The sequence below is a fragment of the Eriocheir sinensis genome, chromosome 22 (assembly GCF_024679095.1).
Source record: "Eriocheir sinensis breed Jianghai 21 chromosome 22, ASM2467909v1, whole genome shotgun sequence".
Taxonomy (NCBI): Eukaryota; Metazoa; Arthropoda; class Malacostraca; order Decapoda; family Varunidae; genus Eriocheir; species Eriocheir sinensis.
The window spans coordinates 7,209,867-7,354,045 of record NC_066530.1 but is presented as its reverse complement, the minus strand read 5'-3'; the positions used below and the strand labels follow the sequence as shown (position 1 = coordinate 7,354,045).

Genomic DNA, 144,179 nt, shown 5'->3' with positions numbered 1-144,179 from the left:
CTCCCATAACCCACTTAGCCAGTGGGGTACCTCTTTGGCCGACTCGGTAAGGAGTAGCTCTCCCGTCACGCTGGTCGCGGGTTCAATCCCAGGCAGCCGGGGAATACCCTCCTTGTCTTGATTAATTTCTCGTGTTATTTCGATACACACAGAGGCCGTGTTGAGAAATAGGAAGGATAGAAAATAAGCTTGTCGCGGGGCATTACACTGGTGGCATAGCGGTGGGCATCCTCTCCTGCAGTTCTGTTGAGTTTCCCCGAAGGGGTAACAAGTAGGATGGCCCATGCTCCGAGGTTGATAGAAAATGGGAGTTGGAGGTATGTCTCAAAGGGACATTGTGGAGTTATGTCTCAAAGGGACATTGTGGAGTTATGTCTCAAAGGGACATTGTCAACACACAGAAATTAATCTACATATGGGGGAAAGCCGTGTAGTGCGGCGACGGCCTGATGAACGAGCCTCCCATAACCCACTTAGCCAGTGGGGTACCTCTTTGGCCGACTCGGTAAGGAGTGGCTCTCCCGTCACGCTGGTCGCGGGTTCAATCCCAGGCAGCCGGGGAATACCCTCTCCTTGTCTTGATTAATTTCTCGTGTTATTTCGATACACGCAGAGGCCGTGTTGAGAAATTAGGAAGGATAGAAAATAAACTCGTCGGGGCATTACACTTTTGGAGGAGGAGACTGGTAGACTGGCTGTCTAGCTGGCTGGCTGGTTGACTGGTGGGTTGACTGGTTGCCTGGTGGGTTGATTGGCTGGCTGATTGGTAAAGTGACTGTCTATCTAAAGACCCAAATACACTGCCGAATTTTGACTCACGAATGTGCGCGAATATGCAAGTCATCCTGTGTCGCGAACAAGTTCGGCATCTTTCTTGCCTGTTCTTGGCCGTTCGGGGACATGTCTGCGTCCACCACGCGACTTTTGACAGTTGGTCACGACCGCCACGAAAGTTTCATGTTGCATGAAAAATTCGCGGCCGTTCGCCGAATGTGCATGAATGCAAAATGGACGCCGAATTGTCGCCGAAATGTCGCCGACATGTCGCAGACAATTCGGCGTCCGATTCGCGGTGTTCGGCGAATTGTCGCCGAATTTTGACGGTTGACATTTAAATTTTATTGGCAAATTTGTCGCCGACATGTCGCCGAATGGCCAAGACTATTCGGGGACATGTCCCCGAATATTCAGCGAATTAATCACGACACGGCAAACGGGTCGCGGTGGGAGGTTCTTCTTCTTCTTCTTTTAGGATTCTCCTCCTAAAAAAAGGGGGAACGGGCCTTTGTCGATTCGACGGCCCGTCGCAGGGGGGAACCCGCCGCTGGCGTGCGGCGGGTGTGGGGAAGCCTCCGCCGCCGCTACAGCCACGAGTAAGAGCCGGCGAGTAGCGACGGAGGCACGGGCTCTCTGGGCAGGCGCCCAGCAGACACCCGTAGCTGACACGTGCGAGCAGCCGACTGGTCAACTTGACCACGGAGGGGTGGCCCTAAACGATGACCCCACGGGTCCACCTCGCCTCGGTAGAGTGGCCACCCGGCTGCTCGCCCGAGGAGTGCTGGCGTTCCACTACTGGTGGGAGGTGTACGCGGGGGTCTGTCTATCTATCTATCTATCTATCTATTTATGTATTATCTTTCTATCTATCTATCTATCTATCTATATCTGTATCTATCTATCTATCTATCTATCTATCTATCTATCTATCTATCTATCTATCTATCTATATATATATATATATATATATATATATATATATATATATATATATATATCCGGAATAAAATAATACTATAATAATAAATAGTAAACAAGAAAATATGAAAAACAAGAAGAATCATGAATATATAAAATAGGTATGGAACTAACATTTTCATTTATTTCATAATTAATTTACTATTTATTACTTTATTTATTTCTTAATATCATTATTCTGCCATTATTTAACCTTCGTTTCATTTTCAGTTATTTAGATTTATTTATTCTTTCAGTTTACTGGTTTGTTTACTGATATTACGTAAACATTCATTCATTCTAAAATATTTATTGGAGAGCAAAACAAAAACAAGTCACATTTATACATTTTATTACACATACTATCATACATATTACCACACATATTACCACACATGATATTTACTCGCCCACAATTCTGTCCTGCCAGGCCACTAGCTGCTCCCCGGGTGTTGTAGTAGTCCATGTCGGTAGGCGCGGAATCCCGTGCTTTTTTATGCCACATGGGCATCAGCAGATGATCAGCTGTCAGAAATCTTGGCACTGTCGGAGAATTATCCCCGACATGTCGCCGACACTTCGGGGACATGCGAAGACAATTCGGAGACTTGTCGCCAGTTATTCCGCGACAAAAAAAAAAAACTTTAAAATTTCAGATTTTGAGCTCGGCGACATGGACGCCGAATAGTCGGCGACATGTCTCCGAACTGTCCCCGAATTGTCTTGAGCATTCGCCGACATGTCGCCGACATGTCGCCGAATGGGCACGAACTGTAAGAATCTTGGTCTTGTCGGCGAACCAGTCGCCGAATTTTTTCATGAACTGATTCGGCGTCAAGTTCGTGGCCAAAATTCGGCAGTGTATTTGGGGCTTAAAGGACAATCTACTTGCTGTCTTGGTTGGAGGCGTCACCTGATTCTAGATGGGGTTCTCCCCATCTAGGTAAAAAATCTAGGTAAGCTGGTGGGTTATAAGGCTACCCCTGGAAACGCCTACGAAAGCCTAGTCTAGAGTCCCTTGATAGAGTGAGCCCCGACATAGGCCTGTGTAAGGCTTTCCAGGGGTGGTTTCATGAGCCTGGCGGTAGTTTTGCAAGGTTTCTGAGCCATGAACGGGAAAAAAATATATCTGATTCTCAATAATAGAGCCGGATGAATGTAAGTCTGCCGTTGAGAAGGCATTAATATCTGTTGACGACGATGATCCAACTCGCCGCTGTTGTAGGAATCAGCTCGCAGCCGCAAAATACCTCGCAGGGAGAGGTTGAACTTGCTTACTTAATACTTTTTCTACATCTCACTCCCCGCTATGGTTTACTTGTCCTGTTTCGGCTCCAATACACAGCAAAAGCATCAGAGCAACACTTATAATCAAGACAAGGCTTTATAACAAACGAATTGGGCAGATTTTAGAAAGAATTAGCCCATGTCGACATGCACTCTGTTCTTGCATGTCTAGTCTGTTGGTCTGGTGTGTTGTGTCTCGCAGGCAATGTCAGCCGTCACAGAGATCACCAGTGGACAAAACTAGAACAAAACCTGGCAAATTAATGTGTTTTCCTGCTGCGTATTCCCTAGTGTGCAGGCATAGTGGGAGGCAGAGCGACTTATTTCTTGGAGGAGATATTTCTCGTACCAGCGGCCGAGGCAGGGACGAGGAAGATGTTTGCTTTGACCAACGGCGACTCGTGAGGAAAAGTGTCCCCATCTTCCCTGCAGCCACACATTAGCACAGCCAGTGTCTCGTGCACCATGCCGGAACCCTTCTCGGAGGTGGGCAAGCATGACCTTCAGTGTGGTTGTCTGATGCTTTGTATAGGCCTTAACACTGGGCTACCATTGGGGTACACAGGGCTACCATTGGGGTACATAGGGCTACCATTGGGGTACACAGGGCTACCATTGGGGTACACTGGAGTAGCATTGGGGTACACAGGGGTAGCATTGGGGTACACAGGGGTAGCATTGGGGTACACAGGGCTACCGTTGGGGTACACAGGGCTACCATTGGGGTACACTGGGGTAGCATTGGGGTACACAGGGATAGCATTGGGGTACACAGGGCTACCATTGGGGTACACTGGGGTAGCATTGGGGTACACAGGGATAGCATTGGGGTACACAGGGCTACCATTGGGGTACACTGGGGTAGCATTGGGGTACACAGGGCTACCATTGGGGTACACAGGGCTACCATTGGGGTACACAGGGCTACCATTGGGGTACACAGGGCTACCATTGGGTACACAGGGCTACCATTTGGGGTACACTGGGGTGTCATTGTGTCATTGTTACTATAGTTGGTATTCTTAGAGTTTCTGCCTCTCGCATCAACCATTTCCAAAGGCCGAAAAGGAGATCGGTCAGGTTGTCGTGAGTGTTCCCTTAGGTCCATGGTACAAAAGAAGGGTCAGTCTACCACCAGGCTCATTAAACTACCCATGGAAGTGCTCTAAACACCTAGGAAAGCCTCGTCAAATATATGAGAGCCCGGACACCGAGAGGTTACAGAACATGGCCCTGTATTGCCTGTATCTACTCTGGAGACCTTCAAATCCTCTCTTTCAGCACATCTTGGTGATAGGATTTTTGAATTCTGGTGATGAGTATATATTGCCCGTGTGATATGGTGTGGTGGTGCATGTATCTGGTTTTCTGAATGAGTATTATATTTTCCATGGTGATTAGCTGTTCATATATCACATACACCAAAAATATGGGTGATATCCTGTTGACTTTGATAGTTTTTAAGTTCTTTTGAGTGTTTTGAGGCATCATTTGTTGTGTAAACTAATAATAACGGTAATATGATCATGTCAAACTTTTACTCTAAATAGGTAAGGTTAGGTAGGTTTGGTTAGGTTAGGTCAGGTTAGGTTAGATTAGATTTAGTTTAGTTAGGTTTGTTGAGTTATCTTTTTAGCATGAATATGTGTGATGTGGTTTGTGGCACACTGTTGTTGTCGCTGGTGGTGGAGTAGGCGACTGTGGTGAGCCACGGGGTTATACCACCTGTGGTTGATTACACATTTCATGGTTTTCATAGTTAATTTGATCTCTACACTCTTTCCTATGGTTTTCTGGGAGGTTTGAAGGTAGGAAGAAAATATAGCTACACGACAACAGAAGGTTAAGTAGGGACCGAGATATTAGCGTGTGAATACTACCAATCTTTACCCAGCTGTGATGGTTATGTTATGGTTATTATTCATTTACACAACAAATGATGACACCAAAAATAGGAAGTGGCAACAAAGGAAACATTTGGCCATGTGGCTCACTGTTATATTGTCAGTCATTGTGTCTTTGTCTTCTGTCAGTCCCAGTACAGTTTTTAGTCCCCTGTCCTCCCCTCCTTCCTTTCCTCCAGCTCCTCTCATCCAGTCATTTGTGCCACTTGTCTGTCTTGTTCATGTGTACTGGATAGGTGGACAGTTGTTGTTGTGTGCCCTGAGCCTTCAGATAGCTAGGTAGTTAGCATGATAAGTCTTCCATGGAGCGCCAGTGTTAATGTTGTGATCTGGCGCTGCACTTGTATCAGTTCCTGTAACGCTGCCAAAAGTAAAAGACCCCACTGTCACTGATACATTTTTCTGCCCTTGAAACATCTTGTAGCGTCTCACATTCACAACCTTCACATTCTGTTATTACTAGTACACAGGCCATGACACACTCACCAGCACAGCCTCAGTCCAGTAGGGGGCGAGGGATAAAACTTTGATACAGCTCGCTCTAGCTCATTCTTTGCAGATTGCTTTAATTTTGTCAAGCTTAGATGCATTACGTTTTATCATGTAATTTTATTGACCGGCTTTTTTGGATGCTCATAACTGTGCCGTGATTTTGGTATTTATTTTTCTAGCACCTGGAGGCTCAAGCAAGCATAATACTGCATCCAGGCTCCCGCTACCTGCGCATAGGCCGGCCCTCAGACAGCGTTCCGCACACCATTCTCCATGCCATTGCTCGGCGGAGGCGGAGTGGCATGCCGGCCCACAGCGACCCTTTCCTCATTCCTCATGTCAAGTTGGTAAGCTAATGTGGCCATGTTGCTAATGCCTCACTCTCTCGCAGACTCCCTTCTATTTTATCTTATTTTTACCGTGCTAGCCTTGTGTGTAAGTTTTTTTTTCTCACTTTTTAAGGTAATTTTCGGAGGCTGATTGCTACATGGTTGATATATATACAGTAGTTTTGTTCTTCTATTGGATGTTCTCCAGACAGGCAGTGGTCATTTTGCTCTTCATAGGTTGAGGCCAAAGTTCACTTGATCTCTGCTTCATGTCAAGCCCTATGAAGAGCGACTCGAGCGACTCAACCTCTTCACGTTGGAAAAGAGACGACTGCTGGGAGACATGATACAAGTCTTTAAGTACCTGAACAAGCTCAGCAACGTTGATCACTCCAAGCTCTTCACACTACAAACTAACCTGAGAACAAGAAACAACGGTAAAACAATTCAAGCAAAGTGATGCAATACTGACATCGGCAGGAGTTATTTCTCGAATAGAGTGGTTCGCCACTGGAACAGCCTCCCTGCAGAAGTAGTTAGCGCAGAGAGCATCAACTCATTCAAGAATCGCATTGATCGCCACTTTGTTGCATCAGGAGTGAACTGAACGTATCCAAGAGTAGATACACAAGTGCTTTAATCCTTCCCTGCAAGCCACTCCTATGCCAAACGGATTGATTAAATCACTGAAAGCAGGCAGCCTAGTAATGAACCAACAGGCTTTCTGCTGCCTGCTAGTCCATGTTTTGTGTCATTACCACACTGCCAATCATTACCTTACAGATATTCAAGATTAAATAAATGCCAACCAAAGTCAAGGATGTTTTTTTCTTGTGTCTTTTTTTAATACATACAGACCTCCTCCTCCTCCTCCTCCTCCTCCTCCTCCTCCTCTTCTTATTCCTCCCTCCCCCTCCTCATCATCCACTCTCCTTGGAGTACTCCTGCTACAGTCTTCTTCTGATTCTTCTTCCTCCTCCCTTGTCTTACTAGCTATTCTATTTTCTCTCCATTTTCCATGCGTTTTGCTCTCCCGTTCTTCTCCTCTTCCTCCTTTTCCTCTGCATTCTCTGTTCCTCCCCCAAATAGTCTTCCTCCTCCTCACCATCATCATCTTCATTATCCTATTTTCTGTGATACTTCTTATTGCACAAATTAGGTTTAGGTGTTAGCTTCATATTGACTGCTTTTCTGAACTTGTTAACTGTATGCCTCAACCCCTCCCGTGACCCCGGTGCACGTGACTTTCTACTCTAGCTCATCCCTATACCATCCAAATCCCTTATGCAAGAGTTAAGCAGCATCTTCATCCCTTTCACTGATGAACTCTGGAACAGCCGTCCTTGGTCTGTATTTCCTCCTGCCTACCACAAGACATCTCTCCACCCAAAATGGACCTCTCTTTTGGCCACTCATCTTTATTGTCTTTTATAGGAGCAGTGAGTAGCAGTCTTTTTTGCTCTCATTTATATTTGCTCTTGAGCTGCTTCCTTCAGTGTGAAACAAATAATCATGTCTCTGAGTCAGCAGTAATGTTTGTGTTTCAGGATGGAGACACAGTGCAGGAGCTGGAAGAGTGCCGCCTTAAAGTCAGCCACATCCTGCAGTCCTCCCTCATGTCGGACGGCTCGCGACGGTTTGCCACGCCACCTCAGCAGATAGCCGTGTACAACAAGAGGATCCAGCCAGTCAAAGGGGAGGACACGGAAACATCTCCTCCGTGGGTGTTTACCGACAAGGATTATATTGTTGGTGATGAGGTAAATTAATGATTTTTTTCCTCTTCTTTTCTAGTCCATCTTCTCCCATTCTTGGGGCTGGATGTGTGATGATCCTCCTTCATCTTGCTGGATCCAGTGCTAGGTCTTCCTCTATTTCTATTGCTTCCAAGTTTTGTGTCACTGTTCCTCTCCATGTTCTCCTTGGTCTTCCTACTGAGGTAAATTAATATTCATTCATTTTGATTTTAACGTAGTCATCATGTACAGGGATTTGGAAATGTCTCGGTTCTTTCTCCAAATGTTATTTCTTGACCTGCTTATTAGCCTTGCGTAAATATTTGTCTTTGAGACACAACTTGAGTATTTTTCCATGTCAGGTAATCTTAGAGGTTTCTCAGGAAATATTTGAGTCACAAGTTGTGGGTCATATAATGGCATTGTTTTCCTTGATTCTATTTTTTGTGAGGGAGCTTTTAGGGGAGTGTTTTTGGCACAGAAGTCCACAGGTAACAGCATCCAACAGTGACTTGGCAGGCACGGCGCAGGCCACCGCGCAGCATGTAGCCGCAGCACTTTGTCCCCAGAAGCCCTGCCCCATCATGCCACTGTCTTTCATGTCTTGAAGGCCCTTGTCTGCTCCTTTCTGCCATCAGTTAACTGTGTATTCAGTATTGTATATTTTTGTCCATTACCATACTGATAAATTCCATCATAGATACACTTGGCTTAGCACAATGTGAATTTACTAGAGTTTCTCACATTAAATTGTTGTCCTATCATAATGCATAAATTTTTCAGATCCTGTCGCTGCACCCCAGTTTGGAGTATAATGTGCACTTTCCTCTGGTGCGTGGGGACCTCAACCTCCACAATGGGCTGGGGGGCTCAATAAGTGCAGTGCTGGCTGACCTGGAAACCATTTGGGGCCACTGCATCTCCACCATTCTGAATGTTCCTCTGAAAGACCTCAAGGTTTGTGTTTGTAGTTAGTGTTTTACATTCCCTTACACAAGCAGACATCTTAGCTGGGGACCAGGGGTGCATTTAAGTTGTGGGTTATGGGGATGATCCCCTCCCAAAATATCCCTGTCTAGGATGGATGGCTGTGGGACATGGACACTGAATGGGGACCTGGAGAGGTGGATTGATGCCTTTGGTAATAAATGTCTTCACAGAATCATGTGATACCGCTGGTATGACTGTGTCAAACCAGCGACTACTCCATGAGGCTGACTCAACATATATTACTTGCATAGTCCGGCAACGGCAACTCCGGCTATACAGGCATGTGGCACACTTCCCAGAAACTGATCCTGCTCGTCGGGTTGTTTCTGTAAGAGACAATCCTGAATGAAGGAGGCCAAGGGGACGCCCAAGGACTAAGGAGTTCATGGCTTGAGCAAGTCGATGGATCACTCCAAGAGGTACTCAGGATGGGAATGGGGCCTTCATGGAGACTCTCCCTTAGGGACCCCTGGACTGTGTGTCGTAGGGTGGGCGAGGCGACGCGCCCCCCGGCGTATGCCCCATTGACTGAGGATTGATAGGATGGATTTGGGTACAATTTGAAAGTGATACTCTATCGCTTAACCTCTATTGCTTTATGCTGTCTAGGATATGCTAAGCTAACTCTATGAATTAATTTCTTGACATGGCATCTGCAGTGCAGTGGTTGGCATCCCTGATGATGAATTTGCAGAGCTGGGTTTGAATCCTGGCCTGGGCAGTGGCATGCAGCTCACTCAGCTGTTCATCCTTCCTTTGGTAATGGTGGATAGGAAACTTGGGGAAGATAAACCCTAGTAACCTGGATGTCACACTGGCCCTGTGTCCTGGAGGTGATGGGTTCTCTCGCCTCACAGGCTGAAAGGGACAATAGTACAGAGATGAGCACCGCCACCACGTGCAGTCACAGCATGTGCTCCCAACTTTACCTTTACCTTGCATGACAATGCATCTTAGGTTTTCCATACATGCTCGTGTTCTATTATGAAGTTACAAAATCAGTGAAAGAAAAGAGGAGCAGATATTGTCAGACAGAGGGGAATGTTCAAAATAATAGTAATAATATACTGTTACAGGGTTTTTTAAGCAAGAGTCACTTTCAGCTCTTTCCCAATTGCGCTCACACTGAGAGCTCACTTGGGAGCACGAGGAGGCTTATGAGGAGTCGAGGTCGCTGGCTGTGGACACTCGGGCATGGAATCAGACAAGGAGGATACAAAAAACTCTCCTGCCATTGTTACAGTCACTGAAACACTGAGAATGGCATGGAGGAGTTGTGTGGCAGTCTAGGAGTCACGCTGACCCATAACTACCCACGCAAATTGTGGCAGAAAAAAGCAGACCGGAAAAACCTGTCACCCGCCCTTCACCTGGCAGCTGGAAAAACCTGTCACCCGCCCTTCATCTGGCAGCTGGAAAAACCTGTCACCCGCCCTTCATCTGGCAGCTGGAAAAACCTGTCACCCGCCCTTCATCTGGCAGCTGGAAAAACCTGTCACCCGCCCTTCACCTGGCAGCTGCAAAAACCTGTTGCCCGCCCTTCATCTGGCAGCTGGAAAAACCTGTCACCCGCCCTTCATATGGCAGCCAGAAAAACCTGTCACCCGCCCTTCACCTGGCAGCCAGAAAAACCTGTCACCCGCCCTTCACCTGGCAGCCGGAAAAACCTGTCGCCCGCCCTTCACCTGGCAGCCGGAAAAACCTGTCACCCGCCCTTCACCTGGCAGCCGGAAAAACCTGTCACCCGCCCTTCACCTGGCAGCCGGCAAAACCATTCACCCGCCCTTCACCTGGCAGCCGGAAAACCTGTCACCGCCTTCACCTGGCAGCCGGAAAAACCTGTCACCCGCCCTTCACCTGGCAGCCAGAAAAACCTGTCACCCGCCCTTCACCTGGCAGCCGGAAAAACCTGTCACCCGCCCTTCACCTGGCAGCCGGAAAAACCTGTCGCCCGCCCTTCACCTGGCAGCCGGAAAAACCTGTCGCCTGCCCTGTAGGGGTTAATAGGCAATAATATTTTGATTCTGTTCCAAGCTCCAGAGTCTGTAATCAGTCTTTCCTTCAATAATGAAAAATCATGGTCATCTTCTGTTTAACATCAGGCTTTCCCATCATTTCTTACAAGTGTGTGGGTCTCATCGTATTTATTAGTGTACAGTCCGTAAGTGACTTTATACTTTTTTTTCAGTTTTATCGAGCAGTGCTGATCATCCCTGACACATACAACCGAGACCACGTTAAGAAGTTAACCAATTTACTTCTAAATGGACTCGGCTTTGGGGGTTGCTTTGTGCTGCAGGTGAGTGAACAGCTCAGGGTAACCCTCATCACCCCACAGTTTTGCTTCCCTTGCTATCTTTTATCACTTTTCATGCAGTGCTCTTCTGAGCTTGCTACAGGAGTTAACTGGCATGTTCACTTTTGAAGGTTTGGACATGTCCTGACTGTGCTAGTGTGGAGTAGTTGGTTCTTAATCACTCAGTCACTGCCCACCAGACTGCTAGACCTAAATCAGTGAGTTATAAACAAATAATTGATTTAAATCTTGGTGTAAACCAACTTGATATAGATCATGCAATTAAGTGTGAAAATTACAGGATCAGTTTCTTGTGTGTAGCAGGGAAACTTGATGGCAGGATTATGAATGAAAGAACACAATTGATTACCTCGGGGGGATTTAGTTAGGCACAGGCAGAGTTACCAATGAAGGGCTGCAAAGGCTGCTGCAGAGTTTACCGGAATGAAGAAGTCTGGTTAAATTTTGCATGGAGATGAGCTTGAGTGGGTCTTATGCAGCTGGGATGTGTAAAGGGTGGCATTCAAACTAATTTCTTCTAAGGTCATTTGTGATTATTAATGGTGTAGCTGCTTGTAAACTCATGTTCATGACATGCTGTGTCATATAACTCTTCATTCTCCTACAGTTTATAAATGTTTTTAATCATGTTGCCTTCTTGGGAAATTTAATGTTGAATGTTGCAAAATATTGCTTTGTTGAATTGTTCTCAGGATCATGTGGCAGCCACATTTGGAGCTGGGCTGGGCTACGCCTGTGTGGTGGATGTTGGCGACCAGAAGACTTCAGTGTCGTGCGTGGAGGATGCCATCTCCCACACAGCCACAAGGGTACGGCTCAACATTTAGTATTGCAAAGCCTAGTTTGGGCATCCAAGTACACATAGCACCTCTCTGCTAGGCCACAGTGATTTAATTGCCCTGTGAAGCGTTGCTACGACGGTGGACTGGGGCCTGAAACCTCATCATCAATGGTAAATGCACCAATTTCTCATCACCAACTACTCCCTCACTTGAACAAATATCCTTCACTACTATTGTGTATATACTTAGGGCTCTATTTTTTGCTTTATTCAGACTGAGAAGACTGGTTGATTTTATTTTATTTTATTTATTTTTTCTCGTTGTGGCCTGTAGTGTTGGTATGCTTTCTTCAGGGGCCTGGTGTTCAGCTCAAGCCTGTCATGGCACAGGCAAGTGTTTATAGTGACGCCATATTACTCTTGGCTCATGCTGCCCCCCGGAGCTCATTCTTGATTTACTTGGACAGTTCTTCTAAAGTCTGGGTTGATAAGTGGTCTTGAGGATAGCATGTGGGTAGTCTTAGGCCACTTGGCGGTGACTGAAAAATCCCAGGTGGTAGCTGTGGATTGGAACCCACATCGTCCAGAACGCAGTGAATACGGGACCAGCACGCTAACCACTCAGCCACTGCCTCCCCATAATACAGAGTAGTAGATACAGGGTAGTAGGTGCTAGTACAGTCACCTCTCGATTAAAGCTAGGGTTACGTTCCTGGAGATGTTGCGTTATTTAGATTGCGTTATTTAACCCTTAAACCGCTGCAATCGCTTATATAATCAAGCCTCTCCGATCCCGTGACGCTCTGATTGCTTATATAATCATGAATTTTCGTGCCGTATGTTTTGAATTTTCCTGCCGCGCTTCCTTTCAGATGTGTTCTCGTGATCGCTGGCAACTTAGTCATACCTTCACCAGAGCCTGAAATTCTACGATAAGGCTCTCATTCGAGTGTTTGTGGAAATGTAGGAGGCGCCTGGAAACTCTCCTGACCTGCCGGGTAGTAATCTACCCTAACATAATAGAAAACGTGGTAGTGGAAGAGAAAATGGAGGTTGTCAAGGCAGACTAGATTACAAATTTTTAATGTTTACTTAAAGCTGAAACTTGGAGGAAGGAATTATGTCATATGTAATTCATTATAATTTGGATATAATATGTAACAGTAAGCCTCTTTGCACACAGGTGTGTGTGTGTGTGTGTGTGTGTGTGTTGGTCCATGGTGTAAATCAGATTTTTTTTACATCATTATAGTTCATTACCTGATTGAGAGAGAGAGAGAGAGAGAGAGAGAGAGAGAGAGAGAGAGAGAGAGAGAGAGAGAGAGAGAGAGAGAGAGAGAGAGAGAGAGAGAGAGGCGAGCTGGCAAGAAGATACGAGAGGCCTGTAAGTGTGAACACACACACACACGCACACACTCCATCCCACCCTTCCTTCACTCATCCGAACACTCAGTATGTGTGTGTGTGTGTGTGTGTCCTATATGTGTAAGACCAGGACAATGACTCTCTCTCTCTCAATGCGTGTATACACACGCAGTGAGAGAGAGAGAGAGAGAGAGAGAGAGAGAGAGAGAGAGAGAGAGAAGAACACATTGAGCAGAAAAAAAAAATGCAGAGAGAGAGAGAGAGAGAGAGAGAGAGAAGCCGCGCAGGCAGATGTCCACCGCTTCCACCCGCTCCACCTCATTCTACCCGACATGTCACATTTTTCCTGCACTTTGGAAAGTGCGCAAATTTTTATGGCCTATTATTTGGTCTAATTATTCATGTACCACTCTGAACTGCTGTAATACATCAAATTACATTTTTCTCATTCATGACATACTATTAGATTTATATTTTTGCTTTTTATTATAATGTTAATATTAACTCGCGAAGGAAAAATATCCGGCATTTAGTCCTCCACAGTTTAAGGGTTAACCCTTAAAGTACGGGTGGCAAGATATTTCTCTGGATGCTGTGCATGGGGAAAATTTAGATATTTAAAAGAGGTGGAAATAGTGTCTTTGCAATAATTGTATAATCATCTAGTATATATGGCGATGTAATAAAACTTCTCTCCTAATAATAATAAAAAAGTTATGACAGCCAAAAATATTGCGCATTTTCTCATGGCCGTGACCTGTTGAGTGGAAGCACCCCACACACACACACTCTCTCTCTCTCTCTCTCAATGTCACTACCATATCAGTCATCAGAGTCACTGTCACCTTGATTTGCCCACGCTCTACTTCCGCCCGGAGCAGAGGAACTGCTTGACGCGTCACGAGACATGCCAGATGTATTCTGAACAAAAGTGAAAAATGATCTGTGGCCTTCGGTGTGGCGCGCACTGAGACGAATGAGAGTGTACGGGTGCCAGATGAATCCACCATTCTTCTGAGTCAAGAACTGGCAGTATATTTGAAACGTAGGGAGCGTAGAGTGTGATGATTATATATATGATCCCCGTATGGGTGGGGCGTGTGGTAGCGCACTTATATATATGATCACCGTAATCTAAGGGTTAAAATCGCGTTATTCAAACATAATTTCCCCATAGGAAACAATGGTAATAGGGGGGGTTACGTTCCTGGACACAGTGAAAGTCTGCCTATTTTGGGGATTTTGATACTTTAACCTTAAAAAAACATTATTACACTCAACCCTCGATTTGCCGGACTAAAAGGGGGGAAGGCTTGTCCGGGAATGGCAAATGTCCGACAATGGAAAATGTCCGGGGGTCTACCCCCTTGCCGGACTTTACCCTATATATGTCCGGGAAACACAACCCACCCCCGGACTACACCTCGCATAGCTGTCCTATACACTAGCACTAGCGGCCAACTCCACTCCCCTCACTTCCACCCCACATGCACGCTCCTGGGTATACCACTTGTACACTGCCAAATCAAGTTCAACACATTTCGGGTCTTTCATATGCTTTCTAGTTGCATCACCCTTTCCCGACACAGCAAATTTAACTGCATAATTTTCTAACTTTCCTCTAGCTTTTTTTATGTCCGAAACTGTCTGTTTTTTCACCCCATACAGCTCGCAGACTTGGGCAACACTCATTCCTCCATCTATTTTACGTAAAAGTTCCAGTTTTTGCGACACAGAAAGGTGCACAGGTTTAGCTGTACGCTTGGTTACTTTCTTTGGTGGGTTTTTGGGTGGCATCACAGAAGAAGAGGTGTATCCACGACAAGCACGTAAGCACAACACTCGTGTGACGCGGCAGACTTGTGTACAGTCCAGTACTAGACGTGTATGTCCGCCCGCACTGCCATCTAGTCCCGGACTTTTTTTTTTTTTTTTTACCCCACGGACTCTTGTCCGGCAAATCCGAAATCCGGCAAATGGAGGTCCGGCAAATCGAGGGTTGAGTGTAATACATTAGTAGGTCACGGAAACAACAAAAATACGTTCTCATTTTATTTGAATTTGTTCTTCACCTGCGTTGGCGACCGTCCCTCCTCGATCTTGATCTTGATGTCACAGATGGCTTGGGATTTCTCCCCAGCCAGGCCTTTGTATCGGCAGCTCCTGTGAAAGAAAACAAAAACATGCGGAAAGTCTATGTTCTACTCAGGGCAAGGTATCATTCCCTACATCTTGCACGCCACATGCTCTCTAGGAACTCTTTCACTGCCTCAATCACTCGTCCATTCATCTCTCCACTCAGCCCCAGCAGCAGCACCATCCACTCCCTTCCAGTCCTCCCATTCACCTCACGTCCCATCTCACTCAGAAACACCTGCATCATCTTCGTTCTCTCTCTGTCATACTTCTTACATTTACCCCGCGCTCCCGTCACCAGCCGCTCCCTTCACCTCCGCCACTCTGCCTCACTTGCCTCCTTCCTCTTCCTTTGACTACCCATGCTATTGGTGATAAAGATATACAGGAAATCCCCGATATACGAAAGCTCGATGTACGAAAATTTGGATATACGAAAGTGAAAAATATAGGACAATTTTCGGTTCACGAAAGACATGCTTCGCATATACGAAAAGTACGACAGTTTCCGCGCCCACTGTTTCGTACCCGATGTCTATATCGGTCGCCGGCGTCATCAACAGCCTCACGCACACTCGCTCACTCGTGTTTTTTATCTGCCTCCATCATGGCTCCCAAGCGCCCAGTCACTTCATCCTCCTCTGAGCAGCCTCCAAAGAAAAAGCAGCACAAGATCCTGACCCTTGAGAAGAAGCTAGAGATCATCAAACGCCATGAGGAAGGCCAGGGTGTCAGTGACATCGGGCGCGCCATGGGTCTTGCACCTTCCACGGTGGGGACAGTGACAAAGAAAAAGGCCATTTACAAGAAGATGGTGACAACTGCTGCAGAATTTCCTTCAGCCTGCAGGATCACCAGAGTCAGGAGCGTCAGACTGGAGAAGATGGAGCAGTTGCTGGTGGCCTGGATAGACGACTGCAGTGCAAAGAAAATACCTATTTCGCTTGCTCTGATTCAGGAACGGGCACGCGCCCTGTGGGGAAGCATGCAGCCTGAGGACGAGGAGGCAGTGGACGACCCGGACCAGCCCGGACCTTCGTCAGGTTCGCCAGTCAGTCCAAGGGAGCTGGAGGAGTTTAAGGCCAGTCGAGGGTGGTTTGACCGCTTTCGCAAGAGGGCCGGTCTCAGCAACGTACGGCTTCAGGGAGAGGCCGCCAGCGCTGATAAAGAGGCTGCTGAAGCCTTCCCTGCCCAGTTCTTGAAGGTGATTGAGGATGGTGACTTCTCCCCAAAGCAAGTGTTCAACATTGATGAAACTGGCCTCTACTGGAAGAAGATGCCGGCAAGGTGAGTACCAAAAATTGAGCTTCACTGTTATTTTAGTTATTTTTTGTCTTGAAACGTATTATGAAAAAAATAGTGGTGTTGCTGCGTCCGTTGTGTTAAAATTTAACAAAAATCAGCAGTGGAGTTGTCGTGGCTTTCTGTATGGTTTAGTATTTATTGTTTGCCTATTAAAACAGTGTTTCCCAACCTGGTGGGCGCACCCTCTTACGGGCCTGTAGGAGTATGTTTCAGAGGGGGGACGGGGACATCGTGAATGCAGTCATTACCTAATGGGGGCTCTTGTGCTGAAAAGGTTGGAAATCCCTGTTTTAAAATTATATGTACAGTGGTGTTGCATCCATCATATTAGGACTTACCTAAAATACAGTGGTGTTCCCGTGACTTTCGCTATTGTTTAGTACATGTATTTATTGTTTGTCTTTAAAATTATTTAAAATGATATGTACCACAGTGGTGTTGCCGTGACTCTCTGTATTGTTTGCTTATTGTTTGTTTATTAGGTCAAGGCTGGCCGAGATAGCAACCTCAAACACTAGCAGTGAGCTTCAACTTTCCTCCCATCAATGAATGCTTGAAGCTCACTGCTAGTGTTTCGGGTTACTATCTCGGCCAGTCTTGGCAACAGTGGGTGGACCGGCGGAGTGTTGCCAGCTGTACAGTGATGTTCCTGTTACATTCTGTATTGTTTAGTATTTACACGTATTGTTTGTCTATAAAATTATTTAAAGAATATATGTACAGTGGTGTTACCGTGACTTTGTGTTTTGTTCTTATTGTACGCTTGTCTTTAAAATTACTTGAAAATATATAAGTTGAGTCTCCAGCAATAATGGCGCGACAATCGTGCGATCAGCTGATCAGCAGAATGGAATGTGGCACCGTCACACCCATTTAAAGCCTCTCTGCTTCGTTCCCATTCATTAGCCTACCCTTCACTCCCCTAACATCACAACATCGCACCTTCGTAATCACGTTATCACACCCAGGCCTGCATAGTCCCATTGTCTGAATCAAATGTCCAACCGTGCGATCAGCTGATCAGCAGAATGGAATGTGGCACCGCCACACTTTTAAACCCTCGCTGCTTCGTTCCCATTCATTCGCCTACCCTCCACTTCCCCCTACATCACATCGATCATTGCTCCACTCGTAATCACGATATCACACCCAGGTCTGCATAGTCCCATTGTCTGAATCAAATGCCAGTCGCACTTCCATCATCCTGTTATGATGTTAAAATGTCTTTCAAATAACAACTAAAAAGTACTAAAGTTAGTATTACCAGGACTAAAGATACAAATTATAATACAGTGGCAGAAACGATAGCTCAAGTTTGTGTCATATCTATCACTCGTCAATTAACGTGAAACGAGCTTTAACAAACACACACACACACACACACACACACTCCATGTCCCCACTATCCCATCTGACGAGACTGCAAAATAGAGACAGTAGTCCCATTATTTATCCTTACTCAAAAGATATGCATTATTTCCTACGGTAGTATTGCAAGGTGAAAGAAGTGTGATTGAGAAAATGTGAGTGGAGGGATAGGCGAATGAATGGGAACAAGGGAGGGTGGGTTGAGACGGGTGCTGTGGTGCCACACACGTACGTACCAAAACTTAAATAAAATCAACAACGCTTTCATGTGACACTGTATAGTTTAGTATTTATATATTTGTTTGTCTTTAATATTATTTTAAAAATATAAGTACAGTGGTGTTGCCGTGACTTTCTGTAATGTGTATTTATTGTTTGTCTTTAGAAATTATTATTTTTTAAATATATGTACAGTGGTGTTGCTGCGTCCGTCATGTCCTTATTTTTTTCCCCCTCGCTTGTTGCACAGCACCTACATATTCACCAAGGAGAGGACGGCACCTGGATTTAAGGCGGCAAAGGACCGCCTTACGTTGGCGCTTGGTGGAAATGCTGAGGGTGATGTCAAGCTGAAGCCTCTTCTAGTTTATAGCCATGAGAACCCTCGGGCACTGAAAAACACTTCTAAGCCATCACTACCTGTTTACTGGAAGTCCTCCAAGAAGGCATGGGTTACAACCAGCATTTTTCACGACTATATCTACAACTACTTCTCTCCTTTCGTCTCCCGCTACACCTCCGCAAACAACCTGGCGAACAAGGCGTTGCTTCTCTTGGACAACGCACCAGCACACACCCCCGCGATGGTCGATTGGTGTGCTAACGTACAGGTGTGCTTTCTGCCCCCGAACACCACATCGCTCATTCAGCCATGTGATCAGGGGTTGATTTCGACATTCAAGAGTTATTACACCAGACGAGCAATGCATGCGCTGAGCGTTGCTCACAGAGACGGCATTATCGATGGTCCTCAGGCTTACTGGAAGACCTTCGATATCAAAAAGGCCGTCGAGATGATTGGCGAGGCGTGGCAGGAGATCACTCCTGTAACCATGAATGCCGTGTGGAGGAAACTATGGCCACAGGCTGTGCATAACTTCACTGGCTTTGCTGTGCCCGACACTGCCGCCCTCAGCAAGGAGATTGCTGCCTTGGCCAACGAAGCTGCCCTCGGAGACGGAAAGGAGGTCACAGAGGAAGACGTGCAGCAGCTCCTCAATTCTCACGACCAGGAGCTAACAACGCAAGACCTCTTGGAACTCGAGGAGACCAGGACCGATGCTGCCGACCCCGAGTCTCCCGTCCCTCCTCTGACGATCACGCAACTACAAAAGGCTTTGGAGCTCTACTACGAAGCAAATGACTTCTTGCTCCAAATTGACCCTGATATGGACAGGAGTTTTAAAGTGCGTTGCCAGTTTGTGAACTCCTTGCTTCGACTCGAATCCGAAACACATCCCAGCCAGCGTGAGGAAACGTGAGGGTGATGGAGGGGTTGGGGGGGGGCTTGGAGTGGTGCGGTGGTGTACTGTTTGGCACGTGTTTCGGGCACGAGAGTCGAAACTGGCCTTTCACAGCTTGGGAAGTAAACATTGGCAATGTTAAGTGATGAGTTGTAGTGACGAGTTAGAGGGGATTGTCCTAACATATGTAATGCATTTCTATAACAGTAAAGGAACAGGAAATGGTAATTGTTTTTAATTATTTATGAGCCTTGCGTTTCATTGTATTGTGAGTAGTAAATTGCTTTTAAGCATAGTTATATTTAACTTTTTTTTTCTTTTTTTTTTTTTTTTTTTTTTGCTGGCGCTGGTCCCTAACCCCCCTATTTATTAACAATCCTATGGGGGAAATGGCTTCGATATACGAAAAATCGATAAACGAAAGGTTTTTTCAGTCCCTAACCCTTTCGTATATAGGGGATTTCCTGTATATATATATATATATATATATATATATATATATATATATATATATATATATATATATATATATTTTCTTCTGGGTCATTCCATAAACTCTTCTGCAGTTATTAATACAGTTGCGATACACACGCACAGTATGACACGAAGCGAATGGACAGTTGCTGGCATTACTTTGTGTTTTATTGATTAACCCTTTCGTAGCTAAATGCTCGCAACGAGCACTAGCGTGACTTGCCGATACTCTTAAAAGTTAACCCCATAGATTTAGCCTTATAGAAATGTGCAGCGTGTCCCACCACTTGATGTGTATCCAGGGGTGTGGAGTCAGAGTCGCCGGAGTCGGTAAAAATATCTCTAACTCCAACTCCTTTATGATATGTGTGATGTTGTGTGGCTGGGTGTGGGGAGGTTTGATTTGCCTGCCACTGTACTGCAGAAGAGGGGAATGGGGAGGGGAGGGATGCAGTCGGAGTTGGAGTCAGAGTAGGAATTTTTTACATCCGACTTCACACCCCTACATGTACTGCCAGTATTTTCCTCTCCAAGGGTCTGACATTATTACTTCTTTTCCGACACACTGGCAGCTGCGATTGGACTATGGGGGAGGAGATGTCACCCAAGTGTTCTATTGGTTGCTGAAGAAATCTGGCTTCCCACACTCAGTAAACCTCAGCAAGAAGCTTGATGCAATGCTGCTCAACAAACTGAAACACGAATTTTGTCATGTTAACTTGGTAAGTATTTCTAGAACTGGGAACAAGGTATACTAAAGGGGCTATTACACTGGGCAAATTTTCCGTACCACGGTTTCTGCTGGCGTGGTTCTCATTTGTTTCTTGTTATTGCTGCTGGTGATGTTGGTGAGTAATACCGTCGTCCTTCGGTGAAATCTACCGTAGCTTTGGAAGATCGCGGACAACTCAGAAAACCACGGAAATATAAGAACCACGCCAGCGGAAATCGGGGTTTGACTGAAGATCCACGGAAAATTTGCCCAGTGTAATAGCCCCTTTAGTCACCATCATGTCTTGCTGGAAGCATCTATGCCTTTATTATATAGGAAGAAGTGTGGGCCAGGGACTGAACTTCCTCCTCAGGCAAAGTGGCTTGAGAATGAAGTGTACAGTCTGTCCACCAGCCGGGAAGCAGTGGCCTGGGACAAAGGTTCATCTGGCGCAAAGAATGGTTTACTACATTCATTCCCTCACCACCTTTTTTGAGAACTAACAAGGAGATGTCTACCACCTTGTTTCTCTTTCTATTTATTTATTCACATATTTATAAATTTTCTGTGGAATAGGAGGCAGGCTAAGGGCCAGAAATAGGCCTACTACATGCTGCCCCAACAAAAAGTAGACATAGGAGGATTTTAAACAGCAAAGATGAATTTTGGTTCAAGACATTCCCTGACACCTCTCCTGAAATAGAATGATTTAGGAGGATAAACGTCTCTTGATTTGGTCCATAATTACAAAGAAAATCTAATTTTGTTTTGTATTGTTGACAAAAAAATATTTGTATATATGATCAGCGTGTAGCTTGTCTCAGTTTACACGTATTTTGTTCTGCAATGGACCAACTGAACTTTGCAGAATGAATGTGGCGCCCAAGAGAAGACTTTCACCGTGCATAGTCCAGGTGAGATATCCTCCACCTACACAATCCAGATGGGGGATGAGCTCATAGTAGCAGCTCTCAGCCTCTTCTACCCCGACCTTCTCAAGATAACCGGCCCCAAGAACACCATCACACAGAAGCCTAACCCAGGAGACCCAGACGATCCCTTTGATGAAAACTACCTCAGAGAAACTAGTGTGAGTACATTGTGCTGATGTAAAACTTTGGCAAATGAATGATTTAATGTAATGAATGATTAAATATAATGAGCACTGCCTCATTCTCTTCAGAGGAGAGGTGGTCGAGAGGCAGCCGAGGCCATGGAGGTGGGAGGAGGGGAAGGAGGTGATGGAGGGGAAGAAGACATTGTTGTTGACGACCAGCCTCTCCCTCCAGCCCAGATTGTTCCTGCCCCATCATCAAGAAATGATAACTCAGCCTTCACCAGCTCTGACAAGCTGCTCTCCCTGGAGCAAGCCATTCTTACCAGCATAGACAGATGTCGTGAGTTATTTGCCTTGGCTGTGACTTTTCATTCATATTAATAATTTGACAGAAATTGACTATGCAGTCTACTCTCAGCATCTGTTGGGGATTGGTTCAAGGATTCCTTGCAGGTACTAAGCTCTGCAGATGCTCAAGTCCTTTATACATAAAGTGGCAAAGTACTTGCTTATAACCTACACACTTATCTTTTCATTTAACATCTTTATACATACATTATCAGTTACTCTGGATCATCTTGAGATTACTTTTTTTGTGGCTTCGAAGAAGCACTTTTCTTCTCAACGTAAGACGACTAAATTTTATCATGCGTCTTGGATGCTGAATGTTGCATTAGCTGCAGGTGTAACCTTGGCCTGTAGGAAGTGTAGAGATCAGATAAGATGTTGTTGACAGGCTGTTATGGCCCAGCAAATCCTACTTGTCCTGGCAATGTCCTGTGATGATGAGACAGCAACCATTGTTATTATTTCGGTATTGATCTTATTCTTGGTCTTGGTGTGGGAGTCACCAACTCCTGGGTGTTATTCATATCGTCATTTGTATGGTTTGTCATGTTCGTGTGGTAATAAAAAAAGGTTGTAGTAAAAAGGTAATACATACAGGATATTCCATTGGTAATGTGAGGTTAAACCACACACTCCCTCTACCAAGTCTTGTTCTTGGTCATCGGCCATGCTCTGCAAGTCATGGTGGACCTCCAAAGTGAGCAGTCACTTTCCACAGCCCTGCACCTATTGTAGGTGGTAGGCTCACCCGTTGCAGATGAATTGAGGGAGCCCACCATGGGGTTGGGCACCCTTAAGTACCCCAGCAGAACCAGGCCCAGGTTGGGGCATGAGCCTTAACTTCTACTTTGTACAGGTAACTCTCGATTTATGCGAGTGTGGTTTACGCGTTTTTTAAATAACGCGGGGTCCAAAATCCAAATAAATGTTTAATTTACACGTTTTTTTCACTCATACACGATATTTTATGGAGTGGCAACTAGATGTCTCATGCAACTGGACTCACACGGCGCCGCGGCCACACAGCTGAGCTCAGTTCTTCCTGCGCGCCACTTGAACAACAATACAGTACCCATGCTGCCACGCTACTCAACAATAGGGGTGCGCAGGTACCGGTACCAGCTATACAGTACAGTATTGGTACCAGACTGCTCGATACCGGTATCAATACTAGCCAATTGCTCATGGTGTCCCTCATTTCTTCCTCACACAAGTGAGACTGAGACTGAGTGCCTGAGTGGATATCTCGGTGATATGGATATTCTCTCTCTCTCTCTCTCTCTCTCTCTCTCTCTCTCTCTCTCTCTCTCTCCACTGAATGAATATTTATTTTTCGATAGAAACCTACCTCTTGTTTGATTTACATTGTTTTTGATTTATGCGACCTCTTCAAGGACGCAATACTCGCGTAAATCGAGAGTTACCTGTATTTTTATTTTAACTGGTTTGGTGATTTTACCATGCCCCAACCCACCCAGCCCAGACCATGTGTTGGACTTACTACTGGCCGTGGGCAGGGACACAGAACCCCTGAGAGGATAAACTCCCCAGCCACCCTAATCTTCATCACCAGCATTAAGTGAAAGGCAGAATAAAAGTAAAATATACTGACAGAAAAGTGGCCTAACCAGTATATGACTATATGTGTCATAGCTTTGATTGTAAAAGTATACATGAAAACATGTGACACCAGTGAGATACTAAGCAGCACTCTTGGTGTATGATTCAAGTGAGAATGCTTGCGTCCACATTAATTAGTTAGTTGATTACTGTTCTCAAGTCAGCTATAGTCAGTTATATTTCTCTTCATTGATCATTTTTGTGAGGCGTAACACCCTAAAACCAAGACAGGGACATAGATCATTTAGTCGTAAGAAATATTTGAGCCTTTCATATTAGATGGTATGATAGAATAAATAAATAAAACCTTGAAAATTAAATGATGTAATGTGATGCAGAAGGAAATGTTTTTATGAGGTAAGCTAAACTATGATATACAGAATCTTGGAAGAAACTCAACCCATATGTTACCGGTAAGTGAATGGTGTTAAGCAGCGTCCACGCTATGCATGACCAGGCCTGGAATTCCGTCTTTGGCTCCACATAACTCCCATATATGGTAAAGTGGACGGGGCTATGCGGAGCGGCAGCGAGCGTCGAATGAGAGGTATTTGGTGGGTGACCCAGCGCGCGACACCCAGTTGTCTATTAATAGCGAGAGGCAGGGCCCAATGCAAAAATCCATCTTACTGCCATTTAGTGCAGTCAAACAATTGAAACTGAGGTACATAAATGAGAAATGTTGCCAATGTAGTTGTCACAATTTTGATGAAAAATGCTAATTTTATAGGAATATCTTGCGTGACTTGGCAAATGCAAAGTCATTTATAAGCTGACTGAAGTCCAATTGACCTGCAACTTCACCTCGTAACGTGAGTGACGTCATCCCCGCGGGGCCCTTAAAGGCGCAGGGCCCGATGCAGTTGCATCGGTTGCATTGGCATAGGGCCGGCCCTGGTGAGAGGGGTCATTCACGTCATGCCTTCCCATCACTCATGGCGGAGAATGACGGGTGCGGGCTGCTCACCAGTCGTGCCTCGCCTGTCGCTTGTTATAGTGTGGATGCTCACCCCCTCATCAGTCCGCCTGTTTCCAGGCCTGGTCACCCATAATGTGGACCCCGCTTTAAGGTGAAGGTGGTAGCATTGACTAGCTGTGTGTTGCCATAGAGCTCATCTCCATGGCCTCAGCCCTTGAGCTTGTGCTGGGTGAGAGCTCATTACTCATGACACAGGCCCAGTGTGACATCTGGGTTACCACAGTTTACCTTCCCAAAGATTCCCCAGGCACCAGAAAGTGTAGCTGAACAGCTGGGTGGACTGTGGGGTGGCTGCCCAGGCTGGAATCAAACCAAGGCCCACAGATTCATAGTTAGGCATGTTAGCTACAGAGCTGTGTTAGGATGCAACAGACGGGATGGATTTCCAGTGAAGCAGCACCAAGCATGTTTTTGTCTTTTGCAGAAAATGATGAAATGAAGAGAAAAATGTACAGCAGCATTTTGATTGTTGGAGGAGGAGCTAAATTCAAAAGCCTTGGGAAGTGGCTGCAAAGTCGATTAGCTCTGCAAATCCCAGTTGCCTACAGACCAGGTAAGAATATAGCAAGCATTTGTGTTGGTCTCCTGAGACATTTCTTCTCCTAAATCCCATTTTCTAACACTAAACAAAACAAGAAAATGGATGTTGGTGAATATGAAGTAAGAGGTTTCCTGCACATCTGGTGCTGGCAACTAATAGTTTGCCAGATTCAAGTGGGTGAAAAAAAAGTTGAAGATCCTTCTCAGATGGAAAGTGAGATCCTCACCTCCTTCAGTCATTACTACTCCACTGCAGGACAGAAGCCTTTCCCAACACTCCTGTGCTCTCTGTGTGGTGTTGGTGTACTCCCTCCTCCCCTGGCAAATGTTTTGACCTCATCTCTCCTCCTGGTCTTCTGTCTGCCCTGACCTCAACAGTTCCTGAGATGCCACTGTGTTACTTTGCTTGGCTTGGCCATTGTTCAGGATATGACAAGCCCAGATTTATTTCTTATTCTTAATCATCATTAAAATATCCTCAACCACTGTCATTATGCTTGCTTTGTCTCTCCATGTTATACCTAGCATTTTTTTCTCCAGTCTTCTTATTGTACTTATATTTCTCTCTTAATCTTTTTGTGAGGGGCCAAGTTTCTGAAATGTATGTATTATGTATTTCAGTTAAAAATGATTTCAGTATTTGGTTGCATAAAGGTGATTTTGCTTTCCTCTCATGGATGCAGTACAAGGTATATGGCTGTTATGTGCAGCATCATTCACCAAAATCCTTAACTTTTAAATGATTTCCAATCAGTAGTAAAAAAACTGAAAACTGAAACACTACCACTGTCAGTCTGAGCCATCAGTAGACAGACAGGATGCAAAGTTATCTGTAAAGATAACTTTGATAAAAAATATTCATTTTAGATCATTTTTAGGTACATTTCCAGAAGAAATCATAAAATAGTATATTTTGCACACACACACACACACACACACACACAAAATATATATATATATATATATATATATATATATATATATATATATATATATATATATATATATATATATATATATATATATATATATATATATATATATATATATATATATATATATATATATATATATATATATATATATATATATATATATATATATATATATATATATATATATATATATATATATATATATTATGTAGTTCACATATTTTCTCCATCTCTGGTTATGTCATTTATCTTTGTCAACTGTTATCAGAACATTTTTTTTTTCTAAACAAAGAGGAACTTTAAATGAAAACTGCTTTTGTTTCTCCTGCAGAACAAATTGAAGTGATCACTCGTGCCAAAGACATGGACCCATGCATGACCTCCTGGAAGGGCGCGGCTCTCATGACCTGCCTTGAGGGCAGCAACGAGCTGTGGATCCAGCAGTCAGAGTGGAACAAGTATGGGGTCAAGATACTGCGGGAAAAGTGTCCCTTTATTTGGTAGGTGTGTGTTGCTGAAAGGCTGTGTAGGAGAGATAAAGGGAAGCATCTCATGTCTTAAATTATAAATAAACCCAAAGTTTTAAACTTAATTGCATTTGAAGTTTTACCCTTGAAAAGTTATGAATATTTTTATAGCATCAATAGTAAAATAAGTGCTGTGCATGCTGTGAAGACTCATAAAAGCCACAATTTAAAAAAAACATAAGGTCAAGTTTATGGGATTGACCTTTATATAAATTCTACTTGAATATATCCCATTTGACTGATTGACTGATTGTTTATTTGGAAGTAATACATGATTGTATTTCACAGTCCAAATTTGTCATTTGAAAATTATTTGAAGTTGAGTGTCAAAACTTAAGTTACCTAGCAATTTATTCCCTAGCTGATTGCCCCCACAAGTTGAGTCACAACCAGTGGGATTACTTTACTATTTCAGTGATAAGGTAAAGGTAAAGTTGGGGCATGTGCTACAGCTGCACATGGCCTCAGTGCTCATCTCCATCCCATTGGCCCTCAAGCCTGTGGTCGGTAATAATATTGTTTTTCAAGTTGGAGGTGATGATAATTTGGCAGGTCCTTTGCTATATTGTTCATACTTACTTACTGAATAATAAGTTACATTATGAAGGTTTTGATTTTATGGTAAAAATAACTTCAGTATACCCAGGTACATGCAAATCATATATGAACATGTCTTTTGTGAAAAATTAAATGGGTATCACAGGACAGACTAAGAGTTAGAATACTGGATACAGGTAATTGACTCAGGCTGGTTGCGTGCGCCAAATCAAACATCGCTACTGAATATAACAAGTTTTAAGCCATAAACTCAACATAATCATCATGAATTATATATAAAATTATGCAAAATTAAATGGTGCACATAAAGAAACATAAATTAATTGATGATTTTGAGATGTATGCATAAATATACAGAGAAGTTTGCGTTATGTGTAGATGACGTGTATCTGCTGATTTGTATTTCCTTATGTTAGTTGTCATAAAGAAATAGATTTGTGGAGGAAAGTGGAGGAGAGGGAAGGGAAGGACACAGACGTAAGTAAGATCATGGAAAATATCCCACTGATTCACCGGCAATACTCACAAATTTCACAGAATAAAAGGCTGATAGGCTGTCCTCCTGGAGGTGGGTCTTGTGTGTGTGTGTGTGTATGTGTGAGAGAGAGAGAGAGAGAGAGAGAGAGAGAGAGAGAGAGAGTTACATAGATTTACATAGAAAATCAGACCACACAGACTCCATGGTCCAGACTAGGTGGTCTGTCCTTAAACTAAGTGATTCTACATTAATCAGATGGCTCCAAAACATTGCATTTCAACTCTAGTTAATATTAAGTTCAAGGAAGTGACGGTCGAGCTTGTTTTTGAAGAAGTCAGTCGTGTTACATTGGACCACTGATGGTGGGAGCTTATTCCATTCTTGCACTACAATGTTGGTGAAGAAAAATTTGGTGAAGTCTGAATTTACTTGTCTACTTTTGAGTTTTATGCCATTGTTCCTCGTTCGCAAAGTGTCATTGATCATAAACAATTTTGATCTGTCTACATTCGTGAAACCATTAAGTATTTTAAAACATTCCATCAGTTTTCCTTGGAGGCGACGTTTCTCAAGAGAGAACATGTTAAGGGTGGAAAGCCTTTCTTCGTAGAGAGAGAGAGAGAGAAAGAGAGAGAGACGGGGGGGGGTTCAAAAGATTGACACCTCACTCTCTCTCTCTCTCTCTCTCTCTCTCTCTCTCTCTCTCTCTCTCTCTCTCTCTCTCTCTCTCTCTCTCTCTCTCTCTCTCTCTCTCTCTCTCTCTCTCTCTCTCTCTCTCTCTCTCTCTCTCTCTCTCTCTCTCTCTCTCTCTCTCTCTCTCTTTTTGTTAAACTTAATTTGTAGAACACATCAAAGTTTATTTTAGCAAACAGTCGGGCGATCGAATGAGAACGAGAAACATATGTCTGATTGTGCACTTCTCAAGGCTTAAAATGACACTTTTTCTCGTGCATTATTTCAATCTCTCTCTCTCTCTCTCTCTCTCTCTCTCTCTCTCTCTCTCTCTCTCTCTCTCTCTCTCTCTCTCTCTCTCACACACACACACACGCACACACACACATGAACAACAACATGAATATGAACAAATGATACAAGACACGGTGAGTTGCCGGGATGGAATGTTGAGGGAGTGTGAGAGAATAATTATAATGGGTGATTTCAATTGAAAAGAGGTAGAATGGGAGGATTGGCAGATGCAGGGAACAGAAAAGTCGTGGGGAGGAAGACTCCTGCAACTGGCAATGGAACATGTACTGACTCAGTGGATTAAGGAACATGCCAGATTCGAGAAAGAAGGCAAGGCATCAAGACTAGACCTGGGGCGGAATTCACAAACATACTCACTAACTACGAACTAACATAACTACGCACTATTGATTTAGCGACCGACGTTAGCATCAGATTCACAAAGCAAACCTTAGACGGTAGTTAGAGGCACGCTAAGTCAGCGAGGCCACTGATTGGTTGATGACGTCATTGGCCTTGCAGCGAATCACAAGCATGTTCACAAAACCAGTAGCCAATCATAGGGAGGCCCCTCCAGATAGGGCTTCAAAAGAACCCATTCTCTTTTTCCATTTAATGACATATTTAGCGTCCACAGAGCGCGTTAAACCTTTGTAAATCGGCGCGCTAACCCGTGACGTCACTGATTAGTTGGTAGTTATTACCGTGCGAGCTTTGTATATCCCAATGTTCTCAAAACTACTCACTAAGGGCCCAAAACTATGCACTAAGCCTTTGTGAATCTAGCCTTTGGTATTTAGCAAGGAGCCGGAAATAATAGAAAGTCTTAAAGTAGATTGTCCAATAGCAAAAAGTGACCATGCGGTTGTGGAATTTGAAGTAACAGAAAAGAGAACGATTGACTGAAAAGAGGATCACAAAATTGGGAGAAGTAACTACTGTAAGGCAGATTTTGTTAGCATGAAAACTTTTTTTGAATATGCAAATTGGAGTGGGCTGTACAAAGCCAAGAGTACACAGCATAATAGTCCAGTAAATCTAGGGTTCAACCTAAAACAAATTGCAATAGATTGTTTCTCACTTCTGAGTGACTTGACTAGTCCTCAGGTACATCATACTAAAAATCCCCATGAATCCATGTGGTGGAAGGGGGTCAACGGCGGCCATTTTGGAATTTTCTTAAAAGTCATATATCTGGTAAAATAATAGTTTTATCAGGAAACACAACTCAATAAAAATTGTTCAGAATTGATTGTTTTATAGCAATGGCAGGTTATTTTACAAAGATAAATAAATATATAGGAAAAAATAATAAAATATTAAATTTTGATTGCTGATTTTATTTTCAAAGACATATTCCTCAGAACTAGTGGCATCCATGACAAAATGCATCGAAGTAAAAATTGTAGAACAAACTTTCCTCTTTTGAAATATATATACAAGTTTATGCATATTTTAAAAATTGACAAAGTTATGAGGAAAATATACAAAAGCCATCCTTAAAAAATAATAATAAATACCTCCAGTCAAACCTAAAAATTTATTACATTATAATGTTTCTCAACACTTAGTAATAATTAGTGTCATGCTATGAAAAGGTTTTTTTCCCTTCATTTCAGAAACCAAATTGCACAAAAAAGTTTTTTTTTCATCTTACAAATAATGAAACTTAATTTCTGATGTAGTAATTTATTATTAATGTTGTCTGTTCTCCTAAACCCATATGAAAAAATAATAAACTATTGAAATTGAATAAATGTGCTAATTTTCAAAGACTTTTTCTGCAGAACTAGGGGCATGTATGACAAAACGCATCAAAATATAAGTTGCAGAACAAGCTTTCCTCTTTTGAAATATTCAAGTTTATCCATATTTTGAACATTAACAAAGATATGAGATACAATAGACAGAAAGCCACCAATAAATAATAAAAAAACATATATAGTACCTCCAGTTAAACCTTAAAACATACTACAAGAGGTTTCTAAATACTTAGTAATAGATAGTGTCCAGCTATAGAATGTTTTTTGTTTTCCTTTCAATAACCAAATCGTAAAAAGAAACATAACATGTTTTTTTTTACAAGTATTATAATTTAATTCCTAATACAGTAATTTCTTATTGATACTACTACTACTACTACTATTACTACTTACAACAGCAGCAGCAACAGCAAAACAACAACAATACTACTACTACTACTAATAATAATAATAATGATAATAATAAAATAATAATAATAATAATAATAATAATAATAATAATAATAATAATAATAATAATAATAATAATAATAATAATAATAATAATAATAATAATAATAATAACAATAACAATAACAATAATAATAATAATAATAATAATAATAATAATAATAATAATAACTATAACTCTCCTAAGCTATGGTGTTCAAAATTAATAGCATATGATCATAGCTAAGCATCTCCAACTTAAAATAACACGTGCTTTCACCTCTAAAAGTATTTGCAAAACTCGTGTCACAACCTGTATACAATAGGCTACACTGTAAATTTATTAGACTAACCTAATATTTGTCATTAATTCTTTTAACATTTTCTGTGCTCTACTACTACTACTACTACTACTACTACTACTACTACTTACAACAGCAGCAGCAACAACAAAACAACAGCAACAATACTACTACTACTACTACTACTACTACTACTACTACTACTACTACTACTACTAATAATAATAATAATAATAATATCATCACTTTGCCAGTATGTTAACTTAGCACTTGTAATATTATAAAAGCCATTAATGACGTAGGTAGCAACATACTTACAAGAAAAGTGATGATATGGGAATATCACGTGTTGCCACCTTCCACATTCTTCATGCTCTGTACTGAGCGAGTCAGGCGATCAGCTGACTGGGATGCACCAGTAAGAAGCAAGCAACAATCTTGGCTTTCTGTATATTTTCCCTCATAACTTTGTCAATTTTTAAAATATGCATAAACTTGTATATATATTTCAAAAGAGGAAAGTTTGTTCTACAATTTTTACTTCGATGCATTTTGTCATGGATGCCACTAGTTCTGAGGAATATGTCTTTGAAAATAAAATCAGCAATCAAAATTTAATATTTTATTATTTTTTCCTATATATTTATTTATCTTTGTAAAATAACCTGCCATTGCTATAAAACAATCAATTCTGAACAATTTTTATTGAGTTGTGTTTCCTGATAAAACTATTATTTTACCAGATATATGACTTTTAAGAAAATTCCAAAATGGCCGCCGTTGACCCCCTTCCACCACATGGATTCATGGGGATTTTTAGTATGATGTACCTGAGGACTAGTCAAGTCACTCAGAAGTGAGAAACAATCTATTGCAATTTGTTTTAGGTTGGGCACAATTTTATGCTAGATTTACTGGACTATAAGTGGGAGGAGTTTTTAAAGCTATACAAGGAAGCCGAAAATAGATATGTCCCAAAGGTAACCAAAAGGGATGTTGCACTGAGGCTTCATAATGCCAACATGAACATGTATACTGTATTTCGTGGCGTATAACTCGCACCCCAAACTGGAAGGCAATAATTTTGGAAAAACAATAGTTCTTAAAATGCTCAGAAATATATATGATTAAAGAACATTGACGATGTAGGGGAGAGCGGTGATAATTCGGCCACTTTTTAGAAAAATATTTTTAGAAAAAAAAGTTTAAGAAGTAGTGTAATTTTGTTGATCTCAAAATGTTCCTCCATCATTTGGCCTTTTAGGCTGCTAATATGACACTTGTAGCTATTTCCAGTTTTCAGATGTAGGTGATGAAACACAGACTGGAGGCTGCAGAACGCTTAACCTCAGACCTTGCTATCATTTCCGATTGGGGCAGAAGGAACCTTGTGTCCTTCAATGCCTCAAAAACTCAATTTCTCCACCTTTCAACTCGACACAATCTTCCAAACACCTATCCCCTTTTCTTCGACAACACTCAGCTATCACCATCTTCAACATTTAACATCCTCGGTCTATCCTTAACTCAAAATCTCAACTGGAAACTTCACATCTCCTCTCTCGCTAAATCAGCTTCCTCAAGGTTGGGCACTTTGTATCGTCTCCGCCAGTTCTTCTCCCCCGCACAGTTGCTATCCATATACAGGGGCCTTGTCCGCCCTCGTATGGAGCATGCATCTCACGTGTGGGGGTGCTCCACTCACACAGCTCTTCTGGATAGAGTGGAGGCTAAGGCTTTTCGTCTCATCAGCTCTCCTCCTCCTACTGATAGTCTTCTACCTCTTAAACTCTGTTGCGATGTTGCCTCTCTTTCTATCTTCTATTGATATTTCCACGCTGACTGCTCTTCTGAACTTGCTAACTGCATGCCTCCCCCCTCCCGCGGCCCCGCTGCACACGACTTTCTACTCATGCTCATCCCTATACTGTCCAAACCCCTTATGCAAGAGTTAACCAGCATCTTCACTCTTTCATCCCTCATGCTGGGAAACTCTGGAACAATCTTCCTTCATCTGTATTTCCTCCTGCCTACGACTTGAACTCTTTCAAGAGGAGGGTATCAGGACACCTCTCCTCCCGAAATTGATCTCTCTTTCGGCCACCTCTTTTGATTCTTTTTAAGGACCAGCGAGCAGCAGGCTTTTTTTATTATTATTGTTTCCTTTTTTTGTGCCCTTGAGCTGTCTCCTTTGTTGTAAAAAAGAAAAAAAGTTTCTAAATCGTCCGAACCATCCCCACCCGTGGTGATGGTTTGGCCAGGGGGGTGGGTTGATACGGACACTCATAATACTCGCCATAATGCTAATATGACTTAAGATTGATTGGCTAATAAACAAGATTATATCTACTACAAAATATTTGTTTAAGGACAAAAGTATCCTCTCAATATTTATAGGGGAAAAAATAAAAGGAGAACTACAAGAAATATCTCAAAATTTTTGGTAATATGGCTTCCTTCTCTCCTCACAAGCATAATATCTGAATATAAATCAACCAAATTAACCTTTTTATAACCGTTGCAACACCTATAATGTTTAAATTGATATAAATTTAATAAAAATCATGAAAAAATCAACTGTCCGAATCATCACGACTATAAAAAGCAAATGTGTGGTCACACTCCTTTTCCAGCACGAGAGCTGGGTGATTGTGTTATACAGCAATACCTTCGCCGTGCATCGCTGCGTCACCGAAATAATTTACATTTCACTAATTGCCATGTTTTGAAGTGAGAGCTTACGATACACCCTGAAAATATTACATACGAGATGCAAAAAAACATAAAATTGGACTTGCATCGAAAAGAACAGCTCTGAGGGCGGGGTTGTCACTTTGTGGGCCACGGCAACAAAGTTTTGCACATTCACACAAAATCTCGCGGCACTCACTCCAATACACTATACAATAAGTGCTATGGCCGGACCATCCCACTGTCCGAATCATCACCGCTCTCCCCTACAGTTTCCCGATTTTTTTTTTTTTTTCTTTTTGTGTGTGTGTAACCTGTACTGCTTGAATTGACAACAGTGTCCTTGAGTAAAGCAATGAAAATGGTGGCCGGGCTGGTGTTGTGAGAAATACATCCCCGTACATACTGATGATATCATAATTAGCATATTATTCTCACCATCACTCGTAGGTTATGGCAGACAACTAGGCAAGACACAATTCACACGGTTCTGGTGACACGCGGCATGCAGCTGTTTGTTGTATGGGTGTGGTTGTGTGGTTTTTGAACAATGCAAATGGTGGCCGGGCTGGTGTTGCGAGAAATATCTCTTCGTACATACTGATTATGTACAGCTTCTGAGATCATAATTAGCATATTATTCTCACCATCACTCGTAGGTTATGACAGACAACTAGGCAAGACACAATTCACGTGGTTCTGGTGACAAGCGGTATGCAGCTGTTTGTCGTATGAGTGTAGTTGTGTGTTTTTCAAACAATGCAAATAGCGGCCGGGTTGGTGTTGCGCGAAATAACTCCTCGTACAAGACTCATGATGTACAGTTTCTGATATCATATTTACCCCGTTATTCTCACTAATATTAATGATTAATAATGAACATATGGATATTTTTTTCCAATATGATTTTTTATGTAGCTTGTACTGCTCGAATTGGCAACAGTGCTCCTTAATCATACAAAACAATGCAAATGGCGGCCGGGTCGTGTCGACACCCGACAGAAAAACGGGATAACAACAAGGCATAGGCGATCCTCCACCGATTTCATTTTTGTATAGTAGTTATTTGATCTCCCTGTACTCTAGGGTAACATATTATATGACAGCTATGGACTACGAAGGATCATAAACAATAATAAAGGTAAGTTTACAGTTGTTATTGGACGAGTCAAAAAAAAAAAAAGACCCTTAAAACACCCCAAACAAGAAAAAAATCAATAAAAATTTGTACCTTCAGCATATAACGCGCAGGGGCAAACTTTCAGGCATTTTTTTATGCAAAATACCAGTGGTGGATCCAGCTCCAGGTGAAGGGGGGGCTGATATACAAGATGGGTGCCATACCATACCACATTATATATATATATATATATATATATATATATATATATATATATATATATATATATATATATATATATATATATATATATATATATATATATATATATATATATATATATATATATATATATATATATATATATATATATATATATATATATATATATATATATATATATATATATATATATATATATATATATATATATATATATATATATATATATATATATATATATATATATATATATATATATATATATTTGGCTATTTGTGTTGTGTATTGAGCTCAGTGACCGGCCCAGGCTGCCAAGAGCCCACAACGGCCATGAGGCGACAAGTGATGTGCTGGGTGGCTGGGGCGCTGGGAGTACAGTACAGTAGGGGTGGGCAGGATCCGTTACTGGATCTGAATCAACCAAACCCATCTGTGCCGCTTGGCACATTTTTTACTTATTTACTTTATTTTTTTTATTTTTTTTTACAAATACAAGTACAATAATGTTCGCAATTTATTTTATTTGTTTTGTATGTTTATTATTTCTTTTATTGTTATTATTGTTATAATTTTTTTTTACATCAAAGAATGCGGCTCAAGGGCAACAAAAAGAGTACAAAAAAAGCCTCCTACTCGCCGCTCCCACAAAAGTAAAAAGTAAAGAGTAGCCAAAAGAAAGGTCAATTTCGGGTGAAGAGGTATCCTGATACACTCTTCTTGAAAGAGGTCAAGTCATAGGTAGGAGGAAATACAGATGAAGGAAGACTGTTCCAGCGTTTACCAGTGAAGGGGATGAAAGAATGGAGATGCTGGTTAACTCTTGCATAAGGGGTTTGGACAGTATAGGGGTGAGCATGAGTAAAGTCGTGTGCAGCGTGGCCACGGGAGGGGGGGAGGCATGCAGTTAGCAAGTTCAGAAGAGCAGTCAGCATGAAAATATCGATAGAAGATAGAAAGAGAAGCAACATGGTGGCAGAATTTAAGAGGTAGAAAGCTGTCAGTAAGAGGAGGAGAGCTGATGAGACGAAGAGCCTTTTGGCCGTAGTATTATTCTGCCCCATTCCCGTTCCCTTCCCTACCCTTTCTCTTGGCTGTAAACTGCAGTTTTAAACGTCCCCGTGGAGATGGAAATGATTAACACTACCTCGAGGGAGAGCGGATGGGGTCGAAGTGTTGACTCCACTGGGTCAGAAGCAAGACATCTTCGGCTTTCCCTTCGTATATTTCATGAATAAATAGTGTTCTATTTGTTATTATTGAAGGAAATATATTGAAAAGTATCAGAATATATTTATGACTGTTGTTACATTGCAAACTTTGCTGAAGTTAATATATTTCTTTTAGTTTGTAAAGACTCTGGTCTTTCCATTTTATTGTAAACATACAGCTATTCCTGAAGATTCCTTTATAATTGTCCCCAAGAATGGCAAAAGGCGGCTGATTGATGACTAAATGTGGCATTATTATGGCAATACTTAACATATACCATAATAAAGGGCATTTCTTAGCGACCACCTTGATTTAAGACAAAAATGCTACAAATGACATGACCTGGCAACCCTAGTGTGGCTGGCCAGGTGTGTGTGACTGACCAGTCATGGATACCAACCTGTCTCATAAATTAACTTGCCCGTGTTACTTGTTATTTACCTGTAGATCAACTACTCTATTGTTTTGTTTTATGATATATAATGTATATGAATACAATGGTGTCTGAAAAATGCATTATTTATTTTGTTTTCTGTAATTAGGTTTGAAAGTGCTGCCAACATTATTATGATGTGCAGATTGGTCTTGTCTGGCCTGCCGGGGACAGGGCAGTTTATACATACCCCTGACCCGCGTATGGGGTTGGGGACGGAAAGGGAATGGGGAAGACTAATACTATGGCTGTTAAACTCCACTCTGTCCAGAAGAGCTGTGTGAGTGGAGCCCCCCAACACGTGAGATGCATACTCCATACGAGGGCGAACAAGGTCCCTATATATGGAAAGCATCTGTGCGGGAAAGCAGAACTGGCGGAGACGATACAGAACCCCTAACCTCGAGGAAGCTGATTTAGTAAGAGATGAGATGTGAAGTTTCCACTTGAGATTTTGAGCTAAGGATAGACCGAGGATATTTGAGGCGTGCCGCGCCAGAACCTCGTAACCGAAAAATCGTAGTTTTGAGAAAATCGCGCATAAAGTTAAACACTGACAATGCACCTAAGAATGGTCAGAATATGTAATAACTATACATCAAATGAAAGGTTTTGAAGAGTTCTGTTTTGTTAATTAGGTTCTGATAGGAAATCGGAAAATTTTTGGTTTATTGAAATAAATTAATGAAACCCCTACTCAGTGGCGGAAAAAAAAAAAATTGCTGGAATTTTTTTACAATTTTATTATAAAAGTACTTGTTTTTATTAGGAATATGTGAAGGTTTCATGATGATAGCTGTGAAAATGAAAATGTTATGATTTTTTTACCGAGCGAAATTTTTTTTTTAATCCGTACCGGAACTTTAATACTCCTATCCATTACATTGACTTCCTCCTATGTTCAAAATTATTAAGTACGTGTTGTAAAATGGAATGTGTCAGAGCCGAGCGCGCGCCTGATTGGGCGCTTCACAGCTGGCTCATCCTACACGTGCGTCTTGGTTACGTGGTTTTGGCCCACGCCTCAGGGAGTTAGTCGCGACTTTTTTTTGCGTGTCGAGACCAGACTAACTGTCTTAGCACCCTGTTTTAGGTGGCTGGAAGGTCGGATTTCCTCTGTCCGACCACGGTATATGACAATTCCACCTCTCTGCTCTCTGGGGCAGCCATTATCTCAATTTCTCAAATTTCAGGGTTACGAGGTTCTGGCGCGGCACGCCTCATTTAGTGTTGAAGAAGGTGACAGCTGGGTGTTGTCAAAGAATAGGGGATAGGTGTTTGGAAGATTGTGTCGAGTTGATAGGTGGAGAAATTGGGTTTTTGAGATATTGAAGGACGCAAGGTACCTTTTACCCCAATCAGAAATGATAGCAAGGTCTGAGGTTAAGCGTTCTGCAGCATCCAGCCTGGAGTCTTGTAATTCTTGTTGAGAGGGTCTTCTGTTGAAAAAAGTTGAATAATGCAGAGTGGAGTCATCAGCGTATGAGTGGATAGGACAGTTTTATTATGGGAAGAAGATCATTGATGAATAACAGGAAGAGAGTGGGTGATAGGACAGAGCCCTGTGGAACACCACTGTTGATAGGTTTAGGGGAAGAACAGTGACTGTCTACCACAGCAGAGATAGAACGGCCAGAAAGGAAACTGGAGATAAAGGAACAGAGAGAAGGATAGAATCCGAAAGAGGGCAGTTTAGAAAGTAAAGACTGGTGCCAGACTATACAAAGCTTTCAATATGTCTAGCACAACTGAGAAAGTTTCACCGAAACGGCTAAGAGAGTATGACCAAGAGTCAGTTAAGAGAGCAAGATCTCCAGTAGAACGCCCCTTGCGGAACCCATACTGGCAATCAGATAGAAGGTTTTTATTATTATTATTATTATTATTATTATTATTATTATTATTATTATTATTATTATTATTATTAGCAGTAGTAGTAGTAGTAGTAGTAGTAGTAGTAGTAGTAGTAGTAGTAATAATAGTAATAGTAGTAGTAGTAGTAGTAGTATTGTTATCATTATTATCATTATAATTAGTAGGCTAGTAGTAGTGTTCACAGGAATGATACCCCCCAAGATCTCGGTGATTCTTTGAAAGGGCGCAATTTAGGTCCTAGGGGGGGACCCCCCCCCGCCACTGTGAAAAAAAAAATATATATATTCACCGCGTGATGGACGACGCGGGTTCGAATCCCCACGCTACCACTTGGATTTTTCAGTCACCGCCGAGTGGCTTAAAACTACCCACATGCTCTCCTGAAGACCACCCATCAACCCGGACTCTAGAGGAAGCCGTCCAAGCGAATCAAGAACGAGTTCCGGGGGGCAGCATGAGCCAATGCAAGATGGCGCCACTATAAACACTCGCCTGCGCCAGAGCAGCTGGGCCGACCATCAGGCCCCACCTGGAAGAAGCCTTGGGCGATCATCAGGCCGCACCAGGAAGATGCCTACCGGCGCAATAGGCAGCGACGTAAAAAAAAAAAAAAATATATATATATATATATATATATATATATATATATATATATATATATATATATATATATATATATATATATATATATATGTGTGTGTGTGTGTGTGTGTGTGTGTGTGTGTTTTTACAGCTAAGGAGACAGCTCAAGGGTGCAAACAAAAATATAAAAAAAAGGCCGCTACTCACTGTTCCTGAATAGAGGTCAAAGGAGTGTCCAAAAAGAGAGGTCAATTTCGGGAGGAGAGGTGTCCTGATACCCTCCTCTTGAAAGAGTTCAAGTCGTAGGCAGGATGAAATACAGATGAAGGAATATTGTTCCAGAGTTTACCAGCATGAGGGATGAAAGAGTGAAGATGCTGGTTGACTCTTGCATTAGGGGTTTGGACAGTATAGGGATGAGCATGAGTAGAAAGTCGTGTGCAGCGGGGCCGCGGGAGGTGGGGAGGCATGCAGTTAACAAGTACAGAAGAGCAGTCAGCATGAAAATATAGATAGAAGATAGAAAGAGAGGCAACATGGCGGCGGAATTTGAGAGGTAGAAGACTATCAGTATGAGGAGGAGAGCTGATGAGACGAAGAGCCTTTGACTCCACTCTGTCAAGGAGAGCTGTGTGAGTGGACCTCCCCCACACATGAGAAACATACTCCATACGAGGGCAGACAAGGCCCCTGTAAATGGATAGCAACTGTGTGGGGGAGAAGAACTGGCGGAGACGGTACAGAACGCCCAGCCTAGAGGAAGCTGGTTTAGTAAGAGATGAGATATGAAGTTTCCAGTTGAGATTTTGAGTTAAGGATAGACCGAGAATGTTTAGTGTTGAAGAAGGTGATAGCTGTGTGTTGTCAAAGAATAGGGGATAGTTGTTTGGAAGATTGTGTCGAGTGGATAGGTGGAGAAACTGTGTTTTTGAGGCGTTGAAGGACACCAGGTTCCTCTTGCCCCAATCGGAAATAATAGTAAGGTCTGAGCCTAAGCGTTCTGTTGCCTCCAGCCTTGAATCGTTAAGTTCCTGTGGAGTGGGTCTTCTATTAAAAGAAGTTGAGTAATGCAGAGAGGAGTCATCGGCGTGAGAATGGATAGGACAGTTCGTTTTGGAAAGAAGATCATCAGTGAACAACAGAAAGAGAGTGGGAGATAGGACAGAACCCTGTGGGACACCAGTGTTAGTAGGTTTAGGGGAAGAACAGTGACCGTCCACCACAGCAGAAATAGAACGGTCAGAAAGGAAACTGGAGATAAAGGTACAGAGAGAAGGATAGAAACCGTAGGAGGGTAGTTTGGAAAGCAAAGATTTGTGCCAGACCCTATCAAAAGCTTTTGATATGTCCAGCGCAATAGCAAAGGTTTCACCGAAACGGCTAAGAGAGGATGACCAAGAGTTAGTTAGGAAGGCAAGAAGATCACCAGTAGAATGCCCCTTGCGGAACCCATACTGGCGATCAGATAGAAGGTTAGAAGTGGAAAGGTGCTTTTGAATCTTCCGGTTAAGGATTAAGTGATTGATTCAAAAGCTTTAGATAGACAGGAAAGTAAAGCTATAGGGCGGTAGTTTAAGGGAATGGAACGGTCATCCTTCTTAGGCACAGGCTGTACAAAGGCATACTTCCAGCAGGAAGGAAAGGTAGATGTTGATAGACAGAGACGAAAGAGTTTGACCAGGCAGGATGTCAGCACGGAAGCACAGTTTTTAAGGACAATAGGAGGCACTCCATCATGTCCATAAGCCCTCTGAGAGTTGAGGCCAGAGAGGGCATAGAAAACATCATTTGGAAGAATTTTAATACAGGCATAAAGGAGTCAGAGGGGGGATGAGTAGAAGGAATATGCCCAGAATCATCCAGGGTGGAGTTCTTACAGAAAGTTTGAGCGAAGAGTTCAGCCTTAGAGACAGATGAGTCGGCAGTGCTGCCGTCAGGGTTAAGGAGAGGAGGGAAAGAGGAAGAAGTGAAATTGGAGGAGATATTTTTGGCTAGATGCCAGAAGTCACAGGAAGAATTAGAAGAAGCAAGATGTTGACATTTTCTCTTGATAAAAAAGTTTTGGTAAGTCGGAGAATAGATTTGGCATGATTCCAGGCTGAAATGTAAAGGTCAAAGTTAGCGGGTGTTCGAAGGCTCTGGAACCTTTTGTGAGCTCTCTCTCTCTCTCTCTCTCTCTCTCTCTCTCTCTCTCTCTCTCTCTCTCTCTCTATATATATATATATATATATATATAGATACATATATATATATATAAATATATATCAATTAATGGGCATACACCTATATATGTATATATATATATATATATATATCTATATATATATATATATATATATATATATATATATATATATATAGATATATATATATATATATATGTATCAATTAATGGGGGCATACACCTGGGGGTGCGTTGTTTCACCCACCCCACAACGCCAAGCCCAGGGGTCCCCTTCCCATCCTGAGTACCTCCTGGCAGGATCTATCGACTTACTCAAGCCACGAACTCCTTGGGCATCCCCGTGGCCTCCTCCACTCAGGATTGTCTCTTACAGAGATAACATAATGAGCAGGGTCAGCTTCTGGGTAACGTGCCACGTGCCCATATAGCCGGAGTTGGCGTTGACAGACTATACAGGTATTATATGTCAAATTAGTCTCATGGTGTAGTCGCCTGTTTGACAAAGTCATTCCATCAATATCCCACGATTTTACGTAGACATTTATTACTAAAGGCATATATATATATATATATATATATATATATATATATATATATATATATATATATATATATATATATATATATACAGTACCGTCTCGAGTTTCGCGCTGTCTGAGTTTCGCGATCCACGAGTTTCGCGGTTAGTCCTAAATTCTTGTCATCTCGACTTTCGCGCATTATCACCCCGAATTTCGCGCTGCTTTGACACGTACGGGTCACGTCTACTTACCATCGGCGTCATGCGCGCTACATTTAAAGGTAGTATCACACTGGACGTTTTCTTCCAAACATTGTGGCTATGGCAAGAGAGAGAGAGAGAGAGAGAGAGAGAGAGAGAGAGAGAGAGAGAACGGGTCGTTTTGAAGCCGCAGTTGAAGGCGGCTGCCTTACGATTGGCTGACGGTTCTGAAAACACGCTCATGATTCGCTGGGAGTCCGATGACGTCATCGCTGATGCTCACCCTATCAGCGGCTTCACTGCCTTAAGGCGGTGTCAGAATGGCCGTTTTCGTCCAACCGTTGGGGCTACGGGCAACGCCCGTACGCCCAACCGGGAGCGAGTTCACGGTTATCCGTAAGCTGGTGTCACTCAGGGCTTTTTTCTTCCCACCGAGTTGGCGCCAGCTAGGGCAACCGGCAACTCCAACGTTTCCGGGTGTGCGTCACACACGGCCAAGGTCGGTTGCTCGTATCCACATCCACAACGTAAACAAAGCACTTGTCTTATACCAACATGGCGTCGTCTGCTAAAGTAAGGGCTGTTGCGGCTTGTGCTGCCATTACCCAAGTTGTGGATTTGTTGCTGAAGTTAAATGGAAGGAAGAAACAGTTGTGGGTGTGGCATAACTGTGTTTCCTCCATGCCAGTTCTCATTGTCACCACTGCGCGTGCGCGGCCAACCCACCCATCTTGACTCAATCACATAAACACATGGATCGAATAACAACACACACACACACACACACACACACACACGGCCCGGTAGCTCTGGGGTAGAGCGTCTGGCTCACAACCAGAAGGACCGGGGTTCAATTCCCCGGCCGGGTGAAGATAAGTTGGGTTTATCTTCTTTCACGTGTAGCCCATGTTCACCTAGTAGTGAGTAGGTACGCGACGTCAGGCAAGGAGTTGTGATCTCGTTGTCGCGGTGTGTTGTGTGTGAATGGTCTCAGTCCTTCCCAAAGATCGGTACTACGAGCTCTGTGCTCTTCCGTAGGGGAACGGCTGGCTGTCTCGAGAGAGACCCGCGGTAGACCAAGAGGTGAATTACACGGGCGCGCACGCACAAACTAGACTCATTATGAACCATTGCAGATGTTTCTGACAAACAGAAACGACTTCCCCATTTCTTGAGTGTGTTAGAACGTATTTGGTGAGTGGCTCACATGAACCAAACCTAGCTTTTGGCAAGAAGAGAGCAGTCGTCATTAACACTGCTCTCTTCTTGCCATTGGGTATGTTTGATTTGTTTGAACCACTCACCAAATAAGTTCTAACACACTCTAGAAAATGGCGAAGCCATTTTTGTTTGTGAGAAACATCTGCCATGGTTCATGATGAGTCTGGTGTGTGCGTGCATGTGTGTGTGTGTGTGTGTGTGTGTTGTTATTCGATCCACGTGTTTATGTGGTCGGAGTCTAGATGGGTGGGTTGGCCGCTCATGCGCAGTGGTGACAATGAGTATCGACATGGAGGAACCACAGACACGCCACACCCACAACAGCTTCTTCCTTCCATTTAACTGCAGCAACAAGTCCATAACTTGGGTAATGGCAGCACAAGCGGGGGAGCCCTTACTTTAGCAGACGACGCCATGTTGATACAGGGCAAGTACCTTGTTTACATTGTGGATGTGGATACGGGCAACCGACCTTGGCCGCGTGTGACGCACACCAGGAAAATTTGGATTTGCCGGTTGCCCAAGCTGCCGCCAACGCGGTGGGAAGGGCTCAGTGTGACACCAGGCTACGAACAATCGACAACTCGCTCCCGGATGGACACACGGGCGTTGCCAGTAGCCACAACGTACGGTTAGAAGAAAACGGCCAGTGTGACACTGCCCCAAGGCAGCGAGGCCGCTGACCGGGTGAGAGCCGGTGATGACGTCATCGGACTCCCAGCGAATCACAAGCGTGTTTTCAGAGCTCAGCCAATCGTGAGGCTTTATCTGTGGCCTTAAAACGACCCGTTCTCTCTTCCCGTTTTCTTCCTTTTTCCAAGGTACATTTTTGAGATAACAAGGGAGTAAAGGAGGAAAAAAATTGAGCTCCGGGGCGGGCAGCATGAACCAATTAAAATGGCGCCACTATAAACAGTTGCCTGCGCCATGGCGGGCTCGAGGCCAACCATCAGGCCCAGATGGATAGAACAAGGCAAGTATAGAGAGGTATCGTCACTCTCATAGAACGTAAAGAACCAAATTTTGAAATAAGCTCTTTTATTAGGACCTCTCGGAAGTTTTTTATGTTATAAACTACTACAATAAAATAAAATAAGATGTGGATTTTTTTGTTATATACCGTATGAAGCAATTGTCGGTGAATAAAAGAATATAAATAGAAATGTTCACGGCATCTCATTCGATCTGGACGATGATTGGCTGGCGTTTCGATAAGCTCCGCGCCCCTTCCTCGAGCCTAATTAAGCCCCGCCCCATCCTCGTTGTCTGCCCAAACGGACGACATCACACACCTCACTCCCACCCTGTTTCCTGACCCCAACATTAATTTTTACGAAAAACTGAGACCACCATTATCTTCCCTAGAAAATTCTGCATCACAGTAGCATAAAATTATAACAATAATGTAAAATTACACATACGAAAATGAGAGTGAATTATGGAGTATACATTTTCTTGCACTTATTTCCCTTCAACTCCTTAGTACTCAGCTGGTTTTCGTCGCATCACTTTTTTAAGCACAGATCCTAAATCTGCATGCTTTAAATTTCTGCTTCTGATGGTGTAGGGTACGTTCCGAGGTAAAATATATATATATATATATATATATATATATATATATATATATATATATATATATATATATATATATATATATATATATATATATATATATATATATTTTTACCATTACAATTTTTCGTATAATGCTGAATTTGGATGAAGCAATGAAGAAGGCTATAGGAGTTGCCAACGAGTGATTTCCTCCTGCCTGTATGACGATACCTTCTCTATACCTGCTTTGGGATAGAATACCGGCGCCATAGCCCACATGTAAAAAAAAAAAAAAAAAAAAAATCCACGGGTCGGAACAGATAAGCGCTTTTCACTGTTTTAATACCTCGAGTTTCGCGATCGTCGAGTTTAGCACTATACCTTTGGAACAGCAGGCGCGAAACTCGAGGGTAATATATATATATATATATATATATATATATATATATATATATATATATATATATATATATATATATATATATATATATATATATATATATATCATGGGATTTTTTTTTAAACAAATTGGTTTCTGAACAGCTTTTAGGAATGAATTAAATATTTGAGAACCTGAAGGTTCCACAGTTATTTATACTGCAACAAATTGTTTTCACTGGTGTTGTGGCGCGAGAATGGAATAAACTCTCACCAATTGATTAATTGAAAACAATCTTAATTATTGTCCTCCACTTCCACCACCATAATGTTTGTTAGGGATAAAGTGCGAAGTCGTAGTGGCCATTCAATGTAGTTTCAGTTGGTCCACCTTGTTTGTGGCATAAGGCATAAGGTCTGGTGTGAACGGCACTTCAAACCTCGCCGCCGCTCCTCCGAGCACTGAGCCTCCGCGTGCGTGCCTGCCGTGTTCGGACCATGAAGCGGCTAAACTATCGTGTCCGCCCCGTCAACAATCTGTCATGCCTCGGTGATGGAACTTCTGCACCCACCCACCCACACACGATAAAGTTATGAAAGCTGACCCTGGAGACACGAACACACTTGTAATAGACATATGAAACAGATATAAAGCAAACCAACAAACCAACCCAACAAGCTAGCGAACACAACCGTACGTGGCGCGAGACGGGCGGCGCCTCCACGTCAACACCACAACACTCGGGGCAGCACGGAGGGAAGCAATTACAGGCCGCACAGGAGGGAAGGCCCAGGCGTGGAGACCCAGGGAGCGATACAAGACGTCAGAGGCCCACACCGCACCAGTGATGGCGTCGCTCAGGGGGAAACAGACAGGTAATATGGTGTGTGTGTGTGTGTGTGTGTGTGTGTGTGTGTGTGTAACTTTGTTTACTTTGGTTTATTCTGCTTAATATTAGCATAGCTGAGGTGGGCCTCCACTGGCTCCAGGACCCTCAAAAGTTTCTACCCTTCTGATGACTTGAGGGAGGGTGTTGTGGTGAGAGCTTGGGTGTCCTGTTATTGGCGGTTCATCCGGGAGTTCACTGAGCCATCTGTCCAGCCTGTGCTTCATACTGTATATTTACCTGTTGTAGTGTCAGGGCCTGAGCTACACTCATGTGGAATTGTCCAGTCTTACTTTGACACTCTTTGCCATCACGACATCTTCCCTTCATCCATTCCATGCATTTATCACTCTCCAGAAAGCAGGATTTCTTGACATTATTTAAGCACCTTGCCCTCATCAATTTCATACTGTGACCTCTTAGCTGTCTTTGTCTCGTGTGTGTGTGTGTGTGTGTGTGTGTGTGTGTGTGTGTGTGTAAATTTTTTTTTCACCATGGCCTGATCACGAGTCAGACACGCTTTTGCCAGCAGGTACCCTCCCGACATGAGCAAATGCATGCTCATTATCATCGATCTCTGGGTACTGCCAGGACCTCACACACCCCATCCCCCTTGCTCAAGGGGGGACATTAACCACTCTTACTCATTGGAAAGAATCCGACCTGAGTGGGGCTCGAATCGCCGCCTGTTTGGCCGTGAAGCCTTGCAGCGCGGCGCTCTAGCTGATTGTGTGTGTGTGTGTGTGTGTGTGTGTGTGTGTTTGTGTATTTCACCACAGCTTGATCACAAGTTGTACTCACAATCGCCAGCAAGTACCCTTCCGATTACAGCAAGGCTCATTAGTTGATCTCTGGGTACTACTAGGACCTCACACACCACACATGCCATCCCTCTTGCTCAAGAGGGGACAGTAACTACTCCTAGTCAGTGGAAAAAAACCCGGCCTGAGCAGGGCTTGAACTGCTGTCTGCCACGCCGTGAAGCCTGGCAGCACAGTGCTTTAACAGACTGAACTATCAGAGTGTGTGCGGCATACGAGGACAACTTTCTAACTGGATTACCACGTTTTTGACTACCCACAAGTAAAGGGTTGTTCTTGATGGTAGTCAATCCTCATCTATTCCTGTAACTTCTGGGGTACCTCAAGGCACTGTCTTGGCCCCCTTCTTTTCCTTTCTTACATTAATGATCTCCCACTATCACTTCCCTCTACTTCTAGACTTTTTGCAGATGACAGCTTAGTTTATTGACCCATTTTAGATAGGAATGACTGTCTTTGACTGCAGGATGATTTAGCTGCACTTGAAGACTGGGAAGTCAGGTGGCAAATGACGTTTAGACCAGACAAAGGCCATCACATCTGTTTCACCCGTACTAACAAACCTATTCCCTTCATTTACAAACTCCATGACACAAACCTGAACACTGTCTCTTCACACAAATACCAGGGCGTACCCATCTCAGCAGACATGCGATGGAACACACACGTGAGCAGTATCAGGGCCAAAGCTCACAGAGCCCTGGGGTTCCTGCGTAATAACCTTAGCAGGTGTAACACAAGCATCAAAATTCTTGCATATAAAACACTCGTTCGGCCACACATAGAATATTGTGACACCATCTGGGACCCACACACTAACAATAACATAAATAAATTAGAGGCCATACAAAACAAAGCTGAAAGATGGGCCAGACGTGATTACAGACACACCACATCAGTCACTTTGCTTAAACAAAACATAAAACTAGACCCATTAACAACACGAAGACAAATACACAGACAACAAATGCTATATAAAATCACAAACAATTTAGTAGACATAAACAAAGACACTTATCATCACCCGACAACTACACGATCCACTAGAGGCAGCCACAACCTTAAATACCACACTTACCAGACTAACACTAGTATATTCAAATATTCATTCTTTCCCTGCAGCATCCAAGAGTGCAATCATCTCCCATCTCATGTAGTTAATAGTCCCACTCTTGACACATTTAGGAATAGGATCATCAATCATTATCTCCCTAATCCTGGCCATTTACCATATCCCAATACCTTTCCTCATCCTAACCCGTATCCTAATCCTGTCTTGGCTCCTTGAATCTCCTGCACAATCCCTGCATATCATGCCATCTGAGAGTGGCCCTCTGTGGGTCCCCTAGAAATGAAATGAATGAAATGAAATGTGTGTGTGTGTGTGTGTGTGTAGGTATTAACCTTGTGACACTCTGAGCCAAATACAGTGTGGCTGCCAAGCTCACTGTCCAAGAGTTAAGGGTTATGCTGCCAAAACACCCCTGTTTCCTGTGTCTGATGAGGCCATGCTACCCACCAACCTGGACAGCTGAGGCCTGGGGCCCTGCACGCCACCCTTTGTGGGAGGCTGAAAAACTCAAGGCGATGAAATGTGGAGACACAGGGGCCCGTTTGGAGGTTCGTTCCCTCCCCACTGCCATTGACAGCAATGGTGCAGCTCGAAGTAGGTCATATTTATCAAAAACAATCAAACTTAACAAACACACCCCAAATATATCTATCCTAATCCAAGCTAACCTAACCTAACCTGATTTCCCCCACCACCAACACACACACACACACACACACACACACACACACACACACACACACACACACACACACACACACACATGGATGGAAAGCTACTTTAGAGGAAGAGAGATGAGAACCGTGGTTAAGGACACTAGATTGGAATGGAGAACGGTGGAAAGTGGAGTGCCCCCGGGGTCAGTTTTAGCACCAGTACTCTTCCTAGTCTATATTAATGATATGCCAGAGGGAATAAACAGCTACATGAGCCTGTTTGCAGATGATGCTAAACTGCAAAGACATATAAAAAACAGTGAAGACTGCAAGGAGCTGCAAGAAGACCTAAACAAGATTTGGAAATGGAGTCAGAAATGGGAGATGAAATTCAATGTGAAGAAATGTCATGTTATGGAAATGGGAAAGTGTAGAAAGACCAAAATGGACATATAAAATGGGAGATGGTGAAATATTAAAGAAAGTAAATGAAGAGAGAGACCTGGGAGTAATAATGCAAGATTATATGCAACCAGAAAGTCACATAAATCGGATCTTTGGTGATACATATAACATGGTGAGAAATATAGGTATAGCATTCCACTACATGGACAAAGAAATGATGAAAAAATTAATTACTGCTATGATAAGACCTAAACTAGAGTACGCAGAAACAGTGTGGTCTCCACATATGAAGAAACACATAAAAAAACTAGAAAGAATACAGAGGATGGCAACAAAAATAGTTCCAGAACTGGAGGGACTGTCATATGAAGAGAGACTAAAGGAAGTGGACTTACCAACACTAGAACAAAGAAGAGAAAGAGGAGACCTAATACAAATATATAGGCTATTGAGTAAAATGGAAGAAGTAGATAACGAGAAATTGCTACTAAGAGAAGAACCTCCCAGCAGGAATACTAGAGGACATAGTAAAAAGTTGAGGAAGGGAAGATGCTCAAGAGACATAAAGAAATATAGCTTCCCACAAAGAAACATAGAGGTTTGGAACAGACTAAGTGAAGAAATAGTATTGGCGAAGAGTGTGCAGAGCTTCAAGGAAAAGTTGGATAATTATAGATACGTAGACGGGACCTCACGAGCGTAAGCCCAGGCCCTGTAAAATTACAACTAGGTAAATACAACTAGGTAAATACACACACACACACACCTGCTGTTAAAGTGCAATGTGCTAGACTGGGCTAATAAACTTCATACATTATTATTATTTTTTTTTTACATCCAAGCCTATAGCACCGGTAGGCTTTCTTTGGGCACCTGGTGGTTAGCTTGAGCCGATCTTGGTGCAGGCAAGTGTTTATAGTGGTGCCAACTATCATCTAATATACTGCAATTTTTTTTATAGTTTTCCACCAGCTATTAGTTACTGCACTGCATTTGGAGAAATGAAATAAAACATTATGTTAATATCCCTAAGGGGCCTAATGAAGTTTTTTTATGTGGTGAGCCGCAGGTTTTGGCTGTGTTGGACATTACAGGGTACACTGCCACCCAAGGCTGTGTATGATAGCCCACCCGTAGCTATGTTTATACTTGTTTTAGATCTCTGCACTTTTGTATGGTTTTCTGGGAAGTTTAAATGATAATAAAACCAATCTTGGCCAGAATTATAGTTTAGGGATTATTAAGCCAACGTGAGTGGTCCTTCAGAGACAAAGACGTCATTTTTGGGTATAGTTTGGTGCTTTTTCATGAGTACATAATTATTTTGGTACAGCTTCAGTCTCACTCCAGTGGTTGTCACTATTTTATAATGATAGATCATAACATTTTATCATTCTTTATAAACATTTACACTCCAAGGTACTTTTTTTGTGATGATGATTATTTCCTACACTTAATCTTACCACTGTCTGATGCTTCACCATGCCATGTTGTGCTCTGAGTTGCCAGTTCTCGCCAGCCACACCACCACCACAGTCGACATGAGACTCCTCTGGTTTACTCACCTGGTTGGCCCAGCCATTCTCACAATAAGACAAAGATTTATAGTGAAAAAGATTGGGTGGGCCAGAACAGGTTACAAGTAGGAATCAAAATTAACCCGGTAGCAGCGGGGATCATGTTTCTTAATGGTCCTTCTAAACGAGAAAATGAGAAAAAATCATCACTCTCACAAACCGTTTCATAATATATATCAAAGCATTTGTGATCAGTTTATGCATCATTTATTTTGGGGGGTTTATATCATGGCACAAATTTGGCCCGTCGCTGCTACATGGTTAAATAAACCCAACAAAGCTATAATATAACCTAACCTAACCTATGGGGCTTCATACCCTTTAACCCAAATACATTTTAGTGATTGAAAAAAATATTTTTGCAGAAACGAGCAGTTTGCGGCTGAAAGGGTACTAAGAAATGTTGAAGAGTATGCTGAGATTTATAAGAAAAAATAGTGGTGTGAGGCAGGAGTAATACCATTTTTTAATTTTTTTTATTAGGTAAAGATTAGTTTTATTAGTGCTCTGATATCTCGTTTCCTATTCAACCAACTGCTCTTCTGTTATATGTATCTTCTACTAACCTGCAAATCCCTCAGAAAACCATGGAGAGGAATGGAGCTAGAGATTAAATCAAGTGTGGAAGTTACCATTACATCTGTGTTCAGATCCAGGCATCAGTGGGCAGGCAGTTGAGTAGCCCAGTGCATCTCACGGCAGCCATACCTGTGGTTCACTGCAGATAATATCCAATAAGAGTGTTAACTTTCTTACCCACAAGGGGCATTGCTTCCTTGATGAGTGACAAAATGAGAAATAGTGTTGGTTCATCCAATCATATGAGCAAGAAAGAGTGCTCTGGCGAATCACGGGTGGGAGGTGAAAAACAGACTCAAGAATGGGGCGGGGGTCAAGAAAGCCAGATATCACCAGATGACGCCTCTAGTCTCAGGGTGAGGAATATAAATTTGGCACTGGGTAAAGTAAAAGGCTCTAAAGTTGCATGTAAGTTCATTTTCAGCAGGAAGGAAAGATAAATGTTGAAAGGTAGAGGTGAAAGTTTGATGAGGCAGGGTCAGGGTGTCAGTGCTGAAGCATAGTATTTAATGAGAACAGGAGAAACTGCATCAGGTCCATAAGCCTGCTGAGGATTGGGAACAAAGAGGGCAAGTGGAGTTGAAGTCCAGACTACCCTGTACAGAGGGTGATGGAGGAGGCAGGGCACAGGGGACAAGTTAGCTGGCAGTATTTACAGCTAACAAGTCCATTGTGTCAAGTGCCTTGAATGATGCACAAATGCAAAAGTTTACTTTAGGGATTTGGTATTGTTCTAAATATTTGTGTCTTTCAGCCTCTCTGCGGCGCATGATAAACCTGAACTCCGGGTCAGGAGGAACCTCTGCTGCCAGTGAGACAACCTTCTCAGTGCTCATATATGACAAGCATGGCCAAGACATTATCTCTCCACTCCTCTCTGTCAAGGAGCTGCGAGAAATGGGTGTGACGCTGCACATGTAAGATATAATTGGCACTCTTCTATTTACTGATGATATTGCTAATACTTGGGCTAATACACATGTAAACTGGTTGGCAGCTGGTCTAGGACTAAATTCCTAAGATAATGTTTGTGTAGAGAATATACCATGAATTAAGCTCCCCTTATACATTATTTTAATCCCTCAAAATCATACCCCAACCTTCTCCTTTTCACCCCTTGCGACCTCTTAGATTTCAAGAGCCTCCTGCTCTTATACTAATGGCTTTGTTTCTCTTTGACTCATGTCCTTTGCAGTATACAATAAAAAAAAAAAAAAAAAAAAAAACATGCTTGATTTCAATATGACCAAAGGACCTTGTTCAGACCTTCAGCCAAATAGATAAGAAAAAAGTGCAAGGGACTTCAGGTCTCCCAAGCCAAGACTGAGGTGCAGGTGTTTGGAGACTTACTGGATGAAGCAGTAAAATCTCTTCATGCATATGGCAAGGACCTCAAAATCTAGAAAAAGTTCCTGTACTTCAGTATGGTAGTGCAGAACAATGTCTGCTCACATTTAGAAGTCTTTAGGCCCTGGGGCTCAGGGCATATCATAGTTGTGTTTTTTCTTTGCCTTCATTTTCTTGTGTGTGTGCTCTGAAGCTTTCTTCCATCTTCCTGTGTAACCAGCAACTGGTCAAGGGCTCTTGAGTATATGCTGAAATTTTTTAGAAAGTTTGCCTTCTGATATCTGCCCAGTGTGGTTGTGTGAATGAACTGAGTCCATGAAGCCCAGCAAAGTATATTGCAGTGACTGGCTCACGTCATAAGGGGTGGGGGGGAGGGCGGCACACAAAAAGTGAGGGGAATTTTGAGTAAATGCTTCATGATCAGATTGTCAAATGGTTTACACAGCTGCAACCTTTTTTTTCTGATTTTTTTTTTAGCATTTAAGATAACATTTACAGAGGCAAGTCATAGAAGATGAATTAGGTAACTGAACTTGTTACACGTAACAAAATATAAATTGCTTCTGTAATATCACTCCCCCATGACTGTATATACCCCATGTATATGTTTCATTATCGTTGTTTTTCTCTTAATCATTTCACAGGCTTTTGCACAGTGAGCGAGGGGATGTGCCCGATGTACCTGCCATATACTTCTGTCAGCCGACGGAGGAGAATTTGGTCAGGATTGGGCAAGACTTTAACGATGGACTTTATTCCTCCTACTACCTCAACTTTATCTCCCCCATAAGTCGACAGAAGATGGAGGACTTGGCCCTGGCAGCACTGCAGGCTGGGTGCCAGACTAATATCAAAAAGGTAAAATAAGAACGGAAGGACACAGCTACAATACTGAACCATGGAAGTTATATCAACACTGAAATACCATACACACTAATGTAAAAGTTGTTGTTTAAGGGGGAAGAGGGGCAAGCTTAAGGAGTATACTTTTATATAAACACAATTTTTCTGTGAGATTATATGTATTCATCAGTCAATCTTGGGTTAAGTAAGGTTTAAAATGCTAGAGAAAAGGTGAGCATATGTGCTGCTAGGAAATAAGGCAGAGGAAGTGAAGAAGAGGGCACAGAAAAATGCTTGTAGGGAGTCAGGAGAGGCTATGGAGCAGGATCTGAGAGGCAGTAAGAAGGAAATATTTGGATAAGCAAAAGTAAGTATCAAGATGCCTCTGTAAGTGATTCTGCCTCTGTTTTGGAACGTTTTACTACACATTGTTTGAAGGAGCAGCACCAGCGGGCATTTTTGTTCCCTCCCTTATTTTCCTTGAGCTTGAGAGGCATCATTGCTTCTGGCGCTGAATGGGTTGATCTCCATTCAGTGGTTGCTCATTTGCTTCTTTCCTTCCCTCCTAATTCTTTACACGCAGGTTTTCTTTCTCCTCAGTTTTGTGGTGATAAATCTTTTTCCTCCAAATTCTTTACACACAGGTTTTCTTTCTCCTCAGTTTTGTAGGGATAAATCTTTTTCCTCCAAATTCTTTACACACAGGTTTTCTTTCTCCTCAGTTTTGCGGTGATAAATCTTTTTCCTCCAAATTCTTTACACACAGGTTTTCTTTCTCCTCAGTTTTGCGGTGATAAATCTTTTTCCTCCAAATTCTTTACACACAGGTTTTCTTTCTCCTCAGTTTTGCGGTGATAAATCTTTTTCCTCCTAATTCTTTACACACGCAGGCTGTCTATCTTCTCAGTTTTCCAGTGGCAAATCTTTTTACCTCCAAATTCATTGCATACACAGGCTGTCTATCTCTTCTTTGTACTCCTATTGCTCCCCTTCCTCAGGTTTGCCATTCCATATATACGAGTATATTTGTAGATATGTTTTCTCTTCCGTTCTCCTCACGTTCCTGTACAATCTTGAGTGGTTCCTCTAGAAAATTCTTATACTGGCATGTTTTCTAAGCCTCTCATTTTTAATTGTCTCCTGGTGGCTCACATCATGATTGTTAGTGTGTATTTTCATCACTGCTGCTCTGTGTATTTCCATTAAGTTGTGTTGTTTTGGTCACAGGTGTACAACCAGTATTCTTAACCCGGTAGCAGCAGGGATCATGTTTCTTAATGGTTCCTCCAAGCAAGAAAAATGAGAAAAATCACCCCTCACACAAACCATTTCATAATATATATCAAAATATTGTGATCAGATTATGTATCATCTATTTTGGGGGGTTTATATTATGGCACAAATTTGGCCCGTCGCTGCTACACGGTAAAGCCACAATTTTGGCCCGTCGCTGCTACCGGGTTAATATGTATTTTCATTACTTATGCACTGATCTTAGACTCCTTTCTCTTGTGTGTATGTCCAGTAAATGTTGTTTCTTTGGCCACAGGCAGACAACCAGTATTCTTAGTATGTATTTTAATTACTTCTGCACTTATCTTGGACTACTTTCTCCATCGTGTGTATGTCCAGTAAGTGTTGTTATTGCTTTGTTCACAGGTGTATGACCAGTATGTTAACTTCATCAGTCTCGAGGAGGACATGTTCACGTTGAGGCACCAGGGTTCAGAGGCTCTTTCTTACTATGGTAGGTGGATATGGGCTTTGTGCTGGGGTTACACATGCAGGAATTCAGCAACGTCCTTCTTTAAGTTACAGATGGATAAGTGCAGAGAGGAAACACTGTTATTATATTCATAGGGAAGGCCTGTTATATTATGTACAAATGATACATACAACTGTTTTGAGCTCCTTTATCTGTAGGGGCATTAATTAACATGATCTGAAATATGTATGCTTTCAAAAAGTATATATTCACTATGATTTTGCATAAAGTATCAGCAGTAAATCAGTTCCCTTATATGTCTCGGACCTCATTATGTATGTTGAAAATCACACAAGAAGAAATGGCTTCTGTACAACCTGTAAATGAATACTTATTGTGTTGAGAATTGTTCATGAATATGCTACACGTCTTGCTCACTCATTTCTTGTGTATTGCTAATGTGTCACGTGTTGCAGCTGTCAACCGAGGGGATGTCAAGGACTCAGACATTGATGCCATCATGGACTCCATCGTTGACAGCCTGTTTTCAGTCTTTGTAAATTTAGGTAAGTAAGGATTTTAAGATGCACAGTGGAATAGAGATGCATTCTACAGTCGCTGGGCTGAGTACAGTACCAATGCAGTGCTGAAACTACTGAGGTAATCGCAAGTGTCTTAACTGCAGTGTTGAATGACCCTTATAAATGCAGGGTTTTACTTGTGCACTAACAACTACCACACTCACACCATTGTCTTTGATTATACCTTTTAACCCATCTGCTGCAATTGGCACAGATTTGGCTTTCACTTATCCTGGTAACACATACTCGCAGGTCTTTCTCTGCCTATGTGGTGGATAGTGGATTGTTTCTCATGTGGTATTGGCATGCTGGATTTCTCCTCCCAAGGTGCATGACTACATTTTCTTCATTGGATTGTAACAGCCACTTATTTCTCCACTTCTGTAGCTTGGTGATGTCTTTTTGTAGGAAATCTGCGGTCAAGGGGTTAATTTGCTCAAAACTCTCATGACTAACTGTCTCTGCTGTAGGTCAAGTCCCAATCATTCGGTGCCAGCGGGGAAATGCTGCCGAGAGTGTTGGTGAACGTTTGGATAAAAAGCTGAGAGAGAATCTGAGAGACACCCGAAATTCCTTCTTCACTGGACTCGGAACAGACTCCTTTGCTGCAGGACAACTGAGGTAAGGAGTGGGTGCATGCCATCAGGACACACACATGGCCAGAAGTGGAATGCATCAATACTTAGTAGATGTCAAACTTGTATTACCTGCACATTTACATTCATCAGCCAAACCTTATCATAACCTTGAGGGGGTTGACTTTTAAACATGACTGATTTTTCCATGAGAATACATGGTTATGATTAACCTGGTAGCAGCGGGGATCATGTTTCTGAATGGTCCCTCTTAGCGAGAAAAATGAGAAAAAATCGCCCCTCACACAAACCATTTCATAATATATATCAAAGCATTTGTGATCAGATTAAGTATCATCTATTTTTGGGGGTTTATATCATGGCACAAATTTGGCCTGTCGCTGCTACACGGTAAAGCCACAAATTTGGCCCGACGCTGCTACCGCGTGAAAGAGTCACGGAACATCCTCAGGCCTTTGCTTTGATGCAGACCTCTGGCATGGCTGTCTTTGTAGTTTTCAGAGGCCTTTGTTGGTTTTGGTTGATCGCAATGTGGACCTCGCAACTCCACTACACCACACATGGACTTACCAGGCCCTGACCCACGATGTGCTCAACCTCAGCCTGAACCGCATCACCCTCACTGAGCAAGACTCAGCGCACCCCACTGCCCGCACCAAGACCAAGGAATATGACCTCAATGACGTGGATACATTTTGGGCTGCTCATAAAGGTATTTGAATGCTTTGTTGATGAAGAGGGTGAGGTATTGTCCTTTGCCTCCTCTTCCTCCTCCTCCTCTTCCTTTTCCTTTGCCTCCTCCTCCTCCTCTTCCTTTGCCTCCTCCTCCTCCTTCTCTTCCTTATTTTATTTGCCATGCTTTTCATAATTTTGGTCCTTCTCTTCTTCTTATTCCTCCTCCTCCTCTTCCCCTATTTCCCTCTTTCACTACTTATTCCTCATGTTCTGTGTCCTTCTCTTCCTCCTGTTTCTTCTCTAATTCTTCATGCTCCTTATCTTTCTTCTCTTTCTTAGTCTCCCTTTTTTTTTTTTTCTTGTTTCATATGTCCCATCCATGTATTAACAGCAGGGGTGTGGAGTTGGAGTCACTGGAGTTGCTTACTTTTGGCTGGAGTCTGAGTCGGTAAAAATATCTCAATCTCCGACTTCTTTACGATATGTGCAATGTTGTGTGGCTGGGTGTGGTGTGGTGTGGTGGAGTTTGAATTGCTTACCACTGTATTGCAGAAGAGGGGAGGGAGAGGGGGTAGAGTTGGAGTTGGAGTCGCAACCATAAAAGTTCATGAATTCGGAGTCGGTCAAATTTTTTATACGGGACTCAATAATCATGCCAACTGATTACCTTTCTTTCCCTCCTTACACTTTCCACCGCACACCGTGACTTCTACAGCCTTAGCAGAGTGGAAGTATTTGCCTTTTTGCATGAGTTTGTATCATTAGCAGTAGGAGTAGGTAGGAAGACACCTACCGAACAGGCACAAACCACTCCCGGTGAGGTATATATGGGAGGTGAGAAGGGAGCTGAAGCCCTCCAAAGACCCTTCCCACGTCCTCACTAACCGTTTCCCTATTGTCTCACCAACACCGGAGAGTAGTTCAGCATGCTCTTTAAAGACAGATCCTCTCTATCCACACCACACTACATTCACACAACATACACACCTTTTCCCAAAATTCAAATTTCAAAATGGCGCATCTTCACCATGCCTCGGAGTCCCCGCCTGGGGGGGGGGGGGACCATAAATTCCCCCAGGGAGGACTCCCCTTCTGGCTGCCGACCCGAGAGGTGTCTTGATAACTCCTCAAACCTCTTTCTTCTCAATTTCGGCAACATTCGCGGTCTTCGTTCTAATTTTCATTCTGTGGAACACCATCTCTTCCTCTAAACCTCACCTTCTCTTCCTCACCGAAACACAGGTTTCCGAGGCTACTGACAGCAATCTCTACTCTGTTCCCTCCTACTATCTCTATCCTAAATTTCAGTCCAAAGCTGGACGTTGCGCCTACGTGCGAAACGACATCACTTGCTCTCATGCCCACGACCTTGACTCTTTTGAATTTTCCACCATCTGGCTAAAACTTCATTGTCATTCTATTAATAAATACATCTGTGCTGTTTATCTCTCACCTAACTCTAATAACTATGTAAAATTCTTTAACTACTTAAACTCTAAAGTGGAGCACATCTTGAACCACTCTCCCTTATCTGAAATCTCAATCATAGGAGATTTCAATCTTCACCACCAGCTTTGGCTTTCATCATCTTTCACTGACCAGCCTGGTGAACAAGCCTACAACTTTGCTATCCTCAATTATCAAGAGCAACTGGTTCAGCACCCTACACGTATCTCCGACCGTCTTGGAGACACGCCCAATATACTAGACCTCTTCCTTACCTCTAACCCTTCTAATTAATATGTCAAACTGTTCTCTCCATTGGGCTCCTCCAATCACAACCTTATTTCTGTATCCTGTCCTATTGCTCCTGTACACCCTCTGGACCCACCGAAGAGGCGATGCTTCTGGCATTTTGCTTCAGCTTGGTGGTACGACCTGAGGATGTACTTTTCCAATTTCCCGTGGAATGATTATTGCCTCCAGGAGCGAGACCCCTCTGTGTGTGCTCAGCGCATCACAGAGGTGATTGTCTCTGGAATGGAGGCATACATTCCTCGTTCTTTCTCTACTCCTCACGCTAAAAAGCCTTGGTTTAATCACGCTTGTTCTTGTGCTGTCAATGATAGAGAGGCAGCTCACAAAAGGTACCAGAGCCTTCGAACTAATTCTAAACATGAACTTTACATTTCTGCCCGGAATAGGGTTTTTTTTTTTTTTTTTTTTTTTTACAATAAAGGAAGCAGCTCAAGGGCACACAAAAAAAGAAAACAATAATAAAAAAGAAGCCTGCTACTCGCTGCTCCTAAAAAAGAAACAAAAGAGGTGGCCGAAAGCAAGATCAAATACGGGAGGAGAGGTGTCCTGATACCCTCCTCTTGAAAGAGTTCAAGTCGTAGGCAGGAGGAAATACAGATGAAGGAAGATTGTTCCAGAGTTTACCAGCGTGAGGGATGAAAGAGTGAAGATGCTGGTTAACTCTTGCATAAGGGGTTTGGACAGTATAGGGATGAGCATGAGTAGAAAGTCGAGTGCAGCGGGGCCGCGGGAGGGGGGGAGGCATGCAGTTAGCAAGTTCAGAAGAGCAGTCAGCATGGAAATATCGATAGAAGATAGAAAGAGAGGCAACATTGCGGCGGAATTTAAGAGGTAGAAGACTATCAGTATGAGGAGGAGAGCTGATGAGACGAAGAACCTTAGCCTCCACTCTGTCCAGAAGAGCTGTGTGAGTGGAGCCCCGCCACACATGAGATGCATACTCCATACGGAGTGCCAAATCCATTCTCCGACTGACCAAAAACTTTCATCAATAGAAAATGCCAAAACCTTGCTTTCTCTAACTCTTCTCGTGACTTCTGGCATCTAGCCAAAAACATCTACAACTTCACTTCTTCATCTTTCCCTCCACTCCTCAGTCCTGACGGCAACACTGCCGTCTCATCTATCTCTAAGGCTGAACTCCTCTCTCAAACTTTTTCTAAAAACTCCACTCTGGACGATTCTGGGGATATTCCTCCTACTCATCCCCCCTCTGACTCTTTTATGCCTGTTATAAAGATTCTTCAAAATGATGTTTTCTATGCCCTCTCTGGCCTCAATCCTCAGAAGGCTTATGGACCTGATGGAGTGCCTCCTATTGTCCTTAAAAACTGTGCCTCTGTGCTGTCACCCTGCCTGGTGTTACGTCACCAATGTCGTAACACTGGTGTGGTCAGGGGTCTCGGGAAAATGTACAAAAAAACAAAGACAAAACAAAAACTGGGTTGGTTAGGCCTCAAAATACCAGGTTCTTTTCCCCTGAACCAAGCAACAAATAAAAAGGAAAATGAATAATTTAAAACAAAGGAAATGGTAACGGAAAATGCCAAAATGAACTAAAGATAATATATATTTACAAGAAGTTAATATTTACATTAATTACAAAAAAAAGAAAGTAAGAACCCAAGATTACCTTAGTTACACTCCTTTAAAAAACACATGAAACAAATAACAAAAAGGCACCAAACACTAATGAAAAAAAACACTTGAACGAGGGAGGCAGCACGTAACACAGGCACAAGCATGATAAACACGGAAACAGTAAAACTGGCACACGAAAACACACAAAAACCTTACCTTAAAACAGCAACGGCCTTCCTCCGTCCATAAAAGAAAAGTGAGTAAAACATGCACGCCCGGCGCGTGAAACGACTTGCTGAAGGCACAAAGGACGTGGAGAGGAGGAAGGACTGGGCCTACCTCGCTCGACTCGATGATACTGGGAAAGACATGCTTCTGACCTGGGTCAGCGCTTAAATGGGCATGTCCACTGCCCCGAGAGTGGGCTGCCAGGCGTCTCCGGCGGGGCGGTACAAATCCTCCCCCACGACAACTCAAAATACATATTTTAAGAACCATAAATAAATCCTAACTTAAACATTAAAGAATATATACATAATGTCATGATATTATATGATGGGCAGGAAATACAAAAGGAAGACCACCCCGCGGTAACAACAACCTAGTCTGGTCGCCGCGCAGGTGGTTGCTATGGGCCAGAAACAAGGAAGCAGCGGGTGGAATATTCCAGACCCCGGGTGGTCACTATGCCACTCCCCAAAACCGGAAATATCCAGTTCATGCTGGGTCGGCGTGGGTGGAAATACCACAGAACAAAGAGTCACGGCAGGCCAAGTGGGTGATGCCAACATGTCGGTAGAGAGAATAAAAAAAAAAAAAAAATGAAGGGCGGGAAAAGCCCGGCCGTAACACTGGTTAAACTCTTTCGCCTCTGCCTGTCAACATCTACCTTTCCTTCCTGCTGGAAGTGTGCCTTCATACAGCCTGTGCCTAAGAAGGCTGACCGTTCCAATCCCTCAAACTATCGTCCTATAGCTTTACTTTCTTGTCTATCTAAAGCTTTTGAATCAATCCTTAACTGGAAGATTCAAAAGCACCTTTCCACTTCTGACCTTCTCTCTGATCGCCAGTATGGGTTCCGCAAGGAGCGTTCTACTGGTGATCTACTTGCCTTCCTAACTGACTCTTGGTCATCCTCTCTTAGCCGTTTCGGTGAAACCTTTGCTATTGCGCTGGACATATCAAAAGCTTTTGATAGGGTCTGGCACAAATCTTTGTTTTCCAAACTACCCTCCTACAGTTTCTATCCTTCTCTCTGTACCTTTATCTCCAGTTTCCTTTCTGACCGTTCTATTTTTGCTGTGGTAGACGGTCACTGTTCTTCCCCTAAACCTATTAATAGTGGTGTTCTGCAGGGTTCTGTCCTATCTCCCACTCTCTTTCTGTTGTTCATTGATGATCTTTCCAAAACGAACTGTCCTATCAATTCTTACGCCCGTGACTCCACTCTGCATTACTCAACTTCTTTTAATAGAAGACCCACCCTACAGGAATTTAACGATTCAAGGCTGGAGGCAACAGAACGCTTAGCCTCAGACCTTACTATTACAGTAAAACCCCGATTATCCAAAATGGAAGGGGGGAAGCCTCTTTCGGATAAGCCGATTTTTCGGATAATCCGGATTTATGGCCGCCATTTTGATTTTGAAACCAAACAAACACACGCTACGCTAAACAAAGTAGTACGCTTAAAACATGTGATGTAAATGTTTTATTGTATGTTTGTCTGTGTGTCTCCTTGTCTGGACCAGTGTATGTTGATACTTGTGAGCGTTGCAGATCTGAATTGTGAATGTTGCAGAGTGCGATTGTGAATGGTTGTGCAAGCTTGCAAGTGTGACCTTGATGCATCGTGCAGGTGGAGACACAGTATGATGACTCATATTATCGCACAACTCGTATGTTGGAAGGGGAATGTGGCATGGAGTGGAGAGGGGAGTCGTGTTTGTGTCGTTGTCTTGAGAGTACGGTGTGAGAGTAGTCGTGCAGTAGTTTGTTCGTTCGCCGCACCTACGTCCTTGCTGGGGCGAAGGTGCGGACGTGGTGTTGTTGAGAGTTTGTTTAATGTTTTTTGTCTAATACATTGATCTATTCGTTACAAGCTATTTTAATACGTATTAGAAAGCATATTCATTTTAACTGTTCTTATCAATTTTAAATGTGTTAATATAGTACATATGTAGTTACTTTTATTTATTTTTGATGTTTTATAACGTTTTAGTATAGAAATTTTTTTTTTTAATTGCATTATCCAGATCAATTTCGGATAATCCGTTTTTTCGGATAATCCGCTTTCGGATAATCGGGATTTTACTGTATTTCCGAATGGGGCAAGAGGAACCTGGTGTCCTTCAACGCCTCAAAAACACAGTTTCTCCACCTATCTACTCGACACAATCTTCCAAACAACTATCCCCTATTCTTTGACAACACTCAGCTATCACCTTCTTCAGCACTAAACATCCTCAGTCTATCCTTAACTCAAAGTCTCAACTGGAAACTTCATATCTCATCTCTTACTAAATCAGCTTCCTCGAGGCTGGGTGTTTTGTACCGTCTCCGCCAGTTCTTCTCCCCCGCACAGTTGCTATCCATTTACAGGGGCTTTATCTGCCCTCGTATGGAGTATGCATCTCATGTGTGTGGGGGGCTCCACTCACTCGGCTCTCCTTGACAGAGTGGAGTCAAAGGCTCTTCGTCTCATCAGCTCTCCTCCTCATACTGATAGTCTTCTACCTCTCCAATTCCGCCGCCATGTTGCCTCTCTCTATCTTCTATCGATATTTTCATGCTGACTGCTCTTCTTAACTTGCTAACTGCATGCCTCCCCCCCACCCACGGCCCTGCTGCACACAGCTTTCTACTCATGCTCATCCCTATACTGTCCAAACCCCTTATGCAAGAGTCAACCAGCATCTTCACTCTTTCATCCCTCACACTGGTAAACTCTGGAACAATCTTCCTTCATCTGTATTTCTTCCTGCCTATGACTTGAACTCTTTCAAGAGGAGGGTATCAGGACACCTCTCCTCCCAAAATTGGCCTCTCTTTTTGGACACTCCTTTGACTTCTATTCAGGAGCAGTAAGTAGCGGGCTTTTTTTTTTTTTTACTATTTTTCTTTACGTCCTTGAACTGTCTCCTTAGCTGTAAAAAAAAAAAATTGTAAAGAGAAAAATATTTTTGGACAAACTTGTTGGCAGTTGTGCAGCTTCTTGTTTTAAATGTCCTTCACTTCCTGGGTGTAAAAACAAGTCAGAAGTGTTGCAGCCTGACTCAGGAGAAGAATGGCCAGGTAGATAGATAGATACATATGAAAAGTTTACGAGGTTCAGTCTGGCTATAAGTAACACGTGTCAGGTCTGCAAAACTGCTGTTCAGACTTTCAATCTGCATCTTGGAGGGTCATAAAAAGTTTCCTCCACATTATCTTGATCCTTTATTTAGTTGCACGGGCCTTGGCTGTTATAATGCAGATCACTGAGGTTTTACTGTATCATGGAAAGTCAGGGAATGTAGTTCTCTTTGGTTTGTGGAAATTTTGGACCTACACCATCACTACTTTTTATTTTTTATTTTTTTTATATATGGCTAAGGAAGCAGCTCAAGGGCAACAAAAAGAAAGTGCAGAAAAAAAAAGCCTGTTAATCACTGCTTCCACAAGAGAAAAGTGAAAAGTGGCCTAAAGAGAGATCAGTTTCAGGTGGAGAGATGTCTTACTGGAGTTTACATGTCATTGTCTTTTCTTGTCAACAGGCAGTGCCTTCCCAGACGTGGCAGCGGCAGTGGAAGCAGAGCTGGAGGAATACAAAAAAGCAGAGTCTCACATCAAGGGCCTCAAGTCTGACCTCCCTGGGGATGATGCCATTGACCTGCTCAGCGACAACACTGCCAAGCTGACCTCGGCCATCACATCACTTCCAGAACTGATAAAGAAAAAGGCAGAAATTGACAAACACATGAGTATTGCAATGGGTAAGTGTGAGTGACTAGTAGCTGCTATGCTCACTCTCTGCCACCCCTAAGCTCCCACATCTAACAAACATTTATTACTATTCATTGATAACACTCAGTTGTTTCCTTATTCTACACTAAACATACTTTTTCTGTCTTTATCTCACAATCTCAACTAGAAACCTCATGTCTTATCTCTTGCTCAGTCAGCTTTCTCATATGATGTGAAGGTGATTTGTATCATCTCCAGCAAATTTTGTTACCCCACCCCCTCAAGATGCTACCTATATACAAAGGCCTTGTCTGCCCCAGTAGTGAGTATCCATCTCATGTGTTGGGAGGGTCCACACACAACCCTTTTGGACAAAAGACAGTCAAAGACTTCCTCTCATCTGCTTTCCTTGCTGGCAGTCTTCTATCTCTCGAATTCTGCCACAACTGCTTCCCTGAGCTTGCTAACCACATGCCTCCCCCCTCCCATGGCCTCACTGTACATGACTTTCTATTCTAGCCCAACTTTGTTGCTCACATCCCTTCTGCAAGAGTTAACCAACATCATTATTCTTTGTTCCTGTTACTGGTAAATTCTGGAACAGCCTTTCTTCATGTGATTTTTCCTCCTGCCTACAACTAGAATGCTTTCAAGAGGGGAGTATCAAGACACCACTTCAACTGCTTTAGAATATTCACTTATAATCTTATTATTTTTTTAGGGAACAGTGCTTCTGCAGAGGTCCCATTTGTTTTTACCCTTGTTGTAAAATAATAATAATGATTAGGATAGAATAAACCAGGGCTGTTCTCTGTTAGAACTTCCACAGGTTGTCATTAACCCTTGAGGGACTGAAGGATGGTGTCGGTGATAATGTGATCATGGCAAGTGTCAAATGCAAAGTTTGTGAATGCATGAATAATCCTGCCACTGCAGGGAGGTAGATTTGCTCCCCAGCCACTGTGTACTTCATTGTTTCCAAGGTTCAGCACACACTGACCTCTGTGTTTGCAGTAAACGGGGAGTCAGTAATGGCTGGCTCATTGATCTGTAAGACAGGTGGCCAGTGTGCCTTTCAGTCATGTGGCCAGTGGGCAGGTTTAGGTGGCATCCCTATTAGCTGTGTTTATTTACACTGTACTTGTCTCTTCCCACCACAGCCTTGCTGAACAGCATCAAGTCCCGGAAACTAGACGTTTTCTTTGAGGCAGAAGAGAAAATAATGGGCCGAGCGACCCTAGAGCGGCCACTCCTGGAGGTAAGACCAGTTGTCATGATCCAAACTTTAGTTTTTGCATTCTTAGGCAAGTAAACTTATCTCTTGAATTTTTTTATTTTTTATATGATAGCATTCAGTCATTTGCATTTTGGATGCAAGTAAAAGCTTAACCTATGATGACTGCTTATTTTTCTTTAGATCATCAAAGACACAGAGTGTGGCAGCCCTGTGGACAAGATGAGAATTTTCCTCATCATGTACCTGTGCTCGGCCAACATGACGGAAGCAGAGTTCAGTGAGTACGCCACAGCCTTGGCTGAGGCAGAGGCAGACACAAGAGCCCTGCTGTACCTCAAGCGCTGGAAGTCTTTAATGAAGGTAGTGTTGCTTGCTTCAAGTTTTCACATTCATTTCCTCATTCATGATTCAAGATTTTCTCAATTTTTTTAAAATGAATCCTTGACTGGCTGTCCTTTTGAATTACTTGAGCTTTTTGTCCAGATGACAGCAGGCGGAGGAATGTCAGAGTACACAGGAGGAGTGGCCAAGACAGTTTCCATGTTCTCCAAGCTGATGAACCAGGGGTCAGCCCTGGTGGTGGAGGGAGTCAATTTTGTTCTCAAGGAAAATGTAAGTACAGTTAGAGAGACTACATTATGTACATTTCTGCTGCTCACACCACTATGTCAAATACTTGGGTTCATTGTGGAAATACAGCCCTAATTGTGGCTTGGGGGACAGGCATGATATTTGAATAGCAGTCTAAGGGGTCAAAGGGGTCCACAGTAGAGTTTCACATTTGGTGTGTTTGGATTCATTGAATTCAGGTAAGGTGACCCCAATCACTTGCTACCCGAATCCTCATGTGGTAATTATATTCTCCCACTTGGTGATTATTTACTCCCCAAAAAACACTAAATTGTGTTTGGCAATCATATTCTTGCATTTGACAAGTGTTTCTCACCTTGAAAATGCTTTCAAAATGTTCTTGGTGTATTTCCCTGCTAAAAAGTTTATCAATCTGTCATATATTATAATCCCAGCTCTCAGTGTTGACGTCGTGTCAACTGACAAAACATTTCAAACAGTCGTGATTGAGTCTTGCTGAATATGATAACATGTTGCATGCCACCTCTCACTCCTGCTGCTCTGGGCCACTGCAGTCTGCTGAGTGTGCTTTGGCATCAAAGGCCTTTATGGGTCTTGGGGGGAGTGCTGGGGGATGATGGCAAGGATAATACTTAGGAATAGAAGGAAAAATGAGCCCAAACACAAATATCATATGGGATAAAAAGATTATCAAATACATGATGCAATAAGGAAAGTTTTATGCCACCAAATAAGTAAAAAAGGTTAACTCTTTGAGGTCTCTTGATACTAATGAACAGTTTTCCTATTGTTTTAATTATTTGCACTTGGTGAGCTTACTCTGGAACCAATCCGTCACCAAAATGCAAGACTTTACTGTATGTTTCAACTAATACATATATTTGATAGTTGAAGAAGATGAAGAAGAAAAAGAATTTGATAGTGAAGTGTTGGCTTGAAAAATTTACATTGGTGCAACATGACCACTAATCAGTTTCATCCTTTCAGAAACTTCCTCTGACAAGAATAGTTGACCACTTGATGGAGCTCAAAAATAGTGAGGAGGAGAAGGAATACCGCTACTTTGACCCCAAACTACTGCGGCCTGGAGACCCATCGGGTGCCACGCCGCGCACTCGCACTCCTTTCCAGGTGACAAAGACTTCACTGTTGTGCCTCTTCTGTTGATTATTATTATTAATTTTTCTTTTTGATTAGCACTGGGCCACACCTCCGTCTCCAGTCTCACTAAACATCAGTGCAGGGATTACTCAGGAGTCTTTGTGAATCGTTTAGTGTTTGAGTTTTGAGTCAGCCTCTCAAGTTTTCTCAGTCCCAGGTTTTCAGTGGCTCTTCTCATGAGTTCAGGTTTCTACCCCCCAAAAGCAACTTGATTCAATCAGTTATATTTTCAGAAATAACAGTGATTCTGTATTTTTGGTGTGTCAAACCTGGACTCTGTAATCCATGGTTCATGCTGTTGGGTACTGGTGTGTGTGTATGCGTGTTTGCCATAGTCACCCTCAGAGGAGTTCCCAGAGGGCACTGGGTGAGATAGATAGATAGGTACAGGACATGCTTAGCAGGTGGTGCTTGGGTCTGGTATAAGTAAAAAAAGAGAAGATAAAAAATTAATAAAAGCAGTTGAGTTCTGTATTGAAGCAGCAAAAGACAAAATATGATGATAAACTTAACATAGTTTCTAGAACCAGTCATTTTGCTCACATAAGTACTTACCATTCACAAGTTATAAAAAAATTTATTATTCTTGACATTTATTATCTTAAGATCCTGTAATAGTTGCTTTCTAAACTACCCTTCTATGGATTCTATCCCTCTCTCTGTTTTTTATCTCAAGTTTCCTTTCTGGACAATCTATCTCTGCTGTGGTAAGCAGTCAACTTCTATCAACAGTGTTGTTATGCACGGCTCTACCTCCCATTCTCTCTCTCTTGTTCATTAATGATCATTCTGAAACCAACTGTCCTAGTCACACTTGTGCTGACGACTCTGCATTACTCAATATCTTTTAACATGAGACCCTCCGAAGAGGAATTACAAGACTAAGCTGGATGCTGCAGAACACTTAACCTCAGACTGCTAGCACTTCTGGATGGGGCATGAGGAGCTTGGTGTTCTTCAGTGCCTCAAAAACTTTAATTCTTCACCTGTCAACTCATCACAATCTTCCAAACACCTATCCCCTATCCTATGATAACACTCAGCTGTCCCCTTCTACACCATATGTTCTCAGTCAAAATCTTAACTGGAATCTTCATAGCTCATCTGCTAAACCATAATGAGGTTAGGTATTCTTCACCACTTTTCACCCCTCTCAGATGCTGTCCGTATACAAGGGCTTTTGTCTGCCCTCGTATGGAGCTGCATTCATGTTTGGGGGGCTCCACACACAGCCCTGCTGGACAGAGTGTAGTCAAAGGCTCTTCGTCTCATCAACTCCCCTCCTCTTACTGACAATCTTCTACCTCTTTTAAGTTCTGCCACAGTGTTGCCTCTCTATCTTCTTTAGATATTTTCATGCCAACTTCTCTTCTGAACTTGGTAACTGCATTGCCCTACCCATCCTGTGTCCCTGTTGCACACGACTTTCTACTCTTGCTTATCCCTATTCTATCCAAATTCCTTATGCAAGAGTTAATCAGCATCTTCATTCTTTCAGTCCCTCTGCTGGTAAACTTTGGAACAGCCTTCCTGTGTCTATATTTCCTCCTGCATACAATTTTAACTCTTTCAAGATGAGAGCATCAAGACACCTCTCCTTCCAAAATTGACCTCTCTTCTGGTCTCACTTTTTTTTCTTTTGTTGGAACAGCATACAGTGGGCTTTTTTGTTTGTTTTTTCCCCTTGAGCTGCCTCCCTTACTGAAAAAAAAAGTAACAAAGTATAGCACTAAACACCATACTCTTGGAACAGGATGCAGTGGTCATGGTGGTTGGAGGTGGTAACTACATGGAGTATGGAAACTTGGTGAGCTATGCCAGAAAGAAGTCAGGAACCAGCAACAAGAAAATAATCTATGGCTGCACTGACGTCGTCAACCCAGAACAATTCCTTGAACAGGTGGGATTTTCTCCATTAATACAATCTACTTTTGACACTAAACTAAACCCAGATTAACCCGGTAGCAGCGGGGATCATGTATCTTAATGGTCCCTCCAAGCGAGAAAAAAAAAAAAAAAAAAGGGAAAAAATCAACCCCGCACAAACCATTTCATAATATATATCAAAGCATTTGTGATCAGATTATGTATCATCTATTTTGGGGGTTTATATCATGGCACAAATTTGGCCCGTCGCTGCTACACGGTAAAGCCACAAAGTTGGCCCGATGCTGCTACCGGGTTAAGTACACAAGGACACTCATCGTGGTGAGAGGACATAATCCCTTACAAACAAATAGCTTATATTCACTTTTCTTGCAATATTCATGAGCATATTTTTAGGCCTGAAAGGACCTGGCTCTGCAGGATTACCTAAAGTTTTCATGATGTTTTCCTTATATTACAGCTGACTGTTCTAGAATTTGCTGCAAATCCCTTACAATGTATTTTATTATATTACAGCTCACAAAACTGGGTGGAGAAATTTCCTGAAGAAGTTTGAAAGGAATATGAAGTGAGCGAATGAATATTATCATACTTCCATGATACACACACACACACACACACTCAAAAGCACACACACACACACACACACACACACACACACACACACACACACACACACACACACACACACACCACTCCAATAGCTTAGTGGTTAAAGGTCTGTGCTACCAGGCTTCGCAGCCTGGTGGGTGGAGGTTTGAGTCCCCCTCAGATTGGGATTTTTCCACTAACAAGGAGTGGTTACTGTCCCCCTTGAGTAAGAGGGATGGGGCGTGTGGTGTGTGAAGGTCCCGGCAGTACCCAGAGATCAACTATAATGAGCCTTGCTGTAATCAAGAGGGTACTTGCAGGCGATGACGAGGCCAGCTCATGATCAGGCCATGGTGAATTATATGCACACACATACACACACCTGTATTTCCTCTTACAGGTATGATCACTAAAGCTGTTAGCTGTTATTCTTCTGTTTGTGTATAGTATCATAATATCAGCTGTTTAAAAGTTATTTATCTTCTTTTCTTCTGTATCGTATCAAATAAATTTTGAAATTGTTATGTGGAATTGCTTTTTGTTTCCCCTTCTCCTAGGCTTCCCGGGATAAATTAGGGAAAATATAAACCTGGGAATCTTGCTTACAGTTTCTTACCTCTGAAAAACTTATCACAGAATGATGAAGCAGGAGCAATCTTGTGGCTGCAGAGTTTTGTTGTGGTAGAGGTACATGTGTTTTGGTGAACCTGTGGAAAAGTGGATGGAGACTGCACAGACAGTGCTCGAATAATGTGCAAATAAATAAATGACTTTAGCTGGCTCCCTGGCTCCCAGCCGTGCAAGAAAGAACGCTGTTGGTCCGTCTGACATCTTCTTCACCCAACACACTCGCCGAGGTTCAGAAAATATTCATGTTGATTTACTCACCTCATCTGTTACACAATATGCATAAATTTTGTTGGCATCATTGGAGTAAGCAGTAACTTTACAACTATAAAACAATTTTCAAAACAATGGGTAAAAAAAAAAATTATGCCGAGTAGAAATTAGAGAATAATAATGTTTATTCTACTTTTTACTTCATGCACACTCACACATGCACATGGACACCCACCCACACCCACACATGCACATGAACACCCACACATTATATATATATATATTTTTTTTTTACGTCTACGCCTATGGCATCAGTAGGCTTGCTTGAGGGGCCTGGATGGTAGTCGTCCCCAGCCCGTATTGGCGCAGGCAGGTGTTTATAGTGGCGCCATCTTCTCTTGGTCAATATATATATTATATATATATATATATATATATATATATATATATATATATATATATATATATATATATTGGCTGGAGTAGGTATGAAGACACCTACCGAACGGGCGCAAGCCACTCCTGGTGAGGTATATATGGGAGGTGAGAAGGGAGCTGAAGCCCTCCAAAGACCCTTCCCATGTCCTCACTAACCGTTTCCCTAGTGTCTCACCAACACCGGAGAGTAGTTCAGCATGCTCTCTAAAGACATCCTCTCTTTATCCACACAACACTACATTCACCAAACATATACAACTTTTCCCAAAACTAAAATTTCAAAATGGCACATACACCAAGCCTCGAGTCCCCGCCTGGGGGGGACCACAAATTCCCCAGGAGGACTCCCTTCTGGCTGCTGACCCGAGGTGTCTTGATAACTCCTCGAACCTCTTTCTTCTCAATTTCTGCAACATTCGCGGTCTTCGCTCTAATTTTCATTCTGTGGAACATCATCTCTCCTCCTCTAAACCTCACCTTCTCTTCCTTACCGAAACACAGGTTTCTGAGGCTACTGACAGCAATCTCTACTCTGTTCCCTCCTACTATCTCTATCCTAAATTTCAATCCAAAGCTGGATGTTGCGCCTACGTGCATAGCATCACTTGCTCTCGTGCCCACAACCTTGACTCTTCTGAATTTTCCACCATCTGGCTAAGACTTCATTGTCATTCTATTACTAAATACATCTGTGCTGTTTATCTCTCACCTAACTCTACCAGCTATGTAAAATTCTTTGACTATTTGAATTCTAAAGTGGAGCACATCTTGACCCACTCTCCCTTCGCTGAAATCTCCATCCTAGGAGATTTCAATGTTCACCACCAGCTTTGGCTTTCATCCTCTTTCACTGACCATCCTGGTGAACAAGCCTACAACTTTGCTATCCTCAACGACCTAGAGCAGTTGGTCCAGCACCCTGAGGATGTACTTTTCCGATTTCCCGTGGAATGATTATTGCTTCCAGGATAGAGACCCCTCTGTGTGTGCTCAGCGCATCACAGAGGTATTGTCTCTGGAATGGAGGCATACATTCCTCGTTCTTTCTCTACTCCTGACGCTAAAAAGCCTTGGTTTAATCACGCTTGTTCTCGTGCTGTCAATGATAGAGGTAGCTCACAAAAGGTACCAGAGCCTTCAAACTAATGCTAATTATGAACTTTACATTTCTGCCCGAAATCGTGCCAAATCTATTCTCCAACTAACCAAAATTCTTTCATTAATAGAAAATGCAAAACCTTGCTTTCTCTAACTCTTCCGTGACTTCTGGCATCTAGCCAAAAACATCTCCTCCAACTTCACTTCTTCATCTTTCCCTCCACTCCTCAGTCCTGACGGCAGCAACACTGCCGTCTCATCTATCTCTAAGGCTGAACTCTTCTCTCAAACTTTTCTAAAACTCCACTCTGGACGATTCTGGGCATATTCCTCCTACTCATCCCCCTCTGACTCCTTTATGCCTGTTATAAAGATTCTTCAAAATGATGTTTTCTATGCCTTCTCTGGCCTCAATCCTCAGAAGGCTTATGGACCTGATGGAGTGCCTCCTATTGTCCTTAAAAACTGTGCCTCCGTGCTGCCACCCTGCCTGGTCAAACTCTTTCGCCTCTGCCTGTCAACATCTACCTTTCCTTCTTGCTGGAAGTATGCCTTCATACAGCCTGTGCCTAAGAAGGGTGACCGCTCCAATCCCTCAAACTACCGTCCTATAGCTTTACTTTCTTGTCTATCTAAAGCTTTTGAATCAATCCTTAACCGGAAGATTCAAAAGCACCTTTCCACTTCTGACCTTCTATCTGATCGCCAGTATGGGTTCCGCAAGGGGCGTTCTACTGGTGATCTCCTAGCCTTCTTAACTGACTCTTGGTCATCCTCTCTTAGCCGTTTCGGTGAAACTTTTGCTATTGCGCTGGACATATCAAAAGCTTTTGATAGGGTCTGGCACAAATCTTTGCTTTCCAAACTACCCTCCTACGGTTTCTATCCTTCTCTCTGTACCTTTATCTCCAGTTTCCTTTCTGATCGTTCTATTTCTGCCGTGGTAGACGGTCACTGATCTTCCCCTAAATCTATTAACAGTGGTGTCCCACAGGGTTCTGTCCTATCTCCCACTCTTTTTCTGTTGTTCATAGATGATCTTCTTTCCAAAACGAACTGTCCTATCCATTCCTACGCCGATGATTCCACTCTGCATTACTCAACTTCTTTTAATAGAAGACCCACCCTACAGGAACTTAACGACTCAAGGCTGGAGGCTGCAGAATGCTTAGCCTCAGACCTTACTATTATTTCCGATTGGGGCAAGAAGAACCTGGTGTCCTTCAACGCCTCAAAAACACAGTTTCTCCACCTATCCACTCGACACAATCTTCCAAACAACTATCCCCTATTCTTTGACAACACCCAGCTATCACCTTCCTCAACACTAAACATCCTCGGTCTATCCTTAACTCAAAATCTCAACTGGAAACTTCATATCTCATCTCTTACTAAATCAGCTTCCTCGAGGCTGGGCGTTCTGTACCGTCTCCGCCAGTTCTTCTCCCCTGCATAGTTGCTGTCCATATACAGGGGCCTTGTCCGCCCTCGTATGGAGTATGCATCTCACGTGTGGGGGGGCTCCACTCACACAGCTCTTCTAGACAGAGTGGAGGTTAAGGCTCTTCGTCTCATCAGCTCTACTCCTCATACTGATAGTCTTCTACCTCTTAAATTCCGCCGCAATGTTGCCTCTCTTTCTATCTTCTATCGATATTTCCACGCTGACTGCTCTTTTGAACTTGCTAACTGCATGCCTCCCCCCCTCCCGCGGCCCCGCTGCACTCGACTTTCTACTCATGCTCATCCCTATACTGTCCAAACCCCTTATGGAAGAGTTAACCAGCATCTTCACTCTTTCTTCCCTCACGCTGGTAAACTCTGGAACAATCTTCCTTCATCTGTATTTCCTCCTGCCTACGACTTGAACTCTTTCAAGAGGAGGGTATCAGGACACCTCTCCTCCCGTATTTGATCTTCCTTTCGGCCACCTCTTTTGTTTCTTTTTAGGAGCAGCAGTAGCGGGCTTTTTTTATTATTGTTTTCTTTTTGTGTGCCCTTGAGCTGCATGCCTCCTTTGTTGTAAAAAAAATAATATATATATATATATATATATATATATATATATATATATATATATATATATATATATATATATATATATATATATATATATATATATATATATATATATGAAACTCGAGGTATTGAAATGCATGAAAATGCGCTTACTGGTTCCAGCCCGTGGAAAAAAAAAAAACTTTTTTTCGACTTTACTCCCTTGTCATCACAATTTTTTTCGACTTTACTCTCTTGTTATCTCAAAATACATACCTTGGGAATAGGCAGAAAATGGGAAGTGAGAACAGGTCGTTCTGAAGCCGCAGTTGAAGGCGGCTGCCTTACAATTGGCTGGCAGTTCTGAATACACGCTTGTGATCCACGTAGTGTCGTCTGCTAATGTAAGGGTGGTTACTCGCGGTCACCCGTGGTACAGTTGGACAAACCTATAGCTTCTGGTAGTTTTGTGTGTGTTATGGTATAATCTGCTAACTCTTTCTGTTATATATCATCAAATCACTAACATCATGATTGACTTTTCAATGCCTATTGAACGTAAACTGCCGCCGCAATCGCAAAATAGCTCGCAGAGAGGTTCAACTTTCTTACTGCTTCCATATTTCCATATATACGGCGGTGGCCGAAGTGATAGCGTACTGGACCCACATTCGCCGCGTGATGGACGACGCGGGTTCGAATCCTCACGCTACCACTCGGATTTTTCGGTCACCGCCGAGTGGCTTAAAACTACCCACATGCTGTCCTGAAGACCACCCATCAACCCGGACTCTAGAGGAAGCCGTCCAAGCGAATCAAGTACGAGTTCCGGGGGGCAGCATGAGCCAATGCAAGATGGCGCCACTATAAACACTCGCCTGCGCCAGAACGGGCTGGGCCGACCATCAGGCCCCACCTGGAAGAAGCCTTGGGCCGACCATCAGGCCCCACCGGGAAGATGCCTACCGGCGCAATAGGCAACAACGTAAAAAAAAAAAAAAAAAAAAATACCAGAAGCGGACAAAAAAGAACAAATCCAGGCAAATTAACACTTTTAATGCTGTGTATTCCCACAGCGCGCATGTGTGGTGGACAGCAGAATGACTAATTTCAGTGGGAAGATATTTCTTGCAACACCGGCCAGTGTATAGTGGACCTCCTTCTTTTGACCTGTAATGCTTTGTATAGCTTCTTAGGTCCTCCTTCTCCACACTTTTATACTTCACAACATGCACTTTGGGCCGCTTTCACAGTCATTTTGTTTGTATTGATCGTTACCAATGGCGGTGATCGCTGCTCAAGTATTTCCACGTGAAACTGGCCGATGGGTAGATGGTGTCGGAGGTATTGCCTTTACAACGGCACCTCGTGGCGGCTGTGGGGTTAGCCTCGCCCCGCACCTTACCACACACTCTCAACACCTGTCGCTTTCTCTGCAGCCACCACTACCCCATAGGCCAATTTCACGTGGAAAATTATAGCGTCGATCGCCGCCATTGGTAACGATCAAAACAAAGTGACTGTGAAAGCGGCCCTTATTTACTTCACAGTGTGCACTTATACACTTCACCCTGAACTTAGGTGTTTTTCTGTTCTTTTCTTTCCCTGATTTTGGTTTTCTATGCCCTTTTGCTATTTTCCACTGTTACTTTTCACCGTCGCTGCCATGCATTACAGGTCAAAAGAAGAAGAAGAAGAGGAAAACATCACTGGGAGATCTACAATTTTCATAGACTCGAGAAAAAAGTTTTTTGGACTGTGGTTCCCCAGCACGGGGTGTTCTCTTATCTTGTTAATCAAGTAGTAAGCAAAGCAGCTCTGCCAGTCCATTTTACGAGTCTCTTGGTGGGCCATCTTCCACTGCTCCTCACTCCTCAGCCACTGCCGTCGTCTGTTTGTTTACATACAGCCGTGAGGTACCCACGTACCCACGCTCGTACTCACAACCGTTTTCCATTCATACGGACAACCAACAACTCGCTCCCGGTTGGGCATACGGGCAACCGCGGTTGCCCATAGCCCCAATGGTTGGACACCGCCTTTTAAGGCAGCACGCATGACGCCGACGGTAGGTAGACGTGACCCGTACATGTCAAAGGAGCGCGAAACTCGTGGCGGTAATGCGCGAAAGTCGTGATGGTAAGAATTTAGGACTAAGCGCTAAACTCGAGGATCGCGAAACTCGGATAGCGCGAAACTCGAGAGGGTACTGTATATATATATATATATATATATATATATATATATATATATATATATATATATATATATATATATATATATATATACAGTAGAGCCCCACTTAGCGCGAGATCAATTAGCGCGAACCGCAATTAGCGCGAGCCACCATCTACCAAGAAAAAAATTAATTAGCGCGAAAGCCTCAGTTAGCGCGAGCAGCTACCACGACTGAATTTTGAAAATTGCGCCAAGCCGCCATGATGCGCGGTGGCCTGGGTGGCCTGCCTCACACCACAACACAGCCCCCTGCCACCACTTCCCACATGGTCCCAGTCTCTCATGCTCTCAAATGTCGTCCTACCCCCCCTGGCCCCCCTCGGAGGCTGCCCGCCTCACCTGCCGCCTCCTGCTGGGGGCGGTGCACAGCTCGCCGCCCGTGTGGCGCCGCAGCAGCCACTGTCACACTCCGTGTCCCGGCCCCGCCGCCGCCTCTGCTGCCATCCTTGGGGCGTCGCCACGGGCGTGAGCTTCGCCGCGTCGGCCCCGCTGGCCGTCACTATTACCTGCCACAGCGGGGCAGATGAGGCAAGGCGTCACTATTGACTGAGTGGCCACCGTCACTAACACGCTCAATAATAACGAGTGTGATGTCGGCCTGGCCGGGCACGATGCCCACACACGCCCACACCCTGCCCGCTGAACCTTTGCTAGGGCCGAACTCTTGTCACACCCACTTGCTGCCGCTGCTAACGCCGCCGACACCTTGGGCCGCAAGAGTCACCATCACGGCTCAATAACTGATGAATGTGTATTTTGAGTAATTATCAACCCCAAAAGTCAGACCCACATGTGCACCAAATCATTTTTTTTCATATTGGTTACTTTATTCAATTAGCGCGAATTCAGTTAGCGCGACCGCGTTCGTCCACCTAATTCTCGCGCTGAATGGGGCTCTACTATATATATATATATATATATATATATATATATATATATATATATATATATATATATATATATATATATATATATACTATTCATACTTTAGATAGATATATAGGATGAGAAATATCACAAGAGAATATTCTATGAATATCTTGAAAAGCACAACCAAGAGTAGATACAAGAAAATATCTGCTCCTGGCAGAAAGGTAACCATGGGAAACACTTCACCTGGAAATGTTGTAACATGAAAACAAAACAGTAGTCCACTTTGAAAGGAGGCTGGATTGATTTTGGTAAAATCAAGATCATTAATTACAAAGCTAAAATAATGTCTACTTGAGTCATGTATCCGATAAATTTCTAAAGAATGAGTCCGAGTCACAGGTTCAGTAAACTAACAGCCTCCCTGAGGTGCAGGGCCCTTTGGGCTGCCAGAAGAGCTAACATCTTTGCATCCCAAGTCTTGTAACACATTTGGCTTTTAAGACTATGGTCAAACCATTTCAAATTGTCCGTTTGGGCATTCAATTTCGCGGGTCCTTTCCTCCCCTCTGCTCTGCCACACAATCCCAACACCTATCCTTTCCTCTCATATGTTAGCTATAGGTAACATATGAAAGGAAAAAATAAGTGTTGGGACTGTGTGGCAGAGCAGAGGGAAGGAAAGGACCCGAGGAATCAAACGCCCAAATGGACTATTTGAAATGGTTTGACTATACAGGTAACTCTCGATTTACGCGAGTGTTGCGTTCTTGAAGAGGTCGCGTAATTAAAAAACGATGTAAATCAAACAAGAGGTAGGTTTCTGTCGAAAAATAAATACCGTAATTTTCGGCGTATAGCGCGCATTTTTTCACATAAAAAGTGCCTGAAAGTTTAGCCCTGCGCGTTATACGCTGATGTACAAATTTTGAATGATTTTTTTCTTCTTTGGGATGTTTTTAAGGGTGTTTTTCGTCTTATCCAATAACAACGGCAAACTTACCTTTATTATTGTTTATAATCCTTCATAGTCCGTAGCTGACCAATAATATGTTAACATAGAATACAGGGCGATCTAATAACTACTATACAAAGACTAAATCGGTGGAAGATTGTCCATGCCTTGCTGTTATCCCGTTTTTCCGTCGGGCGCCATTTGTTTGATCTTGATCTTGATGTCACAGGTGGCTTAAGATTGTATGACTAAGGAGCAGTACAAGCTACATAAAAAATCATATTGGAAAAAAATGTCCATGTGTTCATTATTAATTATTAATATTAGTGAGAATAATGGGGTAAATATGATATCAGAAACTGTACATCATGAGTCTTGTACGAGGAGTAATTTCACGCAATCCCAGCCCGGCCGCCATTTGCATTGTTTACAAACCACACAACCACACCCACACATCAAACAGCTGCATGCCGCGTGTCACCAGAACCGAGATATCCACTCGGGCACTCATTCTCAGCCTCTCTCGTGTGAGGAAGATATGAGGGGCTGGCTAGTATTGGTACTGGTACCGGTACCGTACCGTATTGCTGGTACCGTTAGTACCGGTACTGGTACCGGTACCTGCCCACCCCTATTGTTGAGTAGCGTGGCAGCGTAGGTACTGTATTGTTGTTCAAGTGGCGCGCGGGAAGAACTGAGCTCAGCTGTGTGGCCGTGTGAGTCCAGTTGCGTGAGACATCTGGTGGCCACTCCATAAAATATCGCGTATAAGTGAAAAAAACGCCTAAATTAAACATTTATTTGGATTTTGGACCCCGCGTTATTTAAAAAACGCGTAAACCAAACTCGCGTAAAACGAGAGTTACCTGTAGTTTAAATGAGGTAGCGAACATCAATTTTGATTGTATCATAACAATGAGAGCCTTGTGGGAGTGATCACACTAAAAATTATTGCCATTGGGCAGTAATATAAAACTTTCTTTAACCTGTTGTTACAGCTGAAGAGGCAGAATGGTAAGGAATTTCTCTGATGAAAAGCTTGACAGTCAAGCACACTTCTAAAATCAGAGATTTATCTGCAAGACACTAAGTTTGGCAACTATGCTCAGTGGAGACAAAGAGGCACCCTGTAGCCTACAACGCAGTGCCACCTGTCTCAGCTGTCTATAAAGAGACTGCCTCACTACACAGTGCTGCCACTGCTCTAGCAATACATGCTGACATGCTCATTGTTGGACACCATTTCTCACAGGATATTTGGGTTTAGTCCTACAGATATTCCAACATAAGGAAAATGATAAGGTAGTATCTACAAAATACAAAATTTATTTTAATCTTAAACATCTCATGTTTAACAACTTTGGTGGATTTCATACTGTAGGCTCTGTCTCAAGTGTTGGCTGATGCTTTTTCTTGCTGCTTTGAATTTTTTTTGTGAATTCTCTTGGCAACAAAATATTGATGTGTGAATATGAAAATCTTGGCAAAATCCATATGAATTCAAAGAAACGCATAATTTTTTAAGAAAAAAAAAAAAAGAAAAAAAAAAAAAATAAATAAAATCTTATATTATATATTTTTCTCAAAGGTCTGAAGTAATAGGGTGCAAAAAATGACCAATATTCAAGTACCACTCAGAAATAAAATGATGCAAGTATTTCATACTTGTAGTTTGATTCCGAGGGTGGCAAGGCTTTTACTGGTACGGCTTAAACCATGTGATCCCTGCCTGAGGCTCATAAGACTCAGACATCTTAAAATACACACTTTACATGTTACTTTGCTTTTTAAAATAAATAAAACCTTCATTAACAATATTAAGCATAAACCAACACATTCAAGAACCATGAAATGTTCTCTGTACTTAACACGTGCATATCAAGGCATCATCAAGGACTCATCAATGTTACTTGTTATAAAGTTATGAAACAATAACAACACTCAAACCTAAAATCATTTTCTGCACAGCTACAACACACTAGGGCAATTCTCATCACTGTCACTTTATATATATATATATATATATATATATATATATATATATATATATATATATATATATATATATATATCTATATATATATATATATATATATATATTTATCTCTCTTTCTCTTTCATCTGTTTACTGATTCCTTGTGTTTTCAATTTTGTATCATTTTTTTACTAGTGCTGAATACATATTTCTTGAAATGAAGGATTACTTTAACAGGCTCCAAATTGTTGTCAGGAGGCAGATTTTCTTGTCCACCTTTCCCTTTCTTTTTTCCTGATGAGAATTTCTGAAGAGTGAGCTTGGTGGTGTCCTGGAGACCGCTGGTGATCCTGACCTTCACCTTGCCTCCCTGGCCAAAGGTTCCGTCAATCACGCCCTCCTCCCCCGTGGAAAGCTTTACCTTCAGTCCCACAAAAAGCTGGCTGTTGGTGTCTTTCTTCAGCAAGCTTTTGACAATGAGTTCATTCTCATTAGCCACTCGCTCTACCAGCCCTTCTTTGCTTTTTTCCTTATAAACCTTGATTCTTTCCAACTGTGTCTCTCCATAATTTTTATCTGTGAAGATTTCCAAAGGTTTGCCTTTGAAAGCTAGGCGGCACATGTTGGTGTGCACGTCCATGTCTAGCTTTGACCCTATCAGTGATGAGTTTGGGGGAATCTGAATAGCTTTTTCAAACTCAAGGAGAGTAAACTGTTGCAAGATATTGGAAGTGACTCCATCTCCAGCCTTCAGGTCAAGGAGCTCGGACTGGTACTTGTAGGTGCGCTCATAATCAAACACCTCCTCTGGGCCCTGCTGGTCCTCTGTGCCAAAAAAGGTTGCCCTTGCCATCACTGTTTCATGACCCAAACTAATGTGAAATTTTGCCTTAGTCTCAATTGGCAGTTTGTAATATGAGATCCTTGAAACTTTGGCAAGAACCCCAAAGGCTGTCTTAATGACACCTGGAGTGCCCACCACTCCCCTCTCCAGCAGTTTGGGGTCAAACTGTGTCACACAAATGCCAGCACGGTCACCCTGTGAAACCTTCTCTACTGGCTGTCTGAACATCTGCATGGACTTTACTTTCTTGGTCACCTTTAAGCTTGGAATCTCCACAACATCATTGATGGCCACGGCCCCCTGAAGCACCGTGCCTGTCATGACTGTTCCCTGCCCTCGGATACTGAAACAGTGATCAACAGCAAACAGAAATGGACCTGAAGTGTCTCTTTTTGGAATGTATGAGAACGCTTGCATCACCTCCATTAGTTCCTTCACTCCATCAGGGTCCTGGTCAGGTGCGTCTGGCCCCCCCGGCTTGGCAGCCACAGCAATGACTTTTGAACCGACAAATTTTGTTTTTTGCAGTGTGAGTAAGATCATTTTTGTCATCTTTTCAATGGTTGCCTTTTGTTTTTCTTGGGGTATTAGATCCACCTTATTAAGAACTACAAGAAGGTTATCACATAGCACCTCACCAATAACCAGACACTCTGCTGTCTGTGTCTGGATGCCCTTGGTTATGTCCACCACCAGCATCATGGCATCAATGATCTGGGCTCCCCCAATAATGGTTCTGATGAGAGAGGCGTGCCCTGGACAGTCCACCAGGGTGAACTGCAACTTATCATACCCACCTTCCAGCACATGTTTCGGAGCTTCCACCACAAAGGAGCTGAAGCCCAAGTCAATGGTGATGCCCCTCTCTTTGGACTGTGGATTTTTGTCAAAGCAAGCAGTGCTGGCGACTGTGCTCAGGGCCTTGGCAAGGGAGGTCTTGCCACTGTCAACGTGGCCCAGCACTCCAACATTGAAGTTCAGAATTTTTCCAGCCATTGCAGAGCCATGAAGAGAAGATCCTGATGGAAGATAACACACATCGACTTAATTTCAAATATACCACATTTGCCAACATCAAAGACCTACTGGCCTTTCAACATCTACCTTTCCTTCATGCTGGAAGTATGCCTACATGCAGCCTGTGCCTAGGAATGGTGGCCACTCTAATCCCTCAAACTACTGTCCTACTGGTGTAGCTACTTTCTTATCTATTTAAGGCTTTTGAAACAATCCTTAACAGGAAAGTTCTTAAGCATCTATCAACTTCTGACCTATCAAATTGCCAGTATGGGTTCTGCAAGGGGCGTTCTACAGGTAATTTTCTTGAACTGACTCTTGGTCATTCCCTCTTAGCTGTTTGGTGAAATGTTTGCTGTTGTCTTAAGACATCTTGAAAGCTTTTGACAGTCTGGCACAAATCTTTACTTTCTAAGTTACCCTCCTATGGTTTCTATCCCTCTCTCTGTACTTTATATACATTTTATATCTATCACTGCTGTGGTAGATGGTCACTTCTCCAAACCTATCAACAGTGGTGTTCCACTCTCTTTCTATTGTCCATTAATGATCTTTCTAATAAAAACTGTTCTAGGCACTCTTAAACTGATAACTCTACCTTTCTTCAACAGAAGGCCCTCCACACAGAAATTACAGGACTCAAGGTTGACGCTACAGAACATTTAAACTCTGAACATGCTATCATTTCCAAATGGGTCAGGAGGGACTTGGTTTCCTTCAATGCCCCAGACACAATCTTCCAAACCCCTATCCCCTATTCTTCAACAACACTCAACTGTCCCCTTCTTCTGCACTGAACACAACATGTAAGGAATGCAGGGCAGAAGTAGATCTGCACATTTAATTTTGCACTGTAATTTCTTTCAAGAAATTACAAACAAATGCGAGTTATTCAGCCAACCATACAAATTTTTTTTTTAGTGAACTATTAATTGAAAACATGAGCAGAAGAGAGGAAATTAAACATTTATTCCAGGAATTTTGAAAAAAAAAACCCCACTTAAAAGGCTGTGGAGAGAAGGGAGCTCAACCAATCCTAAGAAGACCAAGAGGAGGGCCGGCCGTGGCACGGGGGATCCCTCCGAGCTGCAGTGAACTGAAGGGCTTTGCCCCTCGAGACCCCCCTCATCTTTATCTGACCAAACCTAACATTACTTCCTATCTAGAGTGTCCCCTCAACACCACCATTTAAATGTTACCACAGGAAAATTATCAAGATTAATATATAGTAGAATAATATTTGTCAGTATCAAACTGAAGTGCAACAGTGAAGAATAAAGAGACTGGCACAGCCTCCTCCACCACCTCTGACAACAATGGTAGAGCATGAAGCGCATCACACACATTCATCATAGACAATTAAACTTAATAAATCTAACAAACCAAATCTACCTAACCTAACCTAACCAAACCTGACCCCCCCCCCCCCCACCACCACTACCCACTGCCAAAACATTTTTATTTTTATTTTACAACAAAGGAGGCAGCTCAAGGGCACAAAAAAAAGAAAACAATAATAAAAAAAAAAAAAAAGCCCGCTAATCGCTGCTCCCATAAAAGAATCAGAGGAGGTGGCCAAAAGCAAGGTCAAATTCGGGAGGAGAGGTGTCCTGATACCCTCCTCTTGAAAGAGTTCAAGTCATAGGCAGGAGGAAATACAGATGAAGGAAGATTGTTCCAGAGTTTACCAGCGTGAGGGATGAAAGGGTGAAGATGCTGGTTAACTCTTGCATAAGGGGTTTGGACAGTATAGGGATGAGCATGAGTAGAAAGTCATGTGCAGCGGGGCCGCGGGAGGCATGCAGTTAGCAAGTTCAGAACAGCAGTCAGCGTGGAAATATCGACAGAAGATAGAAAGAGAGGCAACATTGCGGTGGAATTTAAGAGGTCGAAGACTATCAGTAGGAGGAGGAGAGCTGATGAGATGAAGAGCCTTAGCCTCCACTCTGTCCAGAAGAGCTGTGTGGGTGGAGCCCCCCCACACGTGAGATGCATACTCCATACGAGGGCGGACACGAGTTTATGGGGAGGCGGTGGCTGAGTCAGCAGAGTAACGGCTCCGTGTTCAGGAGGACGCGAGTTCAATCCCCGACCGGTGCCACCAAGCTGGGATTTTTCAGCTGCTGCCGAGTGGCTTAAAACTACCCACATGCTGTCCAGAAGACCACCCATCAACCCGGACTCTAGATTCTAGGATCAAAGATGAGCTCTGGGAGGGCAGCATGAGCCAATGCAAGATGGCGCCACTATAAAACACTCGCCTGCGCCAGAATGGGCTGGGCCGACCATCAGGACCCACCGGAAAGAAGCCTTGGACCGACCATCAGGATCCACTGGGAAGAAGCCTACCGGCGAAAAAAAAAAAAAAAAAAAAAAAAGGCCCCTGTATATGGATAGCAACTGCGTGGGGGAGAAGAACTGGCGGAGACGATACAGAACACCCAACCTCGAGGAAGCTGATTTAGCGAGAGAGGAGATATGAAGTTTTCAGTTGAGATTTTGAGTTAAGGATAGACTGAGGATGTTTAGTGTTGAAGAAGGTGACAGCTGAGTGTTGTCGAAGAATAGGGGATAGGTGTTTGGAAGATTGTGTTGAGTTGATAGGTGGAGAAATTGAGTTTTTGAGGCATTGAAGGACACAAGGTTCCTTCTGCCCCAATTGGAAATGATAGCAAAGTCTGAGGTTAAGCGTTCTGCAGCCTCCAGTCTGGAGTTGTGTACTTCCTGTTTTGATGGTCTTCTATTGAAAGAAGTTGAATAATGCAGAGTGGAGTCATCGGCGTACGAGTGGACAGGAGTTTGTTATGGAAAGATCATTGATGAATAACAGGAAGAGAGTGGGTGATAGGACAGAGCCAACATGATGTGTTAGGCTTCACTCATAAAATTTATACATCAATATTTCGAAGTTTCCTTAGTTTTCTGGAAGCTAATAGTTACTGCACTGCATTCAGAGTAATAACGTACAACACGATGTAAATATTAATCTCATAAATGATGGTAACGAGTGTTGAAACAGGATCTGCAGAGGTGGAGGTAGAAGGGAGGACACCAGCTGGAAGACCAAGGAAGACCTGGAGATGGTGTGTGGAGGAAGACATGAGAAGGATGAACATCATCAAGAGTAGAAGAGACTCACAGCCTGGGTAACCTCATGAGGGAAAATAAGTATGTTAAACAAGCAGAAAAGAGTAGCGTTAATAGAGATAAACGGGGATTGTTAAGGAAAGGGTAAACCCCATTCACAATGTGCCGACCCTGGGCCATGACAACCCAGCAATTCGGGGCATGTGAGGTCTTGGGTGTGAAATATTGATGTGAAAGGGTCGCACATGGTCGGAATGAGGTCTAGAAGTGATCGCCGGATGCTGATTTGGCACAGTGTGAAGAGGTCCTAAAAGTCGCTGGGTAGTCGTGGCCCAGAGTCAGCACAGTGTGAACAGGTTGTAGCCTACTAATTTTGAGACACTGTTTATTTCTGGGCAAAAATATGCTGTTATTTTATTATGGAGCTACAGTCATAAATCGGTTAACAAGTGTTTTGATTTATGAGCAAAAGCAAATCTTAAAAAATGCCTTGATTTACAAGCGGTGACTTGGTATATGAGCATCCTGTTTGTTGGTCTTTCGATGAGGACTGGCGTATCCCTTTGTACAAGTCGTAGACGTGAGTGTGGGTTCCCTTTGTTCGTTGCAAGACAAGAGGAAAACAATGTGAATAGCGTCTTAGTTAGGGTTGCCACCTTGAGCTAAAATAAATCAGGAACGCAACATCCCATTCTCCAACACAGAACAAATCCATATATTAAGAAACGGGTGGCAACCCTAAGATTTCTCTAGCTTGCCATGACTGACAGCTGCTCCCCGCTGCTGGTGAAGGCAGGAGGAAGGGGCGAGGAATTTTATGATGCGTATTTTAAACGCATTTCAGGGCGACCCTTGACAAACATAATTTTAAGGACTGGTTTTGTGATTCATCACTCACTACAGTTTTCAAATACAGTCATCCCCCGCCGTTCGCGGGTATTTCGTTCCCGGACTTCGGCGCGATGCGCGAAACCGCGAACGGCGGGACTATAACCCTATGGGAAAATATGCATTTGGGGAAGTCACCTCTGACACGTCATATAAAACATGTTTTTTTGGTTCCCAAAAGTAGCCCAATTTGCGATAAGTAGCCCAATCTGGCAACACTGCAGTGTGGCGGCGCGTGAATTTTTTTTTTTTACGATAATGTTGCTATGAGAAAATCTCGACCAATAGCAGTCGTCCCTGAGTGAGCTGCTGGCCAATAGGAAAGCATGACGTCACAGTCTAACTGTGACGTCACTCAGGAGCAACCTAAAGGCGGTGTCACATTAGCACTTTTTCCGTCAACTTTTTCCGTCGTTTTTCTGAAAATCGTCGATATCTTGGCTGCGGCCTGTCACACACAAACGGTGTTTCGTCAGAAACTTTCCGTCGGCACAGACCATGGGAATGTAAACAAACATGGAGTCCACGCTATGCAAAGATACGCTGCTCTGAACCTAATACTGTGTATTGTGAGACTTAGACGAGCTAAACAAGCCAAAAGCGTGCATGGATGCGCCATGGTTGGCTCGTCGGGAAAGAGAAAGTGTGTACCACAGGCTGTTAAAAGAGCTGAGTTTAGAGGATCATGAGACTCTGAAGAATTGGATCAGGTTGGACAAGAGCCAGTACCACAGACTTCTGGAGTTAGTGACACCTCTTATTGCCAGAAGTGACACCAGGATGAGGAAGGCTGTCACTGCAGGAGAGCGTTTGAGACAGGTTGAAGCCACGTGGAAAGTCTTGGTCTTGGTCTTGGAAATGTAAACAAAGGCGGAACTTTGCAGGCGGAAACGATCCTGATTGTCTGACAAATTCATGCGATAAGTTCATGAACGATGAAAATCGACGGAAATGGCATTAATCGACGGAAAAAGTGCTAGTGTGACACCGCCTTAACGCCCATTGCGCCTCCCTCCTCTCCCTTCCCCCTCCTCTGCCTCCCTCCTCCTTCCTCTCTCCTTCCCCCTCCTCTCTGCCTCCCTCCCTCCTCTGCCTTCCTATTTAGTGTCAATGCATCTCCGCCATCTGAAACTGGGGCCGCGTATAAGCGGGGGGGGGGTCACAATTAGTTGACCGCGAATACGCGAAACCGCGATGGGTGAGACCGCGAACGGCGGGGGGTGACTGTACTAAATTTCATCCGCTTAACCATTCAGACAGTCAAATGCAGAGCAAATGGGATTCCATATTTTAAGGAAAGGGTGGCAAGTTGGCAACCCAAGTCACAGTCTGCATTGTAATCTCATAGAGATAGCAGCCGTGCACTCATATCCGATTGCATTTGTGCTTTGGTGTGCAATCTTTGTATTTTCAGCACTACAGTGTGTGTTCTTTGTGCTTTAACAATGTCCCACAGAAAGATCGTTAACCCCTTTGCGCCGGATGTTCAAAAAGCCCGCCTGGCTGATATACGGCGTGCTCGGCTGGCGCGCGGGAAACCTGAGCCGACATGTATCTGCTTGTCGCCTCCGTATATTATGCTGCTGAAAGCCCTCATTACATGTATCCCGTATTTGCAAAGCAGCATACACGACGAGTCAACATATACCTGCTATGCATAATATAAATTGCGTCAACGCGAAATAAATAAAAAAAGCGAAATAAAGAAAGGGGAGAAAGGGGCAAGGGGGAAAGAAATAGAGAAAGCAGATGATTGTGTAAAGGAGGAAGAATGTTGAGAAATTATCAGAGAGAGAGAGAGAGAGAGAGAGAGAGAGAGAGAGAGAGAGAGAGAGAGAGAGAGAGAGAGAGGTGGCGTGATGGTGTCGGCGCCACCGTTGCCAGATTATCATACTCGTAGCCTCGTATTTACGGTTTCTGACCCATAACTATTGCCAAAACACACCAATAATTAACCATTCTAATGATAACTGTATATGAAGGCAATTATTGGGGTCGAGGAGGCAGATTTTTGGGTCGGAAATTGGCAGACAGGAGGCCGAGTACGACAATCTGGCAATGTTGGTAGGCGCCTTGGTGTCTGAGAGAGAGAGAGAGAGAGAGAGAGAGAGAGAGAGAGAGAGAGAGAGAGAGAGAGAGACAGCCACTGAGAGTTCCTAATTTTAGACACAAGGTGGGAAGAAGGCGGTGCATACTGTATCTCTATTTTTGTGATTGGTGGGAACAAGTATGGTGGGAGGAGCAATAGGATTTCAAGGACAGCATACGGCGTCTTTACTTAGTAACCAACACAAAGTACGGGACAACTCAATAGAAGAAGAAACAGAATAGAAATATGACGCCTACGTAGGCGTCATCGTATATGCTACTGGGGCTTCATGACGCCTACGTAGGCGTCATCGTATTGAAGGGGTTAAAAGGGATGGTGCTGCAAAGAGGAAAACAGGAACGGCGGATACTATGTTTGCAACAGCAAGAATGGTGTGTGACCCTTGGTGGCTTGTATGCCCTCCTGGACGTGACTGACTCCCATTCACTCTCCATCTCGGACGCTACGTTTGGTTAGCTCCACGTAGTGGTGGTCGAATGCAGTCCCGGTGCCTCGAGAATAGGGAAACTGTGTCTGCTATATTCCAGTGTGAAGCCTGCACCTCGAGCGTAGTTAGTGGTTGCAGGAGTCTCCATAACAACCATAACACATTGATTTGTGTTTTATATTATTTATCATTGCTATTTCTTAGTAAAATTACTTTATTTCTGTATAAAATAACATGTAAAATTATTTTTATAACTATTTTTTTGAGATATGGGACGCATTAATGGGATTCACATTAATTTCAATGTGCAGTGGAAGTATCGTAACCAATGAGGTTCATCCTAGGTGCGTTGTTGCCGATGCGTAGAGCTCCTTTGTTTTGGGGTATAGGGAGAAGAGCAATACGGCTACCCACTGACTGGGAGGGTGGCCTACCCCATCCTCACCTTCTGTGGTAATGCATGGCGTTAGTATACCCTGCGGGGTAGAACCAACGGGGAGGGGGGCAGCGACCATCAGCTGTTGTTTTAATCCTTTTAGCCTGGACAAGGAGCAAGTCTTCATAATACTACATTGGACTGGCCACCAATGTACTTTTATTGAGTTTTAGAGGCAGGAGCAATGGCCAGGGGGCAGCAGGAGAGTAGGGAATGCTTGAGACTGGTGTTGATTAAGCTGTCAGTACTGACACTCACAAACACTTGGCTATTTTCCATTACATTTACGTCCTGGATTGATGCATGACTTTCTTGTGGTGTAAATACGTTCTTCATTTGAATGGGAACCTCAAGGAGGAAAATATTTCATCAGGTGGGCTGAAAAAGACTACAGTAACTGAAGGATGGGACAGCAGATAAAGGGAGGAGGGCGAGGTGGCCAGCAGACGCTATTGTAGTTTATCGGGAGCGGTTGGTTGAAAACTATTCTTGGTTGGTCCCCGTGGATTTCTGACCCTCCCTTGTCCATTCTATCTGAAATCCATTATAAGCGGGCCCATTATATCGAGGGTTTACTGTATCTTGTGTCCATACAATACACTGCTGTATTGTTTTTCCGTCACAAATAAAAGAGGTGTTGAGGGGGGGCAAAGCTCCCTCATTAAGGGGGTTGAAGCCCCCCTGTTAAGTAGGTTACGTCAAGTTAGGTTTTGTTAGAAATTTATTCGGCATGCAGTGTGGGGCAGTGGAAATACGCAGTGAGAGGATGGGACATGAAGCCTGCGGCCCACTACACGGGGCAGTGTTGCAAGAAATACCTCCTTGCAGAAATAAGTCGCTGTGCTGTCCACCATGCATGTGAGCTGGGGGAATACACAGCAGAAAAAACATTAATTTGCCTGATTTTGTTCTACAGTACCCTCTTGAGTTTCGCGCTCACTTCGTTCCAAAGGTATAGCGCTAAACTCGAGGATCGAGAAACTTGAGGTATTGAAAACACTGAAAAAGTGCTTATCTGTTCCGACCCGGGTTTTTTTTTCTTTTTTTTTTTCTCTTTTTTACATGTGGGCTATGGCGCCGGTAGACTACCCATTTGGGCCTGATGGTCGGCCCCGAGCCCGTCATGGCGCACGCAACTGTTTATAGTGGCGCCATTTTAATTGGCTCATGCTGCCCCCCGGAGCTCACTTTTTAACCTCCTTTACTCCCTTGTTATCTCAAAATACATACCTTGGAAAAAGGAAGAAAACAGGAAGAGAGAACGGGTCGTTTTAAAGCCACAGATGAAGCCTTATGATTGGCTGAGCTCTGAAAACACGCTTGTGATTCGCTGGGAGTCCGATGATGTCATCGCCGGCGCTCACCCGGTCAGCGGCCTTGCTGCCTTGGGGCAGTGTCACACGGCTGTTTTTTTCTAACCGTTGTGGCTACTGGCAACGCCCGTGCGTCCATCCGGGAACGAGTTGTCAGTTGTCCGTAACCTGGTGTCACACTGAGCCCTTTTTTTCCCACTGCGTTAGCGGCAGCTTGGGCTACCGGCAAATCCAAATTTTCCAGGTGTGCGTCACACACGGCCAAGGTCGGTTGCCCATATCCACATCCATAACGTAAACAAAGCACTTGCCCTGTATCTACATAGCGTCGTCTGCAAAAGCAAGGGCTGTCGCGGCTTGTGCTGCCATTACCCAAGTTATGTACTTGTTGCTGCAGTTAACAGGAAGGAAGAAGCTGTTGTGGGTGTGGCATGCCTGTGGTTCCTTCATGCCAGTTCTCATTGTCACCACTGCGCGTGCGCGGCCAACTCACCCATCTTGACTCAGCCACATAAACACATGGATTGAGTAACAACAAAGACACACACACAAACACACACACACACACGCACACACCAGACTCATCATGAGCCATGGCAGATGTTTCTCACAAACAAAAATGGTGAAGTGTGTTAGAACTTATTTGGTGAGTGGTTCATACAAATCAAACATACCCAATGGCAAGAAGAGAGCAGTGTTAAAGACGACTGCTCTCTTCTTACCAAGAGCAAGGTTAAGTTCATGTGAGCCACTCACCAAATACGTTCTAACACACTCAAGAAATGGTGAAGTCATTTCTGTTTGTCAGAAACATCTGCAATGGTTCATAATCCATGTGTTTATGTGGCTGAGTCAAGATGGGTGGGTTGGCCGCGCACGTGCAGTGGTGACAATGGGAACTGGCACGGAGGACCCACAGACACGCCACACCCACAACAGCTTCTTCCTTCCCTTTAACTGCAGCAACAAGTCCATAACTTGGGTAATGGCAACACAAGCCGCGACAGCCCTTACTTTTGCAGACGATGCCATGTAGATACAGGGTATGTGCTTTGTTTACGTTGCGTATGTGGATATGGGCAACTGACCTTGGCCGTGTGTGACGCACACTCGGAAAAGTTGGAGTTGCCGGTTGCCCTAGCTGGCGCCGACTCGGTGGGAAGAAAAAACCCTGTGTGACACCAGCTTATGGATAACCGTGAACTCGCTCCCGGTTGGGCGTACGGGTGTTGCCCGTAGCCCCAACGGTTGGATGAAAACAGCTATTGTGACACCGCCTTAAGGCAATGAAGCCACTGATAGGGTGAGCATCGGTGTTTGTCATTGGACTCCCAGTGAATCACAAGCGTGTTTTCAGAACTGTCATCCAATCGTAAGGCAGCCGCCTTCAACTGCGGCTTCAAAACGATCCGTTCTCTCTCTCTCTCTCTCTTGCCATAGCCACAATGTTTGGAGTAAAACGTCCAGTGTGATACTACATTTAAAGGTAGCGTGCGTGACGCTGATGGTAAGTAAACGTGACCCGTACGTGTCAAAGCAGCGCGAAACTCGTGGTGATAATGCGCGAAAGTCGGGATGGTAAGAATTTAGGACTAGCTGCGAAACTCGTGGATTGTGAAACTCGGATAGCACAAAACTCGAGAGGGTACTGTATAGTCTGTTCCACAAGAGCCGGCGGAGATTTTCCTTCAGGGGTGGACTCGCGGACTTGGCGTCATTGCTTGAGTGATGGTCTCCGTGCCGCTCACTGGCTGTTGTTTACTAGATCTAAGTTGCGGCAATTTCGTTTGCCATGACATAGCCTACTATCTCTCGCTCTCTGCTACCTCTTAAAATCAACACTATTGGTATATAAATTTAGTTATTCTTATAATCGCTCTTCCTTATGGCTATTTATTGGTTTATTACCCACAAATATTAGAAACATATTTCAGGACGATGAGAAAAATGAGGAGGTTCTTGCCTTAGGCCAATGTTTCTGTATGACTCCATAGCATCACTACACTATGACTAAGCCAGACCTAAAAATATACCAAGAAATCTTACAATAAATGAGTTAATTAGACTGTAGCCTAGCACTTTGTAGTAGTAAAATGTAGTAAAAAAAGTTTATAGCCTCAACAGTCGCTGGACATTGTCCGTTTACGACTTTACGTGCAGTTCTGATTTAATTTTGTTATGAATGTCGTTTCAGATTAATTTATAATAGTTCAAAAGGCAGGTACTTATCAATAAAGATATTATTGCATTAGTTTTTATCGGTGCAATCTGTTACCTTACAACTCACAAAGGGTTTTGGTAGGAATACAAAGTCAATTTTATGCGCATCAGAACAAGTTAAGAATTGGCCAATGAGTGCGCAGTACCATCACCCGTGCAATGATACCAAGTCCGCAAGTCCACCCCTGAAGGAAAATCTCCACCAGCTCTCGTGGAACCGACTATAGTTTGTCCACTTGTGATCTTTGTGAGCGGTGAGGGAACTATAGAAACAGTAAGCAAGATGAACCTCTCTGCTAGACATTTTGTGGCTGTGGCAGCAGGTGCACAACAGACACTGAAAAGTCAATCATTATATTAGTGATTTAATGATTTGTGACAGAAACAGTTAGCAGATTATTTTGTAACACAATTAAACTACAATAAAAAAATAGCTTCATTCAACGGTGTCCCATGGCTGACGTGCTGGAAATTTGCCTCCAGTCCCACACCGTGTATTTATACTGGCCCACACCGCATTTCGAAAAAATTCAAACAAACTTAACCTACCTAATGGGAGGCTTTGAGGTAAATATGGAGATTCACTACGCGCCTCCATTATTCCCCCCACGAGAATAATAACCTTTCCAAGGCCTCACATACTCTTGTACTTCTTTAGTTTTACCAGTGCATCATACATGTGAAGGGATCCAGGGGGGTAGGAGGGGGCTGAAGCCCCCCTGTTAGAGGTTAGGTTATGTAAAGTTCGGTTGGAGTAGTTTAAATCTGCTCCCCCACCCAAAAACCCCGATTTCCCATGGGTCTACCAAAATCATTAGGGGAAGGGGATTAGGCCTTTTTCTTTACTTTTAAGTACTTGCACCGGTTAAGATTCGTTTTAGTACCGTGCCAGTACCTCATTACCTACCTTATGAAACATCAGTAGCTCTTCATATATCTTTTCTACAAACCTTCAAGTCATGGAAACGCTGTCAAAATCCAATTCAAGGACTTTTTTTCTACTCATGAAACTAGGGGATAATGTTTATGAAAGCATGTCACCTCCTCTGGTGCTGGCCACGGCAACGGTGGTGCCGCCGCCGCCGCAAAATAGCTCGCAGAGGGTTTTGTTAGGTTAGGTAAGATAAGCTAAGGTTAGGTTGGGTTATATTCATGCTCCATGATAAAATTCGCAGTATGTATTTGCATAAAAATAACAGGTTTGCCCTGGCGACGGGTGGTGCAGCCGGTGTTGCAAGAAATACCTCCTCGCAGAAATAAGTCACATATACATGTGGGGGTCCAGGGGATGCACAGCCCCCCTAGTTAAAAGTGGGGGTTGAGGGGGGCGCAGCCCTCCCGTTAGCAGGTCGTAAACTTTGGTTGGAGTAGTTTAAGTATGCTCCCCCACTCTAAACCCTCTGCGAGCTATTCTGCGGCTGCGGCTGTGGCTGTGGCTGCGGCGGCGGCACTGTCGCTGCGGCCGCCGCTTAAAGAGTAAAAAAAAAATCCTTGAATTGGATTTTGAAAGTGTTTCCATGACTGTTGAAGGTTTGTAGAAAAGATATATGAAAAGATAGTGATGTTTCATAAAGTAGGTAATGAGATACTGGCATGGTACTAAAATGAATCTTTACCCTTGCACCTTTATATTATGGTTGAGGGACATGTATTTCGTCCCTTAACTATAATATGGAGGCATAATATCGTATTTTGGAGGCGCGGAGTCAATCTCCACAATTTCTGGCTTTGCCCCCCTTAGTGAGGGGGCTTAGCCGCCTTCAACCCCCTTACCTAGACATCTTACCTAGACAGGTTCCACGAGAAGGGAACCCCACAAGTGCCAACACGCTAGCAGAATGAATATTTGCGTAATTACTCTTAGCACTAAAACTATTAAGCCGCTGCTGGAATGTGTGTTGATTGAACTAAGTAAAGACTAGTTATAAAATATAATAACTTATATGTATATAAGTGAAATAAGTATTTATATTTATATTTCTGTAAGTAAAATAAAGTAATTTAGAGTTGATATATTCTTTGACAAGAGTGTTTAGGAAGTCTAGTTAAAAATGAAATCATATGAAATTATACACTTACACTTACATTTAAGGGTTATGGGTTATTTTGTAGGCCTGGCCTAATAGTATAAACCCATATATGAGAATACATTGGTATTAGTATGTAGGGGTTAATATTCATATAATCTTTGACCAAGGTACTCTGCTAGTTTTCTCTTAAATACAGTTAAGGATGTTGACAGGATAACTGTGTCTGGCAGACTATTCCACAAAGCAATCACTCAGACTGAGAAGTATCGCCTATGTATTTCTGTGCTGCTGTGGGGCAGAAATATTCTGTGTGAATTACCACGGGTCCTAGAGGATGTCTGGAGGGAAAGTAACTCAGAGGGTTGCACAGGAGAGAGGCCATTGAAAATCTTCCAGACCTTGACTATGTCAGCTCTAAGCAGTCTGCCATGCACAGGGAAGAGACCCAAGGCATCCAGTCGGGAGGCATAGTCAAGATGCTAAAGTTCAACAATCTCCTTGGTCCATCGTCGTTGGACTCTCTCAAGCATGTCAGTATCACCTACATACCCTGTGTGCCACACAACTGAGCAAAATTCCAGCACAGGATGGATATGAGAGGTGAAAAGAGATTTCATCGCCCCTAATGGGGGGCTTTGACCCCTCGGCTTCCTTCTGTTTTCTGGAAGTCATTCATTGCTGCATTCCATTCAGGGACCAAAAAACAATCCATAATGCAAGTGTCAACTTCGCAAGAGGTGTGTGCCCCTCTTCATCACGAGCCAGACAACCAGCCAAACCCTGCAGCGGCAACACTGCACAATACAGTGAACACCTTGTGTCCCGCAGCACGAACCTGTGGCCGGGGACTGTCCTGGGGCTCCAGTGGACGGCAACGCTTCCCGCTGTGCTGAAGGTGCTGCCCTCAGCGGGCCAGCCTGGCGGGTGCTGGGCCAGCAGGGCACGGCAGGGCAGTTGTGGGTGGCGGGCGGGGTCAGCCGTGGGTGTCAGGTGTCAGCTGGGCCTGGCCACGTGAGGCACGTCAGCTGGCCCTGGCACCTGGCAGGCGAAATTCGTGGCAACCGAAGGTCTTGGTTTGGGAGGTTTCTGACGTGTTACATACACAGAACAGCGTAGCGGTGCAGCGGCAGCCTTGGTCTTGGCCCAGGAGACTTTACGAATAGTCTCCTTGGTCTTGGCGGCGGGCGGCGGCCCGAGGCGTCAACAAACACACGTGGAGGAGCGCGGTGCCTGCCCGGCGAGACACAGCACTTTATTATTATAGTCTCCTGGCACAGCACAGCCCCTAAAGCATTGCAGAAGAAGATTAGTGCACACCTACTCACGCCTCGCAAGCTGTCAGTCACTCTTTGCACTTTTCCAGGGATCTCTGGCTCGGAGATATGTTGTAGTGACAGCAAGGCACCACCACCACAGGGCCACAGGCACCCTGGCACGGCACCCCCAGGCCTTGGCACCACCCAGGCCCCCACACCCGAGACAGCCATGCCGCCGCGAAGACAGCAACAGGTAGGGGCTTGGACTTACATAGATTTACATAGATATTCAGACCACACAGACAGACCTAAGTGCAATTGGGTATTATTCCAGCAGTGGCGTACCCAGAAAATTGAAAGGGGTGGGCCAATATATATATATATATATATATATATATATATATATATATATATATATATATATATATATATATATATATATATATATATATATATATATATATATATATATATATATATATATATATATATATATATATATATATATATATATATATATATATAAAGAGAGAGAGAGAGAGAGAGAGAGAGAGAGAGAGATTTTTTTCTGCGTGCAGTATTATTGCAAGCGCAGGGATCCCATACAGCTTGAGGATTCGGGTTAGATCGCTAGGGTAAATTTATTATTTTTTATACATACCTGCATTGATACATACATATACATACATTGTACATTTTAGAAGTTTGTTGGTAGCACATAAGTACAACATAAATCTGGGAGATTTAAATAATCTTAAAAGTACTAATTTTATGTTACTTGAGCGAACTAAAATCTTGTTCTTTTCTGTAATTTGGACTGCAAGAATTTACCCTTGAAACAACACTGCTTACTTTAGAACTACATGTTCTGATAAAAAAGTAATATACTGTCAAGGAAAAAAAATGTTATATTCATATAACATGTATACTCTTCGTTTATACAGGCTGCTGCTGTAATACATATTTTTACAAGATAAATGGAAACTGGGTCAGGTATTTTATGAATATAAGATAAAAATTAACTAGATGAATTAGATTAGTTACTGTTAACAACAATACATTGAAACTGGTTTACCTGAAATTTATGCGTCTGTTCTTACATGCAAATTCATCAAGGACTTCATGATCAAGATTTGTGTCACAATAGACAAAGTAAGGTCAGTCCATCTAAATGACTTTCACTCATTGGGTTCCCAAGGTATGTTTTAAGCAATTTAAGGGCACTAAAGGATTGCTCATTGGTGGAAGTACTAACAGGTAGGGTTGAAAAAATTGCAATAAGGTGGAAAATTTTGAATATGTGCCCAATTTTTTGGCACATGCCAATGTCTCAATAACTTGCTTTGACCTCTCATGAGATTCACGACGCTTCCAATAACTCTGCCCCCGTAGATATTCATCTTCAATGAGATCTGCATCTCCATCAAGAAATTTTCCATAAAATTCAACTGCCTCCTTCAGTTCACTAAAATCAGTATCAACTGAAAGAGAGGGAACAAGATTTCCCAACAAAAAACTCCTAATGTGTTTAGATGCAAACCTTTCACTGAGTTGTGCTATAGCAGTGTCCGAAAATGGGAGAAAAATAGCTCTTTGATAGTACTCCTATGGAGTTGCTGTTGGAGGGTTAGCCTTAATTATGTTTCTGATGACCACTGATTGTTCAAGGCTTCTGGATGATATCTCTGTACCTTTCCTCAGCTTGGGCAAAAAGTTGGTTGAACTTATTTCTATCACGATAGGACTGAAATGCATCTATGCAGCTCTGTACACTTCAAGAGCACCCATTAGTTCTTGTTGTGACTCCTGCAGCTTTTCTGGCAAGGGTTTAGTGACACTTAGAACTGAGGTGAGCACTTCCAAACTCATGAGAAAACCCGGGTCACTTATTGCTTTAAATTAGGCTTGGCTGCTGATTCTTCACCTAACGTGTTTTGCAGTAATTATTCTTAATCATTATTTCATTATTTACCTACCGGATTAACTGAATTATCCGGGGCATCAACCGAGTCAGTGGTGACTTTCTTACACTAGATAGAGTACGTACGAGAAGTGTTTTCTGGCGTTTTGTGACCAAGGAGGAAATATGTTAAGAATGGAAAGGCACAAATCCCAAGCCTGCGTGAATTCAAGAAATGACACACGCTATAGTAAAAGAGTACTACATAAACAGAAAATGAAGTCTATCAATCATAATTTTCTGAATTTTGGAATTTGAGGTCAGAAAATATTATACGGATAACATGAATAGGCTACGGTCACGTGAACCTACGTCGTCAATGAATGTTTCTCAGAATAGATCACCTACTCTTATTCAACTCGGCAGCTCCATTGTTCAAGTGCTGAACATACAATAGTTACTCAGCCACTCTACACTGTCCACTGTCAAGCACAAAATGGTCATTAAAGGTGGTAATATAGTGGCAAAGGTCGACCTTGCAGGTCCCATACGCATCTCGTGTCGCTTGCCACTCTCCCCGTCATAATACAGAATCAATTATTACATACTCACCACTGGCACCAGACAAGTTCATTTGGTGCCTCTACAGTATAATTATATAGTCCTCCAATCACTTTGACTGCACCTTACACCTAAAATCAAGTAAATATGAGAGGCAAGAAGGAGAGAAGGCACACTTACGACTTTTGTGCTCTCTCTTTCTCTGCCAGAGCCATCCTAATCTCGTATTCCCCTTCTTCCTGTCTCCTCGCTCCCACTACAAACACCCCTCCGCCGCTTTCAGTTGACAGCTTGACATCACACTCTACACACAAGAAAATTGGCAGTGTTTCTTTACGACCTGTATGTGGGTGCCAAACCAAGGTCTTGTATTTTTCTATAAACTGCTTGTTTCCAGTGAAAGGAGCAGCCTCTTCTATTCACTGCTGGAAACACGTCTTTAAACGCTTTCCAGACAGCAGATTCAAAGTCCATAACAACACTGTCTGGCTATAAATCTGCAACCTTATCCCTGATGTACTGTAGTACGTGCGTGTAATCTTGAGCTCCTCTCCTAGACATCAGGACAAAAACCAGAGGGACTTGTTTTGTAAAGCTGTCTTGCTTAAGAAAGGCATGGATACTAAACAGTTGGCTGAATGGTTTGTGAATCGCCTTAAATGTGGCATCTACATACCATGTCTTGGGATATTTAAGTATTGACAACAAAAACGGGAGAAACATGATAATATGGCGAGCCTGTCCTAAATATGTCCTTTTTTTTTTTTTTTTTACAGCAAAGGAGGCAGCTCAAGGGCACAAAAAAAGAAAACAATAATAAAAAAAAGCCTGCTACTCGCTGCTCCCAAAAAAGAATTAAAAGAGGTGGCTGAAAGAAAGATCAATTTTGGGAGGAGAGGTGTCCTGATACCCTCCTCTTGAAAGAGTTCAAGTCGTAGGCAGGAGGAAATACAGATGAAGGAAGATTGTTCCAGAGTTTACCAGCGTGAGGGATGAAAGGGTGAAGATGCTGGTTAACTCTTGCATAAGGGGTTTGGACAGTGTAGGGATGAGCATGGGTAGAAAGTCGTGTGCAGTGGGGCCGCGGGAGGGGGGGAGGCATGCAGTTAGCAAGTTCAGAAGGAGTCAGCATCAGCGAGGAGCAGTCAGCATGGAAATATCGATAGAAGATAGAGAGGCAACATTGCGGCGGAATTTAAGAGGTAGAAGGCTATCAGTAGGAGGAGGAGAGGTGATGAGACGAAGAGCCTTAGACTCCACTCTGTCCAGAAGAGCTGTGTGAGTGGAGCCCCTCCACACGTGAGATGCATACTCCATACGAGGGCGGACAAGGCCCCTGTATATGGATAGCAACTGCGCGGGGGAGAAGAACTGGCGGAGATGATACAGAAAGCCCAACCTCGTGGAAGCTGATTTAGCAAGAGAGGAGATATGAAGTTTCTAGTTGAGATTTTGAGTTAAGGATAGACCGAGGATGTTTAGCGTTGAAGAAGGTGACAACTGAGTGATGTCAAAGAATAGGGGATAGGTGTTTGGAAGATTTCGTCGAGTTGATAGGTGGAGAAATTGAGTTTTTGAGGCATTGAAGGACACAAGGTTCCTTCTGCCCCAATTGGAAATGATAGCAAGGTCTGAGGTTAAGCGTTCTGCAGCATCCAGTCTGGAGTCGTATACTTCTTGTTGAGAGGGTCTTCTATTGAAAGAAGTTGAATAATGCAGAGTGGAGTCGTCGGCGTATGAGTGGACAGGACAGTTTGTTATGGTAAGAAGATCATTGATGAATAACAGGAAGAGAGTGGGTGATAGGACAGAGCCCTGTGGAATGCCACTGTTGATAGGTTTAGGGGAAGAGCAGTGACCGTCTACCACCGCAGAGATAGAACGGTCGGAAAGGAAACTGGAGATAAAGGAACAGAGAGAGGGATAGAATCCGAAAGAGGGCAGTTTAGAAAGTAAAGACTGGTGCCAGACTATACAAAGCTTTCAATATGTCTAGCGCAACAGAGAAAGTTTCACCGAAACGGCTAAGAAAGGATGACCAAGTCATTTAAGAGAGCAAGAAGATCGCCAGTAGAACACCCCTTGCGGAATCCATACTGGCGATCAGATAGAAGGTTAGAAGTGGAAAGGTGCTTTTGAATCTTCCGGTTTAGGATTGATTCAAAAGCTTTAGATAGACAGGAAAGTAAAGCTATAGGGCGGTAGCTTGAGGGATTGGAACGGTCACCCTTCTTAGGCACAGGCTGTACAAAGGCATACTTCCAGCAGGAAGGAAAGATAGACGTTGATAGGCAGAGACAAAAGAGTTTGACCAGGCAGGGTGTCAGCACAGAAGCACAGTTTTTAAGGACAATAGGAGGCACTCCATCAGGTCCATAAGCCTTCTGAGAGTTGAGGCCAGAGAGGGCATAGAAAACATCATTTGGAAGAATCTTAATAACAGGCATAAAGGAGTCAGAGGGGGGATGAGTAGGAGGAATATGCCCAGAATCGTCCATGGTGGAGTTATTACAGAAAGTTTGAGCAAAGAGTTCAGCCTTAGAGACAGATGAGACAGCAGTGCTGCCGTCAGGGTTAAGGAGAGGAGGGAAAGAGGAAAAAGTGAAATTGGAGGAGATATTTTTGGCTAGATGCCAGAAGTCACGGGAAGAATTAGAAGAAGCAAGATGTTGACATTTTCTATTAATAAAAGAAGTTTTGGTAAGTCGGAGAATAGATTTGGCACGATTCCGGGCTGAAATGTAAAGGTCAAAGTTAGTGGGAGTTCGAAGGCTCTGGAACCTTTTGTGAGCTGCCTCTCTATCTTTAATAGCACGAGAACAAGCGCGATTAAACCAAAACATGAGGAGTGGAGAAAGTACGTGGAATGTATGCCTCCATTCCAGAGACAATCACCTCTGTGATGCGCTGAGCACACACAGAGGGGTCTCGCTCCTGGAAGCAATAATCATTCCACGGGAAATCGGAAAAGTACATCCTCAGGTCGTCCCACCGAGCTGAAGCAAAATGCCAGGAGCATCGTCTCTTCGGTGGGTCCAGAGGGTGTACAGGAGCGATAGGACAGGATACAGAAATAAGGTTATGATCGGAGGAGCCCAACGGAGAGAACAGTTTGACTGAGTAAGCAGAAGGATTAGAGGTAAGGAAGAGGTCTAGAATGTTGGGCCTGTCTTCAAGACAATCGGGAATATGAGTAGGGTGCTGAACCAACTGCTCTAGGTCGTTGAGGAGAGCAAAGTTGTAGGCTTGTTCACCAGGCTGGTCAGTGAAAGAGGATGAAAGCCAAAGCTGGTGGTGAACATTGAAATCTCCCAAGATGGAGATTTCAGCAAAGGGAGAGTGAGTCAAGATGTGCTCCACTTTAGAGTTCAATTAGTCAAAGAATTTTACATAGTTAGTAGAGCTAGGCGAGAGATAAACAGCACATATGTATTTAGTAATAGAATGACAATGAAGTCTTAGCCAGATGGTGGAAAATTCAGGAGAGTCAAGGTCGTGGGCACGAGAGCAAGTGATGTCGTTGCGCACGTAGGCGCAACATCCAGCTTTGGATTGAAATTTAGGATAGAGATAGTAGGAGGGAACAGAGTAGAGGTTGCTGTCAGTAGCCTCAGAAACCTGTGTTTCAGTGAGGAAGAGAAGATGAGGTTTAGAGGAGGAGAGATGGTTTTCCACAGAATGAAAATTAGAACGAAGACCGCGAATGTTGCCGAAATTGATAAGGAGGAGGTTCGAGGAGTTATCAGGACACCTCTCAAGTCAGCAGCCAGAAGGGGAGTCCTCCCTGGGGGAATTTATGGTCCCCCACCCAGGCGGGGACTCCGAGGCGGTGTTTTCGCTAGCCATTTTGAATTTTGAATTTTGGGAAAAGGTGTGTGTGTTGTGTGAATGTAGTGTGGTGTAGAAAGAGAGAGGAACTGTCTTTAGAGAGCATGCTGAACTGCTCTCTGGTGTTGATGAGACAAAAGGGAAACGGTTAGTGAGGACATGGGAAGGGTCTTTGAAGGGGTTCAGCACCCTCCTCGCTTCCCATATATCCTCACCGGGAGTACCTCACGCCCATTTGGTAGGTGTCTTCCTACCTACTCCTACAAAACCGTCAGGAAGAGCATCCTCCACCCACTCAAATTTAAGGTCTCTTGGCTGTGCGGGGCGACGCTTCTGTCTGACTTTGTTGGTGGAACGGACAAGAGCAGACATCAATGGCAGATGTGTAGCTAATAGGAACATCAACTGGCAGATGTTGTTGTGGTGCATCTTTCACAAGTGCTGTTCCCGATTCAAATGGTTTCTCGAGTCCCTGATGCCTCAGCTGTGCTTTTATCTTCCGAGTTGGTAGTTCACTGTCACTGTGATTATACACCTGTTGGATCGGACTTATGAGAGGAGACTCAATAGCATGGGGCTCACAACCCTGGAGAGAAGAAGAGAAAGAGGAGACCTGATAGCGGTGTACAGGGTGGTGAGCGGGGTGGAGAATCTGGACAGAGAGGAGCTGTGTGTGTGGAACGAGAGAGAAACGAGAGGACATGGAAAGAAGTTGAGGGCGACCACGTGTAGGCGAGATATGAAAAAGTTTAGCTTCCCAAACAGAAGCATTGAGCTATGGAATAGGCTGGAGGAGGAGGTGGTTTGTGCAAGAAACATTCATGATTTTAAGGAAAAGTTGGACAAGAGCGGATATGGAGATGGGACAGCGCGAGCGTAGCTCTTTTCCCGTATGTCACAACTAGGTAAATACACACAGATGGGTGGGATCGAGATACAAGGAGGGGGAGATAAGCACATTGGTCACATTCACCGACCTGGTTACACTGGTGGCTTCATCTGCAGCCGTTTGTTTGTGTTCGAATTGCGACGCACATTCGAATTTGAGGACAAAATTTGTTTGATAAATGTGTTTGAATTGGGAATTGTTCGAATTGAAAGGCGTTCGAATCACGAGGTGCCACTGTACTTAGGTAAAGTTTGGAGCATGTGCTATGAGCTGCTTGTGGTCGTGGTGCTCATCTCTGTACCCTTGAGCCTGTGGTGGAATGCAAGGTCGTTACAACATCCAGGTTACCACAGTCTACCTTCCTCAGGTTTTCCCAGGTACCCATTTACTGACCACCTTGAGAGGAAGGATGAACAGCCGAGTGCCGATTGCCCAGGCCAGAATTTAAACCCAGGATAGAAACCTATCACCACTTAAAATACTTAAAACAGGCCACCATAAATTCATGCCCTGCCATCAAGCATTCTGTAATCAAAAAGAAGCCAATGTAAACCTAACTGCTATTAACCTATCACCACTAAGGTACAGGCAGTTGAGGGCATACCATGAGCTGCACATAACCTTGGTGGTTGTCTCCATCACATTTTCCCTTGAGCCTGTGGCGCAGTATGATAGTAACCTGTATTCACTAAAACAGTAACCTCTGACTGCTGGTACAGGACCCTCACAGCAGGAATTACACAACTCAAGGTCTCATGTTACTCTGACCTTGCTGTTATTCCTAAAGGGGGCAGAAGGAACTCAGTGTCCTTCAATGCCTCTGGACATGCTGGGCTGTAAAAAGTGGTCTGTTGGACAGGTCTGGAGTGTCAGGCAGATAAGCAAGGACTTGAGCATGAGACAGAGCAGATGACTGGATGATTGTGTGAGACTGTGTGCCGAGATAACACATTCCCATCAGTGGTGGTGAGTTGCTGGATGACCATAATATCAGAGAGGTATGAATGTGAGACTGTGGGCTGACTATATATATATATATATATATATATATATATATATATATATATATATATATATATATATATATATATATATATATATATATATATATATATATATATATATATATATATAGATATATATATATATATATATATATATATATATATATATATATATATATATATATATATATATAGATAGATAGATAGATAGATAGATAGATAGATAGATAGATAGATAGATATAGATATATATAGATATATATAGATATATATAGATATATAGATATTTTTTTTACATCCCTGCCTATAGCACCGGTAGGCTTTCTTCATGGGCCAGATGGTCGGCCCAAGCCCATCGTGGTGCAGGCAATTTTATTTATAGTGGCGCCAGTTATATTTGGCTCATGCTCCCCCCCGGAACTCATTCTTGATTCACTGGACGGTTTCTTCTATAGTCCGGGTTGATGGGTAGTCTTTTTTTTTATTTTTTTATTTTATTTTTTTTATTTTTTTACATCTTGTCCTATTGCGCCGGTAGGCTTCTTCCCGGTGGATCCTGGATTCCTGATGGTCGGTCCAAGGCTTCTTCCCGGTGGGGCCTGATGGTCGGCCCAGCCTGTTCTGGCGCAGGGGAGTGTTTATAGTGGCGCCATCTTGCGTTGGCTCATGCTGCCCTCCCGGAGCTCATCTTTAATCCTAGAATCTAGAGTCCGGGTTGATTGGTGGTCTTCTGGACAGCATGTGGGTAGTTTTAAGCCACTCGGCAGCAGCTGAAAAATCCCAGCTTGGTGGCACCGGTCGAGGATTGAACTCGTGTCCTCCTGAACGCGGGGCCGTCTCACTATCCGTTCAGCCACCGCCTCCCTTATGGACAGCATGTGGGTAGCCTTATGCCACTCAGCGGTGACTGAAAAATCCCAGGTGGTAGCGTGGGGATTCGAACCGACGTTGTCCATGGCGTAGTGAATGTGAGCCCAGCACACTAACTACTCAGCCACCGCCTACTGCCAGCCTGCCGCCTGCAAGTTTTGATTGTAGGGAAGGATTCTAAAACTAGATAGCATTAGGAATAGAACTACCAATGAGCTTTAGTCTGAGAATGCACTGGGAACATGCAGATGTCGTGTAAAACTATCGCTAGAATCACAAAACAGTCCATGAAAATCCTATCAACTTCTATGAGAGGCTTTTCAAACAGGCAAACTGAGGTGCCGATACGTTTGAAAATTTGGACCAATGTCGTGTTATGGAATTTATAGTTTACTGCTACTACAATACCCTCTCGAGTTTCGCACTATCCAAGTTTCACGATCCTCAAGTTTAGCGCTTAGTCCTAAATTCTTACCATCATGACTTTTGCGCATTACCGCCACGAGTTTCGCGCTCCTTTGACATGTACGGGTCACGTCTACTTACCGTCGGAGTCATGTGTGCTGCCTTAAAAGGCGGTGTCCAACCATTGGGGCTATGGGCAACCGCGGTTGCCTGTATGCCCAACTGGGAGCAAGTTGTTGGTTGTCCTTATGAATGGAAAATGGTTGTGAGTACGAGCGTGGGTGCGTGGGTACCTCATGGCTGTATGTAAACAAACAGACGACGGCAGTGGCTGAGAAGTGAGGAGCAGTGGAAGATGGCCCACCAAGAGACTCGTAAAATGGACTGGCAGAGCTGCTTTACTTACTACTTGATTAACAAGATAAGAGAACACCCCGTGCTGGGGAACCACAGTCCAATAAACTTTTTTCTTGAGTGTGAAAATTGTAGATCTCCCAGTGATGTTTTCTTCTTCTTCTTCTCCTTTTGACCTGTAATGCATGGCAGCGACGGTGAAAAGTAACAGTGGAAAATAGCAAAAGGGCATAGAAAACCAAAATCAGGGAAAGAAAAGAACAGAAAAACACCTAAGTTCAGGGTGAAGTGTATAAGTGCACACTGTGAAGTAAATAAGGGCCGCTTTCACAGTCACTTTGTTTTGATCGTTACCAATGGCGGCGATCGACGCTATAATTTTCCATGTGAAATTGGCCTATGGGGTAGTGGTGGCTGCAGAGAAAGCGACAGGTGTTGAGAGTGTGTGGTAAGGTGCGGGGCGAGGCTAACCCCACAGCCGCCACGAGGTGCCGTTGTAAAGGCAATACCTCCGACACCATCTACCCATCGGCCAGTTTCACGTGGAAATACTTGAGCAGCGATCACCGCCATTGGTAACGATCAATACAAACAAAATGACTGTGAAAGCGGCCCAAAGTGCATGTTGTGAAGTATAAAAGTGTGGAGAAGGAGGACCTAAGAAGCTATACAAAGCATTACAGGTCAAAAGAAGGAGGTCCACTATACACTGGCCGGTGTTGCAAGAAATATCTTCCCACTGAAATTAGTCATTCTGCTGTCCACCACACATGCGCGCTGTGGGAATACACAGCATTAAAAGTGTTAATTTGCCTGGATTTGTTCTTTTTTGTCCGCTTGTGGTATTTGTGAGCGGTGAGGGAAATATGGAAGCAGTAAGAAAGTTGAACCTCTCTGCGAGCTATTTTGCAATTGCGGCGGCAGTTTACGTTCAATAGGCATTGAAAAGTCAATCATGATGTTAGTGATTTGATGATATATAACAGAAAGAGTTAGCAGATTATACCATAACACACAGAAAACTACCAGAAGCTATAGGTTTGTCCAACTGTACCACGGGTGACCGCGAGTAACCACCCTTACATTAGCAGACGACACTACGTGGATCACAAGCGTGTATTCAGAACTGCCAGCCAATTGTAAGGCAGCCGCCTTCAACTGCGGCTTCAGAACGACCTGTTCTCACTTCCCATTTTCTTCCTATTCCCAAGGTACGTATTTTGAAATAACAAGAGAGTAAAGTCGAAAAAAATTGTGATAACAAGGGAGTCAAGTCGAAAAAAAAAGTATTTTTTTTCCATAGGCCGGAACCAATAAGCGCTTTTTCATGTATTTCAGTACCTCGAGTTTCGCGATCCTCGAGTTTCACGATCCTCGAGTTTCACGATCCTCGAGTTTAGCGCTATACCCTCGGAATGAAGCAAGCGCGAAACTTGAGAGGGTACTGTATTCTAAAAAGCAACACATTCATAGCACCATATAGCCATATCTAATGTACACGGAAAATTCAATTCACAATTTCAAATAATAGATAGCTGACATATGAGAGATTGATGTATTGGGGCGATGTGGCAGGGCTCCGTAGAGGCTCAGGACCCACCCATACGGACCTCACATATGCGTCTAACTATGGAGCACAAATCACCGTTGCCAAATTATCGTACTCAGAGCCTTGTATTTACCGGTTTCTGAGCCATAGCTATTGCCAAAAAACACCAATCCAATCCACCCGAAATTGACCTCTGTTGGCTACTCTTTACTTTTATCTTTTATAGGAGCGGCGAGTAGCGGGCTTTTTTTTGTACTCTTTTTGTTGCCCTTGAGCCGTGTCCTCTGATGTAAAACAAAAAACAAAAAAATAATTAACCATTTTAATGATAGCTATATATGAAGGCAGTTTTGGGGTGGGAAATCGGCAAACATGAGAGGCTGAGTATGACAATCTGGCAGCGTTGAGCACAGTGCCAACTCTCGTCACTGTACATTAACCTGGTTGCAGCGACGGGCCAAATTTGTGGCTTTACCGTGTTGCAGCGATGGGCCAAATTTGTGGCTTTACCGTGTAGCAGTGATGGGCCAAATTTGTGATGTGATATAAACCCCCCAAAATAGATGATACATAAATTGATCACAAATGCTTTGATATACATATATTATGAAATGGTTTGTGTGAGTGATTTTTCGCTTAGAGGACCATTAACCCTGTAGCAGCAGGGATCATGTTTCTTAATGGTCCCTCCAAGCGAGAAAAATGAGGAAAAATCACTCCTCACATAAACCATTTCATAATATATGTCAAAGCATTTGTGATCAGATTCTATATCATCTATTTTGGGGGGTGTTATATCATGGCACAAATTTGGCCCATCGCTGCTACATGGTATAGCCACAAATTTGGCCCATCGCTGCTACCGGGTTAAGAAACATGATCCCCGCTGCTGCTGTGTTAAGTTGATCCAGAAGCCCTCACCCTCCCCTCTCAGCCTTCCTCCATAGTGACATTGACTCCTAACTGAAGCTTTTGTCCAACCAGTTAGCGTTGTCAGATCATCATAGTCAGTCATCGCATCTGTTGCTTTTTTGACATTTTCCCATTGCAAAAAAGACATCAATAATTAACAGTTTTGATGATAACTTTGATTGATTGTCGTGATTTGTGTGGGTGTGATGTCAGTTTAGTGGCTTAAACTGATGAATGCAATGTTTTGAGTTTGACAGTCTGGTAACATTGCAACCAGTCACCTCCCTTAATTACACAATAGGGCAGTGGTTTTCAAACTATTTAGTATGACGGCACACTAAGAAACAACTAATATTTGGCGGCACATATATATATATATATATATATATATATATATATATATATATATATATATATATATATATATATATATATATATATATATCTATATATATATATATATATATATATATATATATATATATATATATATATATATATATATATATATATATATATATATATATATATATATATATATATATATATATATATATATATATATATATATATATATTCTTAAACTTAGCAGTACCTTTTAAAATACTACATGTAAATTTCATTATTGATAATGCACACTTACCTTATTAGTGAGAAACGTGAGGTTGGCTCGAATTGCATATCCGCGGTATATTAGGAGGAACACTAGACAGGCACACCCTCATTTCTTCTTCAACGCTTAGCAGTCTTGACCTTTTCTTACTTTTTATGTTAGTGAGGGTTGAGAACCCTAGTTCACACAAATACGAGGTTGAAAACTGGAGAAGAATTTTTTGAGCTTTTTTTGCTAAGTGTGGGAATTCTTTTTCAATATCAATCCAGAAAGTTTCAAGTGACACTTTCTTGTACTTAAGTTTCAGAGTGTGGTCATTATGGATGTCTGTTAGCTCCTCTTCCTCACTGAGACTAAGTTGTTGTGAGTTTGATGGATCATAAATGAATGGATTTCTCAGCCAGTCGTAACTTTCAACAGATATATTTGGAAAATACTTTTCAATATTCTTTTCTAGGCTTTCAAGATGCTCATATATCAGTGGAACAATGTCTTTATTTTTTGTAGCAGCAGTTTTGGGAAACATATCCAAATTGCCATCTTTCACTTTAACATTCCAGAGCCTAATTTTTTCTGTCAGAGCCTTCATTTTATCTGAAGAAGATAACAGATTTTCCAGTCTCCCTTGCATGGTAGTACTGACATTGTTCAGATATTCAAAAATATCTGCTAAGTAACATAATTTAACACACCAAGTTTCATCAGCCAGTAATTCACAATATTCAAGTTTTCCTTCAAGAGTAAAGAAGGTGAGCATTTCTTCCTTCAGCTCCTGTACTCGAGAAAGCACCCTGCCTCTTGATAACCATCTAACTTCTGTGTGCAAGATAAGGGCTACATGAGGAGCCCCCATTTCTTCACAAAGCAGGGAAAACAAGCGTGACTTAACTGGTCTCCTCTTGATAAAGTTTACCATTTTTACAATGTCATCAAGAACAGATTTGAGTTTGCATCCCAGTGTTTTAGTAACAAGAGCTTCACGGTGCAAAAAACAGTGGGTTGAAATCAATTCTGGATTTTCTTTTTTCACTAATGATACAAAACCTTTCACTGATCCTACCATTGAAGGAGCACCATCCGTGCAAATCCCTACACATGATTTCCATGTCAAATCAACCGTCCGCAAATAGTCACTCACTGTAGAAAATATATCTTGTCCTGTGGTTTGCACTAGTTCTTTGCAGCATAAAAACTGTTCTGCTATTTTATTGCCAGTAATATACCGCATGAACACTAGTAACTGTGCTTTTCCTCCAACGTCAGTTGACTCATCTACTTGTAAGGCATACATTCCTTTTTCTTTTACAAGTTCACATACACTTTTTTCAATATCAGATGACATCTCCTCGATTCGCCTACTAATAGTATTATCAGAGAGAGGAATTTTCCTGACTTCTTTTTCAGCTTCAGCCCCAAACATTGTTTTTACTATAGCACAGCATGATGGAAGAATGAGAGATTCAGCAATTGTATGGGGCTTCATAGTTTTGGCAATTAATTCTGCTACTAAATAGCTTGCTTTTTGAGCCTTTTCTGCCACTTTAACCTTTTTCTCAAAACTGCACTTTTGTTGTTTGTTGTCATTTAAGAGTCTCTTGAAATAATCCAGAGGTTTATCAGAAAGGTAACTGTGTTTTGTAGTTAAATGTCTCTTCATTTTACTAGGAACCATGGCTTCATTCGATAGTTCAGTACCACACACAACACATTTTGGCTTAGGACCAAGTTCATCGTCACACCATGTGAACCCCAGTGCTAGGTAGTTGTCCTGATATGAGCGACGTGGCTTACTTTTGCTAGCAACTGCCATTGTCTTCGTTAGGTCTACACTTGGGACAGCAGAATTACGCTCATCATCAACCATCACGTTACTTCCACTAGCCTCCTCATCACATTTACGCTTCTTTATGATGAATTTATCCATTTTTCTCAGGTTTTGAAAAAAATATGAATATGACAACCAAAAGAGCAACTTTCTACAGTCACGGTCAAGGCCACACTGACACACACTGGGGAGTGGGGAGCGGCTGGGAGCAGGGTGCTTACAGACGCGTACTGGACATGTACTTGACCAGTCTGACATTCGCATTACAAGTATTATTCTCACCGATTTATGTGAGGAATTCTTGAGACCTAGCAAAATTATATTATTTTTGCGGCACACCAAGGAGATAATGGCGGCACACTAGTGTGCCACGGCACACACTTTGTGAATCACTGCAATAGGGGGTGGGGCTTCTGAACCAGCTTATGGGGTCGTATTACTAATGATATGGTGCCCAAGTTCACATATTTGACAAGGCTTTCGTAGATGTTTGTGGCATTTCCAGGGATAGTTTTATGACCCTGGTGGTAGTTTAACCTTTCTTCTGTACCATGAACCTAAAAGAACACACATTACGAATAACTCGATTGATCCCCACTTTGACCTTTAGAAATAGCTGATATGAGAATCAAAAGTGTCTTATAATACCGACTATAGTGCACGGTGACTATAGTTGTTGAATACTTGCATACAGTAAAATATCAGGCTGCCTCAAATCTGTCACTGCATTTTCCATCTTGGCAATCATAAGAAAACTGGTATTTCACGGATTTGCACAGTCGAAGTAGCTGCTGATAAGATAACTTGGGAAATATGTAATAGAAATGTCATGTTACAAAATATACACTGACTGGTTTAGTTTACAGGTTTATTATATTAACCTGTCCACTGCGATTGGCACAGATTTCACCTTCACTGGTAGCCTGGTAACATCATATATATAGTCCCAGGTCTTTCTTTGCCTCTGTGGTGGATAGTGGAGTGTTTCCCATGTGGTATTGGTGTGCTGGATTTTCCCTCCCAAGGTGCAGGACTTTACATTTTTCTTCATTGAATTGTAGCAGCCACTTGTTGCTCCACTCCTGTAGCTTGGTGATGTCTTCTTGTAGGAAATCCACAGCCAGGGGGTTAATGGGAACTTTAATCTTGTGTTCTTATTTTCTTTTGTTCTTATGTTATTCCTACATATGGTAAAAGTCCATTAATCTGAATTCCACCAGTCCCCCGAAATTGACCTCTCTTTTGGCTTCTTGTTCTGTCTTCGGTTCTTGGAGCAGCGCTTGGTAGGCTTTTTTGTCGCTGCCTCCCTTGATGTAAAAAAAATAAATGAATAAATAAAATAAAGAAAATCTACCTAATGTCCCAAAGCAATACAGACAAGATATTACAATCCCTTAGAGAAAAAAGAACTCCTGAAGGTAGGAATAAAAGAAGAAGCAGTTATCAGAAATCTGGAGTACAAGGAAATATTAAAAAAGTTAGATTGCTGGACTTGAAGTAGCTCTATGTCTCTGGAAGCATTGCAGGTTTTCTCTAAAGGCGGTTTGTGTTTCAGAGTAAAAAGAAGCCCCCCGGCAAGCCAGGTGTTCCCACAAACACGTCAGCAGTCGAGGATGGCACGGAGGCAGTGGACAGATTCAGGGTTGAGCTGCAGTGGTGTGTGCAGCAGCTTGAAGCGTCCATGAAAAAGGCATCCCTCAAAGAAAGTACGCAAGTTTTGATCTCTTTGCAACTTGTCTTTTTTTATGTGTACGCCTGTAGCACCGGTAGGCTCTCTTGAGGGGCCTGGATGGAAGTCGTCCCCAGCCCGTCATGGCGCAGGCAAGTGTTTATAGTGGTGCCATCTTCTTTTGGCTCATGCTGCCCCCTGGAACTCCTTCTTCATTCACTTGGACAGTTTCCTCTTGAGTTCGGGTTGATGGGTGATCTTCAGGACAGCATGTGGGTAGTTTTAAGCCACTCGGTGGTGACTGAAAAATCCGAGGTGGTAGCGTGGAGATTCAAACCCGCGTCATCCATCACACGGTGAATGTGGACCCAGCACGCTACCACTCAGCCACCGCCTACCCGCTAACGGTTTTATTAAGGGATACAATGTTTGGGTTTAAGGATCCTGAATATTAGCATACGCACTTGATGAAAAATGCTTGGAAACTATAAGAACAATACAGTCGAAAGTCAAATCTGGCCCCTGTTTAAGATTATCCATTTAATTAACAGGAGAGAGTGAACTGCTGGGTGTTTGGGTTTAAGGATCCTGAATATTAGCTTACGCACTTGGTAAACAAATGCTTGGAAAGTATAAGAACAATACAGTGGAAAGTCACATCTGGCCCCTGTTTAAGGTTATCCATTTAACAGGAGAGAGTGAACTGCTGAGTGTTTGGCTTTAAGGATCCTGAATATTAGCATACATACCTGGTAAACATATGCTTGGAAACTATAAGAACAATACAGTGGAAAGTCACATCTGGCCCCTGTTTAACCCGGTAGCAGCGATGGGCCAAATTTGTGGCTTTACCGTGTAGCAGCGATGGGCCAAATTTGTGGCTTTACCGTGTAGCAGCGATGGGCCAAATTTGTGGCTTTACCGTGTAGCAGCGATGGACCAAATTTGTGGCTTTACCGTGTAGCAGCGATGGACCAAATTTGTGGCTTTACCGTGTAGCAGCGATGGGCCAAATTTGTGGCTTTACCGTGTAGCAGCGATGGGCCAAATTTGTGGCTTTACCGTGTAGCAGTGATGGGCCAAATTTGTGGCTTTACCGTGTAGCAGTGATGGGCCAAATTTGTGGCTTTACTGTGTAGCAGCGATGGGCCAAATTTGTGCCATGATATAAACCCCCCAAAATACATGATACATAAACTGATCAGAAATGCTTTGATATATATTATGAAATGGTTTGTGTGAGTGATGATTTTTTCTCATTTTTCTTGCTTAGAGGGACCATTAAGAAACCTGATCCCCGCTGCTACCGGGTTAAGATTATCCATTTAGCAGGAGAGAGTAAATTGCTGGGTGTTAGAGAGAAGGGGATGGTCTGATATGATGTTTAGGGTTAACAGGAACAAGATAGGTTTGAGAAGTCAGAGTAACTCGCATTAAAGAACAAAGGTTTAGAGTATTTAAGAAGAGGCAAGAGAGTGGAGACCTGCTGTAGCTAGCCATTTGTAGGGGACAAGTTAGTATTGAATAGGGAGGTAAAGCAGTAAACAGTCAAGCACATATCTCAGCCATGATGGAAGTTCGGTGTTCACTCTGTGATTTAACCCGTCCGCTGCGATTGGCACGGATTTTGCCTTCACTGGTAGCCTGTTAACATATACTTCCAGGTCTTTCTCTGACTCTGTGGTGGATAGTGGAGTGTTTCCCATGTGGTATTGGTATCCTGGATTTCCCCTCCCAAGGTGCAGGACTTTACATTTTTCTTCATTGGGTCGTAGCAGCCACTTATTGCTCCACTTCTGTAGCTTGGTGATGTCTTGTAGGAAATCTGCATTCAAGGGGTTAAATGTGAGATAAAAAGAGCAGAGAGTAGCAGTTGAGAGTAGCATTAGGAGTAGACCAAAGGAGGGGAGAAGGTAGCATTAGATGAGGTACACCAAAGGGGAGAGTGTAGAGTGAAGTGAGTAGACCAAAGAAGACTCATGACAAGGTTGTGAAGAATGACCTCTGCACCATGGCCAGATTATCGTACTCAGAGCCTTGTATTTACCATTTTCTGAGCCGTAACTATTGCCAAAAAACACCAATAACTAACCATTTTAACGATAACTATATATGAAGGCAGTTATTGGGGTTGAGGAGACAGTTTTGGGGTCGGAAATTGGCAAACATATGAGGCAGAGTATGGCAATCTGGCGGCGTTGGACCTCTGGCTGTTGGACATAAACTGAAGAACTGAACTAAAGACTGACACCCATGCAAGCCAACTTCTCAGCTACCACTGTCTTCATGCTTCCAATCCTTTCACTGGTAAACCCAGCGACCTCCTTCCTCCGTCTGTATTTCCTTCTTCCTGTAACTTGCTCTCTTTCAACAGGAGGGTACCAAGACATCTCCAGGAATAAAACTGATCCTTTTCTTTTGATGTTTTCCTGTCTCTTTATATTGTAGGGGTGCTGCATTACTGGCTTTTTTGTTTGTTTGTTTAAAGCCCCTATTACACCGGGCAAATTTTCCGTGGATCTTCAGTCAAACCACGATTTCCGCTGGCGTGGTTCTTATGTTTCTGTGGTTTTCTGACGTGTCCACAATCTTCCAAAGCTACGGTAGATTTCAATGAAGGACGACGGTATTACTCACCATCGTCATCAGCAGCAATAACAAGAAACAAATGAGAACCACGCTAGCAGAAATCGTGGTTTGACTGAAGAGCCACAGAAAATTTGCCCAGTGTAATAGCCCCTTAACTGTGCCCTAAAAAATAACAGCATGCATGGGTCCTTCCTTTCACCTTTGCAGGAGAAGACATGGCCAAAGCACATCGGACCCTGACGAGCAGCAAGGCACAACACATCAAGAAGAGGCAAGTGATGAGCTCGCTGTTTGGTGATTACCGGAGCAAGATGGCACAAGAGGAGTCAAAAATTAAAATGGGTAAGTTCCATGTAACATTTTTTTTTTTTTTTTACAACAAAGGAGACAGCTCAAGGGCACAAAAAAAGGAAACAATAATAAAAAAAAGCCCGCTACTCGCTGCTCCTACAAAAAAAGAATCAAAAGAGGTGGCCAAAAGAGAGGTCAATTTTGGGAGGAGAGGTGTCCTGATATTTACTAAACTCACACCTATATTGGGAAATCCTGCCGAGCAAAATTCTTACTGATATCGAAACCTCTTCTTCTTCGTCTGTATTTCCACCTGCCTGTGACTTGACCTCCTTCAAGAGAGAAGTATCAAGACATCTCTCCACCTGAAATTGACCTCTATTTTGGCCACTCACATATTCCTTCTCATATAGCTTCTTTTTTTTTTTTTTTTTTTTTTTTTTTTTTTTCAGCAAAGGAGACAGCACAAGGGCACACAAAAAAAGGAAACAACATTAAAAAAAAGCCCGCTACTCGCTGCTCCTGTAAAGAATCCGAAGAGGTGGCCGAAAGCAGTATGGGGAGATTTTTTGTTCTCATTTATTTTTTCCCTTGAGCTGCTTCCTCTGCTGTAAAAAAATACTATTCACTTCATTTATCAGGATGTGGTGCAAATAGTTCCTCATCCATGGCTCAAGGTGGGTTAGGAAAATACATCACGCAAATCACTATTTTCACTTTAAAAAATCCTAATTCTTGTGGAACATTCTTGCACTAAAACTATTCATTCCTCAGCCTTTAAATGGGTACCTGGGGAAACCTGGGGAAGGTAAACTGTGATAACCCAGGTGTCACGCTGACCCTGTCCTGGGGTAATGGGTTCTTCCCACCACAGGCTCAAGGGCCAGTGCTACAGAGCTGAGCACTTAGGCCACTCTCGGCTATAGCGTGTGGCCCCATCTTTACTGTTCATTGGGATCTTTTATCTATTTATTTATTTTTAAAAAATTAGTCCTATATTGCCAGTAAACCTTTTTGATGGAGCTGGTGGTTGGTCCCAGCCAATCAGTTGCGCAGGCAGTGTTTTCTAGTGCCGCCATCTTGCTATACTAATCCTGCCCCACCCCTCTCCCCTCGAGCTTCACTTGACCTGACCTTCTTAGAAAGTTTCGCTGGAGTCTGGGTTGAAAGACAATCATGAGGACAGCATGTGGGTAGTCTTGGCCTCTCCAAACACTCAAATGAACTAAAGAAGAGCTATTAAAAGGAACCAAAAACACCCAAAATAGAAAGTGCCAGTCAAGGAAATATTTGAAATATACATTTCTATTTTTCAAAGAATCACCACAGCCTTTTCTGATACTTCCATTTGAAGCTACTGCCCTTTTTCTTTGTGCAATTTCAGTTAGGACATGTCCTAAACATGACATGGTCTAGTGCGACTGTTAAGAGACTAGACAGAGTTATGGTTTGGACTTTTAAAGACATGTTATTTAATGAAGAAACAATAAACATGGTAGGTGGATGATCTGATGGATAGGAGAAACCTGGTAATGAATGGGACAAAGAGATAGGTGGAGAGTTGATAGATGGACTAGCAAATAGGAAGAGAAAGGTGGAGGACGGGGCTTGAAGGAGGCTTGGTGGGGGACGGGTGGATTAGGGAAAGGTTAATGGTGGTATTGGTGGATTGAGGGACTTGCTTAGGTTAGTGTACTTTTTTTTTTTTTTTTTTTTTTTTTTTTACAGTAATGGAAGCAGATCAAGGTAAAAAAATATATAAAAACAAAAAAGCCCACCAGCATTGTTCCCATAAAAGAAAGTAGAGAACAGTGGCCAAAAGAGAGGTCAATTTCAGAGGGAGAAGTGCCTTGGTGGTCTTTGTGAAAGAGGTCAATTCATAGGCAGGAGGAAATACAGATGAAGGAAGGCTGTTCTAGAGTTACAAGCGGAAGGGATGATTAACTCTTGCAAAAGGGATTCGGACAGTATAGGGGTGAGCTCGAGTTGAAAGTTGAGTGCAGTGCAGTTAGGAAGTTCAGAAGAGCAGTCATCATGAAAATATTGATATAAGATAGAAAGAGGCAACATTGCATCAGAATATAAGAGGGGGTAGTCTTTAGCAATTGAAGATTGCTCTACAAATGATCTCAAAATCCATCTTAGACCAAGTGATATTTGGCAGGGACCTCATTCCTGTAACCCTCTCTCCTTATAATGTATGAGCCTGATTGTTAAGGTTACATATCCCATCAACTCTTCACAGAGACGCCGAAGATGAAGAAGAGTTCTGCCCTTCCAAGTGAGTCTGTGTTCTTCAGAAAGTCGACCGTTCATTCCCCGGACATCATCACTGAACCTTCAACAAATTCCAAAGAGCCAGCTGTGAGCCAGGAACCAGAAGTCACAACCTCAGACTCATCTGGTAATGGGAGCACTTCTGGAGCTCTCGTTAAGGAGGTGAATGCCGGTGGTGGTGAGGAAGCAAACTTTACTGGGAGTGGTGCAAAAAGTTTATCCCCTGAGAGTTTAGGTGGGCCAAAGAAAGTAGTGACACCATTCAAAGCAACTCAATCTGGGAGCACGTTTAAGTTTAATTTTTCCGTGCTGTGACTGTTGCATTTGCTATACACACTCGTTTCGTCAAGCATCCCGAGTGTTGCATCTATTGTATATACTCATGTTAGTAAGTCAAGTTTTTGTTACAATTTTTTGAAGTCTAGTTTAGGAGGTTGACTTTACATGGATACTACTTCTCTGGAGGGTTACCACTACTACTATTACTACTTTTATTACTACTACTATACTACTACTACTACTACTACTTTACTACTACTACTACTACTACTACTACTACAACTACTATTGGTACTACTAACATTTTTGATGGCTTGTATTTATTCCGCAGTTAAGCATCACAGCCCCCCCCCCCCCTTTTTTTTTACACCAATGGAAACAGCTCAAGGGCAAAAATAAAGAAAACAACAATGAAAAAACCCTGCAAATCACTGCCCTTGTAAAATAGTTAAGAGGAGTGGCCAAAAGAGAGGTCAATTTTGGAAGGAGAGGTGTCTTGATACTCTCCTCTTGGGGGGATCAGCTTTTGCATGACCAGCAATACATACACTGGAAACTCACACTGTGACAGGAAGGCCGAGGAAGACGTGGAGAAGGGTGGTGGAGGAAGATATGAGGAGGCTGAACATCATGGAAGAAATGGCTATGGACCGGCAACAGTGGAGGAGGCTCATATCCCGTCCAACCCCACCATAGGGAATAAATGGACGTTAAACGATGATGATGATGATGATGGCGGGGCTTTGTTCCATAGAAAGTAGTCAAAGAATGAACATGTTTGTTTCACCTGGATTACAGAGAAATGAACAAGCTTAGGTCGGTATTTTCAGCCGCTTCCACCTCTCGCATTAACAATTTCCAAGGCCAAAAAGGAGATTAATCAAGTTCTCATGAGGGTTTTTTTCATGTTCTTGGTACAGAAGCTTTGTCACACCACCATCAGGGTCATAAAACTACCCAGGAAAATGCCCACAACCAAGATTGCCTTGTCAACTGTGTGTGGTTGGGTGCTGAAAAGCTTAAAAATGTGTGTCTTAGGTTACTGCCTATCTTAGTGATCCATGAGAAATCTGATAAAAAAGGAAAATAGCAATAAAGTTAACTTCTTGACTGTGGATTTCCTTCCAGAAGACATCAGCAAGCTACAGGAATGGAACAAAAAGTGGCTGCTACTATTCAATGAAGAAAAATGTTAAGTCCTGCAACTTGGGAGGGGATATCCAGCACACCAGTACCACATGGGAAACACTCCATTATCCACCACAGGGTCTTGGTGCAGAGCTTCAAGGCTCAGTAAAGGTGGTGTCACACTGGCCATTTTCCTCCAACCGTTGGGGCTACTGGCAACCGCGGTTGTCTGTACACTTAACCAGTTGTCCAGTAGGTCGGAGGTCATTTACATTTAAATGGCCCTCGACTTCCTCAGCAAGACCCTTTAAATACCTCTCCCTGTCTCTCCTCAGGAGAGCAGAGAAAGACCTGGGAGTATATGTCACCAGGCTACAAGTGAAACCTAAATCCATGCTAATCACAGCGGATGGCTTACTAAAAAAGGAAATTTACCAGTTTTCTCGAGTGTTTCCTGGAGAGGTTCTTGGTAGCTGCATCATCAGGGCTGACTGCATTATTATCATTATTATTATTATTATTATTATTATTATTATAATTATCATTATTATTATTATCATCATCATCATCATCATCGTTTAACGTCCATTTATTCCCTATGGTGGGGTTGGATGGGGTATGAGCCTCCTCCACTGTTGCCGGTCCATAGCCATTTCCTCCGTGATGTTCCACATCCTCATGTCTTCCTCCACCACCCTTCTCCATGTCTTCCTTGGCCTTCCTGGTGGTCTTCTGCCCTCTACCTCAAAGTTCAGTGATCGTCTCAGGATGTGTTCTTCTCCTCTTCTCCTCACATGTCCAAACCACCTTAATCTGGTCTTACTCAGCAACTCCTCCTGGCCACTCCTCTTCACCAGTTCTTCATTTGAAGTTTTACTTGCTATCTGATTGCCATCAAATATCTAAGCATTCTCACATCACATCGTATCAATAGTGCTTCCAGCTATTTCGTCGTAGCCCAAGTCTGCCCCATGCAGGAACACCGATCTCACACGCGCTCTGTACACTTGTGCTCTGCTGCCAAGTGGGATACAGTAATCCCTCGTCTATCGCGGGGGTTAGGTTCCAGAACCTCCCGCGATAGGCGAAAATCTGCGAAGTAGCGACCTTATATTTATTTTATTATTTATATATATTTTAAGGCTTTATAAAAACCCTCCCCACACTCTTGCAAACCTTTCCCACACTCCTATTGACCTTTCCCACACTCTTATAAACACTTCCTACGACGTTTCGTTGTTACGACGCGGTCCCAATAAATGATTATATAATTCTTGTTTCGACTTTCGACATTTGCTTTGTAAATACGAACTTGGCGCAGGAATTAGTTTGGGGGGGCGGAAGAATACGGAAGGGGAAAGGGAGTAGAGGGACGGAGTGAGTCATGAAAAAAATACAGATAGAGGATGTAAGAATGGAGTACAAGGAAAAGTAGTGGAGGAAACAGGGAGAGATAAAGAGGATGAAAACAAGGAGAAGGGTGTGGGGAGAGTCATGTCAGGTCCTGAGGGAGAGTTAGTTCAGGGCTTCAGTCAGGACATGACCTGACTCTCACTTCTGCCCCTCCCTCCCCATTTCCCCTTCTGTGTGTGTGTATGTGTGTGTGAGTGAGTGAGTGTTCATATAATCTAATGGGGAAGGAGAAAAAGAGGAAGAATGAGAGACAAGACTAAAGATAAGAGGGTGTGAGAAAGGAGGAAACAAGGGAAATGAGTGGAGGAAATGGGATGGGAAAAGAAGAGAGAGGTAGGGAGGGTCAGGTAAAGGTGAGGAAACAAGGGAAATGAGTGGAGGAAATGGGACAGGAAAAGAAGAGAGAGGTAGGGAGGGTCAGGTGAAGGTGAGGAAAGAGGGGGAGAGAAAAGGTGTGAGTGGGAGGGAAAGAGATTAAAAGAGAGAGGTAGGGAGGGTCAGGTAAAGGTGAGGAAAGAGGGAGAGAGAAAAGGTGTGAGTGGGAGGGAAAGAGATTAAAAGAGAGGGATAGGGAGGGTCAGGTAAAGGTGAGGAAAGAGGGGGAGAGAAAAGGTGGGAGTTGGAGGGAAAGAGATTAAAAGAGAGAGGTAGGGAGGGTCAGGTAAAGGTGAGGAAAGAAGGGGAGAAAGGATGCGAGTGGGAGGGAGAGATTAAAAGAGAGAGGTAGGGAGGGTCAGGTAAAGGTGAGGAAAGAGGGGGAGAGAAAAGGTGTGAGTGGGAGGGAAAGAGATTAAAAGAGAGAGGTAGGGAGGGTCAGGTAAAGGTGAGGAAAGAGGGGGAGAGAAAAGGTGTGAGTGGGAGGGAAAGAGATTAAAAGAGAGAGGTAGGGAGGGTCAGGTAAAGGTGAGGAAAGAGGGGGAGAGAAAGGGTGTGAGTGGGATGGAAAGAGATTAAAAGAGAGAGGTAGGGAGGGTCAGGTAAAGGTGAGGAAAGAGGGGGAGAGAAAAGGTGTGAGTGGGAGGGAAAGAGATTAAAAGAGAGAGGTAGGGAGGGTCAGGTAAAGGTGAGGAAAGAGGGAGAGAGAAAAGGTGTGAGTGGGAGGGAAAGAGATTAAAAGAGAGAGGTAGGGAGGGTCAGGTAAAGGTGAGGAAAGAGGGAGAGAGAAAAGGTGTGTGTGGGAGGGAAAGAGATTAAAAGAGAAAAACTGGGAGGGAGGTGATAGGAAAAGAAGAAAGAAATGATAAGGAAGGAGAAAAATATGGGGACGGAGAGCGAGAAGAAAGAAAGGAAGTGGGGGAGGAGTGAACCAGGGAAAAGACTAACGGTGCAATAAGCCGCGACGGAAAAAAAAAAAAAAATAGGTGGGTGACGTAGGTGCTTATTTAGGTGTGTTCCTACTTACGTTGATTTATATCTTTTTCATTTTTTTTTGTCTAGAAAATGATTATTTTACCCCAAAATCCCGCGATATAGCGAAATATCCGCGATACGATACAATTAAAAAAATCCGCGATAAGTTAACCGCGATATGGCGAGGGATTACTGTATTCTGGTTCACTAATAAGCTTGCCAGTTCCCTCCAGCTCTTCCAAGCACAAGCTATCCTTCCTCTCACTGCAGCTTCTGCTCCTCTTTCACACCGTATGACATCCCCAAGGTAGCAGAAGCTGTCCACTACCTCTACAGAGGCTTCACCCATCCACACTTGCCTCACTTCCACCTCTATCCGTCCTCCTCCAACACAAGTTGGACAACGGAAGTTGACACCAGCTCTACGCACATCTCTTACACCCGAACATCTCTGATGACACCACCTTTCACATCCTGCACACCACAGAATTCTCTCTCACCTCTCTTACACAGCAACCACACGGATGTCTCCCACTCTCCATTCTTATCATCGGCTCCTGTCCAGATATCACGACCTTTGTCTTTCCCATGTTCACCCTCAGCCCTCTTCTCTCCATTGCCCTCTTCCACGCCCTGAACTTTTCCACTGCCTCCTCCTCCGATTCTGCCAGTAACACCAGGTCATCCGCATACAACAGCTCCTTCAGGCCCTCTCTTCTAGCTTCTTTCGTAGCCTCCTGCATCACTACTATAAATAGCAGTGGGCTGAGTGCTGACCCTTGATGGACAACTCTGATGCTAAACTCCTCTGATATTCCAGCTGGAGCCTTCACTTGTTGAGTTTTCATACACTGCCATCATTAATATTATCATTATAGGAGACAAATCATGTTGAGAGGAAGGAGTTTGTACACTATAAGCTGCCTGTTGAGCAGCCCCCAAACCCCTGAGACACCGCGACAAAGAAAGTGAAAGCAATGAAAGAAACGGAGAAAGAGCACAAGAGAGTACAGAAGATATAGAAATGAAGGGATAAAGAGGGAGGGTAATAAATATCTTGAAACACCCAACAAACAAACATGAAAAAGATTCAAGAAGTAAACACAACAGCTTTTAGATAAGATATGCAGCTGTGTTTGTCTCCCACAGAGAGAGAGAGAGAGAGAGAGAGAGAGAGAGAGAGAGAGAGAGACTCATTCCCTGTGATCAGGCATTTGGAGAGTCTTATCACATCCTCTTCATTACTTTTGTCAATAACAGGTTGCTGGGACTATTAAAGGGGTGGTAAGAGACCTTTCTCATGCCTTTAATCCTCACCTCTGTTAATGACAGGGTTGGGGAGGGGATGTCATCTGGCCCCCATTACGTGACTTATGAATGGATGTCAAAAATTATGGTGGACTTTGGCTGGAAGACCTGGCATGTGCTCAGAAATATGCACTGACAGCCTCAAATTGGCTCAATGTTCTCAGCACCCTTGAGGACCCGGTAAAATTGTGGGATAGCTTCAAATGTGAGGCTCTGAGCTGCCAAGGAGTGCATTGGAGAGTGCCTGAGATCCAGGGGTGAAAATGCCTCGGCAGAGATGTACTGGAGAATATTGAGGTAAGTCATGCTGCCGGACTTGCTGGGAACTGGGATCAATGAAGGGCTCTGTCGCGTAGGACTAGAGCTCTCCTGAGGAGAGACAAGGAGCGGTATGTAAGGGGTCTTGCTTAGGAAGTCAAGGGCCATTTAAATGCAAATGACCTCTGACCTACTGGACAACTGGTTGAGCATACGAAGAACCGTGGTTGCCAGTAGCCCCAACGGTTGGAGGAAAACGGCCAGTGTGACACCACCTTTACTGAGCCTTGAAGACGCTCTGCTACAAGACTCCCTTGCAGGTGAGTACATGCTGTCTGAACAGCTGACTACTCTGTGAGAGTGATTCGACATATATTAACTGTATTGTCCGTCAACACCAACTATGGCTATACGGGCATGTGGCACGCCACCCAGAAGTGGCCCTGCTCATCATGTTGTCTCTGTAAAAGGGAATCCTGAGTGGCTTGAGCAAGTCGATAGATCATGCCGGGAGGTAATCAGGATGGGAAGGGGTCCTGCATGGAGACTTGCCCAGAGGGACCCCCAGACTTTGCGTCGTAGGGTGGGTGAGGCGATGCCCCCCCGGCGTATCCCCCCATTGATTGAGTGATAGATTTGGCCATGGAAGTGAAGGCTTTGGCGTGCCGAGACTCAAGTCGGAACTTTATTCCACCCTGGCTGGCTGGTGGGACTGGATACAAAAAAATTCCAATCTGGGCATTTCCACATGTATGAAGAAGCCCGCCAAGCTACCTAGTAACACTTGGTTATCAATGGAGGCTGAGAGGAGTTTACTTTTTCGTTTGTCTATATTGATGGAATTCTTTCAGAATGGGTGAGAAACTTTCTGGTTGTATATTGTGTCTTCTCTCCGGGCAGTGGACCGAAAGTCACATCTATCCAAGGACATAATATGGGAGAGCAGTGATTATTCAGACAGCAGGATGGTCCGGATATCGCATTTACAGTAAACCCCGCTTAAGTCGGACCCGAATAAGCCGGATATCGGATAAGTCAGACACTTTCAGGATCCTTTTATTTTATTTATTTATTATTTTTTTTTTACGTTCTATCCCAAGTGCAACGCCTGTGATGACGTCATCAGCAGATATGGCGGCCCAAACAAACACATATAAGTGCTTCCATTGAATTTCATCTCTGTGCCACAATAACCACTGCAGCTTTCTTTTCATCCTCTGTTGCAAGGAGCTCGTCGACCAGAACAGCTAGTGATACATATGTTTAAACATCCAAGAAGATCAGCGGACGCCATTTTGCTGCCTACAACTTTGCTGTCCTCAACGACCTAGAGCAGTTGGCCCAGCACCCTACACGTATTCCCGACCGTCTTGGAGACAGGCCCAACATTCTAGAGCTCTTCCTTACCTCAAACCCTTCTGCTTATTCTGTCAAACTGTTCTCTCCGTTGGGCTCCTCCGATCACAGTCTTATTTCTGTATCCTGTCCTGTCGCTCCTGTACACCCTCTGGACCCGCCGAAGAGGCGATGTTTCTGGCATTTTGCTTCAGCTCGGTGGGACGACCTGAGGATGTACTTTTCCGATTTCCTGTGGAATGATTACTGCTTCCAGGATGGAGACCCCTCTGTGTGTGCTCAGCGCATACAGAAGTGATTGTCTCTGGAATGGAGGCATACATTCCACGTACTTTCTCTACTCCTCACGCTAAAAAGCCTTGGTTTAATCACGCTTGTTCTCGTGCTGTCAGTGACAGAGAGGCAGCTCACAAAAGGTACTAGAGCCTTCAAACTAATGCTAACTACGAACTTTACATTTCTGCCCGGAATCGTGCCAAATCTATTCTCCGACTAACCAAAAACTCTTTCATTAATAGAAAATGCCAAAACCTTGCTTTCTCTAACTCTTCCTGTGACTTCTAGCATCTAGCCAAAAACATCTCCAACTTCACTTCTTCATCTTTCCCTCCACTCCTCAGTCCTGACGGCAACACTGCCGTCTCATCTATCTCTAAGGTTGAACTCTTCTCTCAAACTTTTTCTAAAAACTCCACTCTGGACGATTCTGGGCATATTCCTCCTACTAATCCCCCCTCTGACTCTTTTATGCCTGTTATAAAGATTCTTCAAAATGATGTTTTCCATGCCCTCTCTGGCCTCAATCCTCAGAAGGCTTATGGACTTGATGGAGTGCCTCATATTGTCCTTAAAAACTGTGCCTCCGTGCTGTCACCCTGCTTGGTCAAACTCTTTCGCCTCTGCCTGTCAACATCTACCTTTCCTTCCTGCTGGAAGTATGCCTTCATACAGCCTGTGCCTAAGAAGGGTGACCGTTACAATCCCTCAAACTACCGTCCTATAGCTTTGCTTTCTTGTCTATCTGAAGCTTTTGAATCTATCCTTAACCGGAAGATTCAAAAGCACCTTTCCACTTTTGACCTTCTATCTGATCGCCAGTATGGGTTCCGCAAGGGGCGTTCTACTGGTGATCTCCTTGCCTTCCTAACTGACTCTTGGTCATCCTCTCTTAGCCGTTTCGGTGAAACCTTTGCTATTGCGCTGGACATCTTTGCTTTCCAAACTACCCTCCTACGGTTTCTATCCTTCTCTTTGTACCTTTATCTCCAGTTTCCTTTCTGACCGTTCTATTTCTGCTGTGGTAGACGGTCACTGTTCTTCCCCTAAACCTATAAGCAGTGGTGTCCCACAGGGTTCTGTCCTATCTCCCACTCTCTTTCTGTTGTTCATTGATGATCTTCTTTCCAAAACGAACTGTCCTATCCATTCTTATGCCGATGACTTCACTCTGCATTACTCAACTTCTTTTAATAGAAGACCCACCCTACAGGAACTTAACGATACAAGGCTGGAGGCAACAGAATGCTTAGCCTCAGACCTTACTATGATTTCCGATTTTGGCAAGAGGAACCTGGTGTCCTTCAACGCCTCAAAAACACAGTTTCTCCACCTATCTACTCGACACAATCTTCCAAACAACTATCCACTATTCTTTGGCAACACTCAGCTATCACCTTCCTCAACATTAAACATCCTCGGTCTATCCTTAACTCAAAATCTCAACTGGAAACTTCATAATTATCTCATCTCTTACTAAATCAGCTTCCTCGAGGCTGGGCGTTCTGTACCGTCTCCGCCAGTTTTTCTCCCCAGCACAGTTGCTATCCATTTATAGGGGCCTTGTCTGCCCTCGTATGGAGTATGCATCTCATGTGTGTGTGTGTGTGTGTGTGGGGGGGGGGGGGGGGTCCACTCACACAGCTCTCCTTGACAGAGTGGAGACTCCTCCCGAAATTGACCTCTCTTTTTGGACACTCCTTTGACCTCTGTTCGGGAGCAGTGAATAGCGGGCTTTTTTTTCTTTTTTTCTTTACGCCCTTGAACTGTCTCCTTAGCTGTAAAAAAAAAAAAAAAAAAAAAAAAAGAGAGAGAGAGAGCAGCGAACGCCATTTTCCTGCCAGTGAGAATCCATTACCATAGTAACGACGAGGCGTACAAAAGTGTTTGATAGAGGGGTCCAGTCATGGAGGTAGGATTAGGAGGAGACGGCGCGAGCTGGGTGAGGTGTCCCAGGAAAGTGAAGCCAGTTTGCCCGCGCTGGCCAACTTTTCTTTCTTGCTTTTAGACGAAGACATTTTTGTTATTATTTCAAGTACTTTTCAAATTAATATTTAATTGTATTAAAACAAGTACTCATGCGCGAAAATAAGTATTTTCAGTGCGATGAGCTACATACTAGAAATACAAATATCCGTGACTAGTGAGTGGAGGATCAACTTTTACTTGTCGCATATAACTAAGATTTTATAATAAGTGTTAAGGAATGCCTATATTGACGACAGAAGTTTATATTTTTTATCTATATTCACCATTGCTAAGACAACTACTTTTAAGAAGATTTCATTCCATAATACCTAATAAGAAGCTGTAACACCACACTCAGTAGGCTGAAGTCTGTAGTTTAATAATGAAATCTTACTCCATTTATCAGTTACTGCGTAGTTTATCTTCACCTCAGTTTAGTTTTAGATTACACCTAATATTACTTAGTTGTGAAATGTAAGTGTAGGGTATTTTTCCTTATCAAACCTCGCGCTGCAGCCGTATGCAGCACAGCAGGACACTGGCATCGTGAGCAGCCCGCGACGCACGTCCACACACAGTCCATTGACTTTGACGAATGACTGAATGCAGTGATTCATGTCTATAGTGAGGTCTAGGTAGGGCGCAGTCAGGTCAGAGCTAAGCCTAGGTGAGGCTGGGAGCGGCCGACACCTGCTGCTTCTTGCCAGTCCCAAGATGGCGGACTCTACTTCACTTTTTCCCACCGCGCGCCGCCGCCTCCTAATCCTACCTCCATGGGTCCAGTTGGTCTGGGCGCCCGGGGCTGCCCGATTCCCTCTCTCAAACGCACCGCTGATAGCTCTTACCTCGTCCGAGTCATTTGAGGAGTTGTCCGAGCCGTTGGAGACGCGAAACGGGCGCCGAGCCGGCAGTGCCGGCGCCAAGATCAGTGTTTGGTGGTGGTGGTGGTGGTATGATTTTCCCCCGAGGGGGAAACGGGCCATTGTCGAATAACGACGGCCCGTAGCGATCAGTGTTTGCTAGAGTCCCTTTATATAGAGTCCCGACATAGGCGGCCCTGTGTATAAGGCTGCTGGGCGCCATTTTTGTCCCTTCGAGCACCGCGCCGACTTAGAACTGAGGTAATAAAAACATAATTTTACCCATTTTGGAAGCGGATTCGGCTGCTTTTTAATGTAACAATGCCTTGCTGCCTAGCCTTCGGCTGTAGCAACATGCCACAGAGGGGATACAAAGTGTATAATTTAACTGCAAGGCCGCTGAGAAGACAGACAGAGGTGTGCTAACAGTCGTTTGGGAGGAAACCATCGGTTATGACAGCAAGACACACACACTGCCATTGTGTGTGTCTTGCTGTCATAACTTCCCTCCCTTTGTACTGTCTATGGAAAACTGGAAATCATTGTGAGAGAGGCACAGCTACAAGGACTGAAACAATCGTTCACATCGATCAGGTCCAGCCATCGAAGCTGATGAGGGAAGCTGTGGCCCTTATGGCCAAAATTATTGGATGTGATCTCTTACACAGGGCTCTAGCTGTTATTACAGACTCACAATGGATATTTCACACTCATCAAAGCCACAGTCTAATAGACTGGACGTGTTACAAGAGTTTAATGAACAGAAGCTAGCTTTTGGTGAACCATGCCTGTCTTGGTAAAACTCTAGAATTACACCCAACTCACTCTAAAAGTTAACACATTATTTGTTTAGATTGTATTTGCTAATCATCACTTTGGTAACCGTTTCCATTATTATTACTCGTTTATGATTTTTAGATTTAAATGCGGGAAATATTACTATTTCAGCGGTGATAGGTTAGGTTACTATTTGCTCATGTGAAGGCTCTTCAGCTAGAAACTCCTCTAGGTTGGGTTATAAGTCCATCTTTAATTAATAGCCTAATGTATAAGGTTGCAGTTTTCATTTTCTTGGGTACCAATGTCATTATAATATGTTGAAGACATTTTCTTACAGTATTCTCTAAACCTAGCTATTTTGACCCTCAAGCAAAATGAAACACGTTTACATGGTCTTAGTATTTTACTGTATTATTTTTTAATCAACAAGTATTTAAACTAAATTAAATGTTATTGAATTATAATCATTGATGACTTATCTTCACAATACCTTGGAATCGCACAGAACATTTATTGCAGCAATAGTGTGTGTGTGTGTGTGTGTGTATGTGTGTGTGTGTTAAGTTGTTAACACAATAAAGAAAGCAGCACGGCGAGTAATGGGATCAGGGCCTCCTCCACCCCCAGATAATTAGTTTACACTAATTTTCTCTCCATATGCTGAAGTTTACTGCAAGCAGGTAATGGAAAGGAAGCAAAGTGCCTTTGCATTGATGAAGCTTGGGTAGTGTGTCAGCCACGTGGCCCATGACAAGTATATCAAGGCTCATGACGTTCAGGAGGCAGCGTCCCTCCCTGCAGGCAAGGCTCAGGCGGTGAAGGGATATGTAGGTAATAGAAAGACTTCCCCAACTGCTGTCGATGTTTTACAGCGAAAAGTATTGTTAAATCCATCCATCACAGCAGCAACACTCAAAGAGAAGCACCCAGACTTGTGTGAAGTCTTTCAGTACCCTCTGAGCGCTGCCATCTCTCCAGGTCGTCAGCAGCCCGTCGTGACACGCATATATCACAGGCTACGTGGGTTACTGAGTGCCTATACTGAGACAGTGGCTAGTTGATCGTAAGGCTAATAATAATCTCCTGTCACCTTCTTACGGCACATTACAACAGCTGGTGACCAAATTACGGTAAAGTATAAGGGCGTAATGGTGGGTTGGCGATACCTGTTGATGCAGACACAAACTGTCTCTTATTTACTTTCCCAGAGCTCGTTGGCTGCTGGCTCCCTGCTGGCTGTTAGAGAAAGGTGTGCAGGTCTGACACAAGTGTGCTAAGTTTCATTGGACGACCCGTATGACTGTGAAACAGAAATACAAAGGAGAGCGCGTGCTAACGTTTGAAAAGCGCGGCGAAAACAGGGCCAATAATGGCGTCCAACTCTTAGGTTATCGGGAGCGGGACTCTCTCTGTCAGGGACTCTTAGTGTTTACACAGCTGACTAGCAAGTGCGTGGCAGTGTCTCCCTCAGCTTTAGCACGCTCTGTAGCCCTTGTTGTTACCTTTGTAATTCTACTATGGCTTCTAAGGGCAAGGCTGTGTCTTCCACGTCAGTTAGGAAGCTGAAGTTGCTGTCGGTGGCAGACAAAACGGCTGTTATACAGGACCATGAGAGAGGTGTGAGCCGTGCCGAGCTCATGGTGTGGTACGTGTGTGTGTGTGTGTGTACGCTGCGTGTGTATGTGTGTGCGCACGCCATGTATGTAGTACCTATTTACGTAATGCATTACACAGACCATGTCAACTGTTAGTGGTAACAGGCGTGCTAAATGTGAAAAAAAAATCCCTCGGGTAACTCGGATTTTCGGATAACTCGGATTGTCCTTCCCCCAATTGGTCCGACTTATGCGAGGTATTACTGTATTGTAAAACGTATGGGACTGAGTGCTGTGAGATTTTGTGTGAATGTGCAAAACTTTGTTGCCTGGACCACACGAAACCACCACGCCCTCAGAGCTGTTAATTCTTTTCGATGCAAGTCCGATTTTATGTTTTTTTTTCATCTTCTATGTGATATTTTCAGGGTGTATCGTAAGCTCTCACTTCAAGAATATGTCAAGTAGTGAAATGTACATAATTACAGTGACACAGTGATGCATGGCGAAGGTATTGCTGTATAACACGAACACTTAGCTCTGGTGGTGTGGGGGGGGGCTCCATTCACACAGCTCTTCTGGACAGATCGAATGGAGTCTAAGGCTCTTTGTCTCATCAGCTCTCCTACTCTTACTAATAGTCCTCTACCTCTTAAATTCCGCCGCCATGTTGCATCTCTTTTTATCTTCTATCGATATTTTCATGCTGGCTGCTCTTCTGAACTTGCTAACTGCATGCCTCCCCCCCTTCCGCGGCCCCCCTGCACACAACTTTCTACTCCTGCTCATCCCTATGTTTTCCAAACCCCTTATGCAAGAGTTAACCAGCATCTACATTCTTTCATCCCTCACACTGGTAAACTCTGGAACAGCCTTCCTGCGTCTGTATTTCCTCCTGCCTATGACTCGACCTTGTAAGGTGTATATTATAACGTACATGTGAATGTGTGAATGTATGTCGTATCGCCATGGCCCAGCGGCGCCAGGACGTTACACACAGACACTACGTTGTGCTTAGGAGGTACTCCTTGCCGTGGAAAGGTGGTGATTCAGCAAGCATGGTACCGCCGGCCGCTCCTGTACCGGGAGAAGCCGGCAGAAGATAGCGGGCGGCGGGCGAGAGCAGAGGACTTCTTGGAGTGTGCGTACAACTTACGACTCGTCCTCAAATACTGTAGCTATTCTGTGAATATATTTAAAAAGCCAATACAACCATTTAATCAACCAGAGAGAGAGAGAGAAAATTAAGTGAACTCAAAGTGAACTTAACGGCTCCGCTCGGCCAACACATAACCCACATCACTTAACTAAAAGGCTATTCTGTTGTCTCACGGCTTCTATCAACTGAAGAAAGCAGGCAACGGTACACTGGACCTGACGTGAGATAACAGTTCGAGCCTTAAACAAAAAAGAAAAAAAAACCCCCCCCAGCTAACATAAAGGCTAACAAAAGTGGTGAACAGCGGCTTCCGGACCTTCTCCGAAGTGTTCTATGTGTGTTATCTCTCTCTCTCTCTTAACACTTAACACTTAACGGTGGCAAGTGTCGTCAAGGGGCAGACAGGAAAGTGTGTAGGAACGCTGACACAAGCAGCCCCATCCCCAGGATGGCCTGAGCTGGGGGGTCACCCCAATGTTTGGTCGGAGTTGGTCAAAAAGTCCTAGTGAGTTGGTCAAAAATTTGAGTTTTTTTTTTTTTTTTTTTTTTTTTTTTAGGCAGGAATGGCCACAGGCGGGGAGGGATCAGGGAGCATGGATGGCCCGACTGCGTTATTCGGAACTGTATACTGGCTCAGTATCATCACTCTTGAACCAGCCTCCTGCAGGGGTTAGCGCTGGCTATGTTTGGGTGATCCTCCAAATCCTTCCATGCATCATTTTAAAACTCACCTTTTTAGGGGCATTTTAAAAGCTAGTTTGCATTTAAGAGTATAATAATTTTGGTCATGGGCCATGACCAAAATTATTATACTCTTAAATGCAAATGAAAAGCATCTGAGACTCATAAATGTCCCTACTTAGGCCTTAAAAATGCCCCTAAAAAAGGTGAGTTTTAAACCCCCTGTTGAATGGCTCGCTTCGCTAGCCAGTTTGGAGTTGGTCATAAAATGACTGAGTTGGTCATAGTTTACCTTACCCCCCCCCAACTGCATTCCCTTCGGGCCATCCCTGCATCCCCCTGCCCCGTGCGAGTCGAGTCAGCACACTCCACCACATCGCCCCACTGACGGGATCCTGCTTCCCAATTCTGGGACGCCCACTTGTTTGCTTACGAGACAGCCATTCGTGGGTGGGCGTTTACCTTCGCCAGACCAGGGCGGACTTTGGCGACGACCTTGGTGGAGCGTGGTCGCTCCTCCGCACATTCCTCCCCGCTGCCAGCCGCTGCCGGGCACTGCCGGCGGTCTCTCTGGCCGCTCCAAGGACGCGGGGACAGCCAGCCAAGGACGAGGGCGAGCCAGCCGAGGACGAAGGAATGCCACGGGCACCATCTTCACATTTTTATGGTATCCACATGCATGTAGCTGACACAACACTAATTATATTAATACACCACTTGTTGATGACATTTCAGGTGATTTTTTACGTGCTTTGTGTGTCTCCGTGTGGAGCCGTATCTTTTTTTTTTTTTTTTTTTTTTTTTTTACGTCGCTGCCTGTTGCGCCGGTAGGCATCTTCCTGGTAGGGCGTGATGGTCGGCCCAAGGCTTCTTCCAGAATCGGGTGACGAAACAAGTCTCCCACAGCTCCCTGTGTGTTTTTCACAATTTTTCTTGTCACAGGACGGTGTCTTGTGCCGCTACTGGCCCCGCAAAATGGAGTCTGTCGCACAGTTTGTGATACCGGAGTGTTATGTACCGGCGGTGTTGAACTTAATTTATGACGCGGTCATTGCTGGTCACCTGGGGAGGGAGCGCACACTAACAGCGGCCCGAGCGGTCTGTTTTTGGCCAACTATGCGTGTAGATATTGACGCGTATTTTTTATTTTTTTATATTTTTCACGTTGTTGCCTATTGCGCCGGTAGGCATCTTCCTGGTGGGGCGTGATGGTCGGCCCAAGGCTTCTTCCAGGTGGGGCCTGATGGTCGGCCCAGCCCGTTCTGGCGCAGGCGAGTGTTTATAGTGGCGCCATCTTGCATTGGCTCATGCTGCCCCCCGGAACTCGTTCTTGATTCGCTTGGACGGCTTCCTCTAGAGTCCGGGCTGATGGGTGGTCTTCAGGACAGCATGTGGGTAGTTTTAAGCCACTCGGCGGTGACTGAAAAATCCGAGTGGTACCGTGGGGATTCGAACCCGCGTCGTCCATCACGCGGTGAATGTGGGCCCAGTACGCTACCAGTTCGGCCACCGCCTACCCCAATCTAGTTTCCCTTAGTCTGTTGAATATTATTCAAGTGTAGAGGGATGTTTAATATTTTTCCTGAATTGTGAACATTGTTTGCATTTTGAGTATAGTCATTCATTTTATTTTCTACTTTCTTGTGTGTTTTTATCATGCTGAGTATTCACTCATTATTCTTTTCCCTCTTTTTAATGCGTTTTGGAAGCATCTGAGGCGAGTGAGCACACACTTAGCGGTGATACTTTTTCCTTTTACCATATTTTTCCTCATGAGGCCTTATTTTACTAATGCCTCTTCTTTTTAAATGGCAGGTAAACCAGAGCAGGAGTTAGACTCGTTAACCAAGGCATATCAGCAGTTGGTACAGGATTTGGAAGCGCCCGCCGAGGATGACAATTCCCGTATCCTAAGGAGCGGGTCAATTCATGACAGAGTTCCTCCTCCTCCTCCTTCTTCTCTCCCGCATGATAACAAAGGTAATATCATAACTAACCAAGAAACCACAATGGCTACTAACACTATTAAATTTCTGCCGACTACGGCATCAGTCAGAGCTTTCGCAGGCAATGAACCGGATTACAGTGCGAGAGACTTTATCCTGCAATGCGAGGATGCTATGAACAACTCATTTGTGTCAGAACCGGGAGATAAAATCTCCTTCATTAGGTCTAGATTAAAGCCGGGAACAGAAGCATCAGCTCTTATGTACACCAGCGCGTTCATGGAACCGCAACAAACCAAAGATTATGCCCAGTTTCGGTCACATTTTCTGGAGTCTTTTGGGGAAGATGTTAGACACAGCCTCGTCAAAGGTGTTAATGTAGCTGTGACCAAATTGATTTCAGCTGTGGAGAGTAAAGGGCTTTTAGCCGAACAAGTAGACGCCTATCGGTTGTCTACTGATTTGGGCTCATATTTGAGAGCTGGCGGCTGGACAGAAGGAGAGAATATGTCTCTACCTAATGTTCTCAAATTTTTGGAATTTTTTGTATACATGGCTGTCATCAAGGGCCAGTTTCGAAAAAGTTCTTTATCCCTAGCCTACGGCCCTGCTGACAAGTTACATGATTTCGTGCTGAAAATCAAGACAAAAATTGAGGAGAAAGACGGAGCGCCAGTTCCCACTGTAGCCTCTGTCGACCAGAAGGCCGCTAATGTTAGCGCGTCCTCCTCGGTGGTGGCGTCCGCCACCGAAAAGCCTAAGCGCCACTGTTCGTACTGTCAGCGCGACGGTCATACGGTTGACTATTGTGTAAAACGTCAGCGGGATCGCAAGGACAAAAGGGAGAGGGGAGGCTCGCCGATGTCAGGCAAATCTGCTTCTCAGACGACCCCGGCCGCTTCAAAAAGTCGTGCCGAGGGCTACAACACGGGCAAGTCCTGTTTTATCCACGGTGCTGGTAGACGTAGACACACCACAGAGAAGTGTTTTTCTATGCTACAGTTAAAGAAAGAGCGAACAGGAAAGTTCGTGAAAGAGTCGGGAGAAGCCGCGCGCCGCCCCCAAAACGACCCAGGGTAGCAACCCGGGGGCCAGAGGAAATTGAGACCAGTTTTTTTTTTTTTTTTTTTTTTTTTTTTTACGTTGTTGCCTATTGCGCCGGTAGGCATCTTCCCGGTGGGGCCTGATGGTCGGCCCAAGGCTTCTTCCAGGTGGGGCCTGATGGTCGGCCCAGCCCGTTCTGGCGCAGGCGAGTGTTTATAGTGGCGCCATCTTGCATTGGCTCATGCTGCCCCCCGGAACTCGTACTTGATTCGCTTGGACGGCTTCCTCTAGAGTCCGGGTTGATGGGTGGTCTTCAGGACAGCATGTGGGTAGTTTTAAGCCACTCGGCGGTGACCGAAAAATTCGAGTGGTAGCGTTAGGATTCGAACCCGCGTCGTCCATCACGCGGCGAATGTGGGTCCAGTACGCTATCACTTCGGCCACCGCCTACAATAGTAGCTTGTATGAATCTGTTGTGGCCGCGTGCAGTCAGCCTGAAATTATGGCACTTAAAGTCAAGCTGGGTCCGCTACAAGCGTCATTTGCGGTCGACACCGGCGCTGTGGTTAATGTGTTGTCTGAAAGGACATACATAGCTTTAAAACGCGCGTCGCGGGGAGGCCGCTACCGGCTACGACCCTCGGACCTGAGCCTTTGCGGTGTCACCGCTGACAGGCTTAACATCCTTGGGTTGGTGAGTTTGCCAGTGAGTTTGGGACGAAACACCCCTGTCATGCGTTTGGATTTTTACGTGACGTCAAACTTTTCCCTGCCGTCTGACGGTCTTCTTGGGTTGTCGTCTCTAAGGTCTAACCGCATGGTAATACTTCCAGATAGTAATGCAGTAAGGTTTCAAGGGAGATGTTTCAAGGCCATGGATCAACCTGTGCGCCTCGCTTCTCCCTGGGAAAGAAAGGAAATACCCAGCAAGGGTCGGGAAAGTGTTTCTCCTGAGTCGGTAGTGCATACCGTGCCGACTCTCTCCACGGTGCCGGTGCATGGCGCGGGCACCACCTCACTTCATGGTCAACCACCAACACCAGCTGACGTTTTCAGGGGATGGAAAAATGTCAATGCGATAGTCGTAGGGAATCATGAAATCCCTCAACGAACCGCAATGCACGTCCCCGTGTCAGTCCCTAACGCCACCGTAGGTTGTGACATCTGCTTAGAAGGACCTAGTCGTGTCAGCACGCTAGCGATAGATTCCACCCTTAACACGGTACGCGAGGGAAATAGGACCGTAGCTTTAGTGGTTAATGTCACTGGCGGTCCAGTTAAACTAAAAAATGGAGTCATTTTGGGTCGCGCTTTAGCGTTCGACGGACAGGTGTCCCCAGACCCTTTAGAGTTAAAGTGGCCTTGTGTCGGCGCAGTGGGTCAACCCGCCGCCGGCGACACATCTTGTCAGGCCTCATCTGTCGATTCTTTAGTCAAAGTGGTCGATTATCCCGAGCTTAAGGGCCCGCTTCTGAAGCTTTTACATCAGTATCGTGATGTCATTGCCCTGCCCGGTGAACCTTTAGGTGCGACTGCTACGACAGAACACGAGATTAGGGTTAAACCCGACACCAAACCGGTGTACATTCCTGCATACAGACTCCCACACAGTCAAAGGCAGGTTGTAGATGAACAGGTTAAAGATATGTTGGACCAGGGTGTTATTCAGCATTCCCGATCTCCGTGGAACTCGCCCTTGTTTCTAGTCCCTAAAAAGGACGGAAGTTTCAGGCCTGTCATCGATTTTAGGAAAGTAAATGAGGTGACTGAGGATGATAGGTACCCTCTGCCCGTTTTAGGTGACTTGTTAATGTCCCTGGGGCAAGGGAATACTATTTTCATTAGTCTTGACCTTTTAAGTGGGTACTGGCAGGTGCCGATGGCAGCTGAATCCAGAGAGTTTACAGCCTTCAGTACCCCTAGCGGTCATTTTGAATGGTTAAGGATGCCATTCGGCCTCAAAACCGCACCCATTACTTTTCAGAGGATGATCAACACATTGTTCTCGGACATGATAGGCAAGGAAGTTTATGCATATTTAGATGATTTAATCATCTGCAGCAAGGATGGCGCCAGTCACCTAGCTAAACTAGAAGCGGTTCTGCTTAAACTCAGAGGCGCTGGCCTTAAGGCCAAGCTGACTAAATGTGAATTTTTAAAGGCAAAAATCACCTTTTTAGGCCACACTGTTGATGGAGATGGTATCCACACGATGGACGATAAAATATCGGCCATAAAGAATTTTCCGCAACCCCAAACCGTCGAAAACGTTCGGTCTTTCCTTGGGTTGTCCGGCTACTATAGGCCTTTCATACAAGGTTTTGCCAAAATTGCTTCGCCTCTAACGCAACTTTTAAAGAAAGAGGTACCTTTTCATTGGAATGCCCCACAACAAAAGAGTTTTACAGACATGAAGTCAGCGTTAATCAACGCTCCAGCCTTGGCATTCCCGGACTACAACGTCCCTTTTACACTTTATACAGATGCCTCAGCCCTAGGTCTTGGTGCTGTTTTGATGTAACCGGACGCTCGCGGTAAAAATCGCGCTATTGCGTACGCAAGTCGTACTTTAAACCAGGCTGAGTCGAACTATTCAGTGACCCATCAAGAAACCCTAGCGGTTGTTTGGGCTCTTAAACATTTTAGGGATATTATCCTTGGCTATCCTATCACTGTCTTTACGGACCACGCGCCAGTCACCGAGCTTTTTAAGGGTAGGAACCTCACCGGTCGACTCGCACGGTGGTACCTGACTATCCAGGAGTTTGGGCCAATCTTTAAGTATTTACCTGGCCGCGCGAATGTCGTCGCGGATTCACTGTCTAGGAACGTACCTGTTGGCTCAGTGGCAGAAGCGCCTACTGAAATTCAAAATTTCAGTCTAAAGGATTTAGCAGTAGCCCAGCGTCGCCATGACGTTTAGGGTAAAGTAATATACGCTCTGGAATCGGGTGACGAAACAAGTCTCCCACAGCTCCCTGTGTGTTTTTCACAATTTTTCTTGTCACAGGACGGTGTCTTGTGCCGCTACTGGCCCCGCAAAATGGAGTCTGTCGCACAGTTTGTGATACCGGAGTGTTATGTACCGGCGGTGCTGAACTTAATTTATGACGCGGTCATTGCTGGTCACCTGGGGAGGGAGCGCACACTAACAGCGGCCCGAGCGGTCTATTTTTGGCCAACTATGCGTGTAGATATTGACGCGTATTTTTTATTTTTTTATATTTTTTTATATTTTTTACGTTGTTGCCTATTGCGCCGGTAGGCATCTTCCCGGTGGGGCCTGATGGTCGGCCCAAGGCTTCTTCCAGGTGGGGCCTGATGGTCGGCCCAGCCCGTTCTGGCGCAGGCGAGTGTTTATAGTGGCGCCATCTTGCATTGGCTCATGCTGCCCCCCGGAACTCGTTCTTGATTCGCTTGGACGGCTTCCTCTAGAGTCCGGGTTGATGGGTGGTCTTCAGGACAGCATGTGGGTAGTTTTAAGCCACTCGGCGGTGACTGAAAAATCCGAGTGGTAGCGTGGGGATTCGAACCCGCGTCGTCCATCACGCGGTGAATGTGGGTCCAGTACGCTACCAGTTCGGCCACCGCCTACCCTTAGTATGTGGCTAAGTGTGTCAAGTGTGCCCAACATAAAGGGACGGTGCCTAGGCCTGCGCCGATCCTAGAATAACCGTCCCCTGACCGGCCTTGGGATCTAGTTTCTATTGACTTGCTACAGCTTCCCGCCAGCCACCAGAGCTCTACGTACCTCTTAGTTTGTGTAGATCACTTGTCTCGGTACGTTGTTTTAACCCCGGTGAAAGATAAATCTGCTAAGGCCATTGCTCATGCCCTAATAACTCATCTCATTTGTCAGTATTCCACACCTAGAGTGTTGTTAAGTGATAATGGAACCGAGTTTCGAAATCGACTTTTAGCAGAAATATGCAAACAGTTTGCCATTACACAATCTTTTACAGTCAGTTATCACCCAGCCAGCAACGGCCTTGTTGAACACGCGAATAGGAAGATTTTAGATGTCTTGCGCCCGGTCGTTAGCGGACTTCAGCATACCTGGGAGGACTGGCTAGCATATGTTGCAGCAAGCATAAACAGCCGTGTTTGTGAGTCAACGGGACAATCTCCCCACTATATAATTTTTGGGGTTGAGAAGAGACTCCCGTATGACCTGCTTAGTAGTTCTCTTTCACCTGTATATAATGTAGATGATTATTCTAAGGTTCAACTCAAGGTTTTCACAGATATTCATATAAACGTCAGAGACTACAGGCTACATCCGAGGCTATGTGCTTGCAGCAACACAAGCCCCTGTTTCCTTGAAAGTGGGTGACTTTGTTATGATTCGAGTTCCAGAGAGACATTCGAAGTTGCCCCCTAAATTCGTGGGCCCACGCCAGATAGTTAGACAACTAGGTGGTCACAAATTCGAGCTTTATGATTTCATTTTTAATTCATGTGAAATTGTGCATAGTGGTCGCCTCAAAAAAACAGACGCCCAGCCTGAGGTGATCGATTCGACTTTAGTTGAACCAACGAGAACCGCCTGTTTGCCTCAGCCTGATGATGCTTTGTCTATCTTTCCAACACACGACTATAACCTGCGTCCTCGCAATTACTAATTTATGTTTGGTTCCTGAGCTTTTGCCTGCATCTTTTTCATGCGAGAGGGGAGTGCTTGAGTAATATTTTTCACTCTTACCCACTATTTTCTTTTTATTGTTGAGTTGATGCAAGGCAGTCAGTCTCCTTAGTTGATTGGGACCGTAATAATCGAGGGTGTAGACTAACATAGGGATAGGTACTTTTTAACCTTGAACCTCATGTGCTTCTGCTTGGAAACAGACATTTTTCTCTGCAAAGACAGACTTAACTACTTTTGGGCAGCTGCTGTCCCTAAGTTTTATTATAACCAGCATGTGAATACCTTTCAGCTTTGGAAGTATGCAGACAAGTCTTACTTACCTTTTCCTTGACATACCACTGTTACCCGTTGCGGGAATTATTTTTGACATCAAAGACGTCAGTCATCCATGTTCGTTCCGGTCGGAGGATAGGTGGAAATTTGTCTTTTTAATTTGATATTTATTACTGCTGGAATTACTTTAACTATTTATACTGGATTTATATATTTCAGTGAGATTTGTTACAACGGTGATTTCGCAACTTGGTGACAGGATTTTCTTTTATAGTGCTGTAAACCTGAAAAACGGAGTATCAGGAGTTAGTGGTGCTAACCCAGCCAGATGCTTCTAAAGCTCTAGAGAGTTGTCTCTATCATCACTTCGTCCCTAAATCACTTTTCCACAGGAGGTTCTCCGGATTTCACAACTTCTTTTTCACACTACCAGTGTTTATGACAGTGGTCTGTCCTGAAGTTCATCTTATAGAAAGGTTGCAGGTCACCTGGCGGTACGGGTGGCTTGTTCCGGAGAAGCTCCATCATGGATTTGCAGCCACAAATGCCATCCCAATCTATCCTGTTGACAGTTTAGTGAATCTCACCTTTTCTAGGATGAAGTATGTAACAAACAGCCTTTCCGAGCTAACCTTTTCAAATTTCTCGGAATTGGAGTCAGCTGTCCATGACTCGCTACCGGTTTATCTTGCCCCATATGTACATTACCCATCACTGATCTTACCGGTCGTTCTTTTTATCATCATTGTCATCCCCCTGTTCTGCCATGTTAAGCGGGCTCTGACTTTGTACAACCATCTTCAGGCAAGAGTTGCCCCACCGCGCTGAGTTCGTACGCATTGTGACTCAAAGATTCAGTTTGTATCAAATCTTCTTCAAGGATTTTTCATTTTCTTTTTACTATTCCAAATAGCTCCATTACCATGTATGCTAATGACAATTTAGTCAATTTATTTTTCTAGGATGTATCTTGTAAATAACTATTCGAGCTATTGTTTTGTTTTCTCGGAATAGTGCTGAGCTTCCACGTCCACGACTCTAGCCCTGTTTACCTTGCCCTGTATGTACTTTGCCCATTCATTGTTACTTCCATGATTGTTTTTATTGTCATTGGGATTTCCCGATGTTGTACCGTTAGGCGGGCCCTGACTGGTATATATTTTTTTTTGTGCAACCACAATAGGCCCTCGTTTAACTGGTACACATTGCACGACTGTAACATGGATAGGTACACTGATTTTAAAGGTCGGGTGAGCCGCGAGGTCGCGACTTTTTACGTGACCGAGCGATGTAAGGTGTATATTATAACATACATGTGAATGTGTGAATGTATGTCGTATCGCCATGGCCCAGCGGCGCCAGGACGTTACACACAGACGCTACATTGTGCTTAGGAGGTGCTCCTTGCCGTGGGAACGGTGTTGATTCAGCAAGCATGGTGCCGCCGGCCGCTCCTGTACCGGGAGAAGCCGGCAGAAGATAGCGGGCGGCGGGCGAGAGCAGAGGACTTCTCGGAGTGTGCGCACAACTTACGACTCGTCCTCAAATACTGTAGCTATTCTGTGAATATATTTAAAAAGCCAATACAACCATTTAATCAACCAGAGAGAGAGAGAGAGAGAGAGAGAGAGTAAATTAAGTGAACTCAAAGTGAACTTAACGGCTCCGCTCGGCCAACACATAACCCACATCACTCAACTAAAAGGCTATTGTGTTGTCTCACGGCTTCTATCAACTGGAGAAAGCAGGCAACGGTACACCGGACCTGACGTGAGATAACAGTTCGCGCCTTAAACAAAAACAAACAAAAAAACCCAGCTAACAAAAAGGCTAACAACCTCTTTCAAGAAGAGTGTATCAAGACACCTCTCTACCCGAAATTGACCTCTCTTTTGGCTCTTCTTTACTATTATCTATTACACTGGCCTACAAATTTTTATTTTTTTCTGCTGACCTAAGTTTGAGACCTGTTCTTGAGTAATTTGGGGTCACTGAGTTTAAAAATGACAATAGTTTTTTTTCTATCACGTCAAGTATTCTTTTTTTTTTATCTATGGGCTGCATATTGTCCCCGCCCATAGCTATAAGAGATATCTATCATTGGTAATCTTATATGTTGATATTTATTTTATCTATGTAATTTAGACAGTTATTTATCTATCTAGATACATGTAGATATATAAATATATTGTATCTTTTAAAAGCGATGGGTGCTCTTTAGTATGATCCTTATGAATGGAGACTTTTTTATAGATAAGTCAAAGAAGAGTCTAAAATGTGTATTACTCCTATGGGTATTCTGTTCATTTAATTAAAAGAGAATCATGAACACATTAAAACTGTATTAGATTTACTCAAGTATGATGACCACAAATAGGTCATATGTGTGGATCTGAAAATGGTCAACTTTTTATTTGGCCAACAAGGAGGGCATACAAACTATCCGTGTTTCCTGCGTTTATGGGATCACCGAGCGAAAAGAAAACATTGGGAACAGAAACTCTGGCCAGTTAAAAAAAAGTTTGACTGTTGAGGAGAAGAATATCATGCACCAACCCCTTGTTGAGAGAGAGAAAATCATCTTTCCACCCCTTCATATTAAACTAGGACTAATGAAGCAGTTTGTCAAAGCTCTAATGTGGAGGGTGACTGTTTCAAATTCATATGTACAACATTTCCTGGCCTAAGTTATGAAGACGCGACACGACAGACAGGGAGACGACACAGCGACGAGACACAGCAACGGTAACAAAATAAAGTCTGTGCTGCGCACTCCATTTTCTTAGTCACCGGGGAGGAAGAGCGCACGGCTTTCAGCAGTGACTGCTACAACACGGATCAAACAACAGATAAACATGGAACCTCTTCGATCACTTACGCAGACAAGCACACAGACTTACACTCATGCTAAGTCTATATATATCAAGTCAAGTCACTCTGCTTCAAAACTGCGACCGGTACGCGCAGGAGGCGGTTTTGGGGCGGAGCAGTGGGATGACGTCACTTGGAGCTAAAAAAAAAAAAAATACCCGCCAGTTCAGGGCTGACTAAAGTTGGGGCCGTATGTGCACTCTGGATGTGCATTCTCGCCTTCTTTCACAGCGCGTTCAGGCAAGCCACTGACGAAAAAAATGTCTTTTTTATTATGCTATTGCGTGACTGTAATTTCAATGACTACAAACGGCGGTGTGGGGTGCGAGGGAGGGCATGTTGAAGTGATTGATTTAAATTAGTACGCTCTTCCCCGTTTTCTCTAAATCCCTGTTTCAACATTCTCTAGTTTGGCTCCAAGCAGTGTCACGCATAAACCACGCCTCGGCCGTGTCTCCTCCCACAAACCTGCGTATGACTTGACTTGGTGTATATAGACTTAGCACTTATGTACGAGTTAACAAACACTCACATTGACATTGACACACATACATATTTACGCAACCCAAATAGTCAACCTACTCGACACACACATCCATAAATACCAAACATATCACACCAACACTGACGCATACAAGCGCTCGTACTTTCCACGCACCATACGTGACTGGAACAGAGACACGCCAGTCCTCGTCGACGGACCGACTCGGTCGGCTAGATTTCTATCGCCGATAGAGTCGGTCTGTCGGCATCCTGCTACGGGCCGCCATTAGGCTAAGCCCGTGCTTCTCCGCGCAGGGAGGGAGCATTTTTGCTCTCTTAACTTCGGACAAGGGCCCGTTTCCCCTAGTGATACTAGGAGATAAATCTTGGAGGAGGAGGTGACTGGAACAGCCTCCCTCATCAGATTTTAGACTGCGGTACAATAGACTCATTCAGAAAACAAATAGTCAAATACACACTCACTTGTCACCACAACATACCAACCCTAACAATTACACTTGATTCACTTCCCTCCTGTGCACACTCGGCTCCCCCGTCCCCCCAACAGCCAACACATATATGCGTGTTATGCACTAGGTGCCCTGCGCATCATACAATCAGATCCAGATTCAGATCCACCTGATGTATTAGCAAAAAATGGATGCCATATATGAAATCAGCACCTCAAAATTAGCTAAAAACAACCACAAAATCTAAGTCACCAAAAAGTGTATTGACCAGTGCAGTGAACCCTACACTACGAGTATGGACCGGAAACTTAGCCCAGCCGTCATTAAGCCGCGAATTTTGGAAAATCAACCGCTTTATTGCGAATCGCCATAACTCCCTTATTTCTGGGGCTACAAAAATGTTTTTGGTATCAATCGACGGCAAAATGAAAGGGTTATATTTTGTAATAAGCGACCGGGCTGAAAAACCGACTCGAAAGGGTAAATAATTGAATAAATTCGCAAAAAAAACGACTCTGAAAAAAAGACTTTTTGAGTTCCCAACCTTGAAACCCACTCATTTTTTGAGAATTTCAAAAAACTTCTTTAACAAATAATTTAGCCCTACCAATGTGCTTTCCAATATGATGCATAACATTTCCTTATTCCCAGTAGTTTCATTGCTAGAGCTCGAAACGTAAACCCTTTTGAGAGCGATTTTGACGAACTCCAGACATTTTACCGTTTTTGTCTATTGTGGCATTGCTATTGCCTCTAGAAGGTTGTGATTTGGCATGTAGCCCCTCTTGGCAATGTAGTTTGACCAGCTCAAAGGATTATTTGATAGCTCGATTCCAAGTTTGTCATCGAGCCGTCACAAAATAGCCTCCCAGCCAGCAA

The 144,179-nt window shown here is 43.6% G+C and overlaps 5 protein-coding genes across 8 annotated transcripts in view; 3 read left to right on the top strand and 2 right to left on the bottom strand.

Moving 5' to 3' along the window:
• LOC127001977 (zinc finger protein 33B-like) overlaps positions 1-40 on the bottom strand; it is a 20,681-nt gene extending 20,641 nt beyond the window's left edge. The window contains exon 1 of one of the 2 annotated variants that reach the window (XR_007755618.1): positions 1-40. This exon is cut by the window's left edge and continues 716 nt beyond it. The gene's annotated coding sequence lies outside the window, so the exon portion shown is untranslated. The other variant, XM_050867291.1, reaches the window with a different exon arrangement.
• A 3,300-nt stretch (positions 41-3,340) lies between these two features.
• On the top strand, positions 3,341-26,464 carry LOC127001976 (actin-related protein 8-like). Of its 2 annotated transcripts, none has more exons than XM_050867277.1 (11): positions 3,341-3,507; positions 5,597-5,764; positions 7,294-7,506; positions 8,266-8,439; positions 10,661-10,771; positions 11,482-11,598; positions 20,254-20,403; positions 21,262-21,483; positions 21,577-21,790; positions 24,822-24,950; positions 26,204-26,464. In XM_050867277.1, exons 1-11 carry the CDS (start codon positions 3,487-3,489, stop codon positions 26,374-26,376), a joined length of 1,692 nt encoding a protein of 563 aa, XP_050723234.1. In that variant the 5' UTR covers positions 3,341-3,486; the 3' UTR covers positions 26,377-26,464. The 2 variants fall into 2 exon arrangements, with proteins under 2 accessions (XP_050723234.1, XP_050723235.1); XM_050867278.1 differs by lacking the exon at positions 3,341-3,507 and adding an exon at positions 4,085-4,107.
• A 19,342-nt stretch (positions 26,465-45,806) lies between these two features.
• Positions 45,807-70,103, top strand: LOC127001975 (sec1 family domain-containing protein 1-like). Its single transcript, XM_050867276.1, has 14 exons — positions 45,807-45,962; positions 51,838-52,000; positions 53,075-53,288; positions 54,933-55,020; positions 55,455-55,544; positions 56,030-56,180; positions 56,650-56,867; positions 63,925-64,143; positions 65,275-65,372; positions 65,532-65,711; positions 65,835-65,963; positions 66,930-67,073; positions 68,857-69,003; positions 69,507-70,103. The coding sequence occupies exons 1-14, from the start codon at positions 45,935-45,937 to the stop codon at positions 69,534-69,536; spliced, it is 1,899 nt and encodes a 632-aa protein (XP_050723233.1). The 5' UTR covers positions 45,807-45,934; the 3' UTR covers positions 69,537-70,103.
• An 8,699-nt stretch (positions 70,104-78,802) lies between these two features.
• On the bottom strand, positions 78,803-103,724 carry LOC127001972 (selenocysteine-specific elongation factor-like). 2 transcript variants are annotated; one of them, XM_050867274.1, is made up of 2 exons: positions 103,568-103,724; positions 78,803-81,856 (listed from the first exon to the last, which is right to left on the bottom strand). In XM_050867274.1, exon 2 carries the CDS (start codon positions 81,831-81,833, stop codon positions 80,163-80,165), a length of 1,671 nt encoding a protein of 556 aa, XP_050723231.1. In that variant the 5' UTR covers positions 81,834-81,856; positions 103,568-103,724; the 3' UTR covers positions 78,803-80,162. The 2 variants fall into 2 exon arrangements, with proteins under 2 accessions (XP_050723231.1, XP_050723230.1); XM_050867273.1 differs by lacking the exon at positions 103,568-103,724 and adding an exon at positions 95,201-95,343.
• On the top strand, positions 95,205-119,037 carry LOC127001973 (UPF0488 protein CG14286-like). Its single transcript, XM_050867275.1, has 4 exons — positions 95,205-95,874; positions 111,887-112,037; positions 114,797-114,931; positions 117,126-119,037. Exons 1-4 carry the CDS (start codon positions 95,851-95,853, stop codon positions 117,470-117,472), a joined length of 657 nt encoding a protein of 218 aa, XP_050723232.1. The 5' UTR covers positions 95,205-95,850; the 3' UTR covers positions 117,473-119,037.
• The last annotated feature ends 25,142 nt before the right edge of the window (positions 119,038-144,179 follow it).

Coding starts and splice junctions, on each gene's coding strand:
- LOC127001976 (XM_050867277.1), top strand. CDS start 3,487: ATGCCGGAACCCTTCTCGGAG. Junction 8,440..10,660: donor TTCCTCTGAAAGACCTCAAG/GTTTGTGTTTGT, acceptor CTTTTTTTTCAG/TTTTATCGAGCAGTGCTGAT. Junction 21,791..24,821: donor TACCAGCATAGACAGATGTC/GTGAGTTATTTG, acceptor TGTCTTTTGCAG/AAAATGATGAAATGAAGAGA.
- LOC127001975 (XM_050867276.1), top strand. CDS start 45,935: ATGGCGTCGCTCAGGGGGAAACAGACAG. Junction 53,289..54,932: donor GCCAGACTAATATCAAAAAG/GTAAAATAAGAA, acceptor CTTTGTTCACAG/GTGTATGACCAGTATGTTAA. Junction 69,004..69,506: donor CAGAACAATTCCTTGAACAG/GTGGGATTTTCT, acceptor ATTATATTACAG/CTCACAAAACTGGGTGGAGA.
- LOC127001972 (XM_050867274.1), bottom strand. CDS start 81,833: ATGGCTGGAAAAATTCTGAACTTCAATGTTGGAGTGCTGGGCCACGTT.
- LOC127001973 (XM_050867275.1), top strand. CDS start 95,851: ATGCCGCCGCGAAGACAGCAACAG. Junction 95,875..111,886: donor CGCCGCGAAGACAGCAACAG/GTAGGGGCTTGG, acceptor TTTGTGTTTCAG/AGTAAAAAGAAGCCCCCCGG. Junction 114,932..117,125: donor GGAGTCAAAAATTAAAATGG/GTAAGTTCCATG, acceptor AACTCTTCACAG/AGACGCCGAAGATGAAGAAG.